This window comes from Diadema antillarum, unplaced genomic scaffold (genome assembly GCF_040938485.1).
Source record: "Diadema antillarum isolate AM-2024a unplaced genomic scaffold, OU_Dant_1.0 seq00000347_RagTag, whole genome shotgun sequence".
NCBI lineage: Eukaryota > Metazoa > Echinodermata > Echinoidea > Diadematoida > Diadematidae > Diadema > Diadema antillarum.
The window spans coordinates 122,574-236,841 of record NW_027271357.1 but is presented as its reverse complement, the minus strand read 5'-3'; the positions used below and the strand labels follow the sequence as shown (position 1 = coordinate 236,841).

Below are 114,268 nucleotides of genomic sequence, written 5' to 3'. Positions count from 1 at the left end.
GAAAGTAATTCAAGTTTGACTTGAATATTGGGTACTGTAAAAGTGGATATTTTCGCACAACTAATTTTTTGCGCTCGGCGGGGTTAGAAGAGTTTTGCGTGTTTTTAGTTCCACGGAATCAAGTCATCAACTGCTGGAACATATAGCAAATAAAAATATTCGTGTGCTTTTATTTTTGCACTAGTTTTGGGTTGCGTGAAATGCGCGAAAATTTCAACACCGCAAATTTTCCACTTTTACAGTAGTTGACGAAATGAACAGGGCATAAAATTAGACATATGTTGGTGGAGAGTCTTTAGTTTGACTGTAATGTCCATCCATCATCTGTGTCCTGAGTTTCATCTTGTGTTTTCATGCACGTGATTGTATGATGCTTATTTTCATTTTCCCTTTTTATTGGGGGGGGGGGGGGGGATAATGGCTACACTGATTTTTCACTTTGTAAGTTTGACCCCCTGACAACAAGGTGATTTTGCTGTACAGTGTAACATACATGACCCATAGACACCTGGCCAAGTATACTTTTGACTAGATCATTTTTTAGGTTTTGGAAGATTATTTGACCCAACCAAAGTTGACCTACAGATGTGCAGTATGTACCAGTATAATTCATAGACTAAGTGCCATTTCTGCATTTTTCACCTGTTTTGTGTGAAGATTTGTTTTCACATGATAGCAATGATTTTGACATGCCATGACTTCAAAATGGCTTTAAAAGTACTCTCAAAGAGGTGACTGCTGTGCTTTTGTCCAGAAGTTGTCCTGATTCCACAAGTGTCAAAAGCAGAGCTGCCAAGTCTCCCTGATTCTGCAGAAGTCTCCCTGAAAATGTCAAAATCTCCCTGATTTTGGAATTATTTTCACCCATTGAAATGCATGTAACACACAGATATCTTCCTGATTGTTGTGTGGAATCTCCCTGATTTGGATGTGGGAATGTTGGCAGACCTACAAAAGGTTCAAAGGAGTTTGCTCAATATAGATACTGCCTCTTGTCCTGCTTCACACAGCTTGTTCCAGTGTTATTTCAATGAGGAATACAGTATACATGTAGTACATCCTATGTTTTCAATCTTAGCTGCACATACATGATGCCAGGCATAGGCAACTGTGACATGTTTTGTGTAATGATACTTTTTGGTAAATTGGTAATGTTGAGATAGATATTTAAAATCTTACTACTGAATCATATCTTCCATAGCAGAAATTCAGGTGTTCCTATGGCTGAGTGAAGATTTATGGTTAGAATAAGATAAACATATTTGTAGCCTATAAGTACAGTCAGTGAGATTTTTGATATTGACTTCATTGTCAAAATACCAGTACTGTGGACTCCCGTTATAACAAAGTCCTTGGGACCAGCAGATTTCATTTGTTATATTGAAATTTTGTTATAACCAAACAGATAAACATTAAAAATACATAGAGTGGATAATGTTGCGGCCTGAATTTTTATTTTGTTGTAACCAGAATTCTTTTTAAAACCATGTTCGTTATAACGGGAGTGCACTGTATTTGCAGGGAATCACATCTGAAAATGTTTGTATTTATTGGAAATACGTGCACAAAATGACTTCTTCCTGTATGCAGTAAATGAATGTCACACTCTTAGCATCAGACGGTAAGTAGGTCATGATATCAATGTACTGTACAATAGTGAATAAAACCAATATCAAAAGATTTTCCTAAATTGTATGAGTACCCTCTCTTCCACATATCAATATTAAGGCTTTTTGGGAACAAAAAAAAAATACCATGAAACAATAGAAATGTGACAGTTTTAATCTGTGCTGAAATCTCGCCAGTGCCATGAAAATACACATATTCACAGGTAGATTGGCCTTCCGTAAACACAAGAGAACAACAACAAAAAAATGGAGCAAGTTGTGTAGCGTGCTACATCTTGATGTTACCATGAAAGTTCCATACTTCTATGTGCATAAAATTTCACGCAAATTCCTCCCTTTGCTGCAAGGGCTACAGTGCTCTAGCCATAATTTCTATACACACATAAAATTCAGGCATGCACACACCATACCTACACAGCGTTTAAGGAGGGGTTTCATAATGTGTCTGAGAGATTCATGAAGCCAGAAGCATTCCTGTTTGTCATAACTGAGTAAGTTAGCCATTCCTGATTTTCTGCATAGGTACAGACTTGAGAAATTTGTCTTGCTATTGTTAACCGATTAGCAGCAGAGTAAATACAGTACTGGTAGTGACTCTCGCCTTAGTGAATCATGGCAACAACAACAACAAAAACAAAAATTGGCTGAGATGAAGAGAAATTCTACCCCTGATTGATATAAATGTGTTAATTCTATTTTGTCATTCGAAATTTATGTACATTATACACAAGGCAAAGGATTTTGTCCAAGTCCCTTTGACTTCGACTTGGGCAAAGTTGACTGAATTTAGCAGCAAACATTTGTCTTTATCCATTCATTGCCATAAAGAAAAGCCAATGCCAGTAGAATGGACACAAATGGGCGCATGGCTTATCTCTTCGCAATGAGGAGATTTTAGGAGCAATCTATGTCTATGTCTGGTTATGCCCTGTTAATCAACTGGCATTATTATTTTCTTCCGTTACCTAACACTGCATGTAAACACATTTTAAAGAACATCAAACTTGAATGAATTTATAAGTCATTGTTACACTCGAATCAAAGAAAGAGATGTACACACTCTCAAACCCGTATTTTCTGGTAAGAATAATAAACCCGTGACACACCTCCAAAGTGGGTGGTATTTCCATCAATTAAAATGAGCAGTATGAGAATCATTTGAATTATTTGTCCATCTGCATCTAAAACATCGCTTTGCTGATACGGTAACATGTAGTCGTGTCGTTTCGAATGTTCGCTATTCCAAGAGAGAAGGGGGGAATTGAAGAGAAGGATTTACAGACCCCTTCAAGAGCAGTAAGACGGACCCCCTTGGTCCTTCCCCATTCCCCTTGTGTCGTCGTCGCCCCCCCCCCCCCCCCACCCGTTACAAATATTGGGAGAGAAAGAAAGAAAAGTATATTGAAGAAATGGAAAGCTGGGCGAACGAACAAACACTCTAGTAATACTGCATTAAGTTACCACAAGATTAGCCATTGTGAGAGTTTCTAGACAATTTGAACCTCAGAAGCAAGAAAATGTAATTGTTGCGAAGATGAGGAGAGTATGGTAACAATCGTTACTTTTCAGACTGTTATGGAGACTGCATTCTTGCATCGTAAAATTCAGATCTCATAAAATCATTGTCCAAACGATTAATACAACTTCCAATACACTGTTATCAACCAAAACTTCACACGGTTGAGATAATGAATACACAGTTACTATGACAACACAGTTTTGCGCTACGGATCGTACAAAAGCTGTTTTTGAGATGCATGTCGGGTTATTTCGCCACATGTATTATAGGCATGCTGGTGGCGTCACCGAAGACACGTGTAGCGAGCATGCCTTCTTTCGCCACTTTCTTTTTAAGGGTCCTGTCTGGAAACATTTTTATTGTAACTATTGTTCACATTTTGTATATTTAACAATACTTAACATCGATTTTACCGATTCAAATGTTTACAGTGATTGTTTCTATCCCTAACTCATATTTTAGACCTGTTTCAAAGCACCCAATGCTGGGGTTTTGTTTCACCTGCAAATGGTAAATTATGCCTTAAAGGCTGATGTTGAGCCAGAACGAATGATATAATCTCTATATTAGTCATTTAATACGCATTTGACTTAAACACCGGGACCATGCACCTTTGATATAAATGTGTCTCTTGTCAATATAGTCATGGTCTGTCTCTTGCATGTATATGACTCATTGCCAGTTTTCATTAACTCGGAGGGACATGACACTTTCTCTTTTAATAATTGCTCAAAATTTATATGTGCGAAGTTAACGGATTAAATCATATACAGTACGAGTTTGCGGTGTCCCTATACGCCCGCCATTGGCAGTTACTGGTGAGCTCATGGGTTTCGTCTTTCTGCGGGCTCGTCGGCTGTGTATCTATATGCTTTTAAAGGGTTTCTGTTTAACTGGTGGCAAAGTGGAGGGTAAATACATTAGCTCGGGAGAGAAACGGCAGATTGAGGTACGTATGGACGCTCTAAATAGGCCCGCAATTTTATGAACAACAATCGCTTTTCTCATAGCATGCGGATGAGAGCCCGCACACAAAAGACCCGACAGCAACAACCAGACGTACTACATAATAGCCCTAAACCTGGTATCACAGGCGTATTGATCGGTTACAAAGTCAGCAAACTGTGTAACAGCCACACGCTTTATTGCACATTTTGGCTTTGTTTTTGAGTGATCAACTGTCAACTTACAAGATGTAGCTTTACTGCCGATATCATCGATGTTTACACTGAAACATTCGGGAAGTGGCTCGATTTTGTTCCCCTGCGTTTCACTTGTGAATGTGTAAACGTGCGAGGTGAATAGCCAGCATCATCTTCGTTTTTGCTTGAAATAATGTGTGCTCAGAAGAAGAAAATTTCTACCAAGCTATGGTCATTGACGCCTCTATTCGTCGCATTCTCATCTCACATCGACTTCTGCTTCATCCAAAGTTTGTCGGCTACCACCCTCACCCCTGCAGGACGTCCGACCTCGCACGATTCGTATTTCAGGGTCATTCTACTCCCCAATGATTTACCATAGCCTTTCGCGTTGCTAACGTAAACCACAGTGGTTGCTGTACCGTGGAGCAGGGAGGCGAGAGGTAAATCCGCGAGCTTACCACCATAAGGACAATGTGAATTCCCAGCTAGGTACATGGTTCGCTTTCTCACGTGGTTGCTGAATGGGTTTATACCAGTTTTTAAATAAAAGGTGGGGAGAGAACTGGGTCAGCAAGGATGCGTCAAGTTGTATGAATGCCTTCGATGTATACATGTCTATACTGTTGGCCTATTAACATTGGAAGTAGAGTTTGTGCGGCTGACCTGGAATATACCTGCGTCTTGCGCAGGGTTCGTCTGTTTTGATATCAGCGATCATAACATAACAATATGTGAATTAAGTGGAATGTGATCTATGGACTGAGACGTGGAACGTTAAGGAGATCGAGAGAGATAAATGATGATTAAAGACAAACTTGACAGATGACGAACTATATATGATGGGGACCAGGACAGCAAACGCGAGCATGGTTCAGGACATGCTGAGAGTGGCGTGAGTATATATACACCCAAACAACCACTCCTCGGTGGTACAATGTATTGGGTATGGTCAAAGGCTGGAAACCAGTGCAAGTTTCATCTAAATGCGTATATCATTGTCATAAAATACCATTATCATCTCTGCCCTGTGATCATTTTGTTGTTAAAAAAAAGGGGGAGGACACTGGTTCGTGGTATTTAGTAGCAGCAGACATGGATTATAGTAACACTAGTGATAATGATTTCAATGATGACGAAGATAGTTATTTTTGTCTTTAAGTTTATCCTCGTTTGAGGGACTTAACTTATTTCATATCTTTAAGAAGTCACAAATATACAGAGAAAGACATAAAAAACAATGAATATGTACATAGACATACTTTAATTGTAAACATTAATAACGCTTGATTTCTTTATGAATTTTTTCGTGAACTACAACTTTTCTGTGTAAAAAAGATGTTTCAAGAGCATGACATTACCACCATGGTAGGCCTACATCTTCATGTACCTCTACATATCATTCTGTCTCAGCATTTAGAGGTAGTTAAACCTCATACTTGAAACTCAACCAATGAAGATCATAATGGTAAAGGCTACTGATACATCATGCAAAAATATGATTATAATCACTATGAATAATGATTCATGGATAATCACTGCAGCAATACATACTTTATGTGTCAGTGCATGTGTACTTGACGATATTCATCATAACAAATTTCCGCGTGGTCGCCATCCACTCATCCCGTGAAAGACTCAGATTATAAGTGTTACATAAAGAATTAAGTTAGCTATTCTTATCTACAAGTACATGTACATTGTACCTCGTACTTATGCAGACAAAGTATGTATATGTACATCTAGCTTTACGTATATATACGAACATGAACATACATGACTGTACAGGCAAATGCAACGAATAGCAGTCTGTATGTTTGTTCTTATATATGATATCACATTGCAATGTATTCGTGTATAACTGATATGCCGCTATGCGGATGAAATAGATAAGTGAAATACGGTCATGTAGGCCTACATTGATCGAACGATATGGAGTATTCGAGCTCTTACCAAATCTGTTATGTAATTGTTGATATTCCACTGGGTAAAAAGCACATTATAATGGATGTCGCCCTGTATTTAACTCTGTCTTAACGTTAGTTCGTATCAACAGTATACTGTAGTCAAATTAAATAAGCCCTTTTTAAAGCAAGTAAAAGATATAGTGTATAGTGCGACACAGATATTCCGGCGCAATGCAATATGCAAGGTAGTTTGGCTGAAAGTGCAACTGTTGCCATGGAGATGTCATTCCTGCAGCAATTAATTCTTAGTATTAAGAAGCTTGGCAGAGATCGTTAAAGTTTTCACGCACAGAGTTGAAAGTAAAAACTTCAAACCAACGCTGTACAATCCACATGCTCTTTCAGAGAAAGGCAGTTTTATGTATTTACAATTCAAAGTCACCTGTTGAAGCATGTGTATGCTTTAATGTGCATCACAATTCAATACGATTACTTGGTGTCGCGTCCTGTGATTGTAATAATCATTGGCGAGATTATTATACTAAGCGCATGAGTATGCCATCCGAAAAGTTCATGTGTCTTTATGCCTGAACAGCTGACAACCGATTCCTCAAGAATATGAATATGAGATGTCTACCTCAGAAATATGGGTAGATAGCTAGCTAGCTAGCTAGCTAGCTAGATAGATAGATAGATAGATAGATAGATAGATAGATAGATAGATAGATAGATAGATAGCGACATAATGGATGATATACACTAATTGTATATCAATTGCCTCCCATTTTTGCGTGGTGTTCTTTAAATTTCTGCCGTAAGTAGGATCTCGGAAGGGTTAATTGCAAACCATCCTATTTCACGCTCATCACTATACAGGACGCCGTTTTCACTCAACGTCGCATTTTCGTAATTCAAACTAGTATTCCACACTTCAAAATGAGAGCGTTTCATCGAATGCGTAAGAAAAAAAAATAAATGCATTTGAAAGCTGTGACGTCAAAGGCAACAGACTCTCGAAGAAGTCATCAAGAGCTGACCGTCCACTCAAGGACGGGATTCTCTCCAAAAATCGACCGCAAGGTGGATGTAATCCCACAACAAAGCGATATTTTAGAAGAAGGTTGATAGACCGTTTGCAATCGATAGCTCGTTTCTCTCATGATGTGACCACAGCTCTCTGTCTGTGTCATGACCCGCCCTTAAACTTATCAATTGTCAAATGTTATAGATCTTCACGAAACAGTGGTATATCGGTCACAAAAATACACGCTATAGATACGAACGGGTAACGATGTCTTGATCTCAAATTTCTCCTTCTGACCTGCACGAACATGACGAATATCATTTTTTTTTTCAGAAAGTACTAATTCGTTCCGAGTTCAAGTTTCTGCACTTTGATAGGTATAATGTAAAATTGATTCGGAACAATAAACAGTCGTGAAGGTCGAAAATCGAACAATTTCGAAAACGGAACGGCTGTTGCGTTTTGAAGTCTAGTTTTAAGATGCAAGGCTGTTTGTGTCCGTGTAAGATATCTATGACAATCCACTAAACTTGTCACTATTATACAGAGTATATACAGAGGAAGCAATGCAAATAGGAATAGCCATAAACCTTGGTGGTATACGTTCAGGAAGATTAGTTAAAAAATCTTAATTGCTTGCACAGTCAAACAAGCAGTGCTATACTGGAAAATACACATACATCACTCAACATGAACCCATCATTATCACTTGACGGAAAAAGAGGTGTGAGTGTCATAAGACAATCATTTTTTAAAGCTCAGCTGTTCTTGACGATATCACCTCATGAATAGTGTCACTATGCCGAATTGCTTGATGTCTTTAAGGATTTCCCATTTGCACTGGTATCATCACAATTATTACTGTACTTCATGAGGGGACGGGAACGTTTTTAAGTTTGTGTGTGTGTGTGGGGGGGGGGGGGCGTGCTCAGGCTGGAAGGGTTAAAGGTCAGTGCTCCCTCACATCCCCCCCCCCCCCCCCCCCCCCCAAATACTGGGCGGAATCCTCTGTAAGTAGTGTTCTTTCCTGATTGATTTTGGGGAGGGGCAATTCTTTTGGTGGATTTTTACAATTCGCTATCCCAGGAAGTTTTGGATGACCCACAACGTGACGGGGATCGAAACATTTATGTCAACGATAACAGGAAAATGAGGACAATAACTGTGTTTTCTTCGAACGCAGTGAAGGAATAGCACTATAGCAGTGCTTACCACAAAATAAATGTTTATTGCTGTTTTGCATCCCGGTCATTCATGAGGGCACATTGTATATAATACGTGTATGATAAATGCACTTGTTTGATGCATCCCAACTAGACGACAATAATAACACTCCCTTCGTACTGTGACAGTGATTCATTCCTGGAATGCCTCGATGTAGCTTCTTGACACGATCTGGCTGACCTCACCGCACGTGCGCACATCCACGCTCTCGTCTACATCTGTATATACAAACGTCGCCATAGCAACTTGCTGACCTTATGGTCCGCTTTGGGGTCATCTGTTTTCCTGCTATTTCATAGTGGGTCTTATATTTGGGCAGGTTATACACCGCATTGAGGGACTACATAGGCCTATACAATGTGTGCCACATGCGTAATAATCGTGTCTTTTCTACCCTTTTGTACAAAGTGTACATCAGATAAAGCAGCATACTAGTCATCTTTTTATAGTATCGCGAGTGTGAGATGAAAAATTCTGCAATATAAGCCTATAATGCTTATTATGTAGCTTAATACTGTTTGTTTACATGCACCCTTCCTTTTACAAAAGAAAGAAAGCAAACAACCTATATATTATACTGTACATTGATTATTTCAAACTCGATGTTCTATGAATGAAAGGGTAGTTAATCACTTACAGGATATGTTTCTTATTACACAAATTTGACACGTACATCAATGGAAGTTTGAGTAAGCTACAATAGGTCTACATGTATATGACAAATGATTATGACAGTTATCAAGTTCTTAAGTCAATTGATAACAATAATGATTAAGTCACTCAATGTAGAATGGGTTCCATTATCCACTTTGAATTGGACGTTGGGATTTTATTGTATTATAAACAAAATAAGAGATAACACACACCCACACAGACGCACACACAGTTTGACTGTCGTGCGTATATCCTTTTAATCAAAGGAAAGAAAAAATCAATAAGATTTTATTTGTGACTACAAGGAATTGTCACCGTTATCGGTATATAGATGTGTGATTATGCGATTCTATCGTGTACATTAACTTATGGAGGCTCAGAGTCGAAACGTTATTTGAAATGTACTCACAACTTGAGGAGATACCTTATTGCTATTTGTTACTCGTAGAGAGGATCAACGACAGTAACTGTCAATGGATTCCGACGAGTATGATCAAAAGAATAAAATTACACGCTATTAGAATTAGACAAGTTGAATTGAAAAGGTGATGACTTTGAAATTCATTTGACTCGTGCAGTCAAATAATAAATAAACAACATGCGGTGACACACATATTTGATACATGTACCAGTACTTTTGATTGCAGTTTGGATCTGTTGTTCCCTGTTTAAGCTATTTATACATTATACATGTAGATAACGCTCACCTTGAGTGAAACGCGCAGGCTATTGTCTGTTCTCATTACTCTTTGGACGGTAATAAACCACCGCGAGAACATATAGGGAATGTGACACATGACATCATGGACACAGGCCACCCACCAAAGATGGTTAATTATCTTGGCAGCCGATCGGTAGGGATATCCCGTCTCTTACAAACATGGCAAACATGACAATAATAGCTGCTAGAGTACATTGTACGAGTTATAATGTGATTGTTGTCACGAAGCGTCAAATGCAAACCACTGTCGTGGAAAAAGTGCACGCTATGTTATTTGTCTAGTCTCCCACTCAGTTTGTTGACATGTTCGTTTGTACAAACAAAAGGTTGTTCATAGTGAAATCTCTGTGGGGGGAAGGTGCAGCTCAATAGCACAAGGTCTACTGAAGTTAGGCGTAACACGACATATCCGCGTCTTTACATTAAGACGTCCATACAGGCAAAGGGACGAATAGCACCTGTTCTTCTTTTGTGACATTGTTACGAATCACAGGTTGAAAACCGTACTGACAGAAGACTTCAGGGCGGCTAATTGTAGCTCAAAGTGACGGATTGTGCAATGAATATTGTATACTAGTATCCAAACCATGGTTACTTTGTAACAGTTCTCGATAACTAAACTCCATTGTCTTATATCGGCCAAGCAGGTTCATTTTCCATGCAAGGCGCTTTATAAATTTTGTTTGTGTCACAGTGATTCTTCCACCTATCAATGGTACCTACACTGTACAGGTGACGTACAGTGAATATTGGAAGGAGAGGCAGATGAGCTTCAATATATTATCTTACATTTACTATTGGTGCCATTTTATTCTAAACCTTGTTCACGTAAATCTAAAATAGGCTACAAGTATTTGTCATCACTACATTTGTGTTTATAACTCCTTTTGTCATGCCTAGCAGAGTTTGCAGCCTTGCCATCTATAAAAACTGATGTTTTAATAAAAGGATGGTAACAGAAAATGATTGCAAACTTTCAGACTTTCAACCCAATCACACCATGCGGTTTGGTTGGTGAATCGAGCAATTTTTTTTTTCTTTTGGTGTGTGTGTGTGGGGGGGGGGGATGATTGTTCGTTTTCGTTATATTGTGGTAATGAAATAAGAAACCAGTAGCAACAGACAGGACAAATAAAGGAGTCAAGCTCACTTTATTAACATTTTGTGTCACCCACAAGACTTTAATGTCACTCCTCTGTTCCCAAGATACATCATTTGTAGTTTGAGATTCGGCAACATGACGATATCACACGTATCACGTCAGGAAACATTAGTGAAATATAGTGAAACTTTTCTTGACTAATGCTTCTTTTATATTCTTCTCATGCCGACACTGCCAACGCGTTCCCATAACACTGCCGAGGCAGTCTGTATTTGCTCTGTACACAGACGAAGTGGCTGGTTGCCAGAGAGCACTGGAGAGAATTCTGTTATGTCCGCCCCTTTCAGAAGGCGCTCCAGACTAACCTGTCAAGAGGATCAGACTTCTTACTAGGCTTGTATTGGAAATTACCGCCACCCCCCCCCCCCCCATGCATAATTTGAAGAAAATCTGGTAGCTATATACTACGATACTACTGGCACACCCTCTGAATCCTGGTGATATCACGTGGGTCGTAGATATCATGATTAGAGTCAAATTATACACCTGATTGAGAACATTTGGTTATGTTTACGTTTTACTTGTCGAGGTTGAACAATAATGTAATGGTCCTGTGATATTTAACGTCTTCGACGAAAAATAAAAGCTGCCTCGAAATCACTGTTGCAAGTGGACTTAGAATGTATACTATTACTCCTACCCCTGATTCGATTTTCTACCCCTCCTCCTCCTTTTCTTTCTTTCCCCTACTTGTTTATCTCAGTTAAAGTGCACACTGCATTTGCATAATTTTGCACCGTGTCAAATTGAGTTGCATTGTCTACAGTTATGATATTGTTACTGAAACTGATTACGCCACAATCGTGTTTTTCCTATATGAACTCTTTCCTTTCAAGTTCTTTCTCTGTTTCTCTTCAATTTCTTTTTCTTCTTCATCATCTCTTTCTTCTTCTTCATCATCATCATCTACTTATTTCCTCTTCTTTGACATTTCTTTCCCTCTTAAGGAGTACGCCATTGTCTGCTTTCATCATCTTCTTCTTTTTCTTTTTTTTTCTTCTTCTTCTTGTTAGTGAAAGAAGTAGCCAATGTGCTACTATCTATTTTCTGGCTTCAATCTTCTTAAGAAGCCAATAATAGATGGGAAGCCTGGACGGGAAGACAATAGACGTATTTTGCTTCTGTTGGTATGTTTTCCCTTTCTCTCTGTACGGTCTTTTCAAGTCCTTCAACCTGTCTACAAGCAAATTAACTATCATTGTTTGCACACCCACCAAAGTAAATGTGCGTTAGTAGTCTTCTTATTCTGAGAGTCTGACACAAGTATTTTTCCACATACTTCATATGCACTGCAAAAAGTCCGGTGTTAAATAGTGAACACCGAGCTGGTGTTAAATTTTCGGTGCTCATTTATGGTGTTAAATTAACACCTACGGGTGTCATTTCCAAATTTTAAACTGTTTTTTGAAGAGTTTCTTAGTAACTGCACTTCTTGTTGATTTTTTATTTAAACAAGACGATCAAGAATTTACATTAAAATACTAGATTTTTGAAAAAATGTGAAAATAAATTTACACCAAAGTAACACCAGCTGGTGTGGTCCCTTATTGAAGCTGGACGGGTGTTAAACCATTGATATTAACACCAGCAAATATCAAATCAACACCATGTGGTGTCATTTTTGAATTAACACCAGTACAGTGTCAAAATAACACCAGGTACAGTGTCAATTTAACACCACGAAGTGTCAGGTGAACACTTTTCAACACCATCACAGTGCATTTTTAACACCTGTGGGTGTGGTCCTTTATTGAAGTTTGATCGGTGTTAGATTTAACACCCGTGGTGTTAAATCTAACACCGATGTTTTTACAGTGTTGTTAAAACTCGAAGCCCCACAAAGCTCTTCTTCGCAACACAATATGCCATCTAATTAAGCTAAGACACAGTTCGGGCATTTTTTGCACATATTTGGATAATGTTGAATATTAGGACATGTTTTGAGCCTTCACCATCATACGTGATTTACATGTATCAGCTGAACATGTGTATACACACAAATGAAGAAGATCTCACAGATAATTTTGCCTTTCTTCCGTTTACTTTCCAACTCACAAGATGAAAACGCATATAACAATATCGTGATGTAGGTACAGTATAACATTGGTTAGCGGTGATAGGCCTATACGTTGTTATAGAGTCACGAGCAAGATATCTGAAATATGCTTGCTATCTCAAAACAAATTGCATTTCTGCAGCGATGGATTATACAACGTACCATGATATTATCATGAAACAAACAGGTTATAGTGTCGAATATGACCCGACGTTGCATTATATTCTGTCATAATTTAATCTAATGAGCGTGTCAACCTTGCGATGTGCCTCCCGTGTAACCAGTTTCATTTAACTGAGCATGATACTAAGGACTAAACATTGATCTTCGAGCTTATGAATTCGGGGTAGCTTAATTGGCTAAGTGAGTGTTCGAAATGTTATATCTATTTCATTTTTATTATTGTCAAATCAGTCGTCGAATCGCGTATTGTGTGGTCAATGTACCGCACGTTATAATTGTGTCGAGCTGTGACTGAAATCGCACCATCTTTCAAAAATTTACTTCTCGCAATTCTCGGCTGATCATGAGAAGGCCAATGGATGTAACATCGAGGGAAAGTCTGAGGGAATCTGAGATGAAAATATGTGCCCTTATCGAGACTGACATGACCCTCGTGACGAGGCGAACATAAGAGATGTTGACGTTCTATGTACGGTCACCTCTTGATTTTTGAAAGAGTATCTCATACTCGAAAACGGTAATTCAATACTTATGACTCTTTGTGTTGGGATCACAACTTAGAATTAGTATGCTATGTTCCTTTCCACTGTATAGCATTGAAGCCTGTTACTGGTCTCCCATTTCAAATAAGCTCAGTGAGTTCCTTGACAGGAAAGTAAAAGTTTAAACCCCTCCGCGCCCCTCCCCTTTAACCCTCCGATGTCAGGTCTAGTTTACATTGGTGAGCTACATAAGGTTAGTGTATGTAACTTCACTTACGACGTGCACAAAGTGTGTGCGTGCGTGTGTATGGTGTCCAAAATATGCGAATATTTTTTCATTTCATACAGATATACCAGTTTAGAGTTTACTTATCTTTTTTTTCCAATGGAAATAACCATTGAAAGAAAAGTATATATGTGAGTGTGTGTGTGTGAGTGTTACTGTGGATGTGTACACTTTGTGTGTGTACACTTTGTGTGTGTGTGTGTGTGTGTGTGTGTGTGTGTGTGTGTGTGTGTGTGTGTACAGTGAAAGGCAAAGTTTACCCAGGGATCGAGGTAGAAAGCGTCCCCTCCCTGGTCTCTACGCTACCTTGAAACACCCCATTGCCTGTGTTTTTCTCCCTCCCAGCAGCCCAAGATCCAGCCCCATCACATTCGAGACGAGTCAGTTGCTGGCCGCAGCGGGCGTCCTTAACATTCTGCAGATCCTCTGTATTGATGTTAGTTTTGGTGATTAGCTCTCCTTTTCGCTCACACTATACCCTGAGATACCTGAATGATCTCAGTGGAAAACGAACAAGATGATGCACTGGTATTGGAAACATTACAACTTAAGAACTAGGCATAAGCTTGAAATTTGGGGGTCTAGACAAGTATTTTCTCACCAATTCTTCAGACGTAAAATAGTGTTCTAGTATTGAGCACAAATCGAGACTAATTCATTACATAACAATCCGACAAACCGTGAAGTAAGGTTCATTGACAAACTAACCCAACATTGCATTTCTTACAGGCTACACAGCGCGAGATTTGAAAGAGAAAATAGGTCGTTTGTATTTAGAATGTTTACTCCTAAGGTTGCGTTTTAATGGAAAACACTTTTTGATGCCTTGGCTCTCTACATTACAAAATGATATGGGTGAGGAAATAAAGTCAGCCCCCTGTAAATAAGATATTTTCTCCTAACACCAGTCAACGATACTGACTACTTTTTTTAAAAATAATGATCGCAATGAACAAAAAAAAAATCACCGTAGTTCCTTTCGTCTTCCATTTTCTGGAAGAAATCATGGAACATATCAAAGAACAAATGAAAGATCAGTGTAACTATGTTTCAGACAACATGTTATGCATCCTGTGATCACCGCTTATGCGACTTATGTCTCTGACTCCTATGCGCCGATCAGACACATTCAGGATAACCGTCGACATTACAAAAGGACACAAGTAATAACAATAATGGTAATGATGCCCAACACTTCCTCGAACTACAAACAGTTTATTCTGTTCTCAAATAGTCGATCCATATTTGTATGATAATTCATGATCTCAGACAAGTCAGATCTATGCTGCTGTTGACCCGTCTGTGATAAGGAGAATCCTGGAATTCTGGTCAGCTGGTGATGGAACTTTCGAGTGTTGGCTTTGTCTTTCTTTGTTTGCTTGCTTACTTACTGCTTGCTTGCTTGCTTTTTTTTTTCTTCTTTTTTTCGTGCCAGACACGATTGCGGATTGTTGGGAGCATGAATGTCGACCGCCGTTATGTAAGCATCACGTAGATTAAAATGAGTACGATAATTTATCTGCTGAGCAACACCAAACACCACTGTCCTATAGAGACAAACTCACATCTGTTACATGGACGAAGGAGAACTTTGATTATCCACAATCAGAATGATGTGGGACTTAAGCAGGACTGGCAACTTAATTTGCGTAAAGATCATTTTGTATGTGGGATATCTTATAGGCAGAGTTTTGTTTGATATTACTCGCTGCAATGTAAATTCTATATAGACAAGTGTAAAACACTTTTAAAAACATTGTATTCAAGATAGTCAATAGGTGAAAAGGCTGGCATAGCATTTGAATGCCATATAAATTATAATATGCTGCATGAATACAACTAACAAACATGGCATCTATAGGACTCTCAGTTCGTAGGAAAAGCCGTACGTGTCGTCTGCCTCTCCAGCAGTAATCGACTCGTTCCTATTCTTTTATTCATTATATTCACATTTATTAAATGTTAAAGTGAGGTAATTGAACATGATCTAATATCATATTAGACTCATTAAAGATTAGCCTATATCATGATATTAAACTCAAGACGTTCCTACTGCTATGACTATAACGGAATTGATGATGCCTCCCTCTAACGTCCTCATTTGTCCACGCTCCTCCTTTTTCAATCTTCACAGACCGGACCGGGCCCTCGGGGGAAGGCCAGATTGAACCTATAACATTGATAACTATGGGACATCTACCGAGATGCTGCCTATGACCCCTATGAATGTATGATCACCTGATCTGATATTCCCAAAGTTGCTCCTAGTCTTAAAATAAAAGATGACTTTGCCACACTTCATAAAGGGTGTAATGAGCTTATGTAAGGCAGCAGTTTGACAAGTATAGCTATGGCCATATTGAGACATTTCTTTGAAACTGACAAAAACCACTTAGCGAGTGTCCACACGGTCAAATGTCCCTGCATCTTCGACATCAGACTTGTGATTTTTTTTTTTTTTTTTTGTATGAGGCTATCTCCGAGAAATCCTCCCAATTTCTTGTCTCAAGGCAAACTACCCAAGATTCCACGTATATGGCAGCATGTTTTACGAGTGTGATGCACGAATAGACGACGATGAATATCACGTCATTCTCAGTTTCGTTCTTTTTATAATAATGTGTTGTATTCCAACGATTGATCAAGTAGAGAATCGCATACTTGTATAGCTTGTTTTTCTATCAATCTAATTCAGAATGAAACCATTCTAGCTTTCATCACAAAGTGAAAAGATGATTATCATAAACAGTTCCATTCCATTCCTTTACAGTTGGCAATCGATTAGTATGGGTTATCTCTCGGTTCCATCTTTATAAACATATAGTCTGTGTGCATACCTGTGAAATATTCTTTGAGAGATACCAATATTCATCAACATCCAAAGTCCGATACATGCCACCCTTCATATGGTGCATAAACAGTGCTCCGTTTCTTTCCTTCGTATACATCGAACCATAAATTTTACTGAAACCACAATCCAACAAAGGAAAAAGTATTCAATAAGTATTCGCCGCGTAAACTACACGTGCAATCAATCATTCCATCTGTCCAATTGTATTTTGATCGCAATAGTATTGTGTTGTGGCTACTTTTCGAAAGAAACGTGCAGGATCTCTGAAATGAAAACTCCAAGTCGTGTCTAAGAACATTGTCGCTTATCGCACATGGTGGAGTGATATGCATGTACAAACACGGGCTCGGGAGAACGAAGCGACCATGATAACGAACCTATCGTGAATCCAAGATGTATACTTTGTCTTCGCCCATTTAAAACAAATTGTACTCACTCTTAGTCTTAACTGGTTCGCTACTTTCGAGATCGCAAAAAAGAAGGGATGATCCGTGCGAGAAACATTCCAAGAACCCATACAGGTCACAGCAACAAGATATCGAGATCTTTCAGTGACTTGCTAACAGTATTCCAGTCTCAAGGTCGCGGAACAAACGCCAATCACAGTCGTATCGATCTACACTAGTGGAAAGACGATACCACTTCCATGATCCATGTTTATTTAAGTCGATACATGATACACAAATCGACCTCGTGCACTGGAGGGAGTTACTCTCAACAGTTTATTGAGACACATTAGTGAGGTGCTGTGATTTTGGGGTAAAGCAAGGAGGTACCTCCTTGGGTAAAGTAACCACAACCTTATTGCCATCATACACTGGACTCGACAACACTATGTCAGTCCCGCTGCTGTTAACTACCTTTACTTCAGTAGACTCTTAACTCTCAAAATAGATGCACACTCACAAAAGTACGCCAAAAGGAGTGACGGGAACTTTTATATACCATGGAGCTACATGAAACTTTAAGGATATGATTCTTCGTAGGTCGTCGTTGTTATAGATCGCTCTTGATTCAAAGGAGGTTGTGTTGTAGATGGAGAGGACATCACAACTGTTTTTGCCCCATGAGGAAGCGATGAGGTCAGGAACAGTGATCTAAGGATGAGTGTGATGACACCCCTGGACAGTCGATCTCCATACGCACCGACGCGAGCCAAACTAGCATGGTCATCTCTACCATCGTCACGAGATGGCAACGAGAATGGGGAACAGCGACAAAAGTTCACAAACATCAATCCATCGATGTCATCGAGGTCTTCTCAGTGGGGATCAGTTATTTTGAGATCGAAACCTTTCATCACACCAGACACCTCCTCAGCAGAGAGCATTCCAAAAATAGTAAATGTCTGCGAAAAGAAGTAAGTAAGAGGAGAAACGCTTACCCAAATAAAAACAATCATTGTTATTAAGTATTCCGGGTGCTTATTTCCTGATTCTCCCTTTCAGTGGTTATTATGGAGCTCGTAGCTCTTGAATAAACAAACGTCAATGTCAACTTCCAAATGCCAATTTGCCATCTTTCTGACTTTTTTTGTTGATATACCATCAATTCTTTGGCAATCTCCTAGTCCGTCAAGGTAGCGAAAAAGTCAACTTAAGCTTTGAACCGAAGACCTCGCCACTAAGTAATGACTTTAATGAACGTTTTTATTCTCTATCAATCTTTACGAATAATATGGTAAGTACAAAACTTCTATCAACGATGATATCATTATGACACAATATGCATACAGTACTCCTCGCTCACCTTTCGAGTAGTATATAATGCTGAACGACTTCGACAGGTATATGCCTGGGAAATCAACGTGACAGTGTTTTGCAGTGTTTGCTATACCATGTCACTAGTCGAGTGACCGAAATGGCCTTACAATAGTTTACATGAAAGCTTCTATTGCCTGAAAGCTATATTTTCTAGAAGGATTAAGATTGCTTATAAAGAATATCACCTGTTGCTCTTTCGCCGATTCTGGTTCTCTTTTGCGCCTTATCTCTAACAAGCAGTTTTGGTTTGAGTATAAAACTTGTCACTTTAGATTGCAAAGTTGAGGGTTCAAGGGAGATGTGAAACACACACACACACACACACACACACACACACACACACACACACACACACTATTATTTATGTTGCGAAGCTACAATGTGGTACTCCTCGTCCAAGAACCCTGTGTACTGGTTTCAAACAAACACACACACACACACACACACACACACACACACACACACACACACACACACACACACAAAAAACACCTCCTGGTATGAATTGTTTGAAGAGTGTGCAAAACATTTTCGACGAACGTGCAAGCAACATTGCCTCTAACAGAACGTGAATGTGCAAAAAAAAACAACTCTGAACTTCCATTTTATTATTCCATAATTTTGCTATCTGAAAAGTAAAATGCCCTTCAATGTTGACTTTGAATTTAATAGAGTAATATCAGACCAAAAGAATGGTAGAATAGTAGACCCATTTAAATCGGACGTCGAATAAGAATTTAAGGAAATTATACGGTTCACATGTTATCGTGAAACAGTCGTACCGCTTACAATCGCTTATCTAAATTATACGACGTGATGTCACGCCTGCACAACTCTCATATTTATCTGCGCACAGATCTTAACAAATTTTGAAAAATTACTTCAGAAAAATTGATTTTTTTCCGATGAAATCAAAACCAATAAATCATATCAATATCATAAAATGATTGGAGAATAGTTAAACAACCAAGCATTGATAATTTTAACGGGAAAGATATGGTTACTACACTATTAACCAAAAGCCTGTTCTTCGTAATATTTTTGGATGTTCTGTTATGATGTCATGATCTCATCTCATTATCATAAAGTGATTACGACCAATAAGACCTTTTTTTTTTTGGTAACAGTCATTTAAACTATGAAATTATGTAAGTATTTATTTGAAGAAAAGATGAGTCCAGAAAAGTGCAATTTTCACTGTTTGAATTTATGTTTTAGATATAGTCAACCTACACATAAACGATTTATGGCAAATCTAGAGGTTGTGATTTTGTATGTACAAGGGAATGAAGACCTAAAAACCATGAGAATTGTTTTGTTATATCAGGTTTCTCACTCAATCAGGGTACAGAAACAAAGAAATAGTACTGAGTTTTGACCTGCAAAGTTACCTTGCAAAAGGTTTTCTTATATTCGACCTCTTTGTAACGAGGTTCCACTGTATAAGCTAAACAAGTACGTAGGAACAATTTGTGTGTGTGTGTGTTCTTTTTTTTTCTTGGTTTTTTTTGGGCTCCGGCCGAGAAAAGCACAAGGAAAGGAGTATAATGTATGCGCAGAACTCTACTGGAGTTATCTATCACCTTTCCTTCTTCCGTCAGTCCGTTTGTCTGTCTGTCTGTCTGTCAATCACTTTGTCTCGCTTTGTGTGTCTCTTAATTAAGGAAAGCATTCTATGGCTCTTCACGTTGTCGGATTTTGTGTTAATGTGTAAAAGGGAAGAAGAATAACGAGTAAGAGAGGTTGTATAGCTTGCATTTCTGCTCTACCAGCGTGCTGTATCCTAGCAACGTAAGACAGTTCCTTCGCTCCTATACTTACTCACAATTGCCAGATACTCTTTTTTCTTTATGTTCTGTCATTTTGTATTGCTTTATATCCACGAGGCTGCACATCAGTTACCATACATATATATGCATATAGTGTATATGTGCGTTTGTGTGTGTATATGTATAAACAAGGAGGTACTTGCCTAGTACCTCCTTGGTATAAATACATGACATGCCAAATGCATGTGTGCAAATACAACAATTGACAAAGTTGTATAGCAGCTTTTCAGAATTTTGCGGCGACCGCGCACACTTTACAGTCATTCAAGCGAGAGAAGCGATGCTTTCAAGCACCGTAAACAATCACGGACTCCACCGCTCGTTGCCATAGTCTCTAACAGTAGCTATACCAGCTAGTATTATCAGCCAACATGTGGCGCTTTTACCTCCCTTTGAAGCAGTTTGTGAAAAGATGACATTTGCTCTTCGTCACGCTCTGAAGGATCTTGCAAACACTGGTGCGATCGATTTGTGTTCCCCTTTTTTTCTTCTGAAAGTCCTGCATTCCCCAGAAAAGACTTGTTCGTCACCAACCAGACAACGTTGAACCACACTGTGATGGAGCTATGTGTATAATGGATAGCCAATTGGACTGGATCTATAGGCAAGGTCAAGTGTACGGAAATCGTTGGACTTAACTTAATTTGCTGACTTTTCGACTGCGGGACGGACAACCTACTGTGCATCTTCAAACTGCTTAGCGCTACATGTTATTACCTGCAAGTTTGGATGTATTAGACGTGTTTGTATCAAGTTTTATCCTTACATCCCAGGAAATTGTACGACTTAGACAAAGGGAGATACAGCAGACGATGTCGTCACGACTGGGATTGCCTGCAGGTGTTGCACAATCTGCGCTAGGAGAATCAAAATGTGATGTTTCAACGGCGAACCCAACATTTGGACTTTTGATAAGTCAAAGTAGGATTTAGGAATGTGGGACGACTGCAGCACATCGTCTAAAATACTGGATATCTAATGACTTTTAGAAGAGAAAATATAATCTGGGCTGTCATACCCAGTACAGACCTTTAGGATTACTGCAAACTTTGCAGCAACATATCAGGGAAACCTCTTACCCTAAATGGTAGAATATTGCCAAGTCAACTGAGCAAACATATCAACAGTTTCGATGTTTTTGCGCGTCGTGATTATTAAATGACGTCGACTTATTTTCTTCAACGTTTGTTGACCTGTCATGAATCTATTTGTCCGTCCATTCAAGAGCTTAACATTTAAATCACTAATATAGTCTGAGGCATATAACTTTTGTGCGAAAGTGATTATTTTGTTCAGATATTTCTATATCATATACTCTTTATCGCATGTACTGGCGCAATCAAAACGATATTGCAAAACTTTCTGCATGAGTGTACAACTTTCAGAATCGATTTTAGTTGACCAAAATATTCACAAAATTCAATGTCTAAATATTTGCAAATTTCATGTGGGAGTCTAATAGGCACTGATGACTGAACATAATCTAGCTTTCCGTGTGAGAGTAGATAAAAAAGAGGGTTTTTTTTGCATATAACTTATCGTTTGTCAAAAATCATAGACTTTGAACTCTATTCGCGGCTATATTTGCCTGCAGAAAACTGATTGAAGCTGATTCAAATTGACTCAACCAGCTTGGTGGAGACGGACAGAATGTGGCTCAGTGCTCTAGAGAGAGAAGTAGAAATCCTTGGCAACAGAACGTACATTATTTCGCAGACTACAAACTAGTCGAAATTTGTCTCTTGTACCTTTTTTGTGCATGATCTATAAGATCGAAGAGCATTAGAGATCAGAGAGACACTGAAGGACTGTTGGCTATGCTGGCTTTTCTGTGTATTGCTGGTTCACGAGATCGGATGCCTTCATTTTGCACCAATCAATAACTTCTTAACTATCCTTCTGAAATGTTCTCATCCGAAAAGCCACAGGGCATAAGCCTTTGAAGCTACCATGACCACATTCTTTGGACATGGGCATTCAACTCGGAATTAAGTTTGTTAGTTGTTGTATTTCTAACAATGTACTAAGTCGAAGTGAGATAAAGTTGTGACATTAATTCAGGAGCCTGCGTGATGATTTGACAAAACACGCCTTCCCACACTTTTAAGATTTTGAAGCCAACTTGTGCTTGTGAAGGACGTTTATTACATTCGTACCTACCGATATGAAGACTGTGATGAAGTCAATACTAAATGCAAGGACAACACGACAGTAAGCCCACCAGCATGACGCACCCAGACCTCATGGGGACGGCGAGGGATGAGGCCAACATGCATTTACCGAGGTAACGTTGCAATGGGTATTGAGGTGGTCTCCACCTTTCGGCGTGCTTTAGATTCGTAAACTTAAAACAATACCAATATCCGAAGTCCGAAGTGTCCTTTGAGGATTACATGCCAGATTTGGGAACATAGACCTACATTATAATACTCTTTTGATTGATTCATGTTCAATTATAGTCATGTAAACAACTCACGAATGTAAATCTGTGTGTTGACGTGTCTGATTGTCATGTACAGAGAAGAGGGGGGCAGGAAATGAAGTCTTTCCAAAAGGGAATACGAGAGAATAAAAAGAAGGCAATAAATGAAGAGAAAAAGAGAGGAAAGCTAGAAAAGTGGGGTAGTCAGAAGAATACAGGATATACCGTGTAGGGGCCAAAGAGCTAATCCCCCGTTCATTTAGAAAAAAAAATGGTGCTCAATCCACTTACAGAAAACCGCTCAGAATCTTTATGTCCAGCTCAAAGAGCAACGTACATGTCTTTTCTATCATTCGTTTATATTGTTCCTTGATTTCCAATCTCCAATACCTGCTGCAACACTTGCTTTAGATGAGTCTGATGTTTGAAGAAATAAAGATGCCTCATGATCCGATTAAAACAGAGAGAGATTTTAAAAAAAGTAATTCAATAGTCGTTCGAAGGATACATGCATTGCAGTATATGCCCCTCCCCCTCCCCCAACGATGAGAGCTGCTGATTACGAGGTACAAAAGATAATTAACAATTAAGGGCACAATTTAACTCTCATATTGTGCGCCTCCCCTTTCATTCGTAACCATGCAGGTAATTAAAGCTCACACGGGTAATCCGAGCAGCGTTTTTTGTGCCCGAATGGTTAGGCCTTGAACATGCCGAAAAGCTGACAACTCTCTTTTCTGTTTTCCTATAGCACAATAAAATACTCCATAACAATCACATAGTAATACTATGATAGTTACGGATTCGAGATGGCTCCACCTATTCACATTTAAAGTAATATATACTGTAACTGCCATTTGACGCAACGCGTAAATGAGTTGGATGATTACAATAAATAACTTTTCATACAAAGTTGTATGCAGAACGGACAGACCGAGTCGATCAAGAAACACAATTTTTCTTGTCAATGTGAAAACTGTTCAAACTCACATGACATTGATTAATTTCCTTGTTTTAAGTACCAAACAGCTAGCACAAATGACCTTGCATAGTCTCTTTTTTATTTCGTTAGTTTTTGTTATTTTTATCCTCCGTTCGGGATCGAAACAGTACAATTTTACTCAATAAAAGCGGACAGCAAGTTAACATAATTGTAACCACGCTCCCCAAACAAACGCCAGTCTATGTGATTTCAATGTCTTCATTATGTTGTTTGTCTGCCTCTCCGTACAGAACGCTCAATTTTACAAATTCAGCAGTCTTAACTTTGCACTTTCTGTATATTGGATGTATATCGGGTACAATCAAAAGTTTGGGTTGTGGAGATTTTTTCTTTACCGAACACATTGCTTTTTTCGTCCTTTGAAACCATGCATAATAAGATTTTTTTTTTCACTGAAGTACTACCAACCGAACAAGAAACTGTGTGTTTAAAAGCGGAAGAGAGGTCTGGTGTATATTCAACGTTGGGAATCATGCTTAACATCACCCGCCATGTGGCGTTGCTTGGCAAGGACAAAAAAGAAAAAAGAAAAAGAAGTGGAATAAAATAAAACGAAACAGAAGAAAACAAAAGTACTGGCAACCAGCTGAATCCATTGAACTACTCGTTGGCATGAAAGAAAACCTTCATCTTCTCTCATGCCAATCGCACGTATGTATGACAAACAAAAGGAAAAGCAATCTGCAGTAGAAAATCTTCTAGAATCTCACCGAATCCAAAGAAATGTCGTGCACTCTTTAGAAATGCTCAAATCCCACAAACAATAATCTTAAGTGTGTATTCTGTATGGAGCCTGGCCTAGGGGCCAGACTTCTATTTTGGTTCCCGTGGAGGAACTATCGTAGTGTTTTCTGGCAAGTCCCGTCTGGCAAAGGCCTTTTTATTTCAATTCTCAACTGCCGTTGATAAAAACATATCTTACGTTTTGATGCTCATGGTCATTGGTCCCAAACATCAGACATGTCATGGTATGTAGAGTCTTTGTTATATGCCTTGTTAATTATATCGTCTCCACTTGGACGCAGAAGAATTCTAAGCTCAATACTAGATACCACTCGCTCTTCTAAGATGTTGCCTTCTTGGCAACTACAGAGGGATCTCGTATGAAATTTACAATTTTCTCATGAGAATTGTTCCTTGAAAATTACGTGACGTTTGTAGTCAGTGGTCAGAAATGTGAATAATATACTAGAATATCAGGAATTGTTGGAAAAACTGAAGTAAATTAATGACGAGAGTCATAAAAACCAGTGAAAATCCAAGGCTGGCTTGCTACGTTTATTGAACGTATAAGATATATCCGTGCCACCTGATTGATGAGTATCATTATTAAATCTGCATTGATACTTCCTGATGTACTCTTCTTTCCCTTACTGCAGCCATCTTTTCTCACGGAATCACATCTCCTTGTTAACCGGGCCTTGTTTATTTGCCTGTCAATATTGCTTATATCAGTATACATGTATTACCTGTTCATCAAAATGCTGTAACAAAGAGCTCAACTTCATTCAAGGATGGTAGTTGTTGTTGTTTTTTTTTAATTCGATGCCCCATTCCAGAGCGGGTTGATAGATATCTATCAACCCGCTCTGCCCCATTCTGTTGACGCAATCATAGAAAAGTTATTGAAGAATGTGTAAGAGTGTGTAAGCTGCGAGGTTTCTGAGAAATACACAAATAAGAAGCACACTCCCCATTCTGGTAGCAAACACATGTTGCTCTTCACGAAGGAAGTCGTTAGATGAAAATTCGTCGTAAACATCACGGGACCTAATTTGACTAACCATCAGGCATCTAAAATGTCTTTATAGATCTTACACGTCTGAATGCATGTTAACTGTAAACACCGTCTATAGGAATGAATACATTTTATTTCAGACGGTGTTTTCGTTGCGGAAATTGTGTTGTGATTAAGGCACGAATGGGACTGCGTCTACGCTTTGGTTGTTTCATTCAATCTTTTTGCATATTGCTTTCACAACATGAAAGCAATTATGTTATCTTTAAATATTAACGAACATTACAAGGTAACTATGATTTTTGTCTCTGTCCAACTTGTAGCTATGGGCATCTTAAGTGCCGTCTGTCACTGTCTTCTTTTTTATGGACCTCATTTATAACCCTCCCTTCTTGATAAGTCGGCAAACCAGGTTACATGCTTCATCGAAAGAAATATATCATTCAAAGTATGTGTTCTAAGGGTGACAACGGAATATTGCTTATCGTACGTGCAATGTATCACGTGCAAGGGATTACAATTGAGCAGCAGACGACAACTACTTGAAACATCTCGTCACTATGACAACGTATCAATGGTGATTCTGCTCAAGGAGGGTCATGTCTCGCTATGAGTGACTCAGGTTTGTGTGGAGCCGCCGGCTATTCATGTTACCTTGAATAGTCAGCTTACAAATACAATATATATTTTTTTTTTCTTGTAAATCAACTGCCGTGATACATAGAATTTGATGATTGTTGTGAGTACAATTGATTTTTTTTTTCTCACCCCTTGCAATCCGAATGGAAATTATAAGAGTTGTATTGCAGCTGCACCGTGAGCAACATGCATTGTGATAGATACACAGAAATGAACAACAAAGACGATACACAGAAATGAACAACAAAGTTGGCTAACAAGCAATATAGACGGAGGAGGAGAAGGAGGAAGAGACAGAGAAAAAAAGAGAAGAATGAGTAAAACGAAGATGAGGAAAAGTGAAAGACGAATGTCAGTTTTCTCTTCACGCATAACTTTATATTTAACCTCTTTCATCTATCTGGCTCTCAGAGGAATGGTGCTAGGGTGAGATTTACGTGCGTATAGGTAGTGTGTAGAGAGAAAGTTTTGGATTGTTAAGGAGGGAGAGGGCTCTCGAGTGCCTTATATTGGTCCTGCAGTAAGAATTTTCTGCACTTGTCACGCTTCCCGTTGCGCCAGTAACGCTTCTGAAGGGCTGCTTCTGACAAACTTTACCACGTTATAGCATTTCACAACACATCGAGGCATTTTATCGTGGTACCTCCTGATTTCTTAGTGATCGACCAACCGCTCCAGGAGACAAAGGCGGGACAGAAGAGCTAATAGCTGCAAGCACTTATTCCTTCTGGTATTGTTTGCTTTGCAAATTATACTAATTGCGTGCGAAACAAATGAAGACAAAGCAAACGATCCCAAGTAGATAGGCGTCCAAACAGTCTTTTATTCCTACTTTTTGGATGTTTTCCGTCACACTTTGGGAGTGATTAAATTCCCCTGCATATCTCAATTGTATATATTTGCATGTTGGCATAAACTGGTTCACATCTTGGCATAAACTGAGCTATCAATTGACATGATTGATATTAGGCTATGTTGCAATGACTGACTTAGAAATATTATCCGCTGATATTTAGTTAGAAATCATCTATAACCCAGAGAGGAGACTTCCGCTCTCTGTAACTTAGTACATCAAACATTGAATGTTTGACGTGAAATGGCAATTAGAGGCGTGCGAGCGTTTCTGTCGTCTAGCAATAGACTCAGAAAAGGCAGCATAGCTTGTGTCAATATCAATCAATATTGTGTGCTAGATGGCCGTGGACTTGCCACAGAGGTCCACGTCATGCAAGTAGAACAATGTCAACAAACAACTTCTTCGCGTCCATGGCACAGCTTGTTTTGCCCAGAAGGTCAATTAAAACAAGCGTTGGTCAATGGGAATATATACCCCATCTCCCCCAACTCTCTCTCCTCTTCCTCTCTGCTTTCTGCCTCAACAATCAAAGAAACAAACAGAAAGGGTGGAACTAACTAATGGTTTGTGTTATTCAAAAGAATCGTAAAGGAAGGTAGAATGCATAATAGCTGCCTACACCCAAGGGCGTGAGACACTGCAATTTGTTAATTGACTCGCGTAAGATCAGAAACATTGTGAACCTTCAGATGTTTTATCATTGCATTTTGTCCTGAAATCATGTCATGATATGTGGCATATTTTGGTTTACTTTTGTTTACTTTATCATTTTTGTTCGCATGTTGCACTTGGTTCAATCTTTCATTCACTCATTTTCATTTCTTATTTCTCACACGGTAATAAAATGAACTTGCTCAGCCAGTGGCTGTTATTCTGCAAGTCCGGTCATATACAATATAACGGAAAAACATAGCAAAATACACAAAAATACCCACATATCACACATAAAGAAATATTACATACAGAGCATGAAGGAAATACAGACATTGACAAAAGATTGACAAAAACAACAAGCAATGATACTCATCGCATGATGAAATTGTATGACAGTCATTCTGGACGTTTCCATAATGAAAGATTGATTGTGTCATTTCAGGCCATTAACAAGAAAACATCTCTTCGAAGGAATAGAATTCAAATACCACTACAAAACAAAACATCGAAAGCGTATCAGCAGCAATGGGGAATAAAAGATTTTCATATCAATTGCTATGTGCTGTCAAAAAACAAACAAAGAAAATATGAAGAGCTACTTCCATCCAATTTGTTTCCAATTCCATCCAAATAGTTTGAAATGACAGACGGCTGTATGTACGGATATGAAAAACAAAACTGTGATGGTAAAGAATCATAGTCGTAATACATGTGTGTGACATGATGATTTGGGTTATCATATTTATGTGACCAATCACTTAATTAATTATCCATGTCTTTCCTTCTCTTTCAATCCGTTGCTAGGTTACAAGGAGGCGAGAACCGTGAAATGGAAATCGGTCCAAGAGAAGAAGCGCCCTCATCATCCATCGTCCATACAGCTTCCCGCTGTCTACGAGACGTGGGAGCAGCCTTCACGCCTTACTCGTCGAAAAGCCAAAGCTGCGAGCAGCGAGTCGACGCACGACTCGGTAGTGTCCCCTCGCTGTCAAGGCGCGAAGATTCGGACGGTGAGTGCCTCCTTACCTCACACGCATGTACACAGCCACATTTTATGCCTCAATTATTTAATGATATACATAATAATACCGCTTGTTTAGCACAGGTATGTGTTTCCCCCCATACATGTAATGGAATACAGATTCTTGCAGTTTGCCATTCACTAAACGTGAATATCATAATTATCATTCATTACTCGATATATCACTGTAACAACTTTGAACTGCGGCATGGCATTTTTCTCTCATCAGGAAAATCAAACATGAAAAAAACAACAGAGATATCAAACTAGGAATACATGAGCGAAATCGACCAGACATCGACACGGTTGTTGTGAGAGTTTAGCAGTATGTCCAATGTTACCTCGATATAATAAGATTTTCGCAGCTCTTTTCAACGGACACGAGTTTTCTACTAGTGTGACGATTGAGACCCAAACACAAACAGTGCATGGTCGCATGATAGTAGTGAGTAGAACTAACTAGTCATACCCCTCCTATATAATATATGATAACAATCATACGATATTCAGAAACATTTAATAATCTTTGCATGTGCAGGTCCCAGCAGGACCGTAAGTTCCGCCCCTCCCTCAAAGCCCGCCCCTAACGACCACGACAAACAATCGTCTGACGGTGCAGCTCTGATTGACAAGGGTGGTACCCCTCCCCGACTCCCCAAGCTTAACACGCTCGTCAATGGAGGTAAATATCACGATGCTTGATACCCCTAACCAGCTACATTGCAGATTCAATCACCACATGTTTGTTTTAATGCAATCATAGCATCATCTGAACAAGTGCTTTTATCCTTATATCAAGTAACATTCAGCGTCAGTCAATGAAGTACAAATGTGATCTCACTCTATGGATGATTGTTTTCCTATACGTCCATCTTCCTTTACTTCATGGCATCGTTATATACCCCTTTCCCCTTATATTCTTCTCCTCTTTCGTCTGCTCCTGTTTTTTCTTTAGAGCCACTGTCTATGCTTTTCCCTTTCTTCTTTAGTTCAGTTTATTTTATTTTAGCACGGAACCTGCTTCAGGCCATGGTTGTTCTTCAGCTGGTCCGTGCCTTCTGCCTCTCGTCCTCTTGATCCTTTCTATCTCTCATCTCCGAAGGTCTACAGAACCTTTTCGGAATGTGAAACAGAAGGATGCAGTCAAGAATGAGACACATTATTCGGCAATCAAGCAATTACAAAATCTCACAGTATCACATTAACTATGTGGCATTGCGGACAATATTATAATGATGTATAATATTTTTTTCTAATCTCTCGAAGCAAACAAATAGAAACTCAGGAAAATTTTTCATATGCATTTCTAACAAAAGTAATAGATTTTGAAAGACACTTTGGTCTAATATAAGAGTGGCTTATTATAGTCAAAATATTTAAACGCATTTACCAGTACCTAAACATTGAGCAACCAAATTCTTCGCAGTCCGTATTCTTTGAAGTTGCGTTTCAGCATTGCAGAAAGTCAGCAGTTACCACTTATCCTCACGTTTTTCTTCAGCAGTGAGTTCAGATTCATCCAGTGACAGTCCATCCGTACCACTCGACCATAGCAGGCCGAGAGATCGCGGAACGAAAACGGATAAGCCAGTGTCCAATGACGAAACCTCGGTGAATGCCACTACTACCCGTGACAAAGAGAAGTGAGTTTACGGTTTCAATTCTTCTTTGTTTGTTCATAAATCGTCATATGAAGCAGATTGTAGAAATCAAAGTAAAGTAGAGATGATATTCCTTCGTGAGATAGATTTATACTTAGAGCTTATAAAGCTTTACTGGGTACTAACAGCCAGTCCACCTTCAACGGCGAACTCTGATTATCGATGAATAGCTCTTTTTTTCAGGTAGACATTTGCCATAAAACTTATATCTAGAAAATACATGTAGTCTTATACAAATCAATTTCACGGAGAGTATATCTCAAGTAAATCGCGTATTGTGTTGGCGTTATGTTACATGAATTTCTTACATTACTTTATATATCATTTCAGGTTACCCAAAGCGTCAAAGAAAGCAGAAATTCACCATGCCAATGATGGTGCAGTATCACCAAAAAAGAAAGAGATTAAAATTACTTCACTCGAGAATGAAAAACCTCAAAGAGCGATAAACAACGAAAAGACGGCGCATGAGGCTCGACACAAACATTTATCAAATCGCGATAAACCGGAGAAAATTGACTCAGTTCCAGAAAAGACAGCTACTATATCAGTGAAGCCACACACGAAAACGTCTTCAACTGCCCAAGTTAAAACGAAGTCATCAGCAATTGATGATACGCAAACCAAATCGACACCTCCCAAACATGTGTCTGAAAGTAAACGTCCTCAGGTAGCTCTAGAAAAGAAGAGAGAAAAGTTAAAACCGAAAAAAGACGGTAACCCTACGGTACATTCCGATGCACATGGTATCGACAAACAAACTCTCAACAAGGCTAAAACAGAGAGCTCAATCTCCGTAGGAGCCATAGCTAGGAGCTCTCCTTTGCGGACTTCTGATACTCGAGATAGATCGACTCATCGTGTGAACGCGAGATCGAAGTCCGATGTTACGAAGCGAAAGCCACCGCTCCTAAGACGACAGACCAAACACGGACACTTCACCGCCAGCGGAGAATTCGTCGCCGCCAACGACGATGGTGAGCAAAGCGAGATTAGCGCGGTGACTGCAGCCACGAAAGACACCAAAACGTCAACAACATCTCGAAGAAGCCACGCGAGCAACGCATCGTCAGGGGCAAAGACAAAGGATGGTGCCAAGAAACCGTTTAAGAGGCGACCAGTCATCATCACTAAAAAGACGCTCGCGCGGCAAAAATTCTACAACTCGGTCTACAACAATCAACGATTCAAACTGCAGCGACAGGTGATCTTCCTGAAGAAGGTGGAAAATGCTCAGGAAAAGATTCATGACGATAGGGTACGACAGGCACAGGAACTAGAGAGGCGTAAGAGCGAGAGTATCGTCAAACAATATCAAGCCTTGAAGCACATTAGAGATCGATTCGACGAGGAACAGGTGAAACGGTTTTCACGACAATACGTGTCATGGCGGAGTGTGGAAACAGACCGTTTGAAAAGAAACAGTGTTGCCTACGGCCTGCCTGACAATATATACGAAGATCGGTACGACAAGACTCTCAAGGAACTCCCGACGACCAAGAAGGCACCACAGCAAAATTCTGGGGACAAAAAGTTTTCGCGATTCGCGAGATGGGTGAAGAATATCAAAAAGTTTGAACTGATTCTAAAACCAAACACCGGTGCCGGTCTGGAGGACTCCCTCCTGCAAAGCACAAAGGGGGCGCTCGTCGAAGGCAAGGATATTGTCGAGCTCCATGAATCAAGTGAAGACGGAGGTAAGAGAAAACTGAACTTTTAGATATTCAATTTTGAGGCAGTTCAAACAGTTATGAAACTCTGTCTTTTCCCCTATTAACCAAAGAATTGTGACCATTCAGTTTTACACTGTGTAGAATTGTAAATACGAAGTTAGAGTGACAGAACATAAGTTCGTGATCAATGACAGAAAGTTTCCATAACATATTGCTTCATTATCGAATGACCAAGTGCTTTTATCGCGAGTTATAATGAGTTTGTTAATCTCAAGTATCAACAGTCTTTTTTTGTCGCAATGCAGAAACAGAAACGATTTTTTTTAGTATATTGGTTACCTGAATGACTGTCCTCTATATGTTTCTGTATCGTCCTATAGGTGGGCGGACCAAACAGGTCAAGGTGCGAAATGTTCTAGGATCAGCACGACGTCTTCTCAAAGCCACTCAGGATATGGGTGAGTTACGAGCATTGCATTCTGATTCCATTTGTCACATCTAGCCCCAAGAGGGGGTCAGAATCCTATGCCATTTGTATCCTTAAAAGGGGCATTTCCAAGAATGTGGAACAAGCATTATAATCATGTATGGTTGGCCACCCGAGTGTGTGTGTGCGTGCGTGCGTGTGTGTGTGTGTGGGGGGGGGGGGGCATCCAACAAGTAGGCCTACCTGGTCCCATCCAATATTGCTGGTACCATCCAACACACCTTATTTCAACAAACCAATACAAGTTCACTGAATAAGCGCCTTGTAAACTTTGAAACGAACCAGAAATGCATAGAATTATAAACAGAAAAAATACATATAAATAAAGTGTTCAGCCATTCTACATTTGAAATGATACAAATCAGGATAGATCATCCAGTGGTATGTTTGACTCGCCTTATGTTATACAGTATATGTTCTCTTGCACGGTGTTGGTTACTCACCAAAATGACTGATTTGTTTATCCTAACATGGCATTACCAGTTGAGTTACCGGCTATTTACTCATTTTTGTTTTGTTTTTTGTTTTGTTTTGTTTTGTTTTGTTTTGTTTTTCTCTCTCTCCCTCTTGAAACCAGACGCAATTAGTGAAGTTTCAGATGAAGCCAGCGAAGATGAAAGGGAGAATGCCCGGCTTGGCATCACCGACTTCAACATCGACGACGACGACTTGTCATCGCTAGATTTGAGCGACGACGATGAGAAGGGGAAATGAATCGGCATTAATCCGTCCGAATGTCAGTTTTGTCATCTAGATGACGTCATCAGTGCCAAAAGCATATCCTGTATCATTAGACGCTCGTTTTTCAATAAATCGCATAGGCCTATTTAATTAGAAAATCTTTTCTAGTGTGACGATCATGCTGTGTTTGATTTCTGTACGTTGTATATCCGTCCTTCATATCCACCAACATTCCTTTAGTTATCCTCGACAGGCTAGTCTCAAATCAGACTTTGTAAACCTCTTCTTTCTTACCTATGTGATGTTATTCCTCATAAGATACTCTTTAATATATTCATGTACATTTTCCCCATGGGAGCTTTGTTGAAATTTTTAATACACGCATAGTCTTATAACAAAGAGCTTGTGTGTAAAAGACATCACTGAATATGAGTGGTCAGGTATAATTCTCTTACTTCCACTCAAAGTAGATGTAGATTTTTTTCTTTGCTAACATACCTACATGTTTGAACATACAGAATGTATCAATATGCGAGACAACTCTTTGCAGCCGAGTGCCCAACTCTTGAAGATATGTGATAATGTCCAGGGGATTTTCAAAGTTTTGAAAATCATACAGAGTAAATATGGTTTGTGTTGTTATAACAACATCGATGATTATCGCAAGTGGATATGAACGCGATATCCCTATATGCTTTTGTTTCAGTATATCTTGAAGAAAAAAAACCAAAACTCTATACATGTCCTGTAAAAGTGTTTATTGAGCCCGGCTGACATAATGATATCTATAGAAATGCACTACAGGGTATTTTAAGGGTTCTGAGTAAGTGCCAGTATTTGACTTTCTACACAGTTTGTTCCCTCCGACTCTAAATATCTCTTGATAGTTGGAACTACGCATTACATATTATACTGTGTACTATTACAACATTAAACCAAAGAGCTCCTTGATTAAACCAAATTTGTTGCAACTAAAATGTTATATAGGCAGCCTATGTGTTTTCAATTTATTGAAAAGGTTCTTAGGATTAATTGAGAACCACATGTTTGTTGTCGTGGAAAGTTTTAACGGGATGAGCTGCTAATACTTTTCCTGACATAGCACTTCTAGTGAAAATTGAAATTTGCGTGAATAATTAGTTCTAGCTCTCCTCATAGGAATGCAGATACAACTCTTTACATGTTTATTGTTCTCAGTGAGCTACAAATCAGTTAAAATTTAGTCTACATCATCCAAATCAATATGATTAAAATAACATGTATGCTTCACAGGATATACATTGTACAGCTACGGTTTCTTGTTTCTTAAAGCATTTATTAACTCAAGGTGTGAAAGGAAACGTGAGAAATGCTGTATAATAAAGGCAAAGGTACATTTTGTACTAGAATACACTGAAAAATGAGGGGAAAAAAAGAAACAAAATTATTCAGAAACCAAGAAAAGAGAGTGAAATCAACCTACAAAAAAAAATCACTAGAATGGGGGAAAGAAGTATTGACCCGTTGCAGTTCAGTGAACAACTCTGAAGTCTATCCCAATTCTCAATACTCTCAATGCTTTCATATTGGAGCTCAGCGAGACAAACAGGTCAATTTTATGTAAAGGCAACTTCTGATTACCTAAACTTTGCATTCTCTGATAAGAAAACAAAGACTTCTTGTATATGTATGTTGTGATTTCCCATTTGTGTGTTGCCCTATTTATGTTGAAATATTAGTTAGAAATAATTTTGTTCATTTGGTAGGTCAATGTGTGTGAATATTTACATAGAACAAACTGACTTTTAATGTTTGTGTAGAATGAGAATCAAACACCAATTCAGGGGTGTGTGAACAAAAGAATCATATTTTGATACCATTAATTAAAACACTGCTGAACAAATCATAGTGAAATGTACATGTGTTTTGTATCTATTAAATAAGACTAATGTGACATGAAGATGAGCAATTATACTTGTGAGAATGTGTGGAGAGAGAGAGAGAGAAAGAGAGAAAGAGACAGACAGACAAACCAAAGATATAGAGGGAGAGAGGTCGAAGGTCACAGGCTAACAAAAACATTTCCAAAACAATAATTCAGAAAGTTACTTCTACCAAAACAGAAATCTTTTTATGTGACATCACTTGTATGGAAGTTGTTTGTTTTCCTAAGTTTGATGATGAATATACATCCAATCACTGGAAATTCTTTCTTTTTTTCTAACTCTGATGGGGAAAGGTAAAGAAGTTTAAATGAAGTTGATAAATTCTTTGCCTATTGAAAGGGGTATGGCAGTATGTTTATCAGAAAGCTTTGTTAAGATGATAATTAGGACATTTCCTGTTTAAACTGATAAATCACGCAATCCTCATTTCTTTCTCTCTCACCCAGTTCTCAGATTTCCTATGGACATTATTTTTTTGAATGCACAAATGAAAACGAATCACATGAAATACATTCGGGTATCAATACGCATCAACAACTCTTCAACCTGATGAAATATCTCTTCTCAATCTACTTTGTACTCCAATCATGTAATTTTTAAGATAAAAATGTGGGTGTGAGTTTGTGTTTGTGTGTCTGTGTAAACTTGTGTCTGTATCACTTTAAATTTCTAGACAAGCCCAATAAGGATGGCAGTACATGCATCTTACTAAGTTGCCAGTGTAAGCAATCCATGTACAACTCAAATTATCCAGGGAAGGTGTGGAGTTTCTCAGAATGACTTTCAGATTCTGCTTCATTAAATGTTGTCTTGAAGTCACAGAGGAAACATGTCAACACACAGATAATTAATAACAAATATACAAGAGAAAATTGATACATATTCAATCTTTAATACTTTGGAAGATATATGTATGTACATTGTAATGTACACTGTATATGTAAAAGAGTAACATTGTCAAGAATATAAGACAATAAGAGAGTGATGGCAAACAACATATTCACATCATCTTTGGTTATACAGCATATGCGAAACGCAGCTGGAACACACAATCATGCATACACTTGTATGTTGCATGCTGTGCAAAACAGGCAGTATAATGCAAGGCTATATGAATGTCAGTTCCTAATTTGCAGTCATTAATAATCACCAATCATCTGGCTACCAAATTACTGGCTGTTTGGATCATTTCTAAACTTACATTCTCAAAAAGCTGTCGTTCTAAATTCTGGATGCTGTGTCATGAGTGGATGATGACTGTGTGACAACAAGTGACCCATGTCAGAAACACTTCACACATGAATTTTCTTGCCACTGCTATTCTGCATGGTGAATCAATATTTTACATATTTTATTGCAATCAATTACATCTATTCTTTGCAATTCCTCTTACACAGGGTTTCCTATATAATGTAATGTCCTTAAAACAAAGTTTGTTTTGTTTTTTTTTCCCAAAGCATGCAAAAAGCCTCCTTCAGACAGTAATCTCCAACACGCATACAATGTATGTGAATATGGTGGAGAGGCACCTGAGAACAGATCAATTACCGATTTCTTTTCTTTTAACTCAAGTAGGAAAATCACTCTCTTACTCAGATTACTGAATCACCGCAACACATCACAGCTGTCTGTCAAAGGGTAAAAGGCATTCTCTTTACACATGACCTTTGCATATTGTATGGAGGTACCAGGGTATGTATTGTAAGTATGACAGAAACATTTCTAATAACAATTGACCATGCCCATGCATACAAACACTGACATTTTACATACAGTTTTTATTAACAACATACAGATATAAATGATTTAAACACACAATGCTACAAACAAAATGAGTACTAAAATGATCAGATGGGTAAAATCTACAATGGGGAGATTTTTAATCTCCTTTGAAATCTTTGATTCCAAATATGGCAAGGTGGTCATTGTTTGATATGGGAGAATATGAGAAGGGGAGGGGAAGTATTTACACACATGAGCACTCTGATGATAAACTTGACAGCTTAGCAATTCATTTGTCATATTCAGAATAATGAAATATGATAATTTCCAACTGTTCTCTGTCATCTTTATTGAAATTTGAGAATGTAAGGATTTAAAACTATCAATCCTTAAGCATTCCACTGCAAGAGTCTGGAAATCTTACCAAACTTGGGGAATTCTTCTGAAAATGGAACACATGTTTCAATACTCATCGAAAAACAAAAAATGGCCTTCATTTGCCATCCATGATGTGGAGAACTCCCATAAAAGGAAAAATGTAAAAAAAAAGAAAGAAAGAAAGAATAAACATCTATGCACACGTATGAAGAATTATTCAGCATCCAAAAACATTGAGGTATGGCCAACTCTCGTCATAGAGAATGCATGAAAATTCTGCTTCCTTAAAGCAAGTTTAATGCAGACTTTAACATACAAACTTAAATAAGACTTGAGAACTGAAGGACCAAAAGTCAAGTTGAAAGTTGACATGTTCTCTTGTAAACCTGACCGGTAGGCCGATGGTACTTGTTGCAATACTATCTTGATCTTAACAGACATTCGGAGATGAAATTGTATCAAATTGGATGTCATACAAACAGGGAAACTATCTATGAGGTTGGCACATGTTTAAGGAATACCTGTTTAACTTTCCAATAGATGCCATCACAAGCCACTTGCTCCTGATTGTCCCTTCTCCTTCTCCCTCTTGACAAATTTGGGGTAAAATCGATAAATCCCACTCTGATATTGAATGCTATCTCATCCTTCATTGATGACATACAACATGTGGAAGACTTATGAGTCACAGGCCTATGTTACAGTAGTCTTTGCATGAGTTGAAGTCCTTGGGACTGGAGAAAGTGTTTCAATGCATGCAAAATTCATCTCTTGCAAGAGTCAAAAGTTTTGACTCAATTGATTTCTAATTTTGTTTCAATTAGTTCATGTCATTATTTCATGTATATATCAAAACATATATTAACTAGTGTCTATTACGTATGTTTCTGTGGCATGTTGCTGTTAGCCAGACACGGCTTTTGTCATTGAATTGCATAGATTTTCTATTTAATTACGTCAATGTAGGGCAAATTTGTCAATCAGTTGCACTTTCTGTTGAGTTATTCTGATTAGACATTACATGGGAATACAATGTCCTAATGTACCAGTACGACAAAACAACAGTAATGCAAATTAATTCATGCACTCATCTGTGCATGTGTGTGCATGTGTGTTTTATATCGGAGATCATTGCTGTGTTGTTAGCCAATGTCCCATTATGATAGTGGGGTTAACCAACCAGCGATCACAACAGCCATCATAAAACTTTGCTGATTTTTCACAATTAAAATGACACACACACAATTTGTATGTTGTATGTAATGCTCAATGTGGTGTGATAGAGGTATTCATTATGAGATTAACAAGAAGACTTGGTCACTTCGAGCCATGCGATTAAATTCTTGTTGACTTCCAGTGAAAGGAACTCAAATGTATCCAAGAATTCACCTGATATACAAATGCAAATTTGAATCAGTCAAAATGCTTTTAGTACAGTCAAACCTGTCTTAGCGGCCACCCGTCTATAGTGACCACCTGTCTATAGCGGCCACTGAAAAATCCCCCTGAGAGAAAAGCCCTGTTAAAGACCCTGTGTATAGCGGCCACCTGTCTAACGCGGTCAGCGGCCACAAATCTTGTTTCCTGCGGTAGATTTTAACCTGTCAATAGCGGCCAAAAACCCAATGGGGCTGTAGCCAAGCCGATAATTCAGCGTGTTTCTCTGCTTTGTAGCCGTGCGGGCAACGTTCAGTGATCGCCACCGCTGCATTCATCCATCAATTAGTCATAATAATGCACTAGCGTTAAGCTTTCTCCACGACAATACACATACTACTGTGCAACAATTTCATATACACTGGCATGGTTAAATGCATGAAACACACGGTGTGTGTACATACATGCACACATACATGTACATGTAAGGATACAACGATGATACATGTACATGTAAGCAATGCACACAAAGTTGGATTACCTGTCTACAGCGGCCACCTGTCTATAACGGCCACTTTTTCCGTCTCCCTTGCTTGGCCGCTATAGACAGGTTTGACTGTATATGAATGCAAAACAGAGAAACAGGGACATTATTTTGGCTTTAGTCAGGCAGTTTTGGGATCATGTGACTTCAATTCATGCAGACTTTACTGTATACATACAAATATGTGAGTTGATCTTTGGTTGAAGAAATGTTTAGTGAAGTCTTAACGTCTTGAGAGAGGCCCACGTCTTTTCTTGGCTGGTGGCTGTCCATTATTCTCCTTGTCAACCTCCTCCCCATCATCATCAACCTCCACCACCTCCTCTCTCTCCTCCTCCTCCTCCTCCTGCCCATTCAGCTCTGCATCCGTTTCATCCTTGGAGACAATCAACAGATCAGGAAGAAAACTTTAGCACTATATGCAATTTGGTTGGTACGTAATCACAAACATAATATCGTCGGCCTCATGCCAAAAGGGCCTTAACACCATAGACTTTGTACACTGTTAGGGCCCTTTTGGCATGAGACCGACGATATGCAGCATCTGGATCAAGCCTAATGCAACCATTTAAGAACAACTAACAGCCTTTGTAGTACTATGGGACTGAAAGTGTATGACTCCCATGAGAGGGAATGACAATAATCCACAGACAAATCTTGTCCCATGCACACCATACCCACTTTTATAGCAATGTAACGTCCAAAGCAACAATAATACAACAAATTCACCAATATCAAATTCACATAAAAACGAAAGATGCTTGCTTGCTTGTGTTTTACTTTTGTTAGTTTTCACGTTTCCTTGAAATCTGCAAAATTGAGATGATCTGTCTGCACAATTTGTCTTCCATGGGTCACTCCACAAGTTTCGCACTGACCTGTAAGTAATCAGTCTTAAATCAAACACCCATCCTGCCATTCTGCATCATGTACTCATGTAGTATTATGGCAAACCATACTGCCTTAAGTGACAAAGCCTTATATCTGCTACAGCTCTGAATATACATTTTTTTTTTCCAAATGGAGACATAAGGTAAACTGTAAGCCATTTTTAGCTAAAACATTCATTCATATTATCAAAGACTCAGTGCTTGTAAAGTTACAGTTTAACATATGCAGGGCTTGACATTAGCTCTGGCCCTGGCCACTAAAAACTGATGTCGGGCCATTAATTTCCCAAAAGGTTACCTTTTGGTGCCTCGATTGGGCAGCTACAGTTCAAAATGAAATTTTATGTTTCCTTTTATTGCGGGCCACTACATTTCTCTTTCAAACCACCAAAATTACCAATTCACAGGCTTTAGTGGCCTGAAAGGGCACCAGAAAGAAATGTCAGTGTTAAGCCCTGTTATATGCACAGGTCAATTACGACCAAATTGTGATACTAAGACACTGAAAACTAAAGTCTGTAATGATTCACAGTCACACCACATTTAAAGGAAGGAGTGTTCTAGGATTCATTACTAGCTTTATACACATAATACCTCATCAGAGTCCGAGGCCTGCTCAGCTAGGTTTGCTTGGACCATAGCTGTGTTGATGCGAAAATCTCTTGATGTACTCAGCTTGAAGTCAGCGAGGAGGTTGGTCTACAATACAAATTATCATCGGATCTTTAATCACACCACAACCCTTACGTATGCATAACATTGCAAATGATCTCACAGAAACATGCATAATTATTGTTATATCTTTCACATAAATTTGATAATTTAATATAATTATTGTAAAGCTCATGAGGACTAGTATGTAACATGTATGAGTAGAATGTATCATTATTTTCATAATCAATTCAATGTACAATGAAATTTCATCATTGATATCACAATCAAAATCACCTTCACCATTTTTATCTTCATCATCATGAGTATTAATATCACAGTAAGAGGAAGACTTGAGACTTCTCCTTATAATTTATACTTCTGTATGATACAGGTGCACTAGACAACAAAGACAAATAAAGAAAGAACAAAAACAAAACCTCAACAATTCATTTAAATAACTTGTAAAACAGAATTCTAAAGAACAGCGATAAAGTATCACACAGAGTCATCCTAATACCTACCTTGGTCTTCTTAGAGAGTTTGATGAGGAAGCTTTCATATTGCTCGATGGCGTAGATGAGGTTTGGAATGGGTCGAGTCTCTCTCATCACCACCCGAGCCTTGCCCGCTGTCAGAGCTGATGACACCAGTCCTTTGTCCCCTTTCTTCTTGTCTTTACTCTTACCACTCTTACCAGCTGCTTGGTGGGCAAGCTTCTCTGATTGAATTTGCTGTAAGGGGATTAACAAGACATCATAGATTAACATCAAAGGGTTGTCATCAGAATTATGACCTATCATGGAAAGTCTCCAGCATTTAGATTTTGGCTATGACACAATATTTCAGTAAGAATTCAAATATCTAAAGAAGAATCATATTCAAATATTAGGGTTGATATGATATGTTTGTTTTTCACTCCAAATTGTAATATGACATCAAACACATGTTGATTCTCATGGCACAAGTCAGCCATGACCTGATTTAAACTTTAGACACATGCTTATCACTTCAAACTTCCCACAAAATTTCATGGACTTTAGGGGAGCTTGTTCAAAGGATATACAACATAATGAATATTAATTTCTGATACAGACAAGATAACAGAGAATTATACTTTTTTTGCTACAAACAAGTCTCTGGCACCATTTTGCGGCATGGCATGTGACAAGGAGCCACTAAACCAAGTGAAGTCCACATGCCGACATCATAAATGGGAAAATAATGCTGACCCCACATAGTTTTCCCCAGGTGACTAGCTATAATCAGCAAAAGGTATCAAACAAGCACATTATTCCATACAGAGAGGAAGAAGTGTCTTAAAGAATAGTATATTCTCACTGTGTCAGGTACCATCCAAGATATTTCACCATGATGTAACCCCCTCGCCATGGCAAACACAGAATTGGAAGGTACACAGCACTCACCTGAACATGTGTGATGAGGCCATAGACATATTTGGTGAGATGAGTTCCAGACAGCCTGACAAGCTTTTCAAACCTGCCTGACATCTGACCAGACTTCTGGGCATACATCACTAGGTACTGGGTAGATATGTGAAAGAGTTGGATAGACTTTAAACACCAATAGCCAGCAACAACTGTGGGCTAGTGACTACTTTTATAAAACGTATCAATATAATGCATTTGTTACAGTTAACAACCTCAAGAAATCAGTTCCCCATCAGTTACCCTGTACTTTGCGAGTATCATACCCTTCAAGATCTGTGCAATCTTTTGGCTCCTTTTCACTAAGGGGTCTACATCACAACATTGTAATATTGAGGAGTAATTTCACCGTGAAATCTTTGAAGGCTTCTGTGGAGGAAGGACGTTGGGTGGTAGAAGGCTTAATGGTGCACCATATTCTTTCTTGGGTATGTTTCATTCTCTTGAAAACCGTAGGAACATGCTTGCCGAGACGTCGGGATTGGGTAGGCCCTTTTCAGGGCCACATACATACCCAAGAAAGAATATGTTGTGCACCGTCAATCCTTCTACCACCCAAATTTGACCATATTGCGTGCTAACTCCAGAGTGAGGAGTCTGAATCATGGCCTACAACACTCACTGAAGACATAAATTACAGCAGTTTTTAACAGACCACCAAGGTCCCTTTCCTCTTTCCTTTCTTTAAGGTATGTGAAATGTTTCGATATGTTTAGGGATACTACAAGAGGTCAATAACAAACACAAAAGATGCTGACTGAAATGACACTGCTGTAATTTCATGAGCTTATTTGTAGGACTCAGAGAATAAAATTATTTCAAATTACCATTAACAAAGGCATGGACGGCTATATTTTGGTACATATTTATCTTGAATTCAGGCACTTTATTGTAGGTGAAACAATTTCAATGTTTTTCCTTTCCAAACTTTCAAGACCAACAGATGGAAATAAACATTTTCTGACTCTTACCCAAGGAATGTTGGTATAAAATTACACACTTCTATTTCTATACTTGCAAGAACACACCGTAAACACTAATGACTGATAGGAAACAATGTGATACTCACAAACTTGCAGAGGGTGGTGAAGGTGGCATAGAGTCTTGTCAGGGACTTGAGGGTTGTGTCAATACAAGGTCCAGCTGGAATGGCCGTTTGGACCAACTCATGGAAGCCAGTGACCAGCATACCAAGATGATTACAGATAGACTTCTCTGTGTCCTCTCGCTGGGTGGAGAGCTGGTTTGGTGTGTCTATGGAAGGGAGAGGTTTAAGATGCAGTATAGAAAGATGATGGTATGGAAGATCAAGCAGCAGCAGGTGCTACAATAAGTCCTCTTAGCTAATGATATGTAAGTTCACACTATGGCTCTTTTATATGCATACAATGTAAACTGCATGAATAGAACAAAAGTACCCATAATTCAAATGTTATGTCAGCAACATCATCACAATCATAGTCTTCCCCATCACTACCTCTGAGTATCATAATTTCAAATGTAAATTCATAAACAAAACAAAATGATTAAAGTATTAAAATTGCACCTGTATTCTGATGTTAAGGTAAAACATTTGATAAGGAAATTGTTTTCAGGGACGTTATTAAAGTTCAGCCTGAGTAGAAGACTTGACAGGTGGACATTATAAGGGATTTCAGAAATCCAATATATGCATCCCAACTTTGTGTAATGACTTTATGAAATATCCTATACCCCTACAAATGTAGACCCACTGATTACATGCATTTGGCATGATCTACAGTCTGCTTCATCTAATGTCAGCAAGCCAGGTTATTTGTAGCTGTCATAGTTCATTCTTACTGTCTGAAAGTTTAATTACAACAGTTCTGAAAGGTTTTATCACAATCTTGACACTTAAACAAGTTAAAAACTGTCATCTCATGAGCATTGCCTGATATTGTTGTGAGAGTATGGCAGTGGCATCAAACCTCTTTAGTCATCATGATAATATACAAATGATGCACAGGATAGAGTGCGTTAGTGGAGGCGTATAGCGCACTCGAGGGTATTTACAATTGTGAAACATGCACGAGGCGAAGCCGAGTGCATGTTGCACTACCTTGAAAATACCCGAGAGTGAGCTGCATCTCCACTAACGCCATGAAATAATCCTGTGCATCATTTGTTTTATAAAATGGGTCGAAAATTCGAAAACTAACAGCATTTTCAGCGTTTTTCACGTACCTTTGTGGGTCAAAACGTCAAAAGATGTTCGTCCCAAACATTTATGCACGTCGCACTCGGAAATCCCGCACATATAAGTATGATGGGGGGTTGGGTTTCCGGACACTTAAGTTCCCGCATGAAAACTTACTTATTTTACATAGAATATGCACCCTTTACCTTAAAGACTTGATATAGACTCCTCATATAGGTCTACTAGACAACATACTTTGAAAACGACGTGAGAATTAACCTGCTAAATCGTTGGATTTGCCCTTCAAAGTGACTCCATGTACGCGTCCGGTCCCACAACGCTTGGTCTACTGTACTGTACATATAAGAGTATACGTACGATACACGTACATGTTATGCACAAGGGAAGAAAGGCCGGCCGCCCGAACTAGAAGTTGTTTACAGGATTGACAGCGCGTATGCATGCAATTCAAAGGAGCCGCCGCGCGCACAGACGATCGGCAATAGGATTTAACACGCAGTGCAATGGGACTAGAATAACCAAAGCACACGTGACTCATTTCAGCGCTTCCTATTGGCTACATTCTTGAACCCATTTTATAAAACATCTTACCCACAACGTCTGCTTGGGCAGCTTGTATTTCAGCCTTTAGTCTTGTTACCAGCCACTCTGTGTCATCCAAGACTTGGTCTGCTTGGTGCATCCATAGAAGCTGGGAATGATGAGAAAAACAAAAAATACAAACAGTGGGGCACAAATAATCTCACTTCAATGGATAAAAACAACAATGAATCACTGACTACTGAGGTATGTCCTAACATAAGGCCAATCAATGATTTGGTTGCAAGTAAGAAATTTGACTTTCATGGTACTTCAAAGAGTATAACATCTTATTTTTGTATGTGATTCTCTTTCTATCAATGTATGGTGACATTTGACAATTCTCCATTCTACAATTTCAATTCTATTCCAAGCAGTGATTCAAAATATTGCTCTGTTTGAAGTCAAATGCACATCTTTCATCTGCCCCTATTCAATGACTTAAATGACAATAAAATGATAATCATTGGTTTATACTCCAACATCTGGCAATACAGAAAACTACCTCATTAAAGCACATAAACAAGCAAACAAGGCAAGACTGACAACTCACCAGGATAGTAGGGGTGGCAGTTTTAGAGTTGATGATGGCAAAATGAGTTCTGTCCTCTACTTCCACCTCCTGTGAGAGACATGTAACATGAAGACAGATAAATAAACAAAAATGATAACATAATTCAGTTCTTTTTGTGATTTCAATGATATCAAGAAATACAGAAGATATTCTCTGACCTTCAAAATAATGCTTTCTTTACTGTTCCTTATCATCAATTTAACTGGATCATAGTCATCTTCACTGGAGTCAGAGCACTGTTTCATTTCAGTGAAATCTGGGCGGTGTTTCATGGAGGAACTTGTCGGATAAAATATCTGACAAGTCAATTATATCTGACAAGTTTTGAGAAATTCTTTAGTCTGATTGGCTGATTTCTCTAAACTTGTCGGATATAATTGACTTGTCGGACATTTTATTCAACAAGTTCCTTCATGAAATGCCCCCCAGATCTGACAGCAATAGTCAGTGAGGAAGAGAGGTTTGTGATGTCATCGTGTGTACGTAATACTTGGTGGGTGAATGCAAACCTAGAGAGAGGAAAGTGGAGGGAAGCTACATAGGGAGTTTGTTTGTTTGTTTTATTTCCGTCATAAACATACATACAGATATAAAAGACAACATATAAGGTACAGGGAAAATGATACATCATGCATAAAAATGAAGCATACATACAAAGCAAATGAATAATGTGACACATCATCGATATACAAAAAAAAAAAATGAAGAAATAGAATGTACAGTAGGATTATATAGAGAGATAACGGCTGGATAGCCCATAATCAGCTGCACTTTTCTGGTGCCGCTGGTCTTCCATGGGGACCAGTTATAAAGGGTTATGGAAAAGAAAAAAAGAATAGAAGATTACATAATTATATAAATACAACATTATAATATATTTATAGTCTCATGAAAATTTATAATGCAATAATCATACAAAATCTCAGGGCAAAGTACGCTTTATTGAAAAGTGTAGATAAATTTCTCGTGTATCAGACAAAAGTATATATATATAGATATGTTTACAAAGATGAAATTAAACCAATTCAAAAAGGGACCGTTTAAAATCCTTCAGTGACTTGCAGTCACGGACAGAATGAGGAAGGCTGTTATATAGTTTGGCTCCCCTGTAGAAAAATGCACGTTTGCAAAAGTTTGTCCGAGGTTTTGGAAGGCTGAGGCTATAGTACCGAAATTGGTAGGGTTTGGGGGAATAAAATATATTTTATATATTGTAAGGAATGTGTAATGGAGTGTGTAAGGAAGACAAATAGTGATAGTCATAGGGCAGCAGTGAGCCAAAAGTTGAGGTTGTACTATTAAAACTTTCAAGTTACAGTAATCTCAATAAAGCCATGTAAGTGAAGAAAGTAAATCACAATACTTACAGCATCAACATCTCCAACCTGGGTGTGAATATCTTCAGCAACATCTCGGAGTAGGCCTACAGGGCTCTTCATCTTGGTCGTCATGGCAAACAGGAGATTGATGACAACCTTGCACAGACTAATGTCATCTGGAAAGGAAGAAAAAGACAAGTTATGTTCATCAGTGAAAAGAAGAAAATATGAGATGGCACTCAAGATGCTTGCCACACACACACACACACACACACACACACACACACACACTCACACACACACACACATACTTGAAGAGGATAACTGATCACGTGATGCAATCACTACTAAACTTTGTGGCAAGAACATGCGTGAACAAGAAACTTGCTAAAAGAAATCAAAATCATATGAACATGGCTAGAGCCTGTCAGGTAGTTATACTTGATGCATTGATTTGTCCGTCCATGAGTGAAATGAGAAAAAGCAAGGACAAAACAAACTTGTGAAAGGATTGAAGAAGATGGGAAGATGAGAGAGGAAGAGTTAGTCTAAATTTGATAAGAAAAATAAAGAGAAAAAAATATCAACAATATTTACCCTCTGATGAAATGTCACCACAATGGGAAGGAATAAAATTCTGTATGGGGAGAGGGAGGGAGGGCAACATACCAAATATTGGTCTCGCTCATCTATGCTAGGCAACATACCAAATACTAAGTATTGGCCTCACTCACCTATGCTGAGCTCGGTGCACACCTTGGTCACCCATGACTGGACTTGTGCAAACTGTGAAAGACAAATTAATCATAGATGCTAAAATCTTGGCTGTCAGTAAATAGACAATCAATGTAAATAACCATGGCAAAGTGTTCAAAGAAATAAATGCAAACAGATCTCTTGCAAAACGTTCAAACTGCTGGTATCCATTATCATATAGCATGTAAGTACAGAATGATCTTCCATCCAACAATTGTTAAATGATAAACTTCTATAGAGAGAATTAAGTCCTCCTACCTGGGCACCACGAGGAGACACATGCTTGACAACCATCTCTATGATGTGGCACAGTGGGATGGCATCCTTGGTGGTGGTAGACACATCATCTCCTCCTGTCAAGATATCCATCACTATCCTCTGGTAGATTGAGGAACATGACACAGACACCAGGCATAATGTGAACAAACAGAAATCTTATCAATTGCACAGCAGCAAAAGATTCTTCATTGTAATGTTAAGCAACCTACATTTATACGACCAACATACCACAAACACTGACAAAATAAAAAATCTGACATGCTCATGTGATTCTTCAAAGCCTAAAGACAATTTGCAACCTCGAAGAATAATGTGAATGCATTCCATTTTCACTTAAATCTTCAAATGCTCATTGATTTGAATTTAAATAATCTCTCATTTCAATTTTGTTTAAAAATATAAATGATTTCTGCTGCAAACAATCTTACAATTAAGTGTGATGCATGCTTTCATAGATGTAGTTTCTTCATAATGCAAGAATAATGCTTACAACAATATTAATGGTAATGATGACAATGTCAGAGATGATAACTGAAGTAATGATGATAGTATTGACATGAAGCAATCATCAAGTGCATTTTCTAATTTCCAAGGATTTCAAGGAATAGCAATAATACCATCTCCACCTCAAGATGAGATGACAGAAGATAAAACAGAGACTGGTTTGACATTCAATCAGGATTTCAGTTTTACCTGATACTTCTTGACGTGTAGGTGGATCTGTTCTTGGCATTCTATGTCATCATCTGCCGAGACTGGTTCCTTGTTCCTGTCTTCACCCACTGTGGGATCCACACAGTGTAGGAAGTCCACTAGTTTGTCAGGAAAAAAGGAACACACCACGCTGACTGCTGTAGACAAACCTTGAAGACAGAGGGGCACCACGGACTTGCTCTGTCATAGAAATAACAGAAAATTATGAGATGTCATCAAATAGTCTAAAGAACTTGAAAAGTAATGATTAAGAAGTACACAGTAATCAATCAAACAGATCATCTATACTTGAACTATCTCCAAAATTATTTCATCAAAAAAAGATGACAAGGTAAATATGTAAACAATATCAAGCCTCCATCTGTACTCCATCTTCGTCAACTCAAAATATATACATCTTTCATTCATATATTTTTGAATTGTTTTGTTAATGTCTGTCCCACTGATTAACCGAGAAGCTTCCATCAAACTACATTTCTTGAGCATCAGCTTTGAAGACACAACATCCAGTGTTATACACATGCTAAACATTGAGTAACTTACAGGCACAAAATATTTGTCCCTCAATGAAGCTTATCAGCAGTCTTATATTGACTTTTTTGGAATCTGGAATTTCATGCCACTAACACCACTCTCATCTCGTTTTCTTACCTTTTTAGATTTGTCTTCATGAGCACGCAGACCAGATGAAAATTTTGTGAGGAAGACCCTTTAGTTGAATAAAATCAATTCAGAAAGACAGCATTTTTAATTTTCTTTTATATACATTGTCATCTCTTTTCTTTAAAACTATGAAATAAAAATTAATATAACACCAAATATGAATATGATCTTAATCTATTAGGTATAAGCACTACTTATTAGGAGCTATTAGCTGAATCATTGAAAGGCTAGTCTGACCAACTTTCAGTGTTGCTTTTGTGGAATAGATCTCTCATCCCTACAGCTATGTTCACTGACTTACATTGTATGTCAAGTTATCATGAGAACAAGTGATACCTGGTTCTGGAAAGTGCAGTAAAATGTGAAATGTTTCTTCTGATGACATCTATCAAAGTAACTGAATGAAAATTTGCTTGGCATTGCTATATCAATGTATGATGGCATACATGCATATGCCAAGATAATGTTTGATGCCTGAAGTTGTGACCAAGTCATGGTGGTCATGAAAATGATTATACATTATGTACACAGATGGATAATGCTTAATTATTGAGGACCACCAGTAAACATAGAACCTCTTGCACTTTAAAGCAAAGTACTTGATAGTGCTTCGCCACTCTAGTGCACTATTCTGACACACAGAGGAACACATAACACGATAAACCAACACAACATAATACATAGATATCAAATGTTTCAATAACAAAAGTCAAATGGGAGAGGAAGTAAGAAAACAAACAAACAAACAAACAAATAAATGGGTGTGTCTGTTTCATCACAATGGGTAAGAGGAACCAACCTGGCTATGGTGCAGCAGTGTTGGTAGAGGCGACTGGGTTGTGTACCCTGGGGTCCCTCACACTCCCCTTTCTCCTTCATCTGCTCCATCTTTTGCACCGCAGCACTGACCACATAGCGACAAAAGTCTGCATTCTTACGCAAGAGGTCAATGCCCTCTTGATGAGCAGGAATCTCATCGCTATGGTGAGAGGAATGTGAAAAAAAAAATGGTCCTTACTCAATCTGACATCTTAGCTAACCACTAATACAAACCATTTAGTGATCTGACTGTGACATCACTTTGTGGACACAAAATGCACAGATAACAAGTTCATTATCCAAAATCGTTATTCGATAACATGTTGTTACAACAAACCATTTCCCCAAAACAAAGAATTTTTTCATGATACACAAAACAGCTTGACACTTTCCTGTAACTTCAATAATACCTCATCTAAAAGATAGATCTTTCTACATGTTCTTATATTCTCATGAAATGATTTCCATCACATTACTTGAGTACAGTTGGGTAACAGCAAATAAAAAGAATAGGCTTGTAGGTTCACAGGTGAGTCACATCAGTCTTCTTTGTACCATGCAATCTGAATTGAGCACACACTCTATTTTTATAGCTATTACCACCATTATTATCATCACTGTGTAGGTGGCAGCTCCTGCAACATGACAAATATAAACCCAACTGACCTGTAGAGGGCGGTCATCATATTTGCTAGACATGCCATAGACAGCAGGCTCTTGTGTGCCTTGGAGGTACTGCTGCTTCCTCCTTTCCCCTTGCCACTCTTTTCCCTCAGGATGTCTGCTATTTGATGACACTTCTTATACAAGGCCAAGATCCTCTCCACATCTTCTGTCCTGCAAGAGAGAGATTGCTAAGTTTTCATCAACACATTGGTGTAGTGACTATGGTTTGTGATCAGCCAATCTAGACTGTGCTGCTTTCCACACGGTAATGGACACTTAACAGCTTTTTGTGGAAAACCACAATATCTTCATATCAGCAGGTCACAACCAGGATGAAAGGTTAACATGAAATTCGCTCCCTAACTATAGAAACAAGGTAAGAGGAAAAGCAATCAAGTTATACATAGACATCATTAAGCAGTACCATGCTTTGTCTTGCAAGCTGGAGTGCTTTTTTTTTTTTTTTTTTTTGCTGATTGGCACTGATGTCTGGAGATTAGTTGTCAATGAATAGAGCTTAACTAATCCCTCTAATCCCAATTGTGTTAACATGGTCTTCTAGCTCATAGACTGAGGCTCATCACTATGTCTGAGTGGCTGGCTAACTTTACAACTACGTCAAGTTTGGATGTGCTACTGAATGCTAATAAAAAAAGCTTGACAAGTTAAGCTGAGTACCTGGTCATATAAAGGATTATGGGGGGGGGGGGCGCGTAAGTGTAAAACACGTTTCTAACATGCTTGAAGTTCACTATAAACAATGTCATGAACAGCTACCATAAAACATGCTTCACAGATGCACTGGTGATAGTTGAACCCTTGAAGCAATGAAGCGTCTCCTTAGAATACACAACAGCTGGTATAGGACTGTCTTTGAGAACTGGTATTCTGACATGTTGCTGCCATCCATCCATGTCTATCTATAAATGGTAATATAAAGTCATTTAAGACATGTGAAAACTATGCACTGGCATGCCAATAAAACTTACTTGAAGTCTGAAGAGCTGGCTCTGGTGAACACATATTCCATCAAGACCTCGTTGACACCAAGAAGTAGCGTGGCGAACAGGTTGTTACGTGTCCCAACCCCGGTGGAGGTGGAGAAATCAGCTGACTTATCCTGGAAGGGAAGAATCATTACAGGACCCAATGAAAACTACCATACAGTGAGACGATCGTTGTTAATATGCTCCTATAGTCTTCAGATACATCATGCTCAACTCAAGATTATCTCAATGGATTACTTTGTTATACCTACATCCAAGTCTGATTACATCGCAATAAACATAGCTCCATACAGGGAAAAGTGAACAACTTCAGAATTTTACATACACCTATGCCGGGCCTTTCATAACTTCCCTGTACAGTGTCCCAGGTTGCAACAATATATAGTTTGATCGATGAATAATTCTCAAACCATTTACAACATTTAAGAATAAATGGTAATGTAACCCTTGTCATGGACTTAACATGAATCTAAGATATAATCATGCACACAAAGACAGTAACCTTTAAATAGAATGTCTCTAGCAAAGTACTTGATCACTATCATATCATAATAAAGAAATCAACACCTTCATGGAATCCAATCAAGAACACTTGAACCAAAGCTTCCTAACATCACTTTCTTCCTCATGAAAATCAATGTCATCACTAACATCATCATCATCACCATCTACACCAAAAGTTTCCTAAAAATGACTCCTCATGACTTTCCTAATAAAACAAACATGTCAGACAATCCTCATCTTCCTCCTCCTCCTCCTCCTTGTTATCATCAGCATCACTCACATCATCAGCATCATCATAACTGTCATTACCATTGTTGACCTCATAATGTCTGCACCCTAATCATCACCATAGCAACACACTTACCACCTGGAAGTCCTCCAGCTCACACGTCACCATACGGTGAGTCAAAGAGTCCATCATCTCCTCCAATCTTGTCAGCACCTGTTTGGACTCCTCACCCTCATCATCATCATCCAGCTCCTCGGCCCACTCCTCACCCTTATGCCGTGAGCGCATCAACTGGCAACGCAGCAAGCTCTGCACCAGTGTCTGCAGGAGGTGTGCCTGTGGATTGAATGCAGGGATGAAGGTACGGACCAATCCATGAAGAATTCGGGTAATCTCATTTAAATTCAATCAGAATGTGAATGCCGATGATCTTTTATCATGGCTACCACTAAAACACAGAAAAGTTGGTGCTTATCTATGTCCATAAAAGGGCAATCAGTTGCAATACAAAACAAGCCAATGCAACAATTCATTAATTTGAATAACCTGGCAATTTTTTGTTATATAAAAGTTTGAATGATACTGCTGTGAGTGTAATCTAGCTTATACATCAAAAGCAAACATCAAAAGCACTGAGAACTAGCTGAATTCATGACAGAATGAAGAATTCTGAAGTTTGTTCGAGTTGAGTTCACAAACAAGTCAATCTTATCATTGAATGTAATGTAGGAAAATTCAGGTTCATGATGGACAGGCAGTCCTAGTCTGCCTGGTTCAGTAAGGAGAAGACACTCACAAGAGGCTCAGCAGTAAAGACATTGTTTCCTTGGGTTGTGATACAAGGCTGCAATTTGATAGGGGGCTGGACATCTTCATCACTCTCATAGTAACTCTTAAACTGGCCTAGGAGTAGGTCAAGTATGGAGCCCTGCAGGTGGGAGTTGCGGCAAAGCACCTCGTACAATCCCTATGGATATAAAGGAGTGATAAGAAAAAAAAACAAACAAGAAGAGACAAATGGCATATATGGTACTGTGAATGTTGTGATTACTGTTCTATGCTTGTCTTGCTAAGCAACTCTTCTTATACTCATGTAAGAAGTAAAACAAACAAACAAACAAACCAATAAAGTGAGCAAAATGCCCTAAAAATGAAATATTGAAGGAGCATCCACCACTAGAAGATATCATAATATTGCTCAGCAGATTTAAACAGACCTTTAAATCATGACATAAAAGCAACATTTTGCTGAATTATGCAAGCACATTACGAACACGGCAGAGCTTTACAGCGTGGTAAATACAAATTTACAATTTACCTTTATTTCCCAACTCTACGTGTTGTAGTTTTTTCATTTTGTTGAAAGTGTAACAAGTTTGATCTTTGACACAAATCAATATTTGTAATCCACATAATTCTATGCTGAAAATTTGTAGCCATGTGAAATTAATGTAAAATGTTACAATATGTTAAATTGACAAGTATAGAAGATTGACAAAAGTGTGAATCTGTGGTCTATATGAGATACCTACGCAAAATGACAATTGAAAACTACCAGAACTCTTGGATATAAGGTACAAAATGATAAAAAGTGAACTAAATGACTACTGGGCAGGATATGCTTTGCTCACTTAGTGATCATCTTTAACAAGCACATACATTTTATACTATGCATGTGGCAGACAAGTGTTAACTGTTTCCATACATACCTCGTATAAGACCAGTCGTATGTCAGCTTGCTGGGTCAGACAACGCCGCATGTTACCAAGGATCTCCATGCAGACAATTGCTTCATAATTTGGAGGCTGGCGACTGTTCCCATGGATGTCAACTTGAACCTGAGCAGAAATTTTACAGCACCAACATTTAATTTTCATTCACTCAATTTGTGCCTCTGGACTTACACTTCCCAGTGGACCTACAAAAATTTGCACTGCAAATCAATGACATTTATAGGAAGCAATGTTTATTTATGAAACAGTTTCAAGAATTATGTTGGGATTTGAAAACAAAAACAACCATGATGAATTGCATTTCAGAAAACAAAGCTCTTATAATTTCTTGTAATTTGGATATATTCCACTGCATTCCTCAAATCATTATAGTCCGGAAAAAAAAAAATCTCAATTGTATGAACTTCATTTATCCTCTGGAAAACTTGTACACTTTGTAACAAGTTACAATGAAGTCATAATGAATAATAACATTCTATAAATCAAAATTAAACAGTCATCAGCAAACAAACCACAAGTAAGTGAGCAATGAAACGAGTCATCAAATGAAAATGTCACGTTTAACCTCCATCCAACTAAAGAAAGCTCACAAAATAGCTATCATGTGTTTGCTGGAACTTACATACACCTCCTGAGAAAAGCACAGCTTACGAAATGTCGGGGCATATACTGTACTTGAAAAGAAACACTGTGAATAGTTGTCTGTTACCTGACTAGAGGTCGAAGTCATCATACTATAGCTCTGGCTAGACTGGCTGAGGGGAAGACTACCATACACCCGAAAGTGCTTCAGGATCTGCAGGTAGCCCAGAACAGCTATCTTACGGGCCTCTCCTTGCCTAAAGAGTAAACAAAGCATGAATGAGGTAGGAACTTATTCCTTACTAGGATCAGTTCTTGTTACATTTTTCCTCTGCACAGGCTTGGTCTCCTAATATAAATACTGTAAAAGAGGAAAGTTTTGCGCCTTTCATGCAACCAGAAACCAGCACGAAAATAAACACATCCAAATATTTTTGCAAGTCATATGTTCCATGAGTGTCTTGATCTTGCGAAATTAAATACATGGAAAATTCATCTTACCAAGCTGAGCGAAAAATTTTTTAAAAATCACTCGAGCAAAAATGACCACTTTTACAGTACAAGAAGAATAAATACAAGGTGCTCTCTGTAGCAGGGATGTTTATATAGTTGCAGACACGATCACAATCCATGACTTATTGTCTATTATAGCCAGTGAATACTATGCAAGAAAACTGGTAAGAGTGAACAAACTTGGTCACTGCTGGAATCAAGCAATGTTACATGCACTACCTTCATATGGCAGAGTATTTTAAATCAAACTCCATTATGAGCAGGTTGATTTTCATTAATGAGTAGGGCAAAATCAAAACGAACAAAACAGTGAAAGTTCCATTAAGATTGAATAAATAAGAACAAGAAATTAGAATGTTGAAGTTTCACATGTTTTCCCATACATTACTATCAATGTTGGTGAGAGTCACATATATGCAATGTAATGTAAAAAATTAATGAGGAAAGAGTTAGTTAATATTACATTTGCTTATGCTGCCATGACCATAATCACTACAGGCTGGATTCATGAGTCATATGACTTACACCTACTAGTATCATGCATCTTGTCCTACAATGGAATACTTGATATTGTACTGAACAATCTCTTTGATTACTGGTATAATTCTAAGCAGTGTACCTTGAGAACATGGCTTTCCTGAGCACCAGCATAAGGGAGTCCTTGAGGGTGACATTAAGCCTCATGAGGGGCTGGAATGCCTTGAGGAGACCCTCAGCAGTGAGAGCTGGAAGGTAGGCAAGGTAGTCAAAGGCCTCCCTCACCTTTCCCATACAGTCTAAGACTGTCTGTGGAGCTGAGGATACCATGCTGGATAGAAGATCTATAGCAGGGAATGAACAAAGCAACATAGAAATAAAGGGGGAAGAATCTAGGAACCTGCACTCATCAATTTGTGAATGAAAGATTATGTAATATAATGATATGCTCATTCTGTTCCACAGTGACACAAAGCAATCTTCTGTTCATTCATTCATTCATCCATCCATTCATTCATTCATTCATTCATTCATTCATCCATCCATCCATCCATCCATCCATCCATTCATTCATTCATTCATTCATTCATTCATTCATCCATTCATTTTCATTTCAAAACATAACAACATTTACAAAATTCAAAATACAACAGCCTTGCTGCAGTGTATACATTTTAAATGGAGGGATCATAAAAAGCACACACAAGGCTTGTTAGAAATGATCCCCTACACTTGCTATACATTATACACATGATCAGTTTGCATCATTTTGATAATGTGAAACTGAGACGGCATACAAAGAAATGTAACTTCCTGATTTAACAGATGTGAGTTTGCTACATAGAGACTACATGGATGTACTGAGCAAGGCAACTCACTGATGTACTGAGATGCTGAGCCTGCTGTCCTGGTTACCACTCGGTTTAATATTTGCTCCAAGACGTCAGAGCGTACAGTCTCCTGAGACTTGAATAGTTCCAGTAAAATCCTGGCTCCCAGCTGACTGGCCTGCTGGTTAGGGGTAGAGGGCGCCCCACGCACCTCTAGGAGGTAAATATAAAACATGCGAAGTAAACAAAGCAGCTCACAGGCATTTGAAACGTTTGAAGGACAGGTGAAAAGTTCTATCATGATTTACATCTGATACACTGTGTAGCAATTGTTAGGCACTTAAACAACATGCTTCGGGCATTAAAAGATATTTAGATAACATATCAAACACTTCACAGAATGATGCCATAGGACAAACACTCAAATACATTTGTTTTCAACTTGATTAGATTTGCTTCTCCGCATACATAAAGCAGAATATCTTCACCTTCAGAAGTACAATGTCAAACCAATCTTGGTATTGACAAGTGACAAACAAATGGAGAATCTTTATCATAATCATCATTCTAAAAGATACAGGTGACAAACTTCTCCCCCAAAATAAGTAAGAGGAAATATTCAATGATAACCAAAATATACAAGTCCACATATTTATCCAAAAATTAAAAGTAAAAAACTATGATTGATGGATATATAGAGTATAATTGCAGTACAAGCATCTGAAATGAGATTTTCTTGGAATAGTTGGTACATGTATCCAACCTCACCTGTTCCCTTTCCACCAAATGGACCTGGCTTGGGTCCAAATGCATCCATGAGAGTGAAGCCAAGTTGGACCAGGCCCTGCATCACATGGTCCCACCCATACAGACTGCAGTCATGAACAAAGCATAAAACACAAACATACCATAAGTGAAATAAGGCATATGCCAGCCATACTGACTACAGTGATGCATCGAGTGTAATACACAAACATACTTCCGATCAAATAAGCCATACCCCAGCCACAGGGACTTAAGAGATATGCATGCACAGAAATACATTAAATAAGATAAATCTCAGCTTCACAGATTGCAGCAATATTTCCCATTGTGTAATATGTGAACACACTTTAAACATGGCATGATTTTACTGGCAACAGGGGAATATTAAAGAAAAAGTTATAACCCATGAAAGGAAGGTCTTTGAAAGCATGCAGAGAGCTAACCAGCAATCTGACTAAAGCCATTATATCATCTAAATAAAGATGTATCACACATGAAAGAGATTACTCAAGTGTACACAAAAATCAAAAATATGTATTCCTACCTTATCACATGTCTACAAATATCTATTTTACTAATAACAGACAATGTGTGTAGTGTAAGTCTTCACAAACTACATGATTGGCCAACTTAAGTATAAAATATCGACAAACATCACATTTAATACAGCTCACACTGTTCAAACTGTGTGCGGTCATGCCAACACAAAGTGCTATATGATAACTATGATCAAATTTGCCCCATAACATCATTAAAAAGTGTAGCAAAAAAAGCTGCTGAAAAGTGCTTATCCAATAGTGGCAAGCCAATGGAATAGATCATTTTATATACACTTTGATATGTTTGATTACTTGCATTTGTTGGTTGACTCTCATTTTCATTTTGTTGCCTCTTCTTGATAAAACAGGTTAGGGCTCACTGCTTACTCAACCTCCCCCCATTCTTGCTGTTGCTATTTCACTCTTTTCCCTTCTTTATCTCTCTGTTGTTCCTCATCTTGTTTGACGTTGCCTCCCTGTTCATCCTTATCCTTCAAAGGTTACCCCCATGGTCCTCGGGATCATCACTGACCCTCCTCTGCCTTTTGTCTGTCTGCCCTCCTTTAATCCCCCTCCCTTCACCTGTTGGGCTCCTTGCCCATGACCTCCAACCCTCCCCTTTTGTTTTCTTTGTTCTGTGTCCCTAGCCCTCCCCTGACTGTTCTTGTTATGTGTAGTCCTTACATGTGATTGCTTTCCCGGCCTGTTAGTCATTTTGCCTCTGACAAAGATTCTGCAAGGATCAAAAGCTCTGGTCCCTTTTACATCATTAAAAAACATATATCTTATTCACAGATCTATTCATAGATTTATTCTCTTTTGTCTTTCCATTCACCTGTTCTTCACTGTCTCAAGAATCAACTTGGTTACATCTTGGCCAGCAGCAACAAGATCTGTCAAACAAAGCATTTTAACAATTTTTAAATCAAATAAATTAATCGTTGTGAAACGTATATGCAATAACCTTCTTTTACGGGAACTTCCATACATTCTTATTTTGCCAGTTGGAACTTTGCTATAGAGAAGCTTGAATCAAATTTTCAGTTGCCTTAATACAAGGGCACAGTTATAATAATTGTTCATAAAATGTGCATAAAAGTTTGCAATCATTCCACCTTACTGGTGTTTTACTTTTAAGTGAATGGAAGGTGATGTTTTTAACAAGAATTAAAATGGAATGGTTATATCAAATACCCGATATCCAGGGAGATGTGCCATGGCGTTTAGCATCTTTCAAGCTTTTCAGTATGGTAGCTTTCAGGAAGTCAAAGATCTGTAAAAAGAACAATCACAGTTTTAGTGTACGACAGTACATCCTATTATAACAAACACGGTTATGATGGAATTTTGCTACAACAAAGCAAAATTCAGGTCCCAAAATTATCTTCTATACATCTCTATCTATTCATTCGTTTGGCTATGGGCAAGTCCAAGATAACACGCGCATTACGTATGGGACATTCAGAGACTTTTATGACCTGAAAAATAGTGTTAATGGCCTTTAATCATATTGAAATTTATCATGGTGATTGATATCTAGGAGAAGTATAATCATGTAAAAAATTGAGAAAAATGACCTTGACAATTATATTCTAGAAGAGAAAATATGTGCCGTTACGTATGGGACCAGAAAAATTTTGTTTTTTTGAACATTTTTTTCAACCTCAAAACTCTCTGAAAGTATTTCATTCTACAACTTGTGACTCACTGTGATGAGAGTCACAACACTCAAGATTATCACAGGTAAGTTTCATGTCATTAGGCAAAAAGCTCTAATTACAGGTTCTAATTAAAGGCAGACATGACGTGTTACGTATGGGACAGTTACGTATGGGACACTTTGTCCCCCATTCATTTAGTGTGTGGAGAACCATGTTATTGGGTATTTTGCATAATTATTGAAGTAAAATCAGTTGAAACTACTCAAATATTGATCCAAATTGTCAAGGAAACAATGTTCCCCAAATATTCACCATCATAGTCATATTCAATCATATTTTTATATTTTTATGACCAACCTGAGTATGCATGCCCTTTGTCCCCCATTCGTTTAGTGTGTGGAGAACCATGTTTATGGGTATTTTGCAAAATAATTTTGCAAAATACCCATAAACAAATTTTTTGCATAATTATTGAGATGGAATCAGTTGAAATTACTCATATACTGATCCAGATTGTCAAGGGACAATATCCCCCAAATATTTACCATCATTATCATATTCAATCATATTCTATATTTTTCATGACCAACCTGAGTATGTATGCCCTAATTTCATCAGGATAGTTACTACTAAAAAATTGAATAGTTTAAAGTGTTTACTTCCATTGATGAAGGGCAGTTTGCCATTTAGTTTCAATAAAAAAATAACTTGACACAAGAAATATTAATTTTAATAGATAAGCAATACCTGATGCGTGGAATTCTAATAATCGAGTAGATGTATGATGTCTGTCTAGCAGTCAGGTCATTGATTTGAGTCACACCTCAGTATGTATACCCATGAATTTTGTTGTGGCTACTATTGAAAACTGATAAGGACAATTTGTGTATCACTTGCAATAAAAATAAAATCATTTTACTTTTTTTTTTTTTGGATATCTCAACCGTTTCAAATTGGATCTCCATCAAATTAACTTTGAATTCCTCTAGTCTTAGAATTGTATGCTCTTTAGTAATTCATATTATTGGTTTCCAGTCATCTCATAAAATGTTGAAAACTGAATCCCCATTTCTACAAAAACGATACCATCCCTTTAATGCTGATTTTCATAAGTGTATTTTGCTATCTTCCCTTCCCCCTTTCTGAAAATTGTTCATTCAAGTACATGTATTGTTTCAAGTGTCTATACCTCAAAAAGTAGCTACAAAGATGGGATGCTTTCTTCAGGATGATTGACCATTTGTGTACTGAGAGACCTTCCCAGCCAGCTACATGCATTTACATGCAATATATATGAGGATGTCCCATACGTAACACATTTGTCCCATACGTAACATTATTTCAATGCCTAATAAAAAATACTTCTTTTACTGTTTTTTCTTTTTTCTATGGTATTTAATTTCTCTAAACAATGAATTAGAACTTTCCAAAAGGGCATTCAAATAACCTTAGCAATTTCAGAAAAAACCTTAAAAAATAACCTCATTTTGTTACGTATGGGACATCTCATGATAGGACACGAGCTAATTTGCATAATCATTTGCATAATCCCTAAATTTTCATACCAAGTTAAACTATTTGATGAACTTCTTATGTCCACATATTAATCAAATATCATTTGCTTTCCTTTGAATAAATATGAATTTTTATAAATGTCCCATACGTAACGCTGTGTTTTACATTTATGCAAATGAAGCCCTTGAAATTTGCATAAATTTACATAATATCATTTTTTCCTCCATGGAAATCAAAACTTCAACTCATAAGCTTCAAAATGATACTAAATATGTCAATATTGAGCAAAGATGAAATTTTGCCTTCTGAGGGGACCTTATCTTGGACTTGCCCCTATAACAAAATTCTCGTAACAATGAAGTCAAAACTCAGGTCTCAAAATGATCATCTATATGCCTTCAAATAATTCACTGTTCTGCTATTATGAAATTTTGATACAACGAAAGGAAACCGCAGGTCCTGAGGACTTCATTATGATGAGAGAGTTGCCTGCACTGGTAGCAAAATTACGAGAGTGGGTGAGAGATAGATGATAGAAAGATGATATCAAGAAAATATATGATAGAGAGGGAAGATGGATGACAATCAACAAGACTAGCTGCTGTCAAAGTGGGGATGGTGATAAAGATGCTGGCATGTGCTGTGCATATGTTCAAATTTCTTGCATGCAAAGGTTTCCATGACAGTTATGCCTCTCTCAGCCACTGTGTGTGGTCTTAGCTGGCAGTGACTCCAGCATGTATGAACACACTCAAAGGGGTGTAAGTCTAAGTACTTCAGGGGCATTTCATGAAGCGCTTTGTCCAACAAATTTGTCGGAAAAATTTGCCCTCAGCCAATCAGATGCAAGGATTTTCAGTAGCTTATAACAGTTTGTCATAAAAATATCCAATCAAAATGCTTCATGAAATGCCCGCTCCAGGAGTGCACCTGGTGCTTACGTTTATAAATGTATAAATGGTGTATCAAACAATCATGGCAGCAAACTGGCTGTACTGACCTGTTCCTCAAACCTATGTATCTGGGCCACAGAAAGTGCTAGAGCCACACTGAATGGAGCCAGGACAGTGCTGCAGTCTCTTTGCTGGCCAGCCTGGGAAGAAGGCAACAAAACAGTGAGATACAACAATAAATGACATATCAGCCTTTGATTTCTCCTACGTACTTCATTGTGCCTAACATGATATCATAAATCAAACAGCAAAGAATATAGCAGCTAATTGCATCAATTTCATAGGGGAATAAATCTTCTAATGTCCAACTATCTCCAGTAAAGTAATAAATTTCAACCTTTTGAAGACCATCTGAATGATGTACTTTAAGCAAAATGGAAATCATGTATCCAAGAAAACTTTGTTATGTTCCAGTACATGGGGTGTAATAGCTGATACCACAACATCCATTCTTCTGCAATCAAATGATGAAAATAACAGTACACCCATGCACCCTTGCTCATTTTCTAATTTGTTGCCACATCAGGGCACCGTTTCATGCAAGTTGTCAATCTTGACAAGTTGTCAGTCTCTGACAATTTGAGCGAAATCCTTGGTTTTGATTCAGAATCTCTAGGCACTGACTGTTACTACGGTAATTTCCAGAGACTGACAATTTGTCAGAACTGACAACTTTCATGAAATGTTGCCCTGTAATCCTTACCTTGAGGAACTTGATGAACTCCCTGCCTAGATCCTGGTCCTGTTTGATGGAGAATGTGATGTGGACAATGATCGTGCCCTCCGTGTGACGTAGCTGCTCCTGGGAGAAAGCACTCGTTTCCACTGCATCACTACATTGGATGTCACAAAAAAAAGCCAGCGACTCACATTTATGATAGCCAAATAGGAGCCACACATCACGCATATCCTGTGATGCTTGGTTATCCCGACCAGGAGATCAAATAATTGTCAGGATTTTAGACAAATTTAGAAGAAGCAGTTGTATTAGGGAAAACATGATGTTTCTTATAGCAACATCCCATTGCATGGAAAATGGACAAGTTAGAAATCTTCTTATGTTCTCCATGTGATCCAGAAAGTGTTCATACCTCTCCACTACAAAACACATGCTGAGTATGCATGAAAGATAGCAACCAAATTTTCCACCCTCCTTTCAAAGTAGTTCAGAAGCATGACTTGCTGTCACTGCCTCTGTTCAAATTCTGGCAGTGATATATGGAGTATTCAAACAAACAAAATCCTTGAATCTTGAAACAAAATTACAGAACATAACAGAGCAGATGGCTTATTTTCTATGCGACAAACTGAGGCAAGTTTTGAAGTAAAAGTTTACAAATGAATTTGAATTTGACATTACTAGTCTGCAGCAGGAGACCTCTTGTTCCAGTTCAATCAGCATCATCTCATGCTACTATAGGACATTGAAAAAGTTCTGCCTCTATCACTCTACCCTGACCTAAGACAGCCACAATGGTCAGCCAGAACATTGTATATTGCAGCACTGTCTCGACTGGTGAGCTCTGACCACAAGTAATGAAGAAAATGTTAAACAGATAATCGTTTCTGTAGACTACAAAAATGTATCCTGTATCAGAGAGGGTCTCAAGTACAACCCTGGGGATTCCCCACAAGTTTACATGTTGGAGGAATTCTGCTTTATCTGGCATTCCCCACAATTATTGCCTAATCACCAACAGGGTTAAAACTGAAAGCAACATACTCTTGATTGGCATAGCCGTGATGGTCTAGTGGTTAAGACATTACATTGTGAATGTAAAGACCCAGGTTCAAACCCTGGTCACAGCAACTGCCATCTTTTTTCCTTTTTTTTCGACACTGGCAAGTGCAGGCTAAGAACACAGAAAAGTCTCCAATAATTTCAGTTCGACAAAAAACACGGTTATGAGGACAAAAACACTGATGAAATTTAAATGGACTTTTTTTTTTAAATATGAATAACACATTAATAATACACATACACACAAACATGCACCTTATGCATACATACATGCACATGCTTACCAAGATTATCTATATTGTGCTTTCATCTGGCATTTCTGTTGATTTCGAAAAATATTCAAAGGATATCATGACTGTAATTATCATAGATATAATAAAACCAATAATATAACATAATATAATAGTATCGGTGACAGTAATAATGATAATGATAATGATGACAACACAGTGTGGTCACATTTCTGCTACTGACCCCTCATGACCGTCTGCTCTTTGTTGTTGTTGTTGAAGAGCCCTGTCCTGTTCAGAGAAGAAGGCCACAAGTCCCTCTACCACGACCCTCTTATGACCCTTGGAGGAGAGGAGGAGAAGCTGGTAGACCAGGGGAGGTAACTCCTGCACTTCTACATACTTCAACATGCGCAGGAGCTTGTTGATGACAAACTTCAGCTGGTCACTGCTTAAAGTGACCTCCCTGTTATTCAAAGAGAAAGAATAAATCCAAACCTTTTCACAATTTCAAGACTTGTGTACTTTGCAGACAATCACATCTTGGCAATTTTCATTGAAGTTGCAGCATAAATTAAGACTGAACATAAAGGATTATTACCTCGAGTGATGGAAATTTTGTATTTTGTTGACATTTGACTCTTTACACAAAAGACCTTGAGACCTTTTCTATGCACAAATATACTGTAGCTCACATAGTTTTAAACACAAGATTAGAACATTTGTATATTTCTATTGTGTGTGTGTGTGTGTGTGTGTGTGTGCATGTGTGTGTGTGTGTGTGTGTGTGTGTGTGTGTGTGTGTGTGTATGTGTGTGTGTGTGTGTGTGTGTGTGTGTGCGTGTGTGATAACGATAATACTGTGATATCAATACTAGAAAGTACTAACCTAAACATGAAAGAATGACAGAGCAAATGAAAGGATAAACACAAAAGTGAAAGAGTGAATGGATTAACTTAAAAACAACAAATAACAAGTGAAGAAATTATTTACCACGAACTAAGGGTAAAGAGTTGGCTGAAATATACAGGGCATTCTTACCTGAAGACTGATGCCAAATGGATTGCACACCTTGCTTCCCATCTGAATTGAATCCAAACAACAGAATGACACATTTTAATGATACATTGAATAGAATATCCTTCATTGACACTATCTTTTCAAATTACTATACAAGCATTGGCAAAAACAGAGAGAGAGAGAGAGAGAGAGAGAGAACGTGGAAAAAGAAAAAACAGGTTCGTTAATAGGACTCTAGTAGTGATAGAACACAATCAGTAAGGATATAATAACACATTTTGAATGATGTATGAATAGAATACCCTTCACTAACGCTATGTTTTCAACTTATTATACAAGCATTGGCGAAAACAGAGAGAAGGAGAATGTGGAAAAGAAAAACAGGCTCATGATAGGACTCTAGTAGTAATGGAACACACAGTAAGGATATTGGAATCTATCCCTAGAGCTGAATCATTTTCTGCTTTTTAGTGTATAAGCACAATGTGTTGTTTTGCTGGACTCACTCAGCTTGACTGGATTAGGGAAGGAGGGTCAGTGCACACAAAAAGTAAGCACATTTTTGGGAAGACTTGGAAATAGCCGTTTTATTCTAAATCTCATCTTCCAGACAACATCTATTGGACACAAGAATCACAATGCATATCTAGTGAAATTTACCTTGTTTTGTTTGTTTGTTTTGGGTATTTTTTTGGGGGGTGGGGGGAATACACTTTGCAACAGAGAATAATTGGATCAAGTTTAGGCTACTTTGAAGAACCTTTCTTGACATACATTGTACTCTCATTCATTCTGGCTTCAGGCTAGTCTGCTTCTAATGAGTGATATCAGCATCTTTCAGAGAATATTCTACAGATTTCTATGCAAAATTCTGGGATATTTTCCTTTGGACAGGAGGTATTTACAATATCAAACTTTTGTAACACATTTAAATTTTCACAACACATCACCAAGATCACCTTACTTTGAATTTTCTCTGCTTTGGTAATTGCTTCTTTATCACAGCTAAGTTGGACATACCTGCAGGAACACAAATTATTCAAGAGGTGATCCTTAAACTCCTTGCCAGACATCCTGCCGTTGTCAGTGGCAACCATTTCCATGGCAGCCAGAGAGGATATCACCTTGGGAAGCAGCTCAAGAGCTCTGATTAGAACAAAAGAGATAAATCTCCTTTCTAATTTTTGACTTTTCAGACAGCTCATCAGAGTCTCCATCACAAGGTCAAAAGCAACTTGTTAGAAAACAAGTGACAATCAGGAGCAGCTTCTCATTTTTCTTCAATGATGATATGATTCTATCAGTTTTAAAAACATCTCTGTAAACATGTTCCTTTCAGCTCCCTTAATTAGAACTTGCCCATCTAGATGGCCATAATCTAAAATATTGGGTAATCTTTGTTTTCTTTTGATTTGTGCACAACAATACAGGTTTAAGCCAGACATATACATGTATGACCTCTGGATCGTGTAATCATGTTTTGACAGTCAACATCACAACACAAATAGAACATCCACTATGAGTTTTGATATAAGTAGTGTGAGATGGGCAAGTTGCAACCTAAGAAAAAGAGATGAAGAAAAATGCAATCACACTTACTTTCCATTCGTTATGTCTTTGGATCTGATGATGTCTGTGAATACTTCTGCCAGTTGTACCAAGCTAGATGCTGGAAATTTATCAATCTACAAACAGGAGGTCAAAACCAATTACGTCTCATCATACATTGAAATGAAATCAACTGTTTTATGGGGGGGGGGGGGAAGTGTCACATTAAAATTTTGATGTTATTCTGCTGCTTTGTACCTTTCATAGAGTTAACTTAGTAACATTTTCAGAGGAGAATAATCATCATGTTAACAAATAAAAACAGCAAAGACAAAACTAAGATTTACTCATAATTGTCTCCACATTGTCTGAACATGTACTCTGTCTGCTAACGTAGTGTCAAATCTTGCACAATTGTATTCTCAACTCAAGAGTGACCCTTTCATCTCTCTTCTACCTATCTAATATCCATATGGCATTTAAGAGTTTAGCTTCATAATGCAATGTGTTGAAAATACATACTGTAAAATGAGGAATTTTTGCGTGCATTTTAATTTCGCGAATTTCGCGAGCGCCGAAATTCGCGAAATTAAAATGCACGCGAAAGTTTTTGTCTACACTACATGCATTGAACGCCAGTGGCAATTCGCGAAAATTTCATGCCACGAAAAAGGCTGTCGGCTCCAATTCGCGAAAATTTCATGCCGCGAATATATCATGTTTTACAGTACTTCTTTTCTAATTTTTCTATATAGGTGATTTAAAGGGATAGTACAGTATTGGTGGAGATGAGAATTGGGCTTTTAACTTTTTGCGAGATACCAAGAAAACACTTATGATATAGTACAGAGCATACCATTTTAAGAGGAATTCAAAGTTTATTTGATGAAAATCGGGTTTGGAATGACTGAAACATCCAAAAACAAAGTAAAACAAAGCGATCATAATAAAGTGTGGGTCCCACACTTTATTAGAATTGCTCTTTTTTGGATATCTCGGCCATTTCAAAACCAATTTTCATCAAATAAATGTTGAATTCCTCATAGAATTACATGCTCTTTCATATTTCATGAGAGGTTTCTCATTATCTCACCGAAAAATGTTAGAAACCTGAAATTAGGTCTCAACCAAAACTGTACGATCCCTTTAACACAATCAGGGTATGCAATCATGACTTTCTCACTTTAAAAAATTGTAACTTCTAAAAGAATGCACCAACTGACTTAAAAAATCACATGCAGCATGCTAAGACATCAGTAATCACATGTGGTAAGACAATAGCTAATTTCTCAGTTCTCATTTACTGTTAATTATCAAAGATTAATTACCAAAAAGTCCCCCAAAACCAACGTAATGCGTCAAAAAAAGCGTTTTGCAACTTACGTAAAATCAAGATTTGAGGTCCATATTTTAAGTCTACCCCTATGTGTTTGGCATCAAACTAATGGGTTTTTTTCCTGGCATTGCTTGCATGCAATAAAAAACAGTGGTTCTTTCAGCTGGAGAAAGTTATGAGGTCTGAAGTCCCGTCTTGGTAGGAGTGTAATGCTGGCTTATTTTTGTGACATTGTGACCTTTTAACCCATGCTGTACAGCTATACATGGAGAAACAGCTTATTTTTCTGCTTTTCCTGAAAGTACTGAAGACACACTACAATATGGTGCGCTGTTTGCCAATAAATGTTCAGCGACTTTTGAGTTTTTAGCCATTTTCAAATGCTGAGGAAAATAAGTGCAGCCATTTTTCAGTATTTTTAGTGAGTTATATCCTAATTTGACTACTCAAAGAATCTTTCACCATGAATTGTACATATGTAGAAATCTATTGTGTGAAAATTTTAGCAAATTTGAGCAATAGGAACTTATTTTTTTATATTTTTACAAATTGCTGAGGATAAAAAAGACCGATCCACGCCCATGTTATACTGCATGAAGGTCATATGATAAGTGTTCAGTGTTCATATTTCAATGCTTGTTCAATTTCTAAAGATATCATAAGCAAAAACATAGTGTTTTGGCTTAATATGTCATTGTTTGAGTGTCACAGCTTGGATATCAACTCAAGTCATCATAATTCTCACATTCATTCTTCTATCTGTGTTTACAAATATGAGAATTGATCCAAACACTGTGCGCACATTCAATGTCAAACTGTACAGATAATTTTTTTGATGAAAAATATCATGTCTTCCAAAGTACCAGCCCTAATTTCATAAAAATTTGTAATAATGGCCACCATATGTCTGTTACCTATTCCTGAAAGTTTCGCCTCTTCACTCTATGGCAAAAGTGAAATAAGATAAAATATGTAAAAGTGGTTTTATTTGAATTCAAAATAATGCCTACAAAATTGATCATCTATTTCGAGAAGTGAAAATATGAAATTTATTCATATTTTGTGATATGTCATGGCTATGTGCTGGTGGTGAATGAAAGGGATATTTATCAGGAATATCTAACAGCAATATCAGATGAAAAATACATTCTCCTTTTTTTAATGAATTTTTCCAATACATTAGTCATTTCAATGTAATTCGACACCCCTAATTAAAATGCTAATTTATGCGCAGTTTAATGCAAAATTTTGACTCTTTCTTTACATGAAATGAAAATTTGAACACTCAGCTACAACAAAGACAAAAAAAGCATTTTCACCAAGTTTTTTCATTTTTCCCCTGTTACACAAATTGCATACCCTGATTGTGCTATTGACCTATAGAATTTTTGTTAATGCTTTTTACTATTCATATAGGCAATAACAGATTGCAGAGGTTGATATTCATTAGTGCTTGAGTGCAATCAATAAACCAAAAGGCCAACCAGCTAACCTTCCAACATATATTCCACACACACACAGACAGACAAAAAGACAACAACAACAACAACCAAAAAAAAAACAAACAAACAAACCCAAAAAACTGTATGGTTATGCTTTCTAACCTCAATGAGTAAGTAGCCAGTGATTTCTGAGGCCATCTTGGTACTCAATTCCTGGCTACCAAGAAGGCCCAGGGAACACTTGCACAGATGGAGGCAACGTGCCACACCTTTCTCCGAGTCAGGTGGGGAACCCTGAAACACAGCATGGAGGAAGTTGGCCACATCGCTAGTCTTTCCTGATAGTACTGTCTGTCTGAAGTTAGACGTCAGCTGCAGAGTAGAACAGTACATAAAAGATATTACCATTGCATTAGTGAGTACTTTGTACAAATTGTAGCTACTTTTTGACTATCATGACTCTCATTTGCAATAAAAACTCTTCAATCTGTCAGTTTCATCCTTACTTTTAAAGTCGCTGTGAAATCGGTCGTTGAATATTTGCTCCTGATATCTAAAGTATATCTCATGGATCAGCAATTTACTCAGCTTATGCATATCTTTATCTTTGCACATAGGCACACAAAATGAGCAAGATCACCTGTGAATAGTCAGAAATTGACAAATCTTCTTATAATGTATATCATAACGTGAAATAGGTGGACAGAAAGAAGCAATAACGGCATGCTGAAACATGTTATGTGTTTCATATGAAATATCGGTACTTTTGTAATCAGAGACTTGGAGATATCAAATCATGTTACAATGGAACTTTTTATTGATACGTTTAAAATATTACATGTCATGAAATGTAATATGAAAAGGCTTAACAAGACAACCTTACCTCTTCTGGTTTCAGGCCATCAAGATATTTGTTTAAATTTGCAAGATTTCTTTCCTGCGATAACTGCAGTATCTTTGCCATGGCTCCTTTTCATGAATCTGGAATTAAAGGAGATCAAAAAGTCAGTTATTCAATTTTTTAATTTTTTTTTTTTGCTGCACATTACAAAAAACTATAAATGAAATATGCATGAACATCTCATGTAAGGAAATATGAGCGAAAGATTCAGTACAATTATCAAATATCAGAAACTATGTTAATCTAATTTTAAGTGATGTTAGGAAGCCCTTTAGGCATAATACATGTATACAACAATGGGTGCACCTTGCAAAAGCAGCCTTTGTATAAAACGTACATGGTAATGATGTTGATGGAAGTAATATTTCTCAGCTGCATAAAATGTTACAAATTTCCAATACAGTACAGTCAAGTACAATCAATGTAGGGTCTACTTTAGTACTTGGCAAGAAAAATATTTGGCGAATTAGGGCTCGTCACAAAATTTTGGGAGTGGTGGTTGACCTCATGATGAAGAACCAGTCAACCACAGTGATGAAATGCAATTTTGGCATGTATCATCCTTTTCAGGAGAAAAGTTAGTGATTTCTTATTCTAGAAAATTACGAGTTACCGGTAGATATCGCTCCCCAAATTATTTTGCCACACCATTCTACACTACTAGTACCCTACCCTGGCCTCGCCCTCGTTATCTCACGCACAGATGCACGTAACTGCAACAGCGACCCCAACACTCAATGATGCATGCTGTTCCTACCACTTGCCAAGTGTGCATCCATGCACAAGCTAGCCAGACCAGTATTGTAATGCGCAGTTCTGTACAGCGACAGGGTTATGTAGACCTAGTCTATATACAGATATATAATTTATGCATATAAAGCCAAGGCCCCAGGGTAGGGTAGAAAGTGTATGTATTGTAGAGTGGTTTGGCAAAATCAGCAGGGCCGGGGGGAACAACACTACACAATGCTGCAGGTGTAATTAATTCATAGGCTCTCTGGAATCTACTTCATACTTTCTAACAATTTCTTATTTTTCTATCTAGAATAATCATGATATTATAAAATCTATTTAATTTTGATATGAATCAAGTTTTTAAAGTTCTGCACTGTATGCATGAGGGACTGCACATTTCTTTTATAGCCCAGCAGCGCATCGTCGGTTGGTGCAGTAGGCCTACAAACAAGACATTTTCTAGACCCTAACGTTAGACAAGAAACGACAATATTTAACACTGACATATCAGATATGACCTGTGTGTGTGTGGCTGTATACGCATACGTATATGTGGGACTGTTACAGTGGGCTTACTACGTACACAACTACAACGTTAGTTGTGTTGTTGATATAAATTGCAATAATAATCAACCTCAGAACATCTTTGTAATACGTTTATGGAGAATCTTATATCGGCCCTTATATCTTATCCTCAAATACATTTAATAAACTTCCTGTTCATCGATCAGTAGATAAATGAGGTCATACCACCGGTAGAAAGCTTGGCCTTGCTTGGGTTGGAGGAGAGACGGGAGGAGTCGCACAGCACTAGCACTCGACTCGCACTCGACTCACACACTCATTCATTTATGGCGCGCTAACTCTGGCTAGCTCGCGCTGCGAACTGTTTGGATTTCCGGTTGGTGCAGCGCAAAGAGATTTCCCTCAAACTTTTAATTACACGGTAAGCACTATCTGGGCACCCGTCCCGCTTCATCATGAATATTCATCATTACGTGTATATATATAATCCGTAATACCGTGAAAATACATAATTTTTTCATTTCCCGGCAGCGTTTTTACATTTCTCGGCAAAACTGAACATTTTTCCATCTCCCGGTGAGACGTTTTAACATTCCCCGTTGATGCAATTTTTCGAGATTTTTACATTTCCCGGCGATACGTTTTGCACGTATCCAGCGTTCTGCCATTTACTAGTACAGTATCTTACTGCCTGATGAATATTCATAATAAAGCGGGACGGGTGCCCAAATACTAGTAGTGCTTGCTTTTAAAATATACCTGACGCAGCGCCACCTACCGGGAAAAATAAGGAAAGAAAGAAAGAAAGACAGCAGGTCTTGTAACAACGCGTTGGGATTCAGCTACGAGTTACTTAGGTTTTCCATTCATTTTCAAACTTTTTTCATTCAATTTCACAAATTTTTACTTCAATTTCGTCGCAGGATGTCGGGAATAGGCAAATCTTACTTTCAAATTCGTCTTTCGTTGTTCATTTTCAAATAAAGTCCATTCAATTTAGTCATTTGCATACATTTTCGTCATTTACAGTTTAAATTCGTCAGTCTCACTCGCAGCACACAAAACAGCAGGATCGATTTCGTCTTTTGTCAATCATTTTCGTTAAATTTTCATTCATGTTTGTCTCATATCTCTATCCGGTGTGATTTCCCAATCATTCATGTATTTATTTCTGTAACCGTTCACATTTTACATTCAGGGGTTAACATACCCCATAAGTGTCCCGCCCCCCCCCCCCCCCCACACACACACACAGAAGCACAGATACAGACACACACACACAAGCAATCCGAGTACACACTGATACAAACAGACGTACCGTCTCACAAACGAAGACACTGACAAACAATAACTAGGCAAACATGATTTGCCTAGAAAGATTTAAGTGTAGAGTTGTAGCCTGTTAAATGTCAAAGAATGGATAACATAATTATATTTGCTGCTTGCCAGGGTACAAAATTTAAAGTTTGCTTCATGCATTATGATGCAAAAACCTGAAAATTACGAGTTAAAGTTAAAAATGTGACACTGACATACTGTCCCGGGTTATGACTTTTGACTGTCGTTTATCCTTCAATCAATTTTGGTTGGCAGTCATGTTTTTCGTGTGTATTGTTTAAGCAAATGGTTAGGGAATAATGTGTAACGATACAATTTACGAGAGAAAGTAAAAATTTGTCGACTTAAAGTTGGTTCACCATCAAAATAAAGAATCGACAACATCTGACTAATTTGAATGAAAAATTCATGAAATTGTGTGAACAAAAACGAATTTGATCTTCACATTCTGCGATCCGTTAGCGGGAGGGATGAATTTGAATGACAATTGACGATTCTGAATACTATGTCTGCGAAAATGTTTGACGAAAAACGAATTACAATGATGATTGACGAAATTGAAGTTAGGATTTGCGTTCCACGTTCTTCGCGGGACGAAATTGCATAATAAATCTTTGAAATTGAATGACAAAAGTGTGAAAATGGATGGGAAAACCTAGTGTGTATTTCCATCTCTTCGATAAGTGGGTTTTTCATTACGTCGGAGGGAAAGGGGGGGGGGGGGTGGGACCTGTAAATTTTCCGATTATGCTGAACGCAGTTTTCCAGAATCCTATAACGAATTTCAAGTGGGGCTTACTTTCCATTACAGAATGAAATCATGAATAATCAGAGTAAAAGGTTGCAATTGATAAAATTGATATGTATTAGGACCTAATTATTTTTCTCTCACAAAATATCGTGTATGCCTATGTTCTAAATGAATCTTCATTTTCCATCAAGTTCGGAGTCATTGCTTCAAAGCTGTTTTTTTTTTGGATTCTGAACGTAAAAGGAACCGTTGTGATCGAGTTCATCAACATTTTCTCTTCGAATGATAGACTCCTTTTCTTTCACTGATTATTCTTGGAGGACAAATCCAAACATATTGACTTTGTATAGGTTTTCCCAGTCAATTTCACTTCTGTCATCCCAATTTATGAATATGCTCCCCCGATATGCTCTCAGCTTCCCACAGCTCAAATGCGCGAAAACATTTGGGCATTCAAATAATTCACGCCAAGGTCAAGTTGAGCTTGGTTGGGGTTAGCAAATTCATTTTCAGGTTTTATCCTATACACTTCGCGCAACCGATTGATTGATTTTTGAAGAATGGATATTAGGGGGCTCGAGGGAGAGAAGGGGCCAATGTTGTTCATAACACGCATTATGCACAACACACCTTTTATATGAACCCTTTGCACTAGCTATGAATAATTCAGATATCTATTTTCTCCGCTCGTTTTATTTTCTTTGTTTCTTAAGTTCTTGTTTTTTATTGTGTGCAGGTGTAATGTATAATGTATATCAACGCAGGGCTCCCTTGTAAAGCAGGCCTTTTTGGCACTGAATGGGACTACCCTGCTTTTAAAGAAGACTTAATAAATAAATAAATATACCTGCACATCCCGAATCACACACACGTAAAAAAAAAAGAATCTTATTTTTGTTGGCTTTTATCGTATCATAAAAGTTACACAAGTTTATCTTTTAATGTTCTATACATTAGCTCTGTATCTAGTTGCGTAGCCACATAACTTGATAACAATCTTATCATGTCCCTGTATGCAGACTCATAAGTAGTCGTTTGTTTGTTTGTTTGTTTTTCATTTCAAGATATTCTAAATGATAAGGCCCAGTCGGGGTCGCATCTGAACAACACATTTTAGACTCTTCGATGACACCAGAAGCGTTTCTCGCGGAGGCGTCTATAAACCTCTCCTATATCCTCGTTATGAGCTCATACTGTAGATGCGCCTGTAATCGTTTTTTTTTTTAAATTAAATTTTTACCTGAATGAGGCTATATCATTAAGAACGAGCAAGTCAACTGACAATCGATACTTTTAATGCAAAACTTTGGCTCTTTCCAAGAGAACTCTATAGCACATTGCCCTGCATGTCGGTATAGTGCAATCATTTCAGGAAAGTAGTATAAAGATGGTCTTTAAAATCTACATATTATTCCTTATCTATGAAAAATGCACATCCCCTCGTCTTGACTCGATCATTATCTTTAAGTATTCTGAATTCCTTCTTTCAAAAAAAAAAACTAATATAAATACTGTATCTGTCAAGTGCTCATGAGATATCCCATCAGAAAACTAGTATTTTGTCCTCGAAATCTTTCCGGAGTTTTATTGGTTTTTTTTTCTGCATTTTGAACTTATCCAAATATCATTTACCTCCGCAGATAAAACGCAGGAAGTCTTCATTCAAAATGAGGATAATTTTTTCCCTTTGACAGAGAGACGTATAGACCTATACTTGTACTTTCATTTGAGGGGAACGTACATGAATTATTTCAGATGAGAATTCTTAATGTTGATGCTCTGTAGCAGGGATCTATGCTTTGAACGTTATTGCAGAATCAGCATTTAAAAGGAAAATTGTAGCATGTATTGTTAGCACTAACAAAAAAAAAAAACAAACAAACAAACAAACAAGGATCACAAGTAAAGTAAACGCATGTACCAAGTGGCGGATCCAGAGGGGGCGCACCGGGGGCACGCCCCCTCTTCATTTTTTTTTTTTTTTTTTGGTTAAAACAGAAGAAATAAAAAGAAAAGATGGGGGTGCCCACTTTAATTTTGTAAAGGCGCTCCCCTTTACGGAATTCCTGGATCCGCCCCTGTACCCACTTCTTTTGCCGATACATCTTGCCTGCAACGTTCAATCTTAAACTTGACGCTTCTCGTGTGAATAAGCTAGCTTTCTTCCGCTATTCTAATAAGACGGTTGAAAGAAGAACAACAACGCTTTAGTAACGACGACAATAGCAACAGAGGTAATTAGCACAACATCTGCCAAATTTGAACTTGATCAAGAACAGAGCGGGAAAGAAGGAGAATAGAAAATCCTCTGTTCTGCCACGTTGCCATTACGTAATGTCGTGGAAGGTGGGACTGCACCGCACAATGCTCAAAGCGCTCTTTTTGTATTCACAATCGATTCATCGCTCAGAGTGAGGGGTGCGTAAGGCTTTTGAGCCCCCCTTTCTTAGGAAGTCACTAGACGGTCAAAAGGAACAAAAGATTTCCATTCTTTCGCCCTCGCCCTGTGTCCATGAATGAATGAATCAGCATGACACACGGCCAGCCATCAGCTGTTGAGGATAACGTCTACGCTCGGAACATTATGAAGATCCACGCATATACTTCACCAATGTGGTGCGTACACTGTAGTAAGTATAGGTAATTAGTTTGGATGGTGAAAACAGTGCCTGAAAGAACTCGCTGGGGCTTTTCACACCTTAGGGACAAAAACACTGGAGGGCGACATTCAGCAAGAATGGATTTGTCTACTTTCACACTTCTGCAGGCTTGTGCCTGTAGTAACGTGGAATCGTGAAGTCGTGTTAATCCTGGCTGAAAACAACAACTTTTACATGACATGATTGGGCGTCAGACAACGTCAGAGGACCAGTGCGCATTCAGTTATGACGTCATCAAAAGTGTTGCGCGCATAAACAATAGATACGCATGCCCAACTGTCACCGTACAACATTAGTTGTTTTGTTATCTGTTCTTCTGACTGGCACAAGATCACAACCTGCCGGCGGCCTGATGAAACACATCGGGACATACAGGCCTACATACTTTCATCCAGGATATAATTCAACCATACTACCAGCACAATAAACAAGCCGTGAAAATGCTGATATTTCAATAAACACCCGTCGCCTCAGTTTGCGTCAACGCCAGTAAAACAGTTTCAATTCGTAGCTTTTAAATTCAGTTCTTACAGTAGAAGAATGAAGACAGAAGGTATGCCCCAAGGAAGCAGATCCAGCAGGAGTCGGGACAAAAAACGGTGTAATATCGTATCTCTAGTCATAGTGATATTGTTATTCTTCTTCATCGCATTTCCACATGGAGTGCAATCCTCGGAATCGAGCGACGATAGTCGCCTTCGAATACGACGAACTGTTAGCGAGTTTCAAACGTTCGACAATGAGTCGGGAGTCGAATCCACTCGTAGCTACTACAGTCAGGGCTATGCTTGGAATGCTCTCGGGGAACTCGCGGCTGGATGGGCGAAGGACGGTGCGCTAAGGAGCGTCAAACCAAGCACCGTGATCGGTAGGTTCACTATTCATGATGCATCATGCTCATACAGCGGACATAGAATAACATTAATGCCCTTGACTGATATCTTCTTATCGTTCTTGAAAAGATAAGTTACTTGTATCAGAAAAAGGATTTAATATAACACACAGATAAACCACTGAAGACACAATGGTAGGCCTATAAGTAATGCAGCACCTATCCTATAGGATAGTAGACGTAAATCTCCAAATATTATATGAGTTTGAAAAAAAAAATCACATTTATTGTGAAACAGTTAGACCTAATTTCAATATATTGAAATAAACTGCCTCATACTTTGTCGCTATACCAGAAGGCCATCATTTAGTGTTGAGAAGAGAAATCTCTTTGGTTTGAGTCAAATATCGTTTTGGAAGTCAAAAATATACCCCTTAGTATAGATGACGATTATCATGAATGATCAAATAATGTTTCTCGGTCAGTTGCTGTAAAAGTAATATATTTGCATCCCTGTAAGCAAGTCCTGCGTCCTTCAGACTTGAAGATTATTACAGGCGTGATTCATGCTGTGCGTGCTGTGCTTGTGTGAATTTGCAGTTGTATGAAATACTGTATCTATAGGTGCGAGTATACTTAGTAATCCATCAGCAGTCTACACTACATAGCTTGCTATCAGCTTAACAGCAGACATAAATGACTTGAATTGAAGCGAACATGGTGACATGCATAATTTAAATACGCGCCTTACTTATATTCATATGTATGCGTATGCAGAGAAAGAGAGAGAGAGAGGGAGAGAGAGAGAGAGAAGGGGGACACAGAAAAAGTTGCTTGCAGAAAATGTTACTTCAGTACCCACAAAACAAATAATTCAACAGCGTAGTAACACCATACACCATCCCTGTGATGGATATCACCATGGTAGTTACCGTTATTACAATGTATAGGAACATGCCTCTGGAAGAAAGATGATTATGAGCAAAAGATTGAAAATGCCATACATATATTGTTCAGAGCTCCAAGCATTTTGTCAAGGAGGGAAATACATTGTACATACAGTTGTAAATGTAACTATGCCCAACCCAACCGTACATCATGTACATAGCTGGTGTTTCGAAGTTTTTGCAGCTGATGGAAAAAAATGTTATGGGGTAATCAAGCTTATGTTTCATAGAGATACTCATAACATTAATTTCCCGTTTCTTTTGTTTCACTGGTATATTATACTTACAGTCTGTACGGTGTTTTTGTATCTATAGTGATGTGATGATATTGATTAGTTGTTTTAATTTTTAGACTTGTAATTGTATTTGGTATTTAAAATTTAAGCATAAATAGAAATGAGTTTTAATTGCAGCGCAGTATAATCATAGTGCATCGACAAGCATTGCGCTGTGATGTGATGTAAAGCGCTGTGAAACAACTTGTTTTGTTTGTAAGAGCGCTATATTATGCATAATGTAATCATTGTATTGTATGGTATAACATTTCATTGCTATCATACATTATTTGCAAAATAACATGACACGCATGGTTTTGACTTACCTTGATCGTTCGTAAGAAGCCAATTTAGATGCGTCCTGAGGACATCCACTTGCAGAATGTAATGTGATTGAGTTCATATAGTGTACATCACTGTATAAGTATCAAAATATACCATGGTATTGTGCCAAACTGTTACTGACTACTTTCGCCTCCATTCAGATCTGGTAAAGGAACAACTCGTGTCGGGACATTGGAGCGCAGCACAAATAATCAAAAAGGTGATTAAGATTTGTAATAAGTGGAGGAAAAATCAGTGGAACATTATCTTTATGATATTCACTAAATTACAGTTTCGTGTATATATTTTTATCCCGTCTTCCCTTTCAGTTTATGTATACAATGTATGTGCTTGTTCGTTTGTTTTTGTCCTTATACGTTAGCAATTACAACTTCCTTTTACTACATTAGCAATTACCATTAGAATTGTTGAGGTATTGCAATGTCCAGCGATATTATATGTTTTTCCATTGTTTTTAATTTTGTTACAGATGAAATATATTTTTTTTTATAATGAAGATTTTGTGTCATAGTCAGGGGGATATCAACTTTTTAATGTGAGACGCTTTTAACGCTGTGATCACAGTGGAATGTGATTGGTATAACATTCCTCTCCGTGCTCTGTCCACTTGTTATCGAGTTCTTTTTTTTCTGAAAGGTTATTACAAATAATCTTCAAATAATAAAGATACCAATGGTCTCCCAAATACTGTTGGCAATTCCGACTATATGACTTTTTCTATATACTTGTAGAGAGTATGATTCATTTGTTGCTATATAGGTGTACATAAACATATTGCATTTTTCCAGTTATATAGGAAAGTGTCGTCAAGCTTATTTTCCGTTCTTATTTCCATTTAAAGGCGCTGCCCATCGTCATTGCATCGGCCATTCTAATACTAATGGCTGTTGTCCTACCTCTTGTCGGCATCGTCTTCTGCTGCTGTCGATTCGCGGGAAAATGTGGCGGGAAGCGTCCCGAGGAAGAGATGGCAAATCTCCGCTTCACTCACGCTGTGGTCCTCGGGACTGGACTCCTGGTTGTTTGTGTATTGCTTTGGTGCGTTGGTGACTCAAATTGTTGTTTGTCGGGGCTATATGCCAACATACAACTGGTTGCAGTGACGATTACTCCATTCTTTCTGATTTTTCCATACATGAGGAACATTCAATTTTCATTGTGCATGATGCACTTAAAGATAGAGAAGGGTCCTAGTGGATATACCTCTTGCAATTTCTGGCAGTTCAACAAATGATTACAAAAAATCCAAAAGTGGTATCAAATTTATGGACACTATATAAATTAACGTTATTAAACTTCAATATTGGTTAATGTAAATCTTTAAAAAAAAATAGGCCGTATATTCCGCTATCGTTTTCACGAAAGGTTAATGTTCAGTTTTTATGTAACATGAAAATGGGAAAAAGGAAAAGGAAATGTTCCCAAAATGATAAGTCATTGTTTTGAAGTAGGTTTGGATACCAGGTTAGTGTTAAATCGCAAATAATAAATGCAAAAAGACGAGTTGACAAAAACGTGCCGTGACCAGGATTCGAACCTGGGTTATTGCGGCCACAACGCAATGTCCTAACCTCTAGACGATCACGGCGTGCCACAAGTCCTTGACACAGCGTACAAGTTATTTTGGCGTACAAATTAATTATGGTTATGTACGTCCACACACTAAATGTAACCATGACCAGGTTAAAACCCACAAAACTTCACAGATTAGGATATTTGTAATGGACAAAAACCACGATGAAGTTTGTCTTACCTGGGAAAGTATTCTCTGCGTACACCTGTCAACATCTGGCAGCTTAAAACAAAAGCGAAATCGAGATAATAGCAGTTTTTCTGGACCATTTTTCTCGGACAGGCACTGCTTTTACTGGGGAATAGAGTGCAATTCTGATTGATACTTGATGCACAGCACGCCTGAGTGACCCTAATCTTTAAATCCTTTTTTCTCCCTTTTCAGTCACACTGCACATCGTAACTCTTTTTTTTCAGTCACTTTTGATTGGGTTGTATATATACAAGGACGGTCTAATTTTAGGAAGTTCAAAGCTGGGAGCTGAAATGCTTAGAACTATAATATGTAGAAAAGTAGAAATTCATTTTGGTCTACGTTTTACGGGTTTTGAGCTGGGATATCACAAATGAATATTCATGAATAATGTATATTATAGAAGTCTGCATCTGCGTACTTGCATAATCAATGATTATACTCTCTAAAAAAAATCGAGTGAAAATATTCACTCTTAAAGGAGTGAATACAAAAAAGAGTGAAATTGGAGTGAATTTTGAGTGAAAATGTTCATTTTCACTCGTTTTAGAGTGACGTCAGGGATCACTCCAAAATCTTCGAGTGATTCCTGAGGTCACTCCAAAATGAGTGAAAATGAACATTTTCACTCAAAATTCACTCCAATTTCTCTCTAATTTCACTCTTTTTTGTATTCACTCCTTTAAGAGTGAATATTTTCACTCGATTTTTTTTTTGAGAGTATGGCAATCTGATATTATTGACCTTCATCACTATATTCATCCTTTTTGATCATCAGAGTTAAGATATAGGGTTTATCGCTACTTTTCCTGTCTTTCTTTCTTTTTTCTTTTTAGTTGTGCTAGTTATTTAACTTTGCCGTCAACCTTGCGAGTATACGGAACTCTTCAACACACCGAGACAGTCGCTCAAGGAATTTTTGAAGACATTGAAACATTCAAGGACGATTTTATAGAGGTATATATACACGTACATACGTATGATCACTTTGTTCTACCCTTGGTTCTATAGATTGGTGAGACTGCTTTATCATAATTACATGTATGTGTAGTCCTTCCTCGGGTAAAGTTCGTCTTCTCCCTGGCGTTGTGAAGACACTATGATTGACAGTCATTGAGGTTGAAAAGAAATGGAAGAAATGCTTCACTTTATTTCACCTCTGATCTTCATACTATTATTTTGATGGACAACTGGAAAGAGAGAGAGAGAGAGTAAAATAGTCTTTCCACTTCGTTAGTCTTTGTGAAACGTATAGAAAGGTCAATAATCATGATAATGAGTGTATTATATTTACTACAAGTATACTCTATCTGAAGCTGGGAGCTTTCTTCTCGTTAAAATGTAAACTTGAAAGGAATAACTGTCCTGGTCATTTTCTTTTGTGTCCGTCATGATGTGATGAGCGATGATGATGAGTTCGCCCATGTGAATTCAGTGATGAGAATTTATGGAATAAGTTTGAACCTAGCACAAACAAAATAATGACAGCGCGATCTATGTTCTGTTTATACAGGGTTGATAAACATATCTCATAAGACACATTATTCTGTTATTCACACCCACTGATAAGTATAGGTCTCACGCTGTAAATAACAACATGAAAAATATATGCTATGTGTTTGTAATTTCCATCTCTTTCTTAACACTTTTTTTAAAACCTTTGTATTCTGTACAAGAGCTCAGTATATATAGCATGATTATTGTGGATAATGTCTCTTAAATTTTTCCCAACTTTCCCGCAGGACTTAGAAAATATCGGACTCACTGAATTCGGCTCTGTTGCCGATACTATCAACCACAAGTTAGATGGTAAGTGACATTTTGTTTATCCATTCTGACTATTTAATGCATAAGTTTATTATATGCCTATATTTTATGTAGCCCTTTTAATGAGTCATTTCTTCACAGCCAATTACTCTAAAACAAGGCCTTTTCTATAATGGGCGACTTTTGTGCATGACTTGTGTGTGTGTGTGTGTGTGTGTGTGTGTGTGTGTGTGTGTGTGTGTGTGTGTGTATGTGTGTGTTGGAGGGGTGGGGGTCGAGGGGTACGGTTTACTCTGTCTCTAAAATATCGAGTGAAAATGTTCACTCTTGAAGGAGTGACAGGAAAGAGTGAGTTTAGAGTGAAATTGGAGTGGCCTTTTGAGTGAAAATCTTTATTTGTACTAATTTCGGAGTGACCTCGGATTTCTCAAAGATTTTTTAGTGATCCCTATAATTATGGTCACTCTAAAATCAGTGAAAATGAACATTTTCACTCCAATTTCACTCCAATTTCACTCTAGGTGAAATTAACTATTTTCTTTCATTCACTCCCTTAAGAGTGAATATTTTCACTCATTTTTGTTTTTGTTTGTAATAATACATGAGAGCGGGTATTATACTTATTGGTCATGATCTCTTCCGTGTAGTAGCAATATAGACTGGTCAGAATGATGCTTGAAATATTCCAGTTGCCCTAATAACGACACAACTCTGTGTATATCTGAAATCACTCATATTTTGAATTTGGTTGAAATTGAATACAGCAACATAGTGTTGAGGATTGCAGTTGCACAAAATTATATATTTTGAAATATGAAATATACATGTCATGATACCCTTAATTGACGTATCCATAAAAGCCCTAACTGTATGTTGAGATTTAATCCTCGTGCCTCGATCCGGAGAGAGCTGCTTTATGATATCCTATAAAAACGAAACGCTTATTTTAGTTGCTTGCTATTGTTGTTCTTATGTGACATCCAGAATTTTATTCCAGAGGGATAACTAAATCATTACATATTAGAAAGAAAACCATATTAATTGATGATATAAAAGATGATTAGAAATGGGAAATAAAACGAAAAGTGCTGACGAACAAGAAACAACGATAGCAAAAGTTGACATACGACGCGTCGTGTACGCAAAAAAAAAAAAAAAAAGATTGTTTGATGTAATCCTCAGTTATAATAACCTTGCTTTCCTTTTCATCTTTCCTTTAGGTATTGGATCACAGGTTGCGAGCCCGTTGCTATTGGATACAGCACCATACATGGACCGATTGTCTTTAGCGGTCGACTTCTTGGACGTCGGTAAGAAACACTTGTGATAGGGTTTACATTGTACAAAATGTAGCGCACATTGATTTAAGTGGCCTGGATATAATCATTTACTATTAGATCGCACTGATGATTTAATTTGTTGTTGTTTTTTTTCAAGGCTGTGTCATGTGCACCTACCCTGTCGAAACAAAAAAGATCAAGAACGAGAAAGAAATGAAATAACATTTAAGTTACAGTGATATTTGTTTGTCATTGTTTTTATGTATATAATTTCATACCATCGAATCATAATCATCCAATGCATTTCTTCGTAATCAACAACCTGACATCGACTGTGAAACATATATAGCTGTATGAACATGTATATTACTGTATGTATAAGGCCAAGTAAAAAAAGAAACCAGTTTCTCGTCCTCGCGCGCATCGATTTTGGCCGCCGCATCGATTTTTTTACTATTTACTATTTTCAAAATGGCGCTGAAAATACCAAGAAATTCATAATTCTCGTCCCAGCCCGCTCCCCGCCCGCATCGATTTTCAGTTGCCGCATCGACTTTTTTGATATTTACTATTTTTTCGGCCGCCGAAAAAAAAAAAGATCGACAATTCACCTACCAATCGTGACGTCTCATTTCTAATTTTTACGCCTTGCGTCCTCTACTTAGCTGTAGACTGTAGTACAGCTGTAGCTTCTGTGTGTAGTGCGTATGTAATAACGCATGCATTTCACACTGCGAGCTCGGCCGATCGGCAAGAAGGAATGACCCACAAAGCAGTCGAACTGCACTGTAGTTGGATGGGCGGCGCGGCGGGCCGGCCTACTGGGCTGTGATGTACAGCGCACTCGGTACGTCGTGAACGCGACAGCGGCAACATTTTTGCGAACAATCGCTGTTATTCCACGCATATTTCGCGCGTTGTTCGTATTTTTCCCCGTTTCTGATATTTTAAGCGGATGAATTGTACTGTACAAATGCTTGTGAGGATTGTACGGTATCGAGTTTGTATACATTTTCATGTCCTTGTGACTATGTGCATGTGTGTGCAGTGTCGGAAGGTACGGTGCCAGCAGGGAGGTCCACACCTCCCTGGTGCCAGTGCAGTGGCCGTGCCGCACCGTATATCGGCAAAGTGTGCGTGTTTTGTAGCTGTCCAGGGTCCCCATCCCCTGGTCTGTCACGGCGATACATTCTATTTTGCAGAGAAAATGAATGCGCTTTTCCAGCAAATGTAGAATTATCAAATGGGTGTATCTACAAAATAAATAACTTTTCCACGGATTCTGGTTTGTCTCGTATTTCTGCGGGATACTTTTCTTCACGATGTAAATTCACGGACACAGCCGTGAGTGGTATCATCTGTATAGTGTGTACTGTTATACAATCATTCATCATCCAAATAATGAGTGATTATCAAATGTCTTTTTAGAACATGAAGAAACATCTTTAAACGTTTAATGCTAGAATGCCATATCAGTATCATTTTGACATCCATCTGCAATTGTACAAGCCAGTTTCCAGTTGAATGTGCTACAATTGTACTGTGAAGAACTGCAGATATACATACCAGCTGTGTGGACACAAAAAGTCACAAACACCAATAAATAAAGCTAGTGTTTTGAATATCATGGAATTTATTTCAGTCGTACATTTGTTGAAAGACATGTTTTATACCTGTTTCAATTAATAGCACAATACATCAGAATTGCAAGTACACTGGTATCAGAAAAGCCATTACAACACTAAATACCAGTATTAAGATGGTCATTTTCCCTTGACATCTGTAGTGGAAAGAAAAAGCAAATGTATTTCTGCATGCATGAAGTTTCATTTCAAGTATGGCACATATATCTATTTGTTTGAAAATGCACAGAGTGCAGGCAAGACGTACACTTGGGACCTGGTCTCATAACACAGCTACCAGAGTGATGTTTCATTTCATAAATTGAATATAGGAAATTGTAAAGCCCTCTCTCGTTACCTTTCTCAGAATTACCGGACGAGCAACACATATTACTTTCATTTTGACGATCCTTGAAAAAATAGTAAGATATCAAATAGTAAGGACCTCCCTCATCGCCTTGCTCAAAAAACCCGGACGAGAAACTACTTTCTTTTTTTACTTGGCCTAAAAGTAAAGATATAGACTGATGTGTTCTCATTACACCTATGAAAAGCGCTCTCGAACAAAATGAAGACGTACGTATAAGCGGTATTCTAAAATCATTGTTACAACTAAAGAAAAAACCTTTGGCAAAAAATGCCGTGACCAGGATTCGAACCTGGGTTATTGCGGCCACAACGCAATGTCCTAACCTCTAGACGATCACGGCGTGCCACCGTGCGGTGCACGCCCTTCGAGGGCTTTATAACATTATATAGCTAGAACCAGCTCTGTGCACTGAAGCATTCTAGAAACACATGGCGTGCGTTCGTGTTGTCGAGTGCGGTGCGTGCACACACCATACACTCTCTTCACGCGGGCGTACAGGCAGTGACAAAGGACTCGCGCGCACACAGCGATTGAAACGAGCGAGCTCGCGCGCTGTGTGTACGAGTCACCGAACTAAAACATGTTTTAGTTCTTCTTCTTCTTCTTCTGAGGTTGAAATGAGAATGTCCGGTGTGTGATATAGCCTGTGTATCGACGTATTTTTGGTCATTTTGAACACAATTAGGCCTACATATTGTATCTTTTCTTACCATTTGCTTTTTCCACTCTGAGCGGATTTCGCGAATGACCGAAAATTAATCTTTAAAATTGCTGAAGGCACATCCGCAATTGGCTCGAAACTGTCAAAACATTAAAGAGATAATCCTTCATCGTCAAGTATTTATGACTTGATTATAAAATCCCCCTTTTTAAGACTTAAGAAATAATCTCACCACGTAATTCTTGTGTACAGAACTGGCTTTAAGGCTTGATTATTGAATGAAATGTTGTCTGCTGATTACCTTCACCACTGTTTGTAACCCCCCCCCCCCCGACACACATGTGTACTAGTATTTAGCAATTTAAAGGGACATTTAAAAACATAAGTCTGGTTATATAGCCATATAAGTAGGCTACGGGCTCAGAAAAATGTTGAAAATAAATGGTCTGGTTGGAATGCAATAACATTTTCAAACTTTGTCATTCAATAATGGTCACGCCCACCGCACCTCAGTTCTGTGCTGAAGAGAAATCTACGTCACTGTCTGTTCCTGTCCAGATTTGCTCATTATAATATTATATAGTCAAGTTAACATTTTCAGCGATTATCGATCGTGCAGTTTTTGATAACTAATCATGATGCTTTTATTAAAACGATTTTCCATCCCACAGGACTCTGGATTTTCAGCAGCAATGGAAACCCGCTTGATGTAGTGTTGCAGAACATTGCAAAATTAATTTCATCAGGACAGGTGCTAGAAGCCAGTCTCAGTGTTGCTAAAGGGAATCTCACTTCTATACGAGATGATTGCCTGAGCGACCCAACGAAAAGTGCGTCTGGAGCGTGCGACAACATACCCGATCCTGCAGACATTGACTTCAATGCGGTAAGGAATAAGGACAGCGACTATTCACAGCGAGTAAACATTTAAAGGAAATAAAAAGAGTATGAACATAGACCGTTAGTGGTAAAGTTTAAGTGTATAATAAAGTCTTTTTAAAAGTTCATTGAAAGGGAAATGCGTTTCATACAGTGTGTTGAGAGATCAATGATTTTTCCGACTCGGAGGTGGGGGAGGGAGGGGGGTGGGGGAGTATGTTTGGTCAGAGCGATGTGAGCAAAGGTTTCGTTTCATAGGCCCATCTGGCGAGGGGGGGGGGGGATGAGTTAGAACATTACAGTGATGTCTATCATCCACCATCCGATCATCTTGTTTGTTTTTGTTTTTTCGTCTGTGTTGTCCAACGACGTTTTTTACCTTTCCTTTGTCAAAACTGTAAACCGACCTTGATTACATGACATGTTGTATGTTTGTTTTATCTGACACGGCTTAGTTATATAAATGTAAATTCGGTGAATTTCTTTTTCAGATTCCTAATTTGATTTCACTTTGTTCCTACAGGACTTACTATGTCAGACACACATGCAGAGCTGCTTATATATCACAATTTTGCTCTATTCATTGAAGATTGCTTTCTACAGTTTTTTTTTTTTCGTTTATCACCCTGACGAAGACTGGCATAATTCTCCGTACAGTATGAGTGATAACTCCATGGACAAACAAATATTTTTGCTCTACGTGAAAAATCGTAGGGTCACGATTTAAAGTGCTGTTACTGGGTACGAGCACCAATTTCATAATGTGATTAACGCCATCATGTACATAATAATTATGTCGTGCGATATTCTGTGTAAGTGGATGTGTCATTAATATCAACATTTGTGATTCAGTGGATTTTTCAGACTGGCCAACGTGACCTGAAATGTGAATTCTAGGGACGAAGTCTTGTCTTAGTGAAGCTTGTTTGCAGTATGATTGACTTTTCCTCTCGGCTTTGGAGACTCGTTGTATGTATGGGCCCTGGGCGACTACACGAGGCACTGACGAACAGGATAGAGACGATTCACATGGGCTACTTTCTCTTTCGACTGAGACAGTGGGCTTGTAGATCATTCTCTGTGCATGTTCAATTAATATTGATCGTTTCAGACTTCTCCCAGACATGATCACCGAAGGACTGTCATTACAAAAGTCAAGAATCCCCTCCTATCGATTTGATGTGATTATATCAAAGACTCCTCTGGTGTCTGTTGACGACGCGGGAACGTGACATCCTTGAGTAACGATTTGGGAGTCATGAAGAACATTCTTGATGTGAACATTAGAAGATCCCGGATGAAACAGTATAGGCCTATATGATGGAAACAGAGCTGATTGCCTGTTAAGGAATTAAACACACTCATACCCATAATCAGCCTCGTATACTGTACGTACAATGTTTATGAATGCAACCATGTACAATGATGTATGCCTTTTTCCGATACACGATAACAATTACGATCATTAATTCATTCCTCGTAACATTTATAGAGATCGTCAGTCAAGAAGACTTAGTATAGGCACATCACAGGTTTCCTCAGCTAGACGGCCTGCAAATATTGTATATGTCTGTATCGGGTGTCAGAGTATAAGCACGCACCACACACAAAAAAAAAAATAGTAAAGAGATATTAACGATTTACGACACCAATATTCTTTTCAACAGGTTCTGACGTCATTGGACGTTGCAACTTGCTAGTCACAGCGCGACCCTTTAACGTTACCGCTGTACAATTTCTCAAATATTTTTCTTCCCAGATCGAAGACAATCTCAATCTCGACCTTGAAACCATACGAAATGAGACCAAAATAGCCATGACAACCATCAGGAATTTGCTAGAAGAGGTAAGCATAACCTTTTCTTTGTAACTACCTGAACTGCATGGGGTCAGACATCACTAGCATATTTTCTGATTTTTATTATCCGTGCATTTCTATGTAGCTGAATATTTGTAAACAGTTAAAGTGATTATTATTGCATTGGATAGTGAAATTAGTTATTTAATCAATTTATTAGCTTATTAATTTATTAATTTATTTATTTGTTCATTCATTCATTCATTTTGTCAAGACCTCTTGGCTAATGGGAGGTATACCTCCTTGGTAAGGAAACTTCTGAACATGAAATATGGAGAAGGTATATAAATTTTGCAATTCTCTTTGAAGACGTGAAGTTTGGTTCTCATGTAGCGCATTCATTGACTTGTGCAAAAAATCAATGAGACGAGCTGTCCGAGGGTGACACATACCAAATATTATTCGTTTGTTAAAGGTATGAGAATATCTAGGAGCTGGCAAGAAAGTAAGCGTATAAGTATTCTGAAGTGAATCAACTTAAATAATTCTTTCTCCTCATAATTTTATCTTTTAAAGGGAAACGCCACTCTGCAAAATGTGCCAGATCTGATCGTCAATGCAAGTGGTTCGACGATTGAAGGTATATTGAAAACAACTGCTGAAATAATAATGAAAAAATAGATATTATGCTGACACCGTCGTTGCATTTTGCGGCAAAGTGTGTGAATTAAACGCTTTTTCAAAAATAATTTGTTACTCTTGTATCATATTCATAATATCAACGTTTTTTCGTATGTTACTGAACTATAACAACAAAAATAGCAACAATGATGATGATGATGATGATGATTGATGATAATAATAACAATAATTACAATAATAATGATAATGATAATAATAAGAATAGTAACACTAGCAGTAATGCTATCGATATATTTTTTATTAGTGTTATAATGGTTATTTGTATAATACGATTGTTTTCTCTGCAAATGATTACGTACAGACGTGCGAGCGGCGGTCAGTGATCTTCGAGGAACCGTGGAAGGTCTCGTGAACGATACTACATCCACTCTGAACGACGTACGGGTGACCAATTATTCCTTTATTTCATCTTGACGCCATTGTTAGTCATCCATGAGAGTCTCCATACTTCCCTCGGTAATCGAGACTGGAGACATGATAAATATGATTGTGAAAGTTCGCTTATCAGATTTGGAGACGCTTGAATGTGTGCCTATATCCCTATTCAATAATTTTGCATTTCATGGCGACGCGTTTCATTCGTTTGCCTTTTTTTTTGTGCTCACATCTGTTTCTCTTTAACAATTTGTTGCTGCCACACGCACAATATTCAACATTCTTCCGCGACCAACCGATAATCGCTCCCTTTTAAAGTTAACCTGCTTCGTTGTGACCCAATGAATCAAGATGGTAACTGTTTTGTGTGTTCGGTAATGTAATGGCAATATAAACTGCAAAATACTAGTAGAATGAAATATTATCACGACTGTTTTCAATTTCTTCGTTGGATAGATGTTTGACACGTTGGATCTTGGTTCCTGGAATGACACCGTTACGACTACACTGCAAATTCCACTCGAAGAACAGAATGTGTAAGTCATTGAACACATACACAAGAAGTTTTCTTTTTTTATTATTGTTTGCCCGAAGGGTTATGTCAATTACAACAATGTTTAATCATTATGTCAACATTACTGACTCTGAATGCTTTCCCGTTTAAAGCTTGCTTTATTACCATTTGAAGTATAATGCATATTTGGCGTTCATGTCCCCCTTTTGATGTTGCTTATTGTAACAGCTTAAAAACATAATTCGTGTCAAGCTGCTATCTATGTAACTACTGGCCACTAGAAATACCACTTGATTAATCTTATTGATTTGGTAAATAAAAGCTGACTCTTTGCCCAAAGATTTATAAGAGCCTGTTTGAGTCGCTTCTACACTTGTTTGTAGAGCTGTGACTGAAAGCACAACGCTATACTCACACTCAAGTATAATATTGTAATACATAAGGTAAAAGGAAACAAATAAAAAGCAAAAATTTCATTGTATTCGAACATGAAATATGAGTCAAATATTATGATGAATATTGATAATCTTTGTGACAATGTAAACACGAAAAAAAGAGACACGCAAGAAACGTGAATATTCAGTCAGTCGATGCCGGTTGTCTAAAAGTGTGCGAATACTGATGTTGAAACGGCATAGCGTGACGCTCGCTCTTAATATTTCAAAAGACATCTCTACTCTAAATCAAGTATCCTTATTTCTTGTTCTTTTCTTTGTTTTATATTGGGCAGCAAGATCATCGCTAGGTGTCTACCATTGGTCCTAGGGCTGATGGTGATCCTGACGGGGGCTGGGCTGCTACTGGCTTGCTGTGGGTTGAGGTACAACACCGGACCCACCCATCGAGGCTGCCCTAGCGAATGGGGAGGCACTATGCTGATGGGGTATGTAGTCAAAACAACTGATAAGCGTGCTTACTTCATTTGTGTGCTTGAAAGCACGAAATCATTCAATGTACAGATATCATTTATCATTAACGATCTCTCTTTGCAACTGATCACTCACATGGAACTCATGATCAGTGACTTCGAGGTGATCATGAAAATTGGATGCTATGAGGTAGTAGTCGTCATCTGCAGAAGCATTTTCCTTAGTGGAATCGTATAATCATGATGTTTGGCATACATTATAGATATTCATACTAACGCAAATCGCCTAATTCAGAGTTTGTTAAAATGGCAGGTATTCTCAAACTCAACGATCTGGTGATGACTTTTCTTTTAGCTCCGCCTGCTGGTCTTTCACCATCTCCCTCCTCGTGTGCCTATTGGCTGCCGTCCTTCTCTTCCTGGGATCCACCCTTTCCATTGGCTGTCAGACTCTGCTCGACCTGTCAATCATTCGAGAGGTGAAAGTCATCATAATCATTATCATATTTTGATGCCCCCCCCCCACAGTCCTGATTATTATCAGTAACCTTTACAGCTTTTAGACATTATTATATGTGACGATTATGGTGATGCTGATAATATGATGAACTAATGAAATATCAATTTATCAAATTGGTGATAGAAATAAACGTAATCGTCGCCATGATAATGTCGTCGATGTTAAAAGTAATAAACTGTAACATTTTTGCATGAGTAGCTGCACTGAAATTAAAACACACACACACGCACAAAACTTTATATGATTAACGTTGTCATGGTTGTCAACTTCTTTCGTTTGACTTTCATTTCTTTTTGTTGCTAGGATACACGGTTAAACGGGAAGAAATATCCGTACATCTTGATCGCGTAACATATCCACCTATACAAACGGGTTTCATCGAAGCGTTTTTGCAATCCATGAATGTATCGTTCTTCATGCCGAAAGCCGCTTCATTGTCTACCTATTACGTACAGGTCGTCGACGACCCGGTCGTATGGGGAGGTAGCTCGCCTATTAGTAATCTCCCGCTTGGTAACACCACTCAAAACCTCTCAGTCTACCAGATTCTCGAGTGAGTAATTATTGACTTCTCTTTAGTGATTGTAAACCGAATAGTTTGAAGGAGAAACTTTTCATAAAAAGCAAGATATAAAGGACATCATCAACTTTATTCCATGATGTATGCACTGTGTAAATGGGGTTAAATACAAACAATCCAGAAAGAGAAAAAAAACACAATATTTTTAACAGCGATGAAATTATCAGTATCTTCCCCTGTTGCCTTACATCATAATAGTTTTCTCTCTTTCATATTTCTACTACACTCTACCATAGAGAGGACCATGTCTGTATATGAATAATTATTATGGTAATTTGACGTCATGACAACTAACCAAAATCTGTCATGGTTTCCTATGCTTTATCGTGTCCTTTCTACAATTCCAGAGATTGTAAGGATGACGCTACTCTCTACGATGCTTTTGATCTTGAGTCATCAGGACTTCTAGACATTGTTCTTGACTTAGATATACGTCAGGTGGGTGTCGTTCGTCTTCAATGCTCTGTTTTGTCATAGACCACCGGAATTGTTTCAGCAAAGCTGTCCTTTTTTCATCCAAATACAGCTAACGGAGACACATTTACAATCTTAAAAAATACTTTTCGTGTTCTCCTCCCAATGTCATATGCATTGTATATGCAATTATATATCTTTTTTCCCCTCTGGACTCCGTTCGACATCAGTAATTTTTCGCTGACAAGCCCCCAAGGATGGGCTCTCCAGCCGCTGTGTGTCGTGCTTTATGCGGAAAATAAATACAGTACAATACAAATATAATCAGTAGAATCTTTCCTACTGCTTTGGGAACATAACGCTGCTACGATTATAAGTATAGTTTTAATTTTCAACCAACCAAAGTCGCAAAGTGTCAATAAACAATGACGTAACATAACATCCGCAAAAATGGTAAAGAAGTGCATTGGATGTCTGACTGACTGACTGTCTGTCTGTCTGTCTGTCTCTCTGTGGAAGGCCGTTGATGGACAGTTACATACCTGAATAGCTGAGCCTTTTTGATGAATACATTGAACAATGCGAAATTCATAAACAAATAAGTATTTTCCGGACATGGGGGTGGAGATGGTGTCTTCATCCTTTATCATCCCTAAAATGAACATTTGCTGGAATGCAATAATACTCTTCCCACGGATGTAAAACAACAAACATGAGACTCAATTGTTACTCCACCTTTTCCTCTAGATGTTACCAAACTTTACCAGTGTGTACGATCTCGTGAATGACACCGTCTCCGGGATTGAAATCCTGCCCGAAGGTCAGACTGGTGATCTCCTGGACGAGCTGACTGGACAGTTGTCACCGCAAAATATTTCCACCACTCTTTCAGAGGTAATGGACACAAGTAGCCATCAGAATGGAATACCTTTGTTATGTATGTTGTATGTATTGTATTTCTACATGATTAAACCTCCACTATATTCTAATATCGGTTTTTACTACGGGCCCTGTTGCGACGCAATTCGTAAGAATGTAAAGTTCTTTTGCAACACGTCATGCCAAAGCCTAAATGATCATAACAAGTTGTGGTTAACTGTGCGTTGTTGCAAGAAATCTCTGAATATGATATGCGTTTGAGATATCCAAATTTAATCCTCGAGTTTTACCTAGACCATCATTGGAAGGTTTCGAAGGAGATACTTTGCTTTCACCACGATCGTAAAAAAAAAAGAAGAATATATACAGGCCTACTACCTTGCTTGCAGCATTCTCCATTGGAATTTGTGCCCTTCCAATATCAACTTTCCCGTCATTGGAATTTAATACTGGTTCATCATACACTAATTTGATGTTATTCAACAAGAAGCATGAAGTTTATCTTTTATAGGTGTGATATCGTCTAGTTTGCACATTTCCCCCCATTTTGCCTCTTGGACAGATGGAGCTGGCAATCAATCAGGTTAGTCTTACCAATGTGAGTGACGCCCTCAACGATGCAGCCGACGCAGTTGCTGGTGCCTATCCCGTAAGTCCAAATTATTGTATCTCATGTTTGCATTGACGTGTTTCGTGTATACTTTCACTCTCTAATCAGTCTCTCCTTTACATCTCAGTCTTTCTAATAAGGACGTCTAAATGTCCCGCCTTTCAATCACCTGATAACTGATTTAACAATAAAGCATCTTCTTTCGGGAAAACATTGATACAACAACATCAAGAACATTGAAAACAGTAACTATAAATAACGAAAGAAAGTTTTTGATGTTTTCAAAAGCTGATCCTTCTGACAAGACGAAATCAATGAGAAATATTTTTAGCACCATAAGTGAATGATTAATATTAACAGAATGACATATACATCAGCCATGTTTATGTTGCCACAAACTTACAGGGTATTCCTTTTTAAATGTCTGCCTTTCGTAAACCCAGGGCATGGCCAATGACTTACGCTCTCTCGCCGACAGCTTGACGCTTATCGACCGAACAGATCTACAGGCGGTGAGAAATTTGACGGTAAGGCCAAGGATGTTCATTTACCGCGGTTTTCATATCAAGTTTCCCTTGTTCCCGGGGTATATACACGGGCAGGGATTGATATAAAATGACACAACTGATATATATCGAATAGAATTTTTTTTTTTAAATAGCATCTTTGGCTAATGCATTAAAGTTTGATTACTTTTCTTCTTAGACTATGTCATTTCGGGTTTTTATAAAATGTGTCTTTAAAAAGAATCTCTTCAAATCATGAATCATGTATGTCATGACTATTATGTTGTAATGCGCAGTGCAGTAGAGTATTATATCTATCTGTGCAACTAACAAATTAACGTCTGTTAATTAAAGAAAAAAAAATAACTCGCCCAATGTGGGGCTCGAACCCACGACCCTGGGATTAAGAGTCCCATGCTCTACCGACTGAGCTAACCGGGCTGTGACGGCGCATTAGAAATGAAGAGGCCTATTGTCAAGTCCAAGCAGAAATTTATCACTGTGTGTCGACCCCGAAGTAAATCGAACAAAGTTTGCTGCAAATCTGAAAAAAAAAGAGAGTTCCGTGTTTTCAGCAAGTGACAGACAGCTTGTTGTTTACTTACTTGTTGTATCTTCTAGAATTCCATGTTAGAGGGTACATATCAGTTGGCGGAAATACAAAATACATATGGCAAACGTATATGTTGCAATGTAGTACAGTCTGATGACATTGCCACATTGTCTCCGCTAATGATGTACGGGATACATGTCAATTTCGTAAAATATGGCAGCAGTCCAGTAGGTCTACGATCATGGCTACGATTTGAATCGCAAGCCCTTGGTTTGTGTGGGGAAATTTGAATTGTTTGACTCATACTAGTAATTCATCAAACCAAACGGGAATTTGACCCCAGGATGTTTCTGTTTTTTAACAGATTAATGAAATTTCAACTATTTCAAGTGTGAAATATTTGGCCAAATCATCTCATGCTGCTAACCTTGTCACCTGACAGACAGACTGACAAACGAGCAAACAACAAACAAGGACCATCTTGTGATTTTGATATCGACGGCTGCCTTGGCTTCGTTCCCTTCAAGTCATTGTTTACTGCTTTGAAGCTTGCATGAGTTTGCACTATTTTCCTTGTACGGTTGATTCTCCTGTCATTTGGAGATGACATGCATTTGACACCATGTCGAGGTTATATTGCATATTGCCCTCCGTAAGAGGGAGAGAGATAGAGGGTGGATGGGGTTATAATTAAGTCAGGACTAGGATACTTTACTCCGACATTTCTTCGACGATATCAGCATTAAGTAATACTTTCGAAATTAAAGTTTTTGTCTCAACGCAGAAACTTTCACCGGTATTCGTTGTTCTACAACTTGATATTTGAAATGCCGCTTTCTAAAATAAATGTTACAAATGTTATTTGATGATAAAAAATAACTAATAATGATTATGATAACGACATGAGTAGTTTATTGATAAGTCACAGATAAGTCATTAAGCAGTAGAATAAGTTAGCTAAAAGAATAAATTAGCAAAAAGAATATATTAACAAAAAGATAAATGGAAATAACTCGCCAAAATAATGAGGGGCTCGTGCCCACGACCCTGGTGGGATTAAGAGTCGCATGCTTTACCGACTTTGCTAACCGGGCTTTGACGACAGTGAGCTTTTTAGACTCTGATTTTCACTGAAAAATTATATTGTGCAAAACTTGACAAGTATTTTGTCATTAGTAACTGTAGTTCCGTACTGAGAGAAAATTGCCGTTCGTTATTAGATATTTGAACTTCTCATTGTTTCAGACATATTGTGAAAGATTAAGACATAATTTATATAAGACATGATTTACAAATTTACCAACTGACGATAAGATGTTAATTAAATATTCTCCTTCTATTCATCAGTATTTCTTCTTTCTTCCTCTGTTGACGCTGTTGCTTTGTCTCCATTTTTACATGTCACAATCTACGATGTGCCTCATCATCGTACATGATCACGTTATATAGCGCATTCATTTGCATAATTACAATGAATGCAAGCAATTCGCTCGAACTTCCTCGTCCCCGACCTGCTGCAAATAGTATTCATTGTAAATGTAGTTATGAAGGGTTAGTGCTACTCCGTTACAGGGCAGTACTTATTAGCATGCCGAGCGTTTCATAATCACAGGCAGCCGTGATCGTCTAGAGGTTAGGACATTGCGTTGTGGCCGCAATAACCCAGGTTCGAATCCTGGTCACGGCATTTTTTTTTTTTTTGTCTCTAACTCTTTTTCTGAGAGATTTTTTTTTATCGAACTTATAATTTCGATTCTCATCTTCTTGTAATTACTTGACCTGATCTAAAAATCCGTAAAACGTATTACTTAAAAAGGGAGAGAAGTCATGATTTTCGGTTTATTGATACCAGCATAGGCCCTACATATACATTAATGCCATTACGCCATACAGGATAGACGTTACATGGTAATATATAGGGTTAAAATGATGCATATTTTAATACTGAGATGACCCCTTGATTTTATGCATGTGATGCCGTCCACTTACTGGGGCAAAGGAGATCTAAATTTTCAGAAATCCTGTATAAAGTTTATTACCCATTCTTTAATTTATGCCCCTGGTATTTTAAGCACAGGTTAACCGTTATGACATTGATTACAAAATGGGCATTACAAGTAGTTTCAAAGCCTACAAATTTCAATAGCCTTTCTCAATACATAACATTGTATTTTGGTTTCGGGTAAAACGAGTAATTTTCCGTCGCAACTTGGTATTCTGCGATCGAGGGGTTTAAATCCTTTTAAATACGATGACGCAATATCGTCTTCATAATCTATGTTGTGTATGTGAAACATTAATAAGATAACATTTTCTAAGAAAGTTGCAATTCCTTCAAACTCTTTAAAACAACGTTAATAAGATTTATGTTGGTGTTTGTGGGCAGAGCGTTACGAATTAAACGAAATAGATGCTATTTCAAGAATGGGAATAAGGCGTCAAGGTTTTCGATGTTTAAACCTCTCAAGCGCATGACAAAAAGCAGCCTAAATATAGAAAAAAAAATCATCTGTCCGGGCATTTTTCGTACAAATGAATTATTATGGAGCGGAGTAACACGTGCTTACAGGGCAGTGATTTAGACCGCCGTCTTGGCCAGCCAAATGAAGATGACAAAAAGTGTTACTATTCTGTGGCGTCTCTTTGCGGGACCCGTCCAGCCTTCCTGTCGGTGTAAAAGAAGCTTTCTCCTTGAACTTGCTTCTAAGCATCCCCAGCCCTTTGTGATTGTCAACAGGAAAAGAAAAAAAAAGGTAGACGCCCAATGTGGGGCTCGAACCCACGACCCTGGGATTAAGAGTCCCATGCTCTACCGACTGAGCTAACCGGGCTGTGTGAAATCAATGGGTCGAAGTCCGGAGTCGTTCGCAGTCATTGATTTTCCCGCTCGCTGCTTTTGAGCGAGACCAGTGGGCGAATCCTGGCTTGCGGCCAGCCAGTGGTGATGAATAACTGCAGTATGCAGTCAGGGAGATGGGAAGATCAATGCATTATGTCTTACCACCTACGAAAGAGGGAGAGCCAAGTCTTTATGTTATATTAATTTCTGAGTGTTCAAGACATGAATGATGATCATAATAAAACAGAAATACTAGTACACATGTACACAGAGAGTCCAGATGACAAACGATATATATGGCTCTTCCTTACTCAGTAGATGGTTTTTCTAAGAGTGGAAATCCAGGCTGATTATATTTTGGATGAAAAAATATTCCTCTAATGATCGGTTGAGAGAATTTCATGTGATTATGTATTTTCAACTATTTTAGAATGTTGGCTTGGCCTGTTGTGATATCACAAAGCGGTTTGACATTGCGCACTGCTTCGTACGGCCACTTTGTGAAATGTGACAGAGTAATTGTGACATCACAAAGCAATTCTGACATCGCGCGCTACTTCGTACGTCGCTCTGTGAAATGTAACAAAGCGATTGTGACATCACAAAGTCATGCTTCATACGGTCACTCACTATGAAATATAACAAAACGATTGTGACATCATAAAGCAATTCTGACATCGCACTGCTTCGTTTGTCGCTAGCTCTGTGAAATGTAACAAAGCAATTGTGACATCACAAAGCATATTCTGACATTGCGCACTGCTTCGTGCGGTCAAAGTTGTCATTCCAAGTATAAAATGATATACTATGCGTAATTTCGAGTTTCTGGTTTAACATATCGGTTTCAGTTTCAGTTTAAAGTAAGTTTTATTTCTCCACTTGTATTAAAAAGAAAATAAGTATGACAATGTCAAACATATTCACAAGTCATGAAAATATAAAGAAGAGTTCTTATTACAAATATATGATCATGTGAATAATACATATATTTCATGACAAATCTAGGAGGAGACCGTTATCAATAAGCAAATCGCTTGACTTGGACAACGGCCTCCACAGTTTTTTTTTTAATAGTTATTATCATTATTTATATTCTTATAATATACTTTTTTATACATGTGGGCCTCGGTGCCCCCCAAAGTACTACTCATTTCAGGGCTGCGCCCCTCAGAGAATAGCACTATTTTGGAGTCTCCTTTATAGCTCTGCCCATAGTTCTAACAAGAAACTCTCTTGAAAGGCAAAATATATGCGTATATCAGTAGGCCCTACAATTTTACTGCATAGAACATAAATAGTTAACTTGTAACATCTCCGGGGTTGAAAAGGCATGGCAAGCGATTGGCATGAAAGAAAGTCAAGCAAATGTTGAGGCTGAAAAAAAAAAACCCAAACAATACTGAACACATTCTTCATTAAGACAACCCTTTTTACATATTAAAAAAAAAAAAACTGTGGAAGGAAATATAGGCCTCCCGAATCAAACGAGCATTCAGATTGGTTGCGCAAAAGAGATATTAATAATATATCTCTACGGAATGGGCCTATAAGGCCGAGGATGGCCTGTTAAAGTTTCAAGATCGCCGTATGAATTTCTGGATAACTCAGTGTGCGAAGTTCAAAATAAGTCATCTTATTGCATTTAACCACAGATATTTGATGTACACAAGAATCAGTGTTCTCAGTGTCACGTAGACCCTGTAAACAGCGTTCAAAGGTTATTGTATCATTGCTGAGCCTGCTGATAAATGCTCTAATTAAATCTTACTTGTGTACCTGTCCTTTTGTTAGCCGTGTGACTTGAACAGTGTTGATATGACAACACTCACCACCGATCGAGTGTACCGTAGTTATGAATGGGTTCCGTAATGTTTATGTGTGTTTTATTTATCTCGTATAACGGCATTTCTGTCAGTAAACCAGTGTCTATGGGCTCGGAGCTGTGATGCGGGGGTCTTCATTTACAAATTCATGTCATCGCTGTCGTTTGACATCTTTAACAAACAACAAAAAAAATCAAGAAAAAAAAAATCTTGAACCACAACGGCTCCTCGGCTAGTAGGCCCTATATCCAAACTGGTTTTCTGTGTCTGCTCATCCATTTCTCTCGCTCCTTGTTTACTTATCATAATATGTTTGACAACACACGAAATCATAAAATTACGAGACAATCTGGACATACAGCCGCCAAGGCCCAAACTTTGGCGAGTAAAGGCATAATTTACCATTTGCAGATGCAATAAAACCCCAGCATTAGTGCTTTGAAATAGTTCTAAAATGTGAGTTGGGGATAGAAACAACCAATGTAAAAATTTGAACCAGTATAATCGATGTTAAGTATTGTTAAATATACAAAATGTGAACAATAGTTATAATAAAAATGTGTCCAGACTAAACCGTCTACAGTTATGGTTTGATGAGAAAAAGAGTGATATCTCCTTATATTTTAAGCTTTATTGCAAAGGATTTATATGGTAGGATATTTTGTGATACAACTGACCTACACATATGCATCAAAATTGATATATTGAACATTTTTAAAATCACTGATCCCAAAGGTAAACAGGACCTTTACAGTGCCGTAAAGCGACGTTATTGGATGTCCGTGGTCAGCCTATTTCATTCATACAAACAACATTCAACCTTCGAATAAAATGATGCTGAAACAACCTTAAACTTATAGGCCTATATGACGAGTTTGATCGCAAAAGGAGTCAACTCCAGTCTTCTTAATTTGAGATGTTTGCGATTACAGTTGCTAAAAAAAGGTATAATGAGAAAATATGGGATATTTTAACCATAACTTCGAGAATATTCCTTGACGTATAGCGAGTGAGGTATCACTGAAAAGATTTGGTTTTGCTTTATACTAATGATGGACTTATAGTTCAGAATGTTTAGAAATGGCACTAAGCCCGTTTTGCCATTAAATTCTTATTTTTTATATTATTTATTTTACCTATCTTTATTGTCATCGATCTTATCTGTCATATCATATTGATAGAAATGAGCAAGACTGTGTGACATTTCAGAAGAATATGACGTGACAAAGATCGATCGGATCACTTTTCCTGGGGATTTGAAAGCCTTTATTATCATTCATTGTATGTGGGCATCCGTTTCCCATCTCTTGACAACACTGCACTTTTTTCTTGACTCGTAGGTGATACTGCAGGAAGACGTGACTCACCTTAACCACTCAGTGGCATCGTTGAGGGTAAGTTAAATTCATAAAAAGTGAACATTTCACTTACCCTGGTCACAATCTCACTATGGACCTCTACAAATGCAAATTCTGAATCTGACAAAGTGTCAATTATTGCATATAGAGAGCACTCCCTATCAGAAGACAAGAGTCTGTTGTATACACACGTCTTGTCCGAGAAAAAAAAAGGCATATAAGTGCACTTGATGAAGGATGTCAGTCAATCATATTAACATGACAGTTTATGTCTGCAATATGAATGTGCGCTTTCTCAAACATACAGTTGCCACTTAACTCACAGTCTTGATTAGGATAGACTCTCTCTCCCTCCCTCCCTCTCCCTCCTTTCTTTCTCTCTCTTTCTCTCTGTAAATAAAAAAATGCAGAGAATTATTTATTTTCTTTATACTTATGAATCAATACCTTTATCTCGAAGAAAGACATGTATGACATTGCACTCTAAATATAACTCCGAGTGTAAATGAAAAATCTTCAATCCGAGAAACTAAGAGATGTTGCATAATAAAAACAAAACGAAACTTTTTAAAGTGTATTCTTTGATCTGCGTGAAAGAGGATATAATATTTACGTTGTTATACTGAACAATCCTCCCTTTGCGTCATGCACCTTGCACTCTTTACATGCAGATGGTCTCGCAGGGTGTAGTTCGCTCGGTGGATAACATCACTTCCTTCATCGCTACTGAGGCTGGGCCAATTCTCATCCAGGCATGTGGTTGAAAAGTTTGCTTTGCATGTATACATTGCTTTCATATTGATATATGTGTGTGTGCGCGCGCGTATGTTTGCTTAAATCCATGTTATTCGAAACATTTCAATCCTTCCCAAGTATACAATACTCTAGAATTCAAGTAATTCAACAATAGGGGTTAATCAAAATTAAACTCTCTTGTAAATGAAGTACAAAGACGGGAGCATCTAATGAAAACTTTACTATACTCGTAGAATACTGTGCGGAGAATTTTATGCATTCTCGTATTATGTGGGGAAATAATCCTTTAGAATACAGGGGTTACTTCCATATCAACACGAGAAAAAAATACATGAAGTCATGCTTTCTTTTGTTTAGAAAGCAGGTAAGTAACCTATACCCAAATGAGAATGCGTCATGGCACAGGCAGCTATTTTGAGAAACACGTGACGCCAAACAGTTATAACAATTAGTGCATTGCTGCAGAGTAGTTTCTATACCTCGAGTGATTAAAAAACAAAACAAGCAAATAACTTTTGAAGAATATTACAGAGAAGTTGTTATTGTTTGAAGCATCCATCTATAAGACAGCCGTACATTTTTTCAAGAGTATTTATGGTTTTTGTTTTGTATGTTGGCAAACAAATCAGATTTGTTAAGGGAATGCTTCAGATGGTAAACTTTCACCGAAGGACTGAGATTTCCGCTGTGTCACGTGATATTATGTTCCAACAATTATATATATATATATATATATATATATATATATATATATATATATATATGTATAAAGGGTGGGTGGGGGAGCAATCTAAGTGTGATGTTTTCGGTCTCTTCCACTTAACAATAAGACGATCAGAAGGCTTTATGATACAGTGGATGAGCAACTAAAGAAATAACGCCACGGAGTTACGTGTGCAGTTATATTGTATATTGCAATACACTTGATATCATCACGGAGATGCGAGCGTTATGGGTTTGTGTGATCTATCTTTGATGCATCCGCCAAATGATAGCACAGTATCACAAATACATTGTAATATGATTTTACTTGCGGCACGAATTTTAAGAGGAACGGAAGTTTAAAGATTGAGATGTTCAAACGACAGATGATATAAATTGGTCTTATTTTTGTCATTGTGTTCGATGAAACTACAGTCCCTAGAGGCCTACATCGAGAGCATCGTCGTCCTCGGGGACCAGTTCATAGACGAGGTCCTGCTACGGGTGAGAGACTTAACGAGTCATGCTGATTGCTACTTCCGAAGAGCTCTTAACAAACGTGCCGCCGGCTCGCTCAATGGGCGGCTAGTTGTGATATGGCGTTAAAACGGATGTCGAGTCGCAAACTTGTAATTCGACTTCCGTGGATGTTACAGACATAGTCATGTGTGTGTAGACATCACATAAAACCTTTTCTTTCTTCTTCTTCTTCTTCTTCTTCTTCTTCTTCTTCTTCTTCTTCTTCTTCTTCTTCTTCTTCTTCATCTTCTTTGCTGGGCGAGGAAAAAGCTCTGTGTAACAACAAGGGGAAATAAATAAACTAAAATCCATTGGATTGAGGAAAACCATCCATGATGATTCTGTACAACAAATCCTTTTTTGCTTCGGTGATACCCGGAAACGAATTTCTTTTCTTTCTTTCTTTCTTTTTTTGAGTACCCCATGTTGTTTTCCGTATCTGAGTGGAATAATCCCATTGAGTTATATCCTAACTGCCTTCCTGTTTATCATATTTACATTTATCAATGACTTATTCACCCGCACAATCTGATATTGATGATATTGATTGTGACAAAAACACACACAAACATAAACACACACACGTACACACACATACGTCGTACATCCTTAGATCATAAATGCATATCGACAGAGCTCATACACATGCCAAAGACTGATTAAGAAGACTGTTTCATTAACACACTGAGAACAGTTCATTGTTTCTTTATTTTATGCGATATGCTTGTTCTTTTTTCACCAGTTTGGCCGAAGAGGTCGAATTAAAATCATTATAAAAATTCCAGTTTTTACAAACAAAATATAAGTAGGATCTCCTCATCATTATGGTTTATTCCACACTTTGTCTAGTTATACTCCTATTTCATCTATAAAGAGCATCCTCTTCTCAACGTAGCATATTAAATCAATCAACACTGGAGCTGTATGTCCTTTGGTACAGCATCTTAGGAGTCTATGTCGCTTAACACTTTATGTGCCAATGAATCAAATGTGCACAAAGTCCACACACAAACCTGATATGAGCAGGTGATATAATGTGATGACATACAGAGGGTTAAAGGACAAGTCCACCTTCATAGACATGTGGGTTGAGTGAATGCAGCAATATTAGTAGAACACATCAGTGAGAGTTTGAGGAAAATCGGACAATCCGTTCAAAAGTTATGAATTTTTGAAGTTTCTGCTCAGTCACGGCTAGATGAAAAGACTACTATAGCTTGTGATGTCACAGGAGTACAACGATATAAAGAAAGACTAAAGAAAATTCAACATATGTCCATTTTCTCCCATAACAAAAGAACACTCGACTTCTCTCTTTCAGAAGGCAGGGGGAATAATATTACCCTTAACATACGTCAGTAGCAAGTCGAAGAACTTTGCACTTTATTCAAAAAGTAAAGTTTTGTGAAATTCTCTTTTTATTTTCCTTACATAGTTGTACGCATGTGACATCACACACTGTAGTAGTCTTTTCTTCTAGCAGTGACTGCGCAGATACTTAAAATATTCGTAACTTTTGAACGGATTGTCCAATTTTCCCCAAACTTTCACTGATGTGTTCTACTAATATTGCTGCATTCTCTAAATCCTTATGTATATGAAGGTGGACTTGTCCTTTAATGCTTGAAGTATAGTGTAGCACTTTGTATACACCTTACGTTAGTTGGGTTTCAGCGCATCAATTGATTTCTCACAAAATAATTCAAATTGTGGGGAGTTCGTTATCAGTGAAATCATTATGTCTCACGATCGCTTCTTTTGGCAGGTTCGGAATGATATCGGTCGCTGTGGAGTCATACGACGTGTTTACGACGCAGTTGTTGGCACTGCGTGTCTATTCTTTCTTCCCGGATTGGTGAGTTAACCTTTGCCACGCATGAAGTTATGTTTTAATGTGTCAAGGCAATTTGCAGTTGAAAAAGTAGTCGGATGTAGGTCCAGAATTAATGCGGTATGTCTGAATTTGTAGATGCTTTATATACAACTTTTCGTTTTGCCAATAAACATAGCATCGTCGCAACACAATATATATAATCATGATGTGTTAATAAGAAATCTGTAGAAGTCCCTCAATTTACCTGCGAAACGATTTCACAGTATCTTTTTTTTTTTCATTTCACTGATTAGGCGGATGGCCAAATGGCCTCTTAATAATGTATTTATATACCCGAGCCTCTTTAAAATGTGTGTGTGCTAATTTTTGCAAACATGCACCCTCATCGAGCAATTATTGAACCTCCGTTTTATAATGACATCTATAAAACGTTCCTTAATGTGGTTTCCTCATCAAAACTTCGATGTTTTGATTGTGAGGTATAGGGGTGTCAGTATGACAATTAAGTTACCTTTTGTTTTTTCTTTCGCTGAAGAAACAATTACACTGTTACTTTGTGATACTTGAACGATTATGTATAGTTTAATGCCCCCCCCCCCCCTCGTCTCTCATGTCAGAATGCTTTGTGGGTGGCTCTGTGTGTCATTTCATTCGTGATCATTCCAAGCATCATCTTCAACGTCCGCCTTGCCAAGCACCTGAGAAGCTCGACTCAGCCCGCCGAGGAGCTACACTTTGATGGGATGGAGATCTACGCAAACTCACCGTAAGCACCAATCGAACGACAGAGCGCTGAAATACGAACACTCTATGAACATTGCCATTCATAGAGACAGTAGGAGAATGTGTGACGTGTATGATGGAGAATGAGACCATTTGCTATGTACATCTCCCTGAGATGAAAATAGAATATGAGATCACTGTATTAATGGTTTGAAGAAAAAGCTCTTGAAGTCTGTTTAAGCATAATCAACAGAGTATTTATACAAGCAAGTCTGTGATAATAATTGTTATGCGAATGATGTTGAACAAGTGCACATTGTGCATGTTCCTTATGTGTGTACTGGTATACACGGTCGGAAAAACCTGCTGCGTGTTGAACATGAGTAAGTTTGTATCTGTTTACGTTTTACTGGAATCTCAAGATGATGGGTTGGACATGCGTCTTCCAAAACAGTATAGCAGAACTATTTCTTATACTCCACATGGAATTGTTGCCAGGTGCTATGTTGTTTTTGCAACATAATCAAATTAGGATTAGTGTATTTCTTTGTATGAATCTTGGAGGATCAGTATATTGTAAGATCTTTTCGGTGCAAAAGTAAATGAATTATGGTACTAAATATATATGGTGATTTTAAATTCACATTATTATTCATCTTTGTTTAGTCACTGTGCACAACTTTATTCAACCACAAATTGCTGATAAACTGAGACAGATTTCTCATGGTTGCTACGAATTTGATAATTTCTTCGCTTGTTCCTTCTGTTTTGCTATCCTCCACTTTCTCGCAAGGCAGAACAATCACTGGTAGAGATTCAGGTAACAGAGACATGTCATTATGTGGTCTTCTATGCAAGCAGGTGTGGTAGTAATGTGCCGATGTAGGAATATATTGAAAAATGATTATCACAAAGCGTGATAGTGGAATGCGTTTATCTGCGCATTTTATATGTCTGATGGACATCAAGGTATTTTTCTGAGGCTTTTGACATTCTGATATGGACATGTTGCAAGTCATGTTTAAACCATGGTGTTTGTAATAGCTCCATGATTAACCACAAACAAATGAACAATATTCTGCTATGCACGGCATTAAAAATCTTATCCTTTTCACGGTTTTTTATTATTTTTTTTTTGTCTCCAAATCTAGCATGGCTGACTTTGTTTTCTAGTAATGCAGGCATCAATGGTATACTCTATATGGCAAGGTGGACACTCACATACACATGAGAGAGAGAGAGAGAGAGAGAGAGAGAGAGGGGGGGGGGGAGACCAGTCAAATTCTGGACGTTATGTTTAACTGATGTATCTGATGTTATATGAGTACCATTTTGTTGTGATTGACCTTCTTCTTTGTTGATATATTATTATCTGTTTGTTTGTTTTCTATCTGGACAGTGCGACCGTTTTCCTTGAACTTAAAAATAATCGTGAAAGTCCGTCATACCAACATCAATGGCATATATGTTGTTTATCTGTTTTATGATCTCTGGTAGTTTTTATAATTTCCTGTAAAGTTTGCATGTTGGGCGGATTAAAAATGTACTGTAAAATGCTTTCTTATCATATTTCACACAAAATCAAATGATGTGTACCAAGATCAGTATTCGGGCTTACGGAAAGAGTTTAGATGCGTCTATATAGATGCCAACTTAATTGTTGATGATGTACTTGTATGTCTTTCGAAGAAAGAAAGTAAACAGGATTGTGAAATGTTCACTTTGCAGATAATCTACTTTCTAAAAACGGTCCTTTGTAATCAAACTTACCCAGATTTGAGTATCTGAATGCAATATAACACATCCCATCTTTTTTTTTTGTATTGCAATATGAGTGAGAATTATTAGTGTCCCATAATTAAAAAAGGGGACTTGTCAATAAGACACGTAATCGTGCCATCATTAATTCAGTGCATCAAGTCAGGGTCAGTGCAACGTCAACTCTCAATGGTTCAACGTATCATGGGAGGAAATTACTGCATGTGTGATGATAGATATAGATGCCCTTCTCTTAAATGTCATTTTATGAATTGTTTTGATGCACATCATTTGATCGTACACCTCAAGTATACGTATTAGGTGAAGCGCAACCCAAATGATGGCAACCTGAACACTGAGAACGTCCAAATAGTGCGCTATGTCTACGATTGTCTTTCCTCCGTGTTCCTAGCTGTTTGCAGTTAACACTTCCTGTATATCCTCGTCATCCCATTTCTCACTTCACACACCTGTCACACATTTCGTCTCTTTTACTCTTTTCATTTTCTTTCATTTTTTATTCTCCTCCTTCTTCCGCTTTGTTAAAGGAGACCTCCAGATGATTTTCAGATTTTTACATTTAAACAACTATAAATTAGTTATGAGTACAGAGTTTCAGAATTTGTGATAATTGGGATGAAGAATTAAAATATTTTCAAAATTTAGAACAAATTGCAATGAACAAGGATGATGACATGGCAGAGTCACCATAAGAATGCATGAGTTGGGGCTCAAGGAAGCAGAACAAAAGAAGAAGGCATGCATAGATTATACACAGGTGAACTCGCAAGCAAGCAGTATTGTAATAGAATTGCACTGCTACATTTCTGAAATATGTGAACCTCCTATGTCATCATCCTTGTTCAGTGTAATTTGTTTAAAGGTTTTCAAAGTATTGTTTCTCTGCTCAAGAACCACAATAAATTCCACAAATCTGTACTTGGAGTTGTCGATTTATGTACTATATGATGTAAAAGTATGAAAATCGTCTGGAATGTCCCTTTAAGTTTGATCTAACTCTGTTCCCTTTCTCTCTGCGCTTTCTCGTTTTCTTTCATTTCCGTCTCTACAGTGGTGCATCTCATTTTGTTGGCGATTCATCTGCCTTGAATAACATCAAACATCGTCTGAGTGGTAGTCTGGTGTACATCAAAATTCCTAAAAACTATCTTCTTAGTCGTCTGCGAAGATCTACCAATGGGATACGGATTCCGTAGTAAAGATTCTCAACAAAATTATTTTGATAACCCATAATGTTCAACATCTAAAAAAGTGTGCCTTTTAAACCACTCATATCAAGCTTTTTATAACTAGATATCAGTCCTTTCTGCAATTATTTCAGCTTTCTTTGAGATGTTGCCTCTTTTTGTTGTTTGTTGGGCCATCGTCCTTTATGTGGTAAAAAAGGTGATGTTTTCTTGCTTTTTGTCCTCGAGCGTTCTGAACCACAAGCTCAGTGTCTGATATGTCTCATGACATTAATCGTGATTACAGTAGAATACAGTGTAGTAGAATGTCAAAATAATTCACTCTATCTATGCAAATGGAAAAGGTGTACACGTTTACTTGTAAAAATTGATTGTATAACATGTCATCTAATTCATTCACGGAATAATGATTTTACCAGGACATTCCCAAATATTAATGTTGTAAAAATAAAATGAAAAACGTTGGTAAAATTTGTCATTGTTACCGCTTTCTTTATGGGTTCGACAGCATGTAAAAATTGAAATTGCAGGCAAAGTATATAAGTGTCAGCAGAGTGTGATTATGACGTGTGTGCGTGTGTTATCTCTCTGCCTTTCTGTCTGTGTCATAATTATGTGTGCGAACGTATTGTATAGTGTTGCCAATATGCTGTGGCTGTAGAAATTGGTTCACAACCAACCACATCATCCGTCATAAAAAAACATTAATGTTACAATTCACTTTTGTTACTTTCAGTCTCATACTACATCCCAAATCCCTTGAGTGGTGCGTATTGATAAAGAGAGAGGGAGAGAGAGAGAGAGAGAGAGAGAGAGAGAGAGAGACAGGGGGAAGGGGGAATAGATTACCAGGTTATAGGCCGAGAGATTATTATTGTAAAAAAAATGAAGATTTTAAAAAAAAATATTTGGGAATAATAATGCTGATTGCAGGTCAGTGCGATTGACATGTACGTGGGAAGTTGAATGACAGTATACAGTTTCACATATTTTCAAGGTGGCTTTAATATACAGAGCAAAATCAAATACACCGAATGGTAGAATTTAGATTCATTAATATCGGACCTATAACCTGATAAAGTATTTTTTTTTTAGTTTCACATGTTTCCAGTAAGCATGATGCTATAAGCAGCTAGCCACAAACCCTCATTTTGAGCATAAAATGCGGATGATCCATGACCTTACAAGTCGTGCTTCCAACTATAGGCCCTACCATGTTCTCGTTATAAATGCAAATCTTCATTAAGATTATCAATAATTTCTTTTGACAATAATCTTAAAATAGAGAAGAAAAGCTAGAATTTACGTAATTTATGTGAGTGTGTATAAGTGTACTCTTTTATTATGCTCGAAAAGCGAAAATATGTTGAATTTTGTTTGTATTCTTTACATCGCTTTCCAGACATGACGTCACAGAGTTTTGTTGTCATATCATCCAGCGATGGCGGCACCAAAACTTTAGAAATTACTGATCATGCACTAGACATTGTGTCCTATATACTATTAAATATTGCTGCATTCACTCAATCAACATTGGTCTATATTTAGGTTTCATTTCCTCACCAGTTAAGATTTAGTCTTAAATGAAAGAGTAAAACAAATTACAAAAGTGAAAATTCAATCAAGATCGAAATTCAATAGGAGTCATTATATTGTGAAATTTCGCTTAACAGTTCTCGAACAGTCAATATGACGCATGAGTTGATGATATACCATCTCCTCACTACTCCGTTGCAAGTTTAGTTTGTACACAAAATCTTGACATTTCCATTTGTTTGTTGTTGGGTTTTTTTTTTTCAAACGCAAATAAATTATGCTCAATCGCAAGGTTCTAAATCAAAATATATACTGCAATATGTACATGTATCTGACTGATCATTACTTTGAAGTTATCCAGCCAGGAGGAAGTTTATGCTTTACACTTTTATAGCAGAATAATTACATCTTCGTCATTTTTCCTTTAGGTACATAATAGTAGAACGATATAAAGAAAATATAAAGAAAACTCAACATATTTTCACTTTTCTCCCATAACAAGGAAGCACATGACGTGCCTCCTTCAGAAGGCAGGGGAGTAAAATATCCTTACGTACAAGCAAGACTTCTCGACATAATTTTCAGTATCCATTGGCTGCTAAAAGATGTAACATCTATTGCAGACTCCCAGCGATACGTCAGTTAGCCTAGTATAGTAAGAGTCCGGTGTGCAGACGTATTTTGAGGATTTAATTCAATCTTCATGCATCCATATTCCAAATCTTAGAGATTCACTCAAGCCTGTGTAATACATGTCACGTAGGACCTACTACTCATTCCAATGTATCCTAAAGTTTTCCTTTTTGCATTTGTGCGCCAAAATCCTCATGATAAATTCGCGCAAGCGTAGTAGGATGTCTGCCCAGTAATTTTCGCTGCTGTGCAAGCATATTTGCTAGACAATATGCTGGGATAGGAATAGCGAATTTTGACCGGCTTCGTGTCGTATGCATTACGTCATGCGAAAGTCTGACCTCGGATTATGGTCAATGGCTGTTGATGTGTAATTGCCGGTTCGGTAGATGATTCTCACCCGTTTCATCTTTGCACGAGCGCTGCATTCGTCCGAATAATGGTATGTATGAACAAACGATACTTATTATATCGTTATATCTTACCTAGAGACAAGAGGAAGGATTTTACCGTTAGTAAATTTTGGAAAATCCGATAGTGACTTCGTGATTTTCACGATGGGAAATAAGGCGGGCGGCGTCGAGACCGGTATAACGTGTACGATACATTGTACGATAGTAGATACGTCTCGGCTCATGCAGTATAGCAGGCGGGAGCGGCGAGCGAATGTGGGTGGCCGATCTCAACGAGTGCAAGACTCAGAGGTGTAGTGCAGTACGTTATGAAGGTTGCAGCAACGACTTGACGGCTTGCACGTGAGAAAATGCTGGGCCAAGATTTTGCGAACACGATAACGATACTCAAGAAAAGAGCTTGAATTTACAACAACGTAGCCTTAAGATGAAGATACAGTTGTACATACATTCCAATGGAATTTGGAAATCTAACGTTAGAAGTAATTTATCAAACACTCGCTGCTAACGACTACAACGTTACACTCGACAGTTGCTGCGCTGTAGATGATGAACGAACGAGATCGAGATCAATTTATTTTTATTTGAAAAATATAAATTTCACCTCATTCTCTGGCTGGTGGGTGGTGCATTTACCTCCCTGAGTTGCTGAGCAGGTTACTTCCAGGGGTCAGTGTTTATCTGTTGCAGTGTTGGCATGCTGATGACACAAAATCTTAAACATATTTAATACTTTCAATAGACATTGTGATAGATAGTGTCGTGATGACACTGACAGTGATGCTGCTTCTTTGCAGAAAGATTTTGAATGTCTCATTTCCTGGTCAGATGAGTGGTTTCTCATGTTTCATCCAGAAAATTTGCCTTCACGACAATCGACGAGCAGCATGATATATATGTTAATTGTGCCGTAGTTTAATGGGTCAGCTTGGCCTAGCTTAGTGCCATAGTGGGTAAACTCAGCTCAGCCCCTGGCACTGGCGCCCTCATTACAAGGGGCCGTTACATGTTGCAGTATTCTTAGAACTAGGCCAAGTTTACCCATCCCCATAACTAAATTAAAGGACAAAAGGTACTGGTACATAGGGTACAGTAGCCTGATCTCTTACATTTACCACTTCAGTTTGGTAGTAGATTTAAAGTGGTGGTTGATTCTAAACTTTATTTTGATCTGCATTTCAGGCACAAATTAATGCAGCCAATAGATTGATGAATTTGATAAACGAACATTTTGTAGACAGGTCCATAGATCTATTATTAAATACACAAGGATAACTTCAATTGAAAAAGTTCTGGTAATACCCCACTTAGAATACATATTATTGTACCTCCTTCATGCAGTATGGAGTCCTTATTTGAAAAAAAACAAAAAAACAACCTACATATTAGCTTTAGAAAATGTTCAAAAGGAGAGCCACAAAACTGGTACACTGTAAAAGTGGATATTTTTGCCTCACTAAATTTTTTCACGCTCGGCCAGTTAAGAAGAGTATTGCATGTTTAAATTCTGCGGAATCATTCATCAAGTGCTAGAACATTTGGCAAGCAAAAATATTCGCGTGCTTTTATTTTCGTGCTAGCATCTGGTTGCGCGAAATGCGCGAATAGTTCAACACTTCGCCCAAAAGATTTATCTGGTTGGAATATCAACTGGATAAAAGTTCATTTTGTCACAATCAGTTGCGAATTTCCTGTTCTTGATGAGACTTTCGCCTACTGAATCTGTAGGCTTCTTCAGATCGAACGTTGTGAGAGAGTTGTCTTCCCACTAGCCAGCTGACGTAGCTGGTGCACGCCGATCTGAGGGAATGGGATCGTATATTCCATTCCATGAGGATCGTATGTTGAGGAAAGTGAGTATTCATGCCCCAGATCTCGGTGGAAGGTTTTCCTGTTTTGTTTGCGAATCATGTGGATGGCTCCCCTTATCCATCATGAAAAACTTCATAACTTTGAAACCTACAGATCCAGTAGGCGAAAGACTCATCAAGAACAGGTAATTTGCAACTGATTGTGACAAAATAACCTTTTAAATCCAAAAAAATTCACCACCGCGAAAATTTCCACTTTTACAGTACCGGTACCTGATATAAGGAGCTCTGTCTTATGAACAAAGCTTGATTCATCTTGGACTCCCAACTTTTGGCTGCTTCTTCTTCTTCTCCTTCTTCTTCTTCTTCTTCTCCTTCTCCTCCTCCTCCTCCTCCTCCTCCTCCTCCTCCTTCTCCTCCTCCTCCTTCTCCTTCTCCTTCTCCTTCTCCTCCTCCTCCTCCTCCTCCTCCTTCTCCTCCTTCTCCTTCTCCTCCTCCTCCTCCACCTTCTCCTTCTCCTTCTCCTTCTCCTCCTTCTCCTCCTCCTCCTCCTTCTCCTTCTCCTTCTCCTCCTCCTCCTCCTCCTCCTCCTTCTCCTTCTCCTCCTCCTCCTCCTCCTCCTCCTCCTCCTCCTCCTCCTCCTTCTCCTTCTCTTCCTCCTCCTCCTTCTTCTCCTTCTCCTCCTCCTCCTCCTCCTTCTACCAACATCTGTTGGCAGAAGATTCCATTTTGCCATTGTCCTCAAGAGGAAAAAATAATTCTCGGTATCGCCAATACCTAGGTGCTGTGCACAGAGCAGCGTTTTAGATGCATTGTGGGATAGCTAGCGGGACAAACTTGCCCCGGTTTTGGCTGCACATGCTGTCAGATCATGCTCTGTCTTTATCCAGTTGTTGAAGATTTCTTCGCTTTCCATGATGTCACCAGCACATTGAAGCCTTGCAGTAGTGAACCATGACTCTGGTGACCGCAAATCAGTAAAACTTAGAAACTTTCAACTCTTTTTAA

At 38.0% G+C, this 114,268-nt stretch overlaps 2 protein-coding genes, 6 non-coding genes and 1 pseudogene across 8 annotated transcripts; 4 read left to right on the top strand and 5 right to left on the bottom strand.

Annotated features, from left to right (window-relative positions):
* The first annotated feature begins 5,158 nt into the window (after positions 1–5,158).
* LOC139730984 (uncharacterized) lies at positions 5,159–33,511 on the top strand (annotated as a pseudogene).
* Positions 33,512–39,435: 5,924 nt separating this feature from the next.
* Positions 39,436–71,796, bottom strand: LOC139730977 (Fanconi anemia group I protein-like). Its single transcript, XM_071641856.1, has 33 exons — positions 71,762–71,796; positions 70,259–70,356; positions 69,538–69,747; positions 66,649–66,734; positions 66,070–66,195; positions 65,071–65,112; positions 64,273–64,494; positions 62,761–62,890; positions 62,105–62,197; positions 59,123–59,201; positions 58,764–58,821; positions 57,393–57,496; positions 56,673–56,837; positions 55,937–56,138; positions 54,932–55,061; positions 54,199–54,327; positions 53,286–53,456; positions 52,625–52,825; positions 51,739–51,869; positions 50,750–50,920; positions 50,064–50,243; positions 49,253–49,310; positions 48,581–48,781; positions 47,867–47,986; positions 47,587–47,638; positions 46,901–47,028; positions 45,513–45,581; positions 44,972–45,071; positions 43,271–43,455; positions 42,181–42,297; positions 41,278–41,487; positions 40,697–40,801; positions 39,436–39,588 (listed from the first exon to the last, which is right to left on the bottom strand). The coding sequence occupies exons 2-33, from the start codon at positions 70,337–70,339 to the stop codon at positions 39,436–39,438; spliced, it is 4,209 nt and encodes a 1,402-aa protein (XP_071497957.1). The 5' UTR covers positions 70,340–70,356; positions 71,762–71,796.
* On the top strand, positions 63,795–63,866 carry Trnah-gug (transfer RNA histidin (anticodon GUG)). Its single transcript has one exon. It is a non-coding gene; the product is annotated as a tRNA-His (tRNA).
* A 5,147-nt stretch (positions 71,797–76,943) lies between the features above and the next one.
* Positions 76,944–108,876, top strand: LOC139730982 (prominin-1-A-like). The gene is made up of 23 exons (XM_071641862.1): positions 76,944–77,117; positions 79,526–79,722; positions 81,286–81,406; positions 82,192–82,258; positions 83,437–83,526; positions 86,821–87,035; positions 88,788–88,874; positions 89,403–89,466; positions 89,830–89,906; positions 90,360–90,439; positions 91,148–91,300; positions 91,641–91,764; positions 92,261–92,358; positions 92,733–92,823; positions 93,547–93,693; positions 94,241–94,327; positions 94,732–94,815; positions 101,350–101,403; positions 102,039–102,126; positions 103,268–103,329; positions 105,110–105,199; positions 105,796–105,944; positions 108,732–108,876. Exons 1-23 carry the CDS (start codon positions 76,944–76,946, stop codon positions 108,874–108,876), a joined length of 2,544 nt encoding a protein of 847 aa, XP_071497963.1.
* Positions 80,201–80,272, bottom strand: Trnah-gug (transfer RNA histidin (anticodon GUG)). The gene has a single exon. It is a non-coding gene; the product is annotated as a tRNA-His (tRNA).
* Trnah-gug (transfer RNA histidin (anticodon GUG)) lies at positions 85,757–85,828 on the bottom strand. The gene has a single exon. It is a non-coding gene; the product is annotated as a tRNA-His (tRNA).
* On the bottom strand, positions 95,163–95,235 carry Trnak-cuu (transfer RNA lysine (anticodon CUU)). The gene has a single exon. It is a non-coding gene; the product is annotated as a tRNA-Lys (tRNA).
* On the top strand, positions 96,963–97,034 carry Trnah-gug (transfer RNA histidin (anticodon GUG)). The gene has a single exon. It is a non-coding gene; the product is annotated as a tRNA-His (tRNA).
* On the bottom strand, positions 98,106–98,178 carry Trnak-cuu (transfer RNA lysine (anticodon CUU)). Its single transcript has one exon. It is a non-coding gene; the product is annotated as a tRNA-Lys (tRNA).
* Positions 108,877–114,268: the final 5,392 nt, after the last annotated feature.

What these genes read in the sequence shown, in the direction of transcription:
- LOC139730977 (XM_071641856.1), bottom strand. Translation starts at nt 70,339, where the DNA reads ATGGCAAAGATACTGCAGTTATCGCAGGAAAGAAATCTTGCAAATTTA. An exon ending in TCTTTACTGCTGAGCCTCTT is followed by an intron (nt 52,826 to 53,285) that starts GTGAGTGTCTTC and finishes TTCAATCCACAG; the next exon opens with GCACACCTCCTGCAGACACT. An exon ending in AGGTTGGAGATGTTGATGCT is followed by an intron (nt 45,582 to 46,900) that starts GTAAGTATTGTG and finishes TGTCTCTCACAG; the next exon opens with GAGGTGGAAGTAGAGGACAG.
- LOC139730982 (XM_071641862.1), top strand. Translation starts at nt 76,944, where the DNA reads ATGGAGTGCAATCCTCGGAATCGAGCGACGATAGTCGCCTTCGAATAC. An exon ending in GTTGTTTGTGTATTGCTTTG is followed by an intron (nt 79,723 to 81,285) that starts GTGCGTTGGTGA and finishes TTTTCTTTTTAG; the next exon opens with TTGTGCTAGTTATTTAACTT. An exon ending in CCACTCGAAGAACAGAATGT is followed by an intron (nt 90,440 to 91,147) that starts GTAAGTCATTGA and finishes TATATTGGGCAG; the next exon opens with CAAGATCATCGCTAGGTGTC.